This window comes from Pleurodeles waltl, chromosome 5, assembly GCF_031143425.1.
Source record: "Pleurodeles waltl isolate 20211129_DDA chromosome 5, aPleWal1.hap1.20221129, whole genome shotgun sequence".
Lineage (NCBI taxonomy): Eukaryota > Metazoa > Chordata > Amphibia > Caudata > Salamandridae > Pleurodeles > Pleurodeles waltl.
This window is the reverse complement of record NC_090444.1, coordinates 66,957,504-67,079,399: the sequence shown is the minus strand read 5'-3', so window position 1 is coordinate 67,079,399 and position 121,896 is coordinate 66,957,504. Positions and strand designations below refer to the sequence as shown.

Here is a 121,896-nt window from a genome sequence, read left to right as displayed (position 1 = left end):
ACAAGTCTATCTGAGGTGTTCCCCAGAGTTTGAAATAAGTGTTCAGAATTTGGGGGTGAATTTCCCATTCGTGGACCTGTTGGTGATCTCGAGAGAGATTGTCTGCGAGTTGATTTTGGATCCCTGGTATAAATTGTGCTATTAGGCGAATTTGGTTGTGAATTGCCCAACGCCAAATCTTTTGTGCTAGCAGGCTTAACTGCGTGGAGTGCGTCCCCCCTTGCTTGTTTAGATAATACATTGTTGTCATGTTGTCTGTTTTGACGAGAATGTATTTGTGAACTATTATTGGTTGGAAAGCTTTTAGTGCTTGAAAAACTGCTAGAAGTTCTAGGTGATTTATATGCAGTTTTGTTTGATGTACGTTCCATTGTCCTTGTATGCTGTGTTGATCGAGGTGTGCTCCCCACCCTGTCATGGAAGCATCTGTTGTTATTACGTATTGTGGCACTGGGTCTTGGAAAGGCCGCCCTTTGTTTAAATTTATGTTGTTCCACCACAGAAGCGAGAGGTAAGTTTGGCGGTCTATTAACACCAGATCTAGAAGGTGACCCTGTGCTTGTGACCATTGTGATGCTAGGCACTGTTGTAAGGGCCTCATGTGCAGTCTTGCGTTTGGGACAATGGCTATGCATGAAGACATCATGCCTAGGAGTTGTAGTACCATCTTTGCTTGTATCCTTTGTGTTGGATACGTGCGTTGTATGATGGTGTTGAAATTTTGAATTCTTTGTGGACTTGGAGTGGCTACTCCTTTTGATGTGTCTATTATGGCTCCCAGGTATTGTTGTACCTTGCGCGGCAGAATTTTGGATTTTGTGAAATTGACGGTGAACCCTAGTTTGAAGAGGGTTTGTATGATATGATTTGTGTGATTTGAGCACTCTATTAACGAATGGGCCTTGATTAGCCAGTCGTCTAGATATGGGAACACATGTATTTGCTGCCTTCTTATGTGTGCAGCGACTACCGCTAGACATTTGGTAAAGACTCTTGGTGCGGTTGTTAATCCGAAAGGCAGTACCTTGAATTGGTAATGTATTCCCTTGAATACAAACCTTAGGTATTTCTTGTGCGATGGGTGTATTGGTATATGGAAATAAGCATCCTTGAGGTCTAAAGTTGCCATGTAGTCGTGTAGTTTTAGCAATGGCAATACTTCTTGTAGTGTGACCATGTGAAAGTGGTCTGATTTGATGAAAGTGTTCACTACTCTGAGGTCTAGGATTGGTCTCAGCGTTTTGTCCTTCTTTGGTATCAGAAAGTACAGTGAGTAAACTCCTGTGTTTATTTGTGTGTTTGGCACTAATTCGATTGCATTCTTTTGCAATAGTGCCTGCACTTCTATCTCCAGGAGATTGGAATGGTGTGTTGTCAAATTTTGTGCTTTTGGTGGTATGTTTGGAGGGAATTGTAGAAATTCTATGCAATAAACATGTTGGATAATTGCTAGAACCCAAGTGTCTGTAGTGATTTCCTCCCATGCTTTGTAATAATGACTTATTCTTCCCCCCACTGGTGTTGTGTGGAGGGGGTGAGTGACATGTGAGTCACTGTTTAGTAGTAGGGGTTTTGGGGCTCTGAAATCTTCCTCTATTCCTAGGGAATTGCCCTCCTCTATATTGTCCCCGAAAACCTCCTCTATACTGTCCCTGGTAACTGGACGGTGTTGCTTGTGAGGTGCTGGCTTGTGTGCTCTGACCCCGAAACCCCCCTCAAAAGGGTGTTTTACGGAATGTGCTGTAATTCCCTCTGCTCTGCGGGGAGTAGAGTGCGCCCATGGCTTTGGCAGTGTCCGTATCTTTTTTGAGTTTCTCAATCGCAGTGTCCACTTCTGGACCGAACAGTTCTTTTTCGTTAAAAGGCATATTGAGAACTGCTTGTTGAATCTCTGGTTTAAATCCAGACGTTCGGAGCCATGCATGCCTTCTGATAGTTACAGATGTATTAATTGTCCGTGCAGCTGTATCTGCAGCGTCCATGGAGGAGCGGATCTGGTTGTTGGAAATGGTCTGTCCCTCCTCAACCACTTGTTTTGCCCTATTTTGTAAGTCCTTGGGCAGATGTTCAATGAGATGTTGCATCTCGTCCCAGTGGGCTCTGTCATAGCGCGCAAGTAGTGCCTGGGAGTTCGCGATGCGCCACTGGTTTGCAGCTTGTGCTGCGACTCTCTTACCAGCTGCATCGAACTTGCGGCTTTCTTTATCTGGGGGTGGTGCATCTCCAGATGTGTGGGAGTTGGCCCTTTTCCTAGCTGCTCCTACAACGACAGAGTCTGGTGGCAGCTGTGTAGTGATGAAAACCGGGTCTGTAGGAGGCGCCTTATACTTTTTTTCCATCCTTGGTGTGATTGCCCTACTTTTGACCGGCTCCTTAAAGATTTCTTTTGCGTGCCGGAGCATACCAGGGAGCATAGGCAGGCTTTGGTATGAGCTGTGGGTGGAGGAGAGTGTGTTGAATAAAAAATCATCCTCGACCTGTTCTGAGTGGAGGCTTACGTTGTGAAATTGTGCTGCTCTAGCCACCACTTGAGAATACGCGGTGCTGTCCTCTGGTGGAGATGGCTTCGTAGGGTATGCCTCCGGACTGTTATCTGACACTGGGGCGTCGTATAGGTCCCATGCGTCTTGATCTTGGTCACCCTGGCTTATGGTGGTGTGAGCTGGGGAGTGTGATGGAGTTTGTGCTGGTGAGACGTTAATCACGGGCGGAGGAGAGGGTGGTGGGGTAACTCTTTTCACCACTTTTGGTTGTGGTGTCTGTTCAGTTTGGAACTCCAACCTTCTCTTTCTTCTAATGGGGGAAGAAAGGTGCTTATTTTTCCTGTCCCCTGCTGTATGAAAATACGCTTTTGCGTATGGTCCACATCAGTTGATTGTAGCTCTTCCTCAAACCTATGCTTTTGCATTTGGGAGGTTAGCGAGTGCTCTTCTGTATAAGAGCCTGAAGCTGGGTCGCTTGCAGTTTGTTTCGGGACCGAAACCCTGTCTGCGTGTTTTTTCGGCTCCGAGGTGACTTTTTTCTTTTTCGGGGCCGAAACCTCTCGGCTTCGATCTTTTCGGTGCCGCTGTCTCGGCGTCGAGCCGTGTCCACACCGGCATCTCGGTGTCGAGGCTTGTCTCCAGCACTTTCTCGGTCCCGAGAAGGCTGCGTGCCGGTGTCTCGACCGGAGTCGGACGATCTCGGCACTGTTTGGGCCTTTTTCGGTGCCGACGGTCGGTCACCGAATTTATGGGTGGAGCCATGGCCTGATGGCAGTGGCGTCCCCTGGGCCTTGTAAATCTTCCTCTGTGTGGTTTTCAACGTCTTACTCACGGTTTGTGTATCGTCGAATCCTTCGGAGTCCGATTCTTGGATCGAAAAGGATCCCTCCTCTTCTTGTTCCTCGAACTCCCGGTGGGCTGTCGGCGCGGACGCCATCTGAAGTCTTCTGGCTCGACGGTCTCGGAGAGTTTTTCGGGACCGGAACGCACGACAGGCCTCGCAGGTGTCTTCGCTGTGCTCAGGTGACAGGCACAGGTTACAGACCAAGTGTTGGTCTGTATAGGGGTATTTATTGTGGCATTTGGGGCAGAAACAGAACGGGGTCCGTTCCATCGGCGTTCTTCAGCACGCGGTCGGGCCGACCAGGCCCCGACGGGGGATCGAAAAACTACCCCGAAGGGCACCGGAGCTCTTCGATCTTCGATGCGGTGTTGAATCTAACTACGCCGATCCCGAACACAACAATACCGACGAAAATCTTCCGAAATTAGCTATCTTTCCGTTCCGAAACTCGGAGCGACAGGAACACGTCCGAACCCGATGGCGGAAAAAAAACAATCGAAGATGGAGTCGACGCCCATGCGCAATGGAGACAAAAGGAGGAGTCACTCGGTCCCGTGACTCGAAAGACTTCTTCGAAGAAAAACAACTTGTAACACTCCGGCCCAACACCAGATGGCGAGCTATTGCAAAACATGCGTATCTACAGCGACAGATGCCATCGAACTGTAAAATTCTGTTTTCTGTGTAATAAAGTAGTTTATTACACAGAAAAGTAAATTTTCTGTACTGGGCTGGACTCTTATCTTGTAGCGATGGTGGGGAGGACTGTGGATTACTGAGCCCGAGAACCCCTACAATAAGAAGCCTATGACTGCTCACCCTCACCACCTCCAAGATTAAAACGTAGAAAGGGTTATATATGGCACAGTTTGGAAAGCCATAGGACAGGCTCCTGGACAGCAGCCGTAACAGACCGCTACCCCCACAGTTGGTATTTATCCCCGTCACAGACACCTGCCCCGTAGCCTTAAGAACAGGTTCTGCCAGCATCTATAAGTAATTCAACATAGAAAATAAGTTACTTGTAATCCCACTTGTTCACTACAGAAATTACCACTGAAGGCAGATACTGAACAATCTTGCCTATCTCTGAAAACCTGGATAAGTTATGTAAGAGATAAAATCCTTATCTGAAAAATATCTTGTTTATCATAGACTATTCTATGTTCCCATATAAATGCTGTTAAACACATTGCAAATATAAAAACATCACACTCTAGAAATCCCTCAGAAATATAATTTGATCCATGAGCTAGTAATGGTTATAAAAAATAAAAAAAACACCTCAGCAGGACTGGGAGTAAATGGGGCCAGATAGGCAACTGTTTCACTAGCTTGAAAATGTGACCCTGTGCCTTCAAGGTCAGCTGTCGGTCAAGAGCTGTTACCACAGGGGCAACGCCAAGCTGTACCCCTCCCCGTCCCTTACCATCCTTTTTATTTTATTTTTTAAACAAAAATTTCTATACCAATTTTGGGCGTTTTGTGCTTCCTCAGTGAGGGGCAGCTTCAGCCCAACGGCAGAGTGCGGTTGAGACCCACATCTGGTCCAAGGCGAAACGCTTCGTGGCGTTTCCCTCTAGGGGGCACCTGACCTGGCAGTTCTGGCGCAATTCTTACTGTTAGGACAGGACCAAGTCAGCTTTGCATATAGCCGCTTTGTGTCGGATATGGCATGGTGGTTAAAAATAAATAAAAAAATAAAATAAAAAATGATGTACCGGAATGTGGCCAGCATAATTGCCAGTGGATGAGATTAATTCAACCAAGCCACATATTTTTTGCTTTTGTACTGGAGACCAGAAAGATAGAGACAAGGAGCCTAGCAACTACTTGAGAACACGGGTAAAGAAGGAAAACACATTGAAAACGATGCTGCTGGAATAATAAAGCAGGAGCAGATGTGAGTGATTCCCAGGTGTAGAAGTACTAAGAGAATGGAGATCACTCTAGGATGCACACAAATCCCCAGAATGGCAACAAGAGGCCTAGCTGGACAGAGCAGTAGCAGAGCAAAATACATCTTCTCAATGACTAGACTGAAGACTGAAGACTTGCAAAAGCAGCAAAAAAGAAACAATCCAGAATATGTTGCAAGATTATCTCTGTCTAGTCTCACAAGAACAGTGTATTTTCTGGACATTGCAGGCTCCTGTTTGGCTTGGTCTTCATATCAGTCACACAGAGTTGCAGGTGCCAACTGTGCATTGGAATGGCGCTGCTAAGCTCTGACCGCGCCTTCTCTGTCCAGCAATGCCATGTACCTGCAGATGGTCTTTGAGTTCATTCTTACAGGACAGCAGGACCTGAAGTAACTAGAGAATGAACTCCACTGTCACCACTAAGATCATGTGTGGATCAATGAAGATAGACATGATGGATTACAAGAAAGTAATTTTATATCAGACACTCAATACTCATCCAATAGAAAACCACAGTTTACGATGGGAAAAACTGCCCAACAAAGGACACATATTGAAAAGGCTCTGTTCCACTTTGGTTTCTGTCTTGGAATTTGTAGACACACAGTAGCTCTGAGTAAAGTGTGAAGCTGCATTGTAGATGTTGGAAAAAGGTACAATTCTCAGCAAGACCGCTGAGTGGCTTTGTAGGCGGTGAAGACTTTTAATATGAACAAAGGCAGAGAGTAGGCTTTGGGCCTGCCACCGCCTTCTGCCAATGCTTTGAAAACATCAATAACATCTTGGATTACCCAAGGAATAATCTATGTTACCATCGTGCTATCAGGTGTATTTTCCAGCCTCTTAAGTTTTGATTTTTATTGCAATGCATGAGGTGCAGCAGCAAATGGCAATGACTATTTGTTGAGTACAGACGCCATTTAGGAAGTAGGCTTCCCCTGTTAAAAGCAACACATTCCGAGTGATAAACAAGTGATTTAAAGTTTGTTATGCACAAGTATGATAATGCACTGAATTTGTTAAAATAATTTTCAGTGCTAAAAAAAATACAAAGCATTACTTTATAGAAAATTAAGTCATAAAAAGTTTTAAATTTCATTTACATACTTATCCTGATCATGCTTCAGGGGAGTGCTTTGCTCTTATCTTTGTGCTGCTTGCGTTTCAGTGAGGGTCAACTTCTTCTTGTCCTATTTACATGTTCACGCGAGTGGTCTTTAGTCTGTTCATTCTTTTTATGTCCCGGCTCCATCTTCTGATGTGCAAGCATAGCAGAATTAAGACTGGGTAAGCCATGCTAGTCCTTTGTTTAGCCATCTTTAAATTGAGGTGATTTGTTAAAAAAATACACCAACAGTTGTTCACTTTCAAAGATACAGGAGCAACTTGAGAAGCAGTGTCAAGAATGCCTTTTTTTGTAACCGAGTTAACTTTTATCTAGGTCTTTTTAGGTATAACCCTGGCTTGTTTTGCTGCCTTCTGACCTTCTTTTGAGAAGGCTTTGCTTTTTTATGTGCTATCCAACATGGTGTAGTCCAGTTTAGTTTTTTTTTTTTTTAAATAAAATTTAGAAAAGGCGTTGGGCTTCACTTTCACACACAAACGCGATACCATACTCCTGCAGACAGCACAAAATCGTTTTCTGCACCAAACTGTATGTTATGCTCATAAACTTATTTCTGGACTCCAGTTTATGTTGCACCTAAAAAAAGTGACTTTGCACCGAAAGCTATTTTGCAGGTAAATGTGATTTATGATTCTAAAAGTTTTTCCACAATCATGCTGATGTGGAACCCAGGGTGATTTTGTAACTCAGTGTGCTGTCAACCAAATGTAATGTCATACTTGTGCACACCTTTTACGCCTAATGAGGTATCTTAGTACCGCAATTTCTTTCTGTACTGAGAGGCTGAGCATTTAAACTTAAGTTAGATTGATGTTGCAACCAAGGTTGATTTTGTACCTAAATGTAATACCATAATCCTGCTTATTTCTTCCTTCTTTTTGGAAAAAAATGCTTTCATTGTTTTTATTTGCTACATAACTGGAAGGGCTAAAAGTTTCCTTCTTGCTTTTTAGGCTTTCCTTAATGGTTTTCTTCCAATGGGGAATACTTGTATTATTACTCATGTTGATTACAAATACGCTGATTGTTCAGCAACATACTCCCATAAGCTTGTACACAGTTAAGTTAAATCAATCCATTCCTCTGAGCTCGCGAACTTGCATGTGCTGAAGTACTCTGTTCCACTCACTGTTTTCGTGTGCAGCAGGACGACTACTAGTAAATGGGGACTGCTGTGGATCGCCTATTGAAAACCTTTGTAGTAAATTTCATAGCTTAATGAGTAAAAGGATAGGTATGAACGCTCTTGCTAAAAGCGAATGTGTTGGGAAAATTAACAGCTCAAACTCTTTACTAATCTTAGACAGTCTGATAGGGAACTTTATACAATAAATTTATTCAGGTAAAATAGACAATACTCCTCTTCCCCCTGCCATCATCGCGACTACTGTTCCACATTCTTAACCCGCAGAATCACTGGCACAGAGGTGCATGGAATCATCCCCAGATCAGTAATGACAAGGTCCACTAGATCGGGTGGTGTTACGTCATAAACCAGATTGAGGAGGTGCAAGGATGTGTTACTGTTCCAGCTTTCCAGAGGAGCCTTCCCCTTCCGGGTCACAATCAGGTCATCAGGGTCATCTACAAAACAGAAATTTACCATCAGAAATATTTCTCAGCTTTTAGAAGGATCCTCAGTAAATGAGTCATAACTGTCATAAGAATGTGGAGGGGATACTTTTATATTGTGGACTGAAGAAAATCTGGCTTTGTGAAAGGTCGGCAGTAAGCCATATCTAGGATCTACCTTTATATATTCTGTCTGTGGTATTACGTGAAGGTCTAACTTGTGACCAGTCTGCGTTTTCACCCCGTAATATGTTTTAAGTTCTGTGCATTTAAGCTTTCAGCTGACGACCATTGATTAAACTCTTCCACAACCTAAACTTCCAGACGAAAGTATAGATATCTCATGGGCAAAATGCAAAAATATGTCAACAAAATGTAGCCTCTCAGGCACGTGGATTTCACTTTCTATTCATGTAGACAAAATGAAGTAGTTAAAGTTTGGTAACTTGAAGGTTTCCTTGGTTATAAAGGTTAAATCATGCAAAACTGAAACTTGTCCAGGTCCAGCCACTCCTTAAATGCAAAGGAGAAGCCGAAGCCCAGAAATACTGGAGACAAACACTTTAAAAGAAATCAGCATTATTTACATTATCAAAAAGGAGCCACACGGCGTGGATGCAGTAAGTGTAGGACTGTGCCCCCACCTCAACATAAAAACATTTTGCTGGCCATCAGAGATACTAAAATGTACAGGCCACAACAGAACTATGCAGAGCACCTGCTTTGCTTGTGTCATCAATGCTCACCACATATAAATATTAATCCTACTAGTGAATTGGTCCCACTACATTTCCCTCTGAATGTCACAGAAATATCGCATGGATCTCATACCAAGTTCATTAGAGACGAAGGAATCGGTCTGCACTCGCTCACAAAACTTGTATGTTTCACAGCACACTAGAACTGGGACATTGTATGCTTTGGCCACCAGTGCAATCTGGGATGTGCCCAGTCGAGACATAACATAGCCATTGGCAAGCAGCGCATGTGCTCCCAGAAGAACCTTAGAAACCTGTATAAAGAGAAAGAAATGGATCATTATTTAAATAATTCCATAATGTGAATTGTGCTCTCTTTTCCTAATTATGCAATCAAATTGTTGAAAACATTTTCTAGTCTTTGCATGATGCTATTCCTATGAAAGCATTTAGAAGCATATTCTAGGCTATGCATGTTGCAAAGCATGTGAAAGTATTTTAAATAGCAATGAACCGTCATATACTGGTCTAGTGTTTGGAAAGAGATTCATGGGAGGAACGTTATTCTGGGATACTTCTGGGCCAAAAGTTCCCAGTGGCCCCATTTGGCAAGAATGTGTGAAAGTCACACCCACTTCTATCACACCTTTTCAGATTAGCTATGGAACTGTAACCTAAAATTAACTGGATTGCACCTCATGGTCTACAAAAAAGGTACTCACAAACAACAGCTGGTGGGCAGCAATTTGGAAAGTGTTAGGTGAAGGTTTATTTTAAGGGTGAGACTTCTATCCCTGAAGATACTAGGACAGAATAGGGCCACAACGCACTTCTCACCCCCATAGCTGTGGGGCAAATTGGGCCCACCAACTCTTCTGTCCCGACAGAAGCTGGGAAAGTTTGGACATACAACGCACTTCTGGTAGAGACTTCTAACAACAGGTTCCTCACCTAGTGAATTTTCCCCAGCGTCAGACTAGATCCGTAATATTTTGCTAGTAATTCCCTCACGTGTCGGCAGGTGTGCAGGCTGATCTTAGCTCATTTCTTTCTGCACCTTCCAATGCAGATATGGATCTCTCAAGTCCTGTCATTCCGACAGTCTTGTTTCCCTCTAAAACATATCAGTGTGCAGTATGTTTCCCTCCAAAACATGTCAGTATGTCTCCCCCTAAAACAGAATTTAAGCAGTTTTGTGACTGTCTCTGTCAAATGTTGGTGATGACACCCATATGACTTGTCACTGGACCCTTAGCTCCAAACAGGACTCAGCGTTGCGCAACTGCAGAGGCAAATCGAACCATAAGGCTATCTGCGACCACGAAGCAAAACACGTATCGCCAAACTCTGCAAGTCTAAGTCGAAGAAACAATCCCAGTCAAGGTCGCTCCCATGACCGATCGTAATCGAAATCACTGGGTTCAAATAAGTCAAAAGAGACCAAGAAACATAGAAAGTCCAAACATTTCTGAGGCATGACCTGGCCCCTCTGAAATGCCTTTGAGCCCCAAGAACCCGAGTGTGCTTCAGGTGAGGTTACTGCCAGTGGATCCATCCCAGATGCAGACTCTATCGCTTGAGCTTGATCCAAGGCTGGCCCCTTCATCTGACTCAGCTCCACCAATGCCACAACCAAGGACAAACAGGACACCGCTCTCTGTGGCAAAGCCAATGGCACTGGTTCCCGCGTCAATGCCAGTAACGTCATCATTAACAATGGAAACAGAGCTGTCTTGTCAGACTTCGAGACCCAACCTCTTTCACCCAGCCCTCGACAATATGCCCAATCAGAACCTGACACTTATATCCCCCCCACTATGATGATGGGGACAGTGATGATGACCAAGACCACCAAAATGACTTAGGATCTGATGACCTTCAGGATTTCAGTGGTCTTGATATATCCCTGGATATTGGGCTCTCATCCCTGACCGAATCTATGTCAGTGGAAGAATCCACCTCCTTCATCACAGTGTTCACAACAGCAGCAGAGGCTTTGGACCTCATTTTACCAACCATGGAGGTGAAAACAAACATACTTGCTGAGGGCCTTAACCCTGCACAAACCAGCCAAGAGACTGTCCATCCTTTCACGAGGCCCTCATGGATGTCCCAGTGAGCACCTGGGCAAAACCATGATCTTGCCACCCAGTGAGTGAGCAAGTGGTGAAGCAGCATAGACCCAACTCCTGAAGATCAGGATTCTCCCCTAGAGCATCCCACTCCAAAGAGCTTGGCAGTACAGGCGTCCACCAGTTGCCTGAACCCAAATTACCCACAACGCCCCCCAAAAGAGACAAAACAGATGGGGACATTTGCCAAACACATTTTCTCCTCCACCAACCACACCCTCAGGTTCGTAAATACAATGTGCCTCCTGGGCAGGAACCTGCAAACATTGTGACACAAACTAGCAGACATCTTGCCAACTGTCACATAGGAAATCCAACCAATGTTACTACGTTTGATTTTGTATCGTCAGAACATGGTGAAGTACTCTATTCGCTTGGGCCTGGATACCACAAACTGTCTGTTTAGGGCATCGGGACCAGCGTATCACTTTGACTCCACTGATTTTTCCTGACATGTTCAACAGTACTTGATGTACATGCCCTTCAACAGCTCTAGGCTGTTTGGGCAAAGGCTGACTCAGCCTTAGAAAGGTGTAAAGAGAACAAGGCCACTGCTTGCTCTCAAGCCCTATCCCAACCTGCTTGGCAGTTTCCCCAGCACCTTTGCCCCCTTTTGAGGCTTCGGCATGAGTTACCAGCAGAGGCAACACAAATATGTACCTCAGCAGCAACAGGCCTCGGAGTCATTTTGGGGAAGAGGCCGAGGAACCGGCCGACAGCGTCCAGGGCCCCAGGGGGACAAAGTGCTACCTAGACCCCAGGTCCCCTTCTGCAGCCACCGCAAAATCACTTCATTATGCCCTCAGCTGCACATGATCGCCCAGCTGGAAGTCACAAGTTGCATCACCTTTCATCTCCACAGATGAAGCAGCATCACATTTGACCAATGGGTGCTCCAGATCGTGCAACAGGGCTGCTTCCTACCCTTTCTGTCTCACCCCCTGGATATGCTTCCCACACCACAACTCCCGGAGGACCAGTTGCCCATACGTCACAGGAAAGTTCAGGCTCTCTTGGCTAAGGGAGCAATATAGAGGGTGCAGGCACCAGAGATCAGCAGTGGCTGTTAATCCCGGTATTCCTTGGTGCCAAAGAGGGACGGAGGCCTTCGCCCATCTTAGAGCTTCACCCTCTGAACTTTTTCCTCCAGAAGGACAAGTTGAAAATGCTCACCTTGGCACAAGTTCTGTCAGCCCTAGATCCAGACGCTGGATGGTGGTGATTGATTTGCAGGATGCCTATTTCCACATTCTCGTCTTATCAACCCACAGGCACTACCTGCAGTTTCAGGGAGGCCAACAGCACTTTCAATTCTCAGGTTCCCTTTTAGATTTATCAATGCATCCCAGTTGTTCACGAAGGTGATGATGGTGCTTACTGCCCATCTACAGAGGTTGGGAATACTAGTCTTCCTATACGTCGACGACTAGCTCCTGAAGACAGGATCACCTCAAGCCATCTCAGACAATGGCCGACTTGTTAACATCCTTTAATGTTCCAATCCTGGATACAGTGCTCTTCTGAGCCTTGCCTCTACCTTAAGAAGTTCAGGACATTCAGACTATAATCTTAGCGTTTCAGCCCTTGGCCTGGTCTCAGTGACAGCAGCTCTGGAGTTTCTGGGCGTCCTCCATGTGGACCACACAAGATGGCAGATGTGGGCACTGCAGTGCGATCTGAAGTCTCAGTAGGCTCGGTCCCAAGGGGACCTATTAGAGTCCGTCCAGGAGTTGGGGAAGACTGCAAAAGACCTGCACTTGTGGTTTCTCAACCACAATTGGACCATCAGCAGACTCCTCTCTCTCCCAAACCCAGAGTTAAAGGTCATGATGGATGCATCATTGCTGGGTTGGGGAGACCCACCTGAGAGAGGTGGAAATCAGAGGACTCAGTTCTTTGGCAGAGGCTCACCTCCACATCAACTTGTTGGAGTTGCAAGTGATTGGCTTGGCACCAAGGGCATTCCTTCTGACCATCAAGAAGGAACAAATACAGGTTCTCACAGACATTATGACCACCATGTGGTATTACAACAAATAGGGTGGCATAGGTCCTGTGCCAGTATGCTCTAGGTCTCTGGAAGTGGCTTAACGTCTAGGGCATATCCCTGATTGCCCAGCACATAGTAGGATCTATAAATGCCAGGGTGGGAGAACTCATCTGACGTTTCAAAGTGGATCAGTAAGCATCTGTTTGTGGCATGTAGTGCTGTAGATTCACATGCTCTGCATACTTCTGCCATCTAGTTTTGGCTTTGGATTATTGAAAGTTGTTTTTTCTTCGAAGCAGCATTTTTGAGTCACGGGATCGAGTGACTTCTTCTCAGTGATACTGCGCATGGGCATCAACTCCTTTGTTAGATTGGTTTTCCACAGGCAGTTGAGAAAAGGAGTGTAGAGAAAGTACAGAGAGAGGTCTATGCAAAGGTAAATATATATATGTACAACTATATACAAGTATGAAGTAACTGCTAACGGCCAAAGGTGTCCATGGAGGAGGGAGGGCGCATGTGGCCACAAACAGATGCTTACTGGGTAAGTAACATTTTCCGTTCAATTGCATGTGTGGCTGCAGATACTCAGGGTCTGCATAGACTGTAAAGCAGTCCCTACATGAAAGCGGTGGCTAGCCTGTGGGAGCTGCAGCTGACTGGAAAAGTGTTCTTAGTACTGCTTGTCCTACATTAGCTTGTTGGCGTGCAAGTACAGCTACACAATCAATATCCGGATCATGTATGTGGGGGGTTTCTTCCTGGTAGTGTGCTCTGGGAGTGACAGGAAGTTGTCTTTTTGCTTTAGCATAAAGAGTTTGAATATATTTTACTATCCAGCTAGCTATGCTGCTTTTGAGGTAGTGAAAAAGCTACAAAGAACTGTTTAGTCTTTCTAAATTCCTTAGTTCTTTCAATGTAGAACACTAATGCACGTTTAATGTCTAAAGTGTGAAGGGCTCTTTCAGCAACTGCGTCAGGCTGTGGAAAGAAGACTGGTAACTTAATGGATTGATTAATGTGGAATTGAGAAACCACTTTAGGGAGGAACTTTGGATTAGAGTGAAGAACCACTTTGTCCCTATAAATTTGGAAGAATAGTTCTTCAAAGGTTAGGACCAGGAGCTCACTATCACGTCGGAGATGTGATAGCAACTAAAAAAAAGCCACTTTCCATGAGAGGTACTGAAGAGGGCATGAGTGACGTGGCTCAAAAGGAGGTCCCATGAGCCTGGTATTAACAATATTGAGGTTCCATAATGGTGCAGGAGGCACTCTTGGTGGAATGACCCGTTTAAGGCCTTCCATTAATGGTTTGATCACTGGAATTCTAATCAGGGATGTATATTGTCTGTTTTGTAAATATGCAGCTATAGCTGCGAGATGTATGCAAATGAAGGTGTAAGCTAAATTTGCTTTTTGTAGATGTAGCAAATAACGGACAATGTCTTTGACAGTAGCTTTGATGGGATTAATGTGTTTGGCTTGACTGTAGCAAACAAAGTGTTTACACTTTGCAGCACAACATGCTCTAATAGTGTGTTAATGAAATTCTCTGATAATGTGCATACATTCTGCAGGCAAATCCAAGTAACCAAACTCTGACTTCAGGAGCCATATCGCAAGGTTGAGAGATTTGGGGTCTGGGTGTTTGCCTCACCCTTGGTTTTGAGTGAGAAGGCCCGGCCTGTTTGGAAGCTTCTCCTGGGAGAGGGGGATGGTTGGGGCGGGGGGGTGGGCAGGGTACTGAGAGGTCCAATAGTGTGGTGAACCAGGGCTGCGGCGCCCATATGGGAGCTGCTAGGATCATGTTAAGGGAGGTCTGCCTGGTCCATCCAACTAAAAATGGAATGAGAGGGAGAGGTGGAAAAGCGTAGACAAATATCCCTCCCTGACCAGCTCATCCTTACAGCATTGCCCCTGGATAGAGGATGTGGGTACGTGGAGGTAAAGTCTTGAAATTTCGTTTTTTTCTGCTGTGGTGAAAATATCTATGAGGTGTTCCTCACTTCCATAAGTATTTTCGAAGGACTTGTGGGTGGAGTTCCCATTTGTGGACTTGCTGCATCCTGCTGAGCAGGTCTGCAAAGTCGGTGTCTGTTCCTGGGGGATACTCTGCCACCGGGTGAATATGATGATGGAGAACCCATTTCCATATTATCTGTAACAGTTGTGACAATTGGCGTGCCACCCCAATCCCCTGTTTCTGAAGGTAGTACATATTGCTGTCACCTTGTCTGTGTGGACTAAGACGACTTTGTGAGAGTGGCGATGAAGAAATGTTTTCAGAGCTAGAGATACTGCCTGAAGCTTGAGGAAGTTGCTGTGTATAGATGGATCGGATCCCACCGGTCCTGTACTGAGAGTTCTCGAAGGTGAACGCCGCAGCCTGTGATCTCAGGAGCAGGGTCTAGAAAAGGCCGCCCTTTCAACAGGCTGGTAGTGCTCCTTCATTACAGAGAGCAGTGAGTATGGAGGTCTAACCGCTAGATCTTCCAAGCGACCCTGTGATTGACCCACTGATGACAGACGCTGCTGCAGGGGACGCATGGGGGGGTCTGGCGTGGGGAACGATGGCAATGCAGGAGGCCATCATTCCTAACAGGTGCATCACAGTCCCAACTGTGTGCGATCAATTCTCTAGACACTGGGACTGAAATTTGTGAGTACTAGCCGGATTGGGGCATGCTATCCCCAATTCTGCATTGAAATAGCTCGTGGATAGGGCTGTATCTGCAGAGATTGAAGGTGGGATTTGAGAAAGTTGAGTGTGAACCCTAGCTTGTGCAGAAGGTCCACTGTCATCTCAGTGTGACATTAGAATTGTGATAACGTGCTGGCTTTGATGAGCCAGTCCTCTAGGTAAGGGAATACATGTACGTTTTGTATTCAGAGATGTGTTGCTACTACTGCTAAACACTTTGGTGAGACCCCAGGAGCTGTGGTGACTCCGAAAGGAAGAACCTTGCATTGGTATTGCTTGCCTGCAATGACAATTCTGAGATATTTGCGGTGTGCAGGGTGGATGGGGATATTGAAGTAGGCGTCCTTTAGGTCTAGGGCCATCATAAAGTTGCCCTGTTGTAAGAGGGTGATAACATCTTGAAGAGTAACCGTGTGAAAGTGCTCTGATAGAATGTAGTGGTTTAAGGGCCTTAGGTCCAAAATGGCCTGAGAGCGCGGTCTTTTTGGGGAATATGAAAGTGTAGAGTGTATACTCCTGTTCCTTGGTGTAGCGGAACTGGCTCGATGGCACCTTTGAGAAGAGATTGTACCTCTTGTTTGAGAGGAAGAAAGTGTTCTTGAGCAATATTGAAAGAGCGAGGGGGAACGTTTGGAGGATTGGTAGAGGTGTGGGGTGGGAAGACATAGATAGTCACTGTTTAGATGTTGATATAGAGGTATGGTTGGTGGCGCTCTTGTTTCTACCTCGGGTGTCCTCTGTGGAAGCCTTGAGATTTTGAACTGGATAGCGGTCGGGCCTCAGAGGTGGAGGCCTCCGTACGTGTCGGTTTGAAACTATCTCTGAATGTGGGGCAGCAAAAGGTACCTCTTTGGGAGGGGGACTGTAAGGCACCCATGGCTTTTGTGGTGTCTGTTTCTTTTTTCAGCTACTAAAGGGTGGAGTCCACTTGAGGGCCGAAAAGATGCTTCTTGTCGAAGGGCATATTGAGTACTGGTTGTTGTACCTCTGGTTTAGAACCGGAGCATTGAAGCCAGGCATGTCTCTTTACTAGTATGCTGGTGTTGATACCTTGTGCAGCCGTGTCCGCAGCATCTAGGGCACATATGATTGAGTTATTACTGAAAACCTCTCCCTCTGTGACAATCTGTTGTCCCCTTTTTTGGAGCTCATTTGGGAGATATTCGAAGAGCTCCATCATCGCATCCCAGTGAGCCCAATCATACCTCACAAGTAAAGCCTGTAAGGTGGAGATGTGCCAATGATTGGCTGATTGTGCAGCCACGCTTTTAACTGCGGTGTCAATCTTTTTGCTCTCCTTGTTTGAGGGAGGAGCATCTTCTGTGGCCCGACTATTGGCCTGTTTGCGTGTAGTGGTACCTAATGGGGTCCCTGTGCAGCACAACATTGTGGAATGTGGCTGCTTGAGCTAATACCTGCTGGTAGAATGTGCCATTCTCTGGCGGTGAGGGTGGTGCAGGGTATAAATCCAGATCGGTGGAAATCAAAGTATCAGAGTCCTATGTGTCCCATACATCTGGGTCCTGCTGTGTGTCACCCAAATCTCCCCCAGTGAATAAAGGGTATCCTTGTGATGTTAAATCTCCTGCAGTACGAGAGGCAGGTGAATGAGGAGAGAGGTGGAGGAGAAGCAAGGGATGGAGGTGATGAAGACAGTATTTGAGGAAGAGGAAAAGGCTTTTGAATAGTAGTGGTAGCCTTGTCCTCAGTCTTTGGAGGTAAAGTATCCAGAGCCTCCTAAAAAGGATAGTTTCTTCTTGAAGGTGACATGGAACTGAAGCAATGATGTGCCCTGTACCCTACTGGATGTGGAGGCAACGCTGACGAGCGCCCATGGTCTTCAAAATGGGTTCAACAGGAGATGATTGACTAGGGTCTTTCGGCTCCAAAGAGGTTTTTGGTTGGCGTCCTTTTGTTGGAGCCGAAGTGGAGATGGGGCTTGTTCGGCACCGAAGGAAGCAGCAACAATATCTTGGAATGAAGATGTTGAGATTGACACCCAAGACGATGTCTTGACCTTGGCAATTTTCAGTGCAAGCCAGACGACAGGGCATCCATGCCTGTTTTAAGGAACTGGCCATGGCCTGATGGAGTGGCGGTCTGACAACCTCGGTAAGGGGCTTTTTGGAAGACTTGGAGGGGGCAGGAGGGGCAATGGTACTCGGGGGTTGCGCTGATGTCACCTTGTGGCTATTGATTTCCAAATGAATGACGGAGTCCTGGATGGAGGAGGTCTCCTCCTATTCCGGCTCCTCCTGGGCATGCTCCTCCCTGAAGATGTCAATAGTGTATTCTGGATTCTTGAGTGCCATCTGTAGTTGCAGAGCTCCTCAGTGCACAAGGGTCTTTTTCAATCTGAAGGATGTGCAGGCATCGCAGGTTACTTCTTCAGGGCGAGGTGTGAGTCACAGGTTACACACCAGATGTTGGTCGTGTGCAGGAATTTTGTGTGGCAGAGGAAAGAATCAAAATGGTGTCTGTTCCATCAGCGCAGTGTAGTCGTCGGTGTCAGGTGCTGAGGTAGGCCTGAATGGGCGAGGGGTCCCAGAGGGTGTGCAGTCAGTTCTTGGACCGATAGAGTGAGACGAGAATATAAGAAAACACGATCGAAAACAATACCATTGATTGAGGAAAACATGGAAAGAACAGTTTTGAAGCCGGAGCGAGGCACAAAGGACGCTAAAAGACATTTGAACCCGACGGCAGAGGGAAAACAATCGAACAAAGGAGTTGATGCCCATGTGCAGAATCACAAAGAAAGATGAGTCACTCGATCCTGTGACCTGAATATGTTTCTTCGAAGAAAAAAAAAATTGCAACACTCCAAACCCGACACTATATGGTAGAAATACACAGAGCATGTTTATCTACAGCCACACATGCCACTGAACGTGGCAGTTACACTCCAAGGTGCCACAGGGCATCTTCCAGCACTGGGGAGAAACCTAGCTTGATCTACTTGCCACCACAGAGAATGTGCATGGTGTCAAAGCTGCTTTGTGGGTTGACGTTTTGACAGCATTCCTCTTTCAGAGACGGCTTCCGCCAGCACCAGGGATTCTGCTCCTGCCCAGAGTGCTGAAAAATATCAAGAACACCAGGCCAAAGTCATCCGAGTAGCTCCAAATGGGGTGAGGAGAGCGTGGTATCCAGAATCTTTGGCTATGAGTACGTCGTCCTATCCAGCTGAACCTGTGGGAGGATCTCCTGTCTCAGCATCAATGCCGGGTCCTGCACCGGCCGATCCCTCCAAGGAGGAAGGACAACTACTGTTTGGATCCCAAGTGGGCCCTGAATTTCTACATTGACACAACCAGAGATTACTGTCAAGATAACCAACTTTTTGTTGGTTTCTCTATAGTGAAAAAGGGTAAAGCAGTGGAAAAGAGGTGCAAGAGAGTGAATTGTGTTATACATCCAGATCTGCTATGGGCAAAGCTAAAAAGCGATCCCCATAGGAATTGGGCGCTAATTCCACCACAGTGAAGGCTACTAGTAATGCCCTAATGTGCAGTGTGCCAGGTCTGGACATATGCCAGGCAGCAATATGGGCAATCCACACACGTTCACAAAGCACTACTGCCTGGACAGCCAGAGGCGTCAGGACAGGCATGTACCATTCCACAGACCCTCCGCCTAGGAGGTAATATGTTGGTAACTATTCACAAGGTGAGGAATCTGCAGTTCGAGATCTCTACCATAAGTACAAGTTACTTACCTTTGGTTACTCATTTTCTGGTAGAGATTCTATGTCTATCTAAATTCAGATTTCCTCGGCAACCCTCCGATCCTTCCTGTTCTGTGGAATGTTCTTATTCAGTCCATTAATAAGATCCCAAATCTGAAAGTCTGCACAACACCATATTCCGATTTCAATGGCTCCGCACAGTCTGCGCAGGAAGAGATCAGAAAGACACTCATGTCAGTGCAAGGAAGTGGCACATATATCGGGGCCTGATTTCACATCTGGGGCAGGGCAGATTCGACACGGAGGCACAGGACGCCACCTGCAGACGTGCAAGGAATTGCTAGCAAAACGTTTTTGGGTCCAGTCTGACTCCTGGAGAAATTCATAATGTGAATAATCTGCGGTTAGATAGAGTCTCTACCAGAAAAGGTGTCACAATGTAAGTATCTTGTTCTTCGGTCCCTGCAGACAGTGGCATAGGTTGTGGACACAACATGCTTCTGTCCCTGCAGCTACCGGGAAAGGTTTGACGTACAATGCACGGAAACAACATTGGAGACCTTCTCCTGCCCCCAGAGCCAACCCACAGTGGAGACAAGAGCATGGGTGGGGACAGTAGACACTGCATTCTTTTAATCAGCTTAAAAGGAGAAACTTTGCCATGTCCAAAAATACAGTGTATTGGAGCCCATGTCTTGAGTGACTGAAGCACTTTTCAGAAAGGTAACACCACACTAAAATTCCAGAACCCTGCTCCAATTTGCCTGGCCCTTAGCAGAATTCAGAAACCTAACTTGACTTAGAGTTCAGAAAGACATGTGATATGTGCCCTGTATTACAGCACTCACCTCGGGGAGGATGTATGATATGGCTGTAATCATCACATAGGTGCAATGGATTCCTTGCCGCACAAGCCTGCGGAGTGTCTCTCGCCCTTCCAGCCGTGGCCGACTGTCTGCCACAATCACACGGAACTTCCGTCCTTGGGAATGAGCATCACACAATGTATAATTCACCAGGGATGAGCTGAGCAGGAAGAGAGTAGTGTGGAGAGAATGTTCATTCCAAGTATTACTGTGCTTCCCCATTTCACTCTCATTCAGCCAACATTTACCTCCCTCTCAATAACATGCTCCGCAGCCGAGCTCTTTTATAGTTGTTCTCTTGCAGCACTTCTTTCGTCTAGCCATCACATATTGTGATCAGAAATGCTCAGTCAGGTGTGTGAACAGTCCCTGCTCTGTTTCCCCAGCTCTCCCTCCGCTTAAGCTCATTCTCGGCAGTCGTTGCTCCAACACGCTTCATATTGAGCCCTTCCCATCTTACTACTGTTCCGATCCACACTGTAGGCGCTCAACTTTAAAAGCCCATGTTTTCTACTCCATCTTCATTAAATCCTTCTCCATGTCCAATTCTTCCTCATTTACTTTCATATTCATCCGAGTCAATCCCTCATCCTGCACCTTCTAAGGTAAGAAGAAAGCCCCTCGAGGAGCTAGAGCAGATATTCTCCACAAATTGGACAATACTTACCACCCAAACACCAGGATTACATCTTGGTCACTTATTTTCTCCAAGGCATATTTAGAGATGGCTTTTGATGCCAGAACAATCTTCTCCCTGATGTACTCTATGATTGATTCTTGAAGTATCCGTTTTGCCTGCAAAAAAGAAATCCAAGAGCTGGAAACAGTCATGTTAGCCCCAACATTTCCAATTGCCTCTCTACATTTGGAGTCCTCTCTGGGCTTATACTTCAAGAAGTCTTTTCTGTGGGTCTTTAGAGGGATGGGAACGCTTACATTTCAATTCTAGCGTTCTTTAAAGAAGACGGGCCTATGATTAAAATCGAACCATCCCAAAAATATACAGACTGAAGGGACTATTCACTGGAAGTTGGCCACCTAGAAGTGCTGTGAAGTAGAAAGCGGATGCCTATTTCCTGAATAATCATAGGTTGTGTTTCGCATCACTAGGTTTCTGCAGCAGCCACACTCTCCTTTCACTCAGTGCAGCTCAAGTTAAGTGGTGTCTGTATTTTGGATCACTTTCCTTTCCTGTGTGTACTCAGGGTTCTGAGGTCACTTAGGCAGGTTATACTGCTGGTCTAATTGCCAGTCAATCAGTAAAAAAGGTACTGAGCACCTATGACGTATCGCTTTGTATTTTAACACTTCTCTTTCCTCCACAAAGGATGCGGAGTGGATGGTGGGGCATTTCTGGTTGAAAATAGAGCTCAACCGGGAGGGAGCTCATTCATTTCAAAAGTGCATTCTGAAGTCAGGGCAAAAAGTAATTTTACTGAAGAGATGTCCCAGGGTTGTCCAACTGGGGTGCACGGGTACTCATGCTCACAACTCCCTGATCAAGCACATACACACGCCTATCAGACAAAGTGCAGCCTTGTTCCTAAATACATTAATGGGAGGTGTATGGCTGCCCAAACTATACTCTGCCCGCTGTACCTCCTCTTCCTTCATGGTGCTCGGGATATTGGAGATTTCCTTCTTCACATACTTGATGGCATTCCCCATGCTGGCGGACAGCGGCCGGCACTGATTCAGGAAGCTGCATGAAAGGTACAAATAGAAGACAATTTTCGTGCAAGCCCGATCTTCCGTACTAGGTTTTTGTTCAATAGATTATCATTTGTTTTCTTTCAACTTTCTGCGATTAGTATTAAATACCTATTATTCAATCCTTACTATACGCAGTTAATGTATTATAGCATGTTACTTCTGAGAACTGATGCTTACATTAGGTTAATTAAACAAAATAACCTCTTACAAAAGGATAAGATGAACCATTCTTGTCATACAGGGTATCTAATACTTAGTTTGTATTACCATGAATCAAGAGGACCCCTGAACTTGAATTTAAAAGCTGAAATGGCTGTGGTCCATTGGCACATTATGGGCTTCTTGGTACCTGTTTTCAGGTCTCGCGCTTATAAATATCTGTAGTTGTATGTAGTGCTGTGCGCTACCTTGGAAAACACCTATAACTGGAAAGCACTATACAATTGTACTTCAGAATGAAAGCAGCCTGCGAGTCTGTTTTGCCACTGCAAAACTCCTTCACCTTCTGGGACATAGCTGGCCAGTAGAAGTGAGGTACCAACCAACTTCAAGTTTTGGTCTGGCCAAGATATCCAGTTAAGGGGACGTCATGAGCAAATGTGGTAGGAACTCTGTACATCTAGGGCACTACTACTCTCCTAGTGGCACTAGGTTTGGGGCCTCTGGCTTCAGAATACAGAAGCCCCTCCTCCCAATAGGTTCTGTGGGAGCCACTGATATCTCCCTTTTTCTGGTCAGCAGCTTGCGGTCTCAGGCTTTCAACACTGGGACAGGTCCTATCTGCCCCTGGCAAAGATCTTCTCTAGAGTGTCCACCTGGGCCTAGGAGCTCTACTGTATAAGGCCCAAGTTCCTGGGGATTAGTTTCCTCAAGGGACAACAGGTCTTCTACCTGAGGAGAGGGGACTGGAGTTTGGGGGTCCTCAGAAGCTGGCTTTACAGACTCCCTGCCTTTCGTCTTGGAGGGCTGGGCCATTATTCCTGGCTCCAGCAACTCTTTTTTGCCCTGGGCTTTACATTGGGCTCTGGCTTTCACACACACCCATTCAGGTATACCAAGCATAGCTGCATGGGTCTCTTTCAACGTCAGTCCATGCTGAGGACTCCATATCGTTTTCTAGCTGACAGGCTACAGGGATTTCAGGGGATACCACTACCTTCTACTGCCCAGTAACCCCTCCCCACTCTAAGGACACCACTGCCATGGGGTGGACCTTAGCTTGGTTGTCAGCATTGATAACTGTGAAAGTCTCACCAGTCAGATACAATTATAGGGATATCAGTTTTTCAGTCACCATGGTGACACTTGCACTTGTATCTCTCACTGCTTCCACTGTGATGCATTGATATGTGGCTGTTGTCTGCATTTCTCCAGATTACTGGGCCAGACAGCTACATTCACCCCTCCCTCAGACTACAGTTGCTTCTGTGAGCTCTTTGACATGGTCAGGGCTCACCTGGACTCCCATCTGGAGACCTACAGCTGCAGCAGGGGCTGCAAGTGCCCTAGGGACATTGCTTTGGGACAGGCAGAGTCTCCCGTTTGGTGCCCATTAGCTTTGCAATGAAAATACCAAGCCCTTTTTAGGGTCCAAGTTCCTACGCAGGTACCCACCCTTGGTCTGCGATTGGTTTGGGCCTACACTCCTGATCATGTTTTTGGTGGGCTTTAGAAGACTCTGTTTTTAGACTGGGCACCATCTTTCCCTTGGGGGGTTAGCATCCCCTTTCTTTAGGTCCCTCCCCATATGTTGTCTTGGATACCCTAGTCTTGACCCAGTAGTCTGCCTTCTTTCCCAATCCTTGGGGATGAATTCGATTTAAGTCTACCAGGTACTGACACAATTGATCAGAAACACAGTTACTCAACAGATGCTCTTTCATAATAAGATTATAAAGCCCATCATAGTCTTGCACCTGGTGCTCTTTTTAGCCAGCCACCCACTGTTTTGACTGAAAAGTCAAAGAAATCTACCCAGGACTGACTAGAGGTTTTTCTAGTCTCCCTGAATCTCATCCTGTACACCTCAGTTCTGAGTCCAAAGCCCTCAATTAGAGCATCATTCATAGGAGTCAGCATCTACTCCAGTCAGTGTTAGGAGTCTATCCCTTCACTTCCCTGAAAACAGCTCCCACAGTAGAAAGATACTTTTTGTTGCGTTTCCTCATGACACAGACTGTGAACCATTTGGTGATGAGATCATCATCCTCGGAATACTTGGGGACAATCCCTTTGGGGATCTTAGGGTCAAATGCTTCTTTCTCCCTACTGGAAGGTTCCCTGGCCCCAGATATGGGTCCTAGGGCCTTCGCAGCTCTTCTTTTTTCTATATCTAAGAGTGTAGCCTCCAAGTCTATCCTCTTCGCTAACTTTTGGAGTTCAGCATCTTCACTGACTCCATCTCCTGGGGTACTATCAGAAGTGCTCCCAGTGGAGTTACTGTCAGTGGAGTTGTGGAGGGATTCATCATCATCATCATCCTCTTCCACCTCCTCTTCCTCTTCAGTCTCCCTTTATTTGCCATGGTTCTATCATTTTCTGCAAGCAGTTGCTGCACATGAGCTTTTGTGGGTTTAGACCCCATTGTAAGTGCCCATGCCTGGCAGAGGGGCTTAAGCTGGGCCAACTTAAGGTTCTGGTAGGGACCCAGATTGAGCTCTTGAGATGTACCTGCTGCCTCAGACATGGTTTTAAAATAGTTGGGACCTTTTTAGAAACTTGAACAAAAATTCTAAGTATACTTCTGAGGGTCTAACTGAAAGTATTTTATATTCTAAATAGTTTGGACTAGGACTTCATACAAGGCCCTAACAGTACTTTTTAAACAATTTAGAAAAAAAAAATTCTAGCCAAAGACAATTTTGGATTCTTTAGTGGGATCACTCATTAACTGAGTGGTATAGCAAATGTCAAGTCTTGTACCCCACCGCTGTACCACCAATGTAGGAAACTGGCTCTTTATAGGAAAAATCAAGATGAGATATATTGTACAAAGAGTCCAGAGGTTCCCTTACTAGTGGACAGGGGTTTGCTCTAGCAATCCCAAGACGCTCTTTTAGGGGGTAGTGTGGTTGAGTAGCCTTAGGCTTATCAGAGAGGAGAGTGAGACATCTGTAAATACACATGCAGTCAATAAATGAGAGACATGACTCAAGAAGGAGATCCACAGCAATTTACAAAAAAACAAGTATCATTATATAAATTTGGCACCAGAATCAATTTGTTCAGGTAAGTATGTTTGGCAAGAAAATTCTCTACAGTTATGAAAAGTCGACGTTTAGTGCAATTTTTGGAAGCTGCATTGTTATCCCATGAAGGAAAAACAAAGACAAAACAGGTACAGCACAGAGATATACGAGGCCAATCTCCTGGACGTTAGGTAAGTATTGAGCAGGGGTCAGGATCACACCAACAGGTCACATTAGGCAGCCCTGGCGCAGCTGGGTGCAGTGGTGTAGTATAGTGTAGGGTGCCCAATGTTACTCAATGGGGATCGGTCCGGTTGAAAAGATGCTGCAGTTGAGGACTGGGGATCCAGTTGGGAGGAACCAACAAGTCGGTTCCAATCTTGGGATGCCTGGGAACGTGGGGATACCTAGGTTCCTCTTCTCCACAGGCCAGGGCGACGGGTGCAGAGGCGTCTGCCTTTGTCCACTGAGCACTTGTGGTTGAAGTGGCCTGCGTGCAGAGGCTGCAGACGTCAGAGGGTCCACAGTGGGCACGTTTAATGCGGGCTTTGTCTCTGGAAGGCTAGGGAACCATGCTGGCACCGCTGGTTCACTTCAACTCAGGCTGTGCGGCAAGGGTGCAGTGGTGCTTTCAGGTGTTGGGTATTAGGCGGTCCAGAGTCCTCGCAGTTTGTCTTAGGGTGCCTGCAAGATGCAGGGAAGCAGGTTTGCTGATCCAATGGAGTTCCTGGGTTTTTGATGAAGGCAGGCAGTCCTCCCAGGCTTTGAAACCACAACAGCTACAGGACAAGGTGACTTTGGGGCAATTGGGCAGAAGCAGCAGACAGTCAGGAATCGGTCCAGGTCAGGTGCTTCTTCCTTTCGCAGATCTTCAGTGTCCTTCTTAGGTCAGCAGGAACCTGCTTTCCTGGTGCCAGGGGTTTGCCTAAATACTGCATTTTGGGTTGTTTCAGGGAATTTAGGATAGTAGCCAATGGGCTACTTACCCCTGGGGTCACCACACCCTCTATATGATCACTTCTTGTGGGAAGTGGGCATAACTCAGCCCCAGAGTTCCTAAATCTGCCTACACCAAGATGGCAGATTTCCAAAAGTTGTATCCACATCAGGTAATGCACCTCAGGGGTGGACACACCTCCTTGAATACTAAATTTCCCACCTGTCCAAAGACGTTCAAACAGTGGTCATTAAGCCATGTCTGTCCACATCACAGGATCAGAGGAAGCTTTGTAGGAACAACAGGACTTTTCAGAGATGGCTGGGCCAGCTAAGGGGGTGCAACCAACTCTAGTTGCTTTGTTGATAAGGACTGAATTATCATTTCAGTGTTGCCCATGGTGGCCAACGATTCAGATGTGGAACTGGAAGAAGTGTCTGTTAGGAGAAATGGAGCTGGCAAGGCAGATGGATACTTCATCACCAGTAAGATTTTCCAAAAGCACAAGTAATGTCTTTCTTCCTGGACTTGAAGTCTAAGCAGAAGCCTTATTGGACGCTGATAAATACGCACTACTGCATTCCGAGGCAGTCGTTCATATGTATCAGCAGATCACTAAGGTTTAGTAAGGCTGACTGGTTTTGTACAGGTTACTGAGAAGCTGGCAAATTTTGGCATACTGCACATGCTCACATACTTTTGCAATTTTTGACTAAAAGATTCAAAATTGAAGTCTACAAGCATATGCTCAGCCTAAACATTGTAAAGCAATCTATACACAAAGTCACTGCCATCACCGCAGAGCCCAAGTACAAAGTCAGACCATCTCTATGTGATTGTGGGCTGTCGCTGAACCAACACGTTTTCAATGTAAGACTAAATATATCTGCCTATTTACTTCAGCCAAAACAACCTGAGGGCTTGCACAATCATTGTCTGCCTAAGTTAACACACAGTTAACAAAAATAGCACTTAATGTTTGACGAAACAACTTTGATACCTTTCATGTTTCAGAAATAAATGTGCTGTTTTAACAATTAACATGCAAGTATTTCATTAGAGTTAAGTATAGAGTTTTCTCAGAAGCCAAAAACACACTACAGCTAACAAGGTGTTTTGTCTCGAACACAAAACACGATACAGCTGCCTAGGGGAACTACCTTCCACACTGATATTTTAGGAAAATATTTAAAATTCCAGAAATTTGATAAACCTGCGTGAAAAGTATCCAAAATTAAGGAAGGGTGTGGGGAGGCAAAGGAGAGGGAGAGCGATAGAGAGGAAGAGAAAATGTGCGATTGATATTAAATATAAAAAATTTTTTTAAAAAAAACAAAGAAAAGCCTACAAAATACATACATTTCAGGCCTGAAAAAAAGCAGAGTGTCTGGGAAAAGTTCCAAAATGCTAAGACACATAAATAGGGTTAGTCTAAGGGGTGAAGATTAGGTTAATGGTTCAATAGGAGGTTAGAGTCACGTGTAGTGTTGGAGTGGAGAGTGTCTTCGTTCTAGGTATAGGGGAAGGCAAGTGAAGGTTACAGTGTGGTGGTTAAGGAACACAGCAGCAATGGGCTTGGGCAGCTACTTACAAACAGAAGATGTAGAATTTGAGAAATTGAAGAAACTGAATGTTTGGATTTAAAGCTACTAGTCAATTCCACAGACTGCATTAACTTTTAAAATAAAATATTCTCTTTTTCTGGTTTGTATGTTTGGCTCTTGCAGCCTTATAGTTTGACCTGTAGTACCATACTGCCTGCAAGGGTTGTGGCGACAAACATCGTGTGACTGAATGGCAAAAGGTATCTACTCAGAACATGCAAAAACAAACTCCGCATGAGTTTATGCTACAAGCAATTCCCACTTACTCCGATGGGAGCAGTAACAGAGTTGCTACACAATTATGTATACAAATTTATAAAGTTGTTCCTCCTTCCTGAGCAGCTGCAACCATTGCTTACATCACAAATGGTGTGCCGAGATACTATCCTTGAAAGTATATACAAAAGGTAAAGACAGGATAGTAAACAGCAGGCTTTCTGTAAATTGTATTTTTATTTCCCCCTCCACCATTTTAATTTTTTCCCCTCACACCACACCATCTCCTGCTGGTAAAGGATAAAACAAATCCTGCATATCTGCAATTTGCTAGGTCCAGTTACTCCCCTGTGTTTGTTACACATTTCCTTTTATTTATCTGCTTCTTTTATAGTTTAACTTGATAATGAAAATGTCACTTACCCAGTGTACATCTGTTCGTGGCATCAGTCGCTGTAGATTCGCATGTTTTGCAATAGCTCGCCATCTGGTGGTGGGCAGGAGTGTTACAAGTTGTTTTTCTTCGAAGAAGTCTTTCGAGTTACGGGACCGAGTGACTCCTCCTTTTGTGTCCATTGCGCATGGGCGTCGACTCTATCCTCGATTGTTTTTCCCCGCAGAGGGTGAGGTAGGAGTTGTATTGTAGTAATAGTGCCCATGCAATGGAGTGACTAAGTATGTACCTATATAAGGTTGAAATGATATATATACAAATAGTTGAAGGTAACTTCCGAACTGCTACAGGCTCCCGGGGAGGCGGGTGGGCACATGCGAATCTACAGCGACTGATGCCACGAACAGATGTACACTGGGTAAGTGACATTTTCAGTTCGATGGCATCTGTCGCTGTAGATACGCATGTTTTGCATAGACTAGTAAGCAGTTATCTCCCCAAAAGCGGTGGCTCAGCCTGTAGGAGTGGAAGTAGTCTGAAACAATGTTCTTAATACGGCTTGACCTACTGTGGCTTGTTGTGCGGATAACACGTCTACACAGTAGTGCTTGGTGAATGTGTGAGGCGTAGACCATGTGGCTGCCTTACATATTTCTTGCATTGGGATGTTTCCTAGAAAGGCCATGGTAGCACCTTTCTTTCTGGTTGAGTGTGCCCTTGGTGTAATGGGCAGCTGTCGTTTAGCTTTAAGGTAGCAGATTTGGATGCATTTAACTATCCATCTGGCTATACCTTGTTTTGATATTGGGTTTCCTGCATGAGGTTTTTGGAATGCAATAAATAGTTGTTTAGTCTTTCTGATGTTTTTAGTTCTGTCAATGTAATACATTAATGCTCTTTTGACATCTAATGTATGTAGTGCCCTCTCAGCTACGGAATCTGGCTGTGGGAAGAACACTGGAAGTTCCACTGTTTGATTTAGATGGAACGGTGAAATAACCTTTGGTAAAAATTTAGGATTAGTCCTCAGGACGACCTTATTCTTGTGTAGTTGTATAAAAGGTTCTTGTATTGTAAACGCCTGAATCTCGCTTACTCTTCTTAGGGAAGTAATGGCGATGAGGAATGCAACCTTCCAGGTTAGGAACTGTATTTCGCAGGAGTGCATGGTTCGAAAGGTGGACCCATAAGTCTAGTTAGGACAACATTTAGGTTCCATGAAGGAACAGGTGGTGTTCTTGGTGGAATAATTCTTTTAAGGCCCTCCATGAATGCTTTAATGACTGGTATCCTATAAAGGGAAGTTGAATAGGTAGTCTGCAGGTATGCAGATATTGCTGCAAGGTGTATTTTAATGGAAGAGAAAGCTAGGTTAGATTTTTGTAAGTGAAGCAAGTAACCCACTACATCTTTTGGAGTTGCGTGTAATGGTTGGATTTGATTAATATGGCAGTAGCAAACAAACCTCTTCCATTTACTTGCATAGCAGTGCCTGGTGGATGGCCTTCTGGCTTGCTTTATGACTTCCATACACTCTTGTGTTAGTTGTAAGTGTCCGAATTCTAGGATTTCAGGAGCCAGATTGCTAGATTCAGCGATGCTGGATCTGGGTGCCTGATCTGTTGGTTGTGTTGAGTTAACAGATCCGGTCTGTTGGGCAGTTTGATGTGTGGTACTACTGATAGGTCTAGCAGCGTTGTGTACCAGGGTTGCCTTGCCCAAGTTGGTGCTATTAATATGAGTTTGAGTTTGTTTTGACTGAGTTTGTTTACCAGATAAGGAAGGAGAGGGAGAGGAGGAAAAGCGTAGGCAAATATCCCTGACCAGTTCATCCATAGGGCATTGCCCTGGGACTGCCTGTGTGGGTATCTGGATGCGAAGTTTTGGCATTTTGCGTTCTCTTTTGTCGCAAACAAGTCTATCTGAGGTGTTCCCCAGATCTTGAAGTAAGTGTTCAGAGTTTGGGGGTGAATTTCCCATTCGTGGACCTGTTGGTGATCTCGAGAGAGATTGTCTGCGAGTTGATTCTGAATCCCTGGGATAAACTGTGCTATTAGGCGAATTTGGTTGTGAATTGCCCAATGCCATATCTTTTGTGCCAACCGGCTCAACTGTGTTGAGTGTGTCCCCCCTTGCTTGTTTAGATAATACATTGTTGTCATGTTGTCTGTTTTGACGAGAATGTATTTGTGAACTATTATTGGTTGGAAAGCCTTTAGTGCTTGAAAAACTGCTAGCAGTTCTAGGTGATTTATATGCAGTTTTGTTTGATGTACGTTCCATTGTCCTTGTATGCTGTGTTGATCGAGGTGTGCTCCCCACCCTGTCATGGAAGCATCTGTTGTTATTACGTATTGTGGCACTGGGTCTTGGAAAGGCCGCCCTTTGTTTAAATTTATATTGTCCCACCATAGAAGCGAGAGGTAAGTTTGGCGGTCTATTAACACCAGATCTAGAAGGTGACCCTGTGCTTGTGACCATTGTGATGCTAGGCACTGTTGTAAGGGCCTCATGTGCAGTCTTGCGTTTGGGACAATGGCTATGCATGAAGACATCATGCCTAGGAGTTGTAATATCATCTTTGCTTGTATCTTTTGTGTTGGATACATGCGTTGTATGATGTTGTTGAAGTTTTGAATTCTTTGTGGACTTGGAGTGGCTACTCCTTTTGTTGTGTTTATTATGGCTCCTAGGTACTGTTGTACTTTGCACGGCAGGATGTTGGATTTTGCGAAGTTGACGGTGAACCCCAGTCTGTAGAGGGTTTGTATGATTTGATTTGTGTGGTGTGAGCACTTTGATAACGAATGGGTCTTGATTAGCCAGTCGTCTAGATACGGGAATACATGTATTTGCGGCCTTCTGATGTGTGCAGCGACTACTGCTAGACATTTTGTAAAGACTCTTGGTGCTGTTGTTAAACCGAAAGGCAATACTTTGAATTGGTAATGTATTCCTTTGAATACAAACCTTAGGTATTCCCTGTGCGATGGATGTATTGGTATATGGAAATACGCGTCTTTGAGGTCTAAGGTTGTCATGTAGTCGTGTAGTTTGAGCAATGGTAGCACTTCTTGTAGTGTGACCATGTGAAAGTGGTCTGATTTGATGTATGTGTTTACTATCCTGAGGTCTAGGATTGGTCTTAGCGTTTTGTCCTTCTTTGGTATTAAGAAGTACAGTGAATAAACTCCTGTGTTTATTTGTGTGTTTGGTACTAATTCGATTGCATTCTTTTGCAATAGTGCTTGAACTTCTGTCTCCAGGAGCTCGGAATGATGTTGTGATAAATTTTGTGCTCTTGGTGGTATGTTTGGAGGGAATTTTAGAAATTCTATGCAATAACCATGTTGGATAATTGCTAGAACCCAAGTGTCTGTAGTGATTTCCTGCCATGCTTTGTAATAATTACCTATTCTTCCCCCCACTGGTGTTGTGTGGAGGGGATGAGTGACATGTGAGTCACTGCTTAGTTGCAGGGGTTTTGGGGCTTTGAAATTTTCCCCTATTCCTAGGGAATTGCCCTCCTCTGTATTGGCCCCGAAAGCCTCCCCTGTACGGTCCCTGGTAACTGGACGGCGTTGCCTGTGAGGTGCTGGCTTGTGTGGCCTGACCCCGAAACCCCCCTCTAAAGGGTGTCTTGCGGAAGGTGCCGTAGTTTCCTCTGCTCTGCGGGGAGTAGAGTGCGCCCATTGCTTTAGCAGTGTCCGTGTCCTTTTTAAGTTTTTCTATCGCTGTGTCCACTTCTGGACCGAACAGTTCTTTTTCATTGAAAGGCATATTGAGAACTGCCTGCTGTATCTCTGGTTTAAACCCAGACGTTCGTAGCCATGCATGCCTTCTGATGGTCACGGATGTATTAATTGTCCTTGCAGCTGTGTCTGCTGCGTCCATGGAGGAGCGTATCTGGTTGTTTGAAATGTTTTGACCTTCCTCAACCACTTGCTTTGCCCTTTTTTGTAGGTCTTTGGGTAGATGTTCAATGAGGTGTTGCATCTCATCCCAATGGGCTCTGTCATAGCGCGCAAGTAGTGCTTGAGAGTTGGCGATGCGCCACTGGTTTGCAGCTTGTGCTGCGACTCTTTCCAGCTGCATCGAACTTGCGGCTTTCTTTATCCGGGGCTGGTGCATCCCCAGATGTGTGGGAGTTGGCCCTTTTCCTAGCTGCTCCTACAACGACGGAATCTGGTGGCAGCTGTGCAGTGATGAAAACAGGGTCTGTAGGGGGCGCCTTATACTTTTTTTCCACTCTTGGTGTGATTGCCCTACTTTTGACTGGCTCCTTAAAAATTTCTTTTGCGTGCCGGAGCATACCAGGGAGCATAGGCAGGCTTTGGTAGGAGCTGTGGGTGGAGGAGAGGGTGTTTAATAAAAAGTCATCCTCGACCTGTTCTGAGTGGAGGCTTACATTGTGAAATTGTGCTGCTCTAGCCACCACTTGAGAATACGCAGTGCTGTCTTCTGGTGGAGATGGCTTTGTAGGGTATGCCTCCGGGCTGTTATCTGACACTGGGGCGTCGTATAAGTCCCATGCGTCCTGATCCTGGTCACCCATGCTCATGGTGGTGTGAGCTGGGGAATGTGATGGAGTTTGTACTGGTGAGACGTGAATTACAGGTGGAGGAGAGGGTGGTGGAGTAACCTTTTTCACCACCTTTGTTTGTGGTGTTTGTTCAGTTTGGAACTCCAGTCTTCTCTTTCTTCTAATAGGGGGAAGGGTGCTTATTTTCCCTGTTCCCTCCTGTATGAAGATACGCTTTTGCGTATGGTCTACATCGGTAGATTGCAGCTCTTCCTCGAACCTATGCTTTCGCATTTGGGAGGTTAGTGAATGCTCCTCTGTATAAGAGCCTGAAACTGGGTCGGTTGCAGGTTGTTTTGGCGCCGAAACCCTGTCTGCATCTTTTTTCGGCTCCGAGCTGACTTTTCTTTTTTTCGGGGCCGAAACCTCTCGGCGTCGATCTTCGTCGGTGCCGCTGTCTCGGCGTCGAGCCGTGTCTACACCGCTATCTCGGTGTCGATGCTTGTCTCCAGCACTTTCTCGGTCCCGAGAAGGCTGCGTACCGGTGTCTCGACCGGAGTCGGACTGTCTCGGCACTGTTTGGGCCTTTTTCGGTGCCGACGGTCGGTCACCGAATTTATGGGTCGAGCCATGGCCTGGTGGCAGTGGCGTCCCCTGGGCCTTGTCAATCTTCTTATGTGTTGTTTTCGACGTCTTACTCACGGTTCGTGGGTCATCGAATTCCTCGGAGTCCGATTCGTGGATCGAGAAGGTACCTTCCTCTTCTTGTTCCTCGAACTCTCGGTGGGCTGTCGGCGCGGACGCCATTTGAAGTCTTCTGGCTCGACGGTCTCGGAATGTTTTTCGGGACCGGAACGCACGACAGGCCTCGCAGGTGTCTTCACTGTGCTCAGGTGACAGGCACAGGTTACAGACCAAGTGTTGGTCTGTATAGGGGTACTTGTTGTGGCATTTGGGACAGAAACGGAACGGGGTCCGTTCCATCGGCGTTCTTCAGCACGCGGTCGGGCCGACCAGGCCCCGACGGGGGATCGAAAAACTACCCCGAAGGGCACCGGAGCTCTTCGATCTGGTGTTGAATCTAACTACGCCGATCCCGAACGCAACAATACCGACGAAAATCTTCCGAATTTAGCTATCTTTCCGTTCCGAAACTCGGAGCGACAGGAACACGTCCGAACCCGATGGCGGAAAAAAAACAATCGAGGATAGAGTCGACGTCCATGCGCAATGGACACAAAAGGAGGAGTCACTCGGTCCCGTGACTCGAAAGACTTCTTCGAAGAAAAACAACTTGTAACACTCCGGCCCAACACCAGATGGCGAGCTATTGCAAAACATGCGTATCTACAGCGACAGATGCCATCGAACACTATGTTACCATCCTCCCTTAGTACTTATTGCATCAAAATTAAACATTTCAAGAATGTATAATGTTACATTTTGATTTGGCTCGCCCTTTAAGGTTTACTGTAATATCGTCTGTGTTGTTAAGCTATATGGCACTCTATAAATAGCTTTGACATTCTTAAAAAAAAAAAAAAAAAAAAAGTAGATTGTCTGTATGCTTTCAGAAAGGCACAACAGAGTTTGAGATGTTTGTTTTTCATTTGCTGAGACCAATGGCTCATACGTTCATGTCCAGGGAGGCTGGACCTTGTGAGAAAGCAAGCAGTGATTGGGCTCATACAGTCAGCCAAAAGTAACTGAGCTGCTCTTCTTAGAGATCCTGCAATTGACATTCTTTGGGGAATACAGCTTCACAGCCCCAGCTACCACACACTTTCAGGAAAGTATTCCTAACTTTCAAAATCCAAAATTCCCTGCCCCCTTCTGAAAAACCTTTGGACAATCCTAAAAATCAGAATTTCTACCATCATCTGCCATTTACAAGAGCTGGTTGATCTTCAATCCTGTTACCTCACTGCTTGTTTTTGATCTGTTTAGGAGAAGTTATTCCTCAGAGTTGTTAATTATTATCATTACTTATAAAGTTTAGTTATTAGCCAAATTAGTCAATGTAGCCGTAGCATGCAACAGGGAAATAGAATGTCTAACAAACAGGGATTTTCTGTATTAGAGCCACTGCTACAGTCCTAGCACAAGTTCCTCCATCAATGATTATTACTTGTTTGACATGAGCAGCTTCGTTGCTGAGGAACACAGAGGTATGGATGTGGGGCAAATGGGGTCCAATACAACCAAGTAATACTTTAGGGTATGGGTCACATTGCTCAGACAGCAACACAACAGTGTTGTGCATACACAATTGTATTGCGTTGCACCTCATGCTTTGAAGTAAAAAGGTGCAACACAAGATGGAAAAAGAAAAGATATCTCGATGAAGGTAACTATTAGTGTAGAATTTCTTGGTGTACACTTGGCCTTTCAATAGACCTCAATGGAAAAGTATTTTATTGTAGCACCTGAGACCCTTCTGAAACACAATCAAGATCCCATCTTCTGCCGTAGTTCTGACAATTATGCCCCATATCTACACCTAGTAGGTGTGCATAGGTTCATTAGGGACTGGCTCCGAAGCACAGCGCTTGGAACACTTTGGGTCATGAGCAGTGTCCACTGTACCCGACTGCTTCCCAACTCCTCTCAGCAGATCCCTGGACACTTACCTGATAGAGGGTTTTAGTTTGTTCACCAGGTCACGGGAGAGCTCTTCGTTGGGTGGGGTGGAGTAGTCACGAATGACCTAATATATAAACAAGGAAACAGATTAGAATACAGTCTCTGCCATGTAATTCCAAGCATGGGGTAGGATTTGTTTATTTTCAGTGATTTTATACAATATGAACAAGACCCAATGGGTGGCAGAGCACTTTTCATATGAGCAGTGTCTTGCAAGTATCAAACCATAAAAATGAAATGAGTCAAAACATTGCAATGCAATAATCACATATCAGAGTTGGTTACAAAAGTGCACTCTGTCATGGGCCAGTGAGGGAGAGACGAACACTAGCAAAAACAAAAGGTTTGGAGGCAAATAATTATGGAAATGGGTCATCACATACACCACAATAATTTAGTAGGCAGGAACTATGGCATGAAACGTTTTAAACTTTAACTAGTTGTTAACAGTACAGTTAAATCAAAGACACCACAAAGACCAAAAGGTGGTTGTACGTTCTGGTACAAAGTCCATAATGCCAATCACTATATTCCTATGAACGATGGCCCCCGGTGAAATAAAACATTCCTTTAAAGGTAGTGACCAGGAACACAGAGGTGGATTAAATTGTTTGTTCCACTAGCCCAGAATGAAAGATGGAAGCTCTTGCTTCATTATATACCTGTTTGAATGCATGTAGTAGAGCTATACAGCGGGAGTTGGACCCTGTGATGATGCCGTTTGAGTACTGCAGCCCAAGCCTTACCACGGATGGATGAATGACTGTCGCAGGAATGCTGGTGAAAGACGGGGACAATTGTTAGCAACTCAGTAGAACAAATACTAGCAATGGCACGGACAGGCTACACAGAGGCTTTAACACACTTCTCTTCTGATGGAGTAGCAAAGCACTGAAAGGTGGGGTAAAAGGATCTGATGAAAGACCCAAAGAACAATAAACAAACAAGTTAATACATTTGTAACACACACACACACAACCTAGCATACAGGTCCCTTGGTGCAGGTATTTCTGAGCTTCTATAAAGCTATACTTGGAAAGCATTTTTAAAGCTGGTGAAGGTTAACAACAGTGTGAAATGTTGGGCCAAAGGCTTCCACAAGATGAGACCCACAAACCCCAGCTCTCTGTACTGAAGCGATATCGTTTTGTAATAGGAGCACAAAGATGGCTCTGGTAGATTCTTGTAGGATTATTTATTTTTCATTTAGTGTGATTTACATAACACAACAAACATTTCAGTCCAGTCTCTCTGTGCTAATGTCCCCTGCAGGCCTAAACAAGACATGCTAGTTCACGAATTGAAAAGTCAAGTTAAGGGTTTTCCTCAACATAAGCATTTCTTATGCGTCTCAGATTTCAACCGGTATTGAGTTCTACAGTTTGAGCCCCTGTACCCTAAAGGAAAGACCTCCCCAATGGGTCCACTTGAAGAGAGGTACAAACATCATCATTTTGTTGCTTGATCTTAGCACAACTAACCCATTATATCTGAAACTGGTAACTCTAGGGGTGTCATGGAGGTTGGGAAGTGGGAGATAGGAGACGGGGTGTGGAGAGGGACGATCTCTCCATGAAGACATTAAACATTTTGCAAGTGGATTTGAAGAGAAATCTCTTCCTAACAGGTACCCAATGAAGCTATCATAGGTGGCTAGAGACTAAATCAAACCTCCTCATTCCAAAGATGGACCTGACCAGGGAATTCTGGATCCTTTGGAGATGTTCAATTAAGGTTTTAAGGATGCCATACAGAGCACGTCCTTTAATCTACTCTGGCACGGACCCAGGCATTAGCTGCCATGACTCTGTGAGAAAAGGATAGAAATTCAAAGTCTCTTTTGGTTAGCCATGTTTGATGAGAGCATATTTGAGTTCCTAGGGAGATCTGGGCATTAAATAAAGTTTGATATAAAACAAGAGGCTCAGATTTCTGGCCTTGGGCACTGGGGAAGGGTATCACCCTTGGGTGGAGGGCCAAAGACAGCTGTTGCACAGACTGAGTTATGGAAGATGGGTAGAGGTTTGGAACGACTGATCTGGAGCTATGGAAGCCCCATACAACTCGCAATGAAGTTCATGGTTGGGTGAAGTCCGGTTTTGGGGTTTTGGGGACCATTAAGCAAGTTGATTATAAGTTGTGCATCATCAGCGTAGGAGACTTTTAGTACTAGCCAGCCTAAGCTGCTTAGCCAGCGGGGCCATGCATAGATTAAATAGGAGTGGGGGGACACACTACTTAACATGGGAGGAGAAGGTGAAGGCAGCCTGTTGGATGGATTGGAGTCCACCTGTAAAACATGAGGAGATACATGTATGGGCCATGTCCTTAATACCAAATGGGTTGAGACATTGTGGAGAATCCCATGTACAATGGTGTTCAATGCTGCAAAGAGGTTTAGAGTAGCAAGATTCCTGCACCTTCTCTATCAGGGTGTGCAAATCGTTCGCAGCTGAGAAATAACCAGCTTGGTCAAGCTGCCAGCTCTGAACCCTGCTTGGTTACAGCTCACAATGTTGTCAGATCCTGCAAATTGTTACATTTGTCTAGTCATGATGTCTCAAGTATTTGTGGCGAGAAGGACCAACAACCTGCTAAGCTGTCTGTGTCTAGGCCAGGTTTCATAGCAGAGGCCTCACAATAGCCTGTTTTAATTTGGTGGGTACAATCCTGTCAACTGAAGCAATGAGTATTTGAGTGAACCGTGGGGCAAGATCCATCCCACTGGATTGGGGGGCACGTCGTAGGAGGACCCTGATATTTTACTTGTCTTGAGGAGCTTGATGTGAGATTCTATAGACATTGGCATAAAACTCATCAAGAGTGGTAATACAACTTTTGTCTGTATTTGTAAGGATAGGTGTCCCCAAGGGCAGGGTAATGGTGGAATGATGCAACAAAGTGTATTTCTTATGTTAGGGATTTTCTCCTGAAAAAAAGAAGAAGATCAGAGACGTTCCATAAGTTGTCAAGTGGGAACAAGGTTCTCCTTCCCTGGATGGAGATTATCCATGGCTCCGATTGTTTGATAAGTGCCCTGCAGTTATCTGCAGAAACTAGAAGTTTTTGGAAGTGGAAGGATCTTTTTTCTTTCAGATGTTTATATTAAAAAACCTGTCTGCAATATTCAGCCTTTGCCTGAGGGTTGTAAGATTGCCTCCAAGCTTGTAGGCGGAAGAGGGAAATCTGCTTCACCAAGCAGGATGAAGCTGGGTTTTTTATATGCTGTAAACCCCCAACAGCTCAGCTTAACGCAGATATGATCCTTGCCCCAGAACCAGTGCGTTGCTCGTCTTACCTGGCCGATATGATCACAGCTGCCCAGCTCTGGGACGAGTGTAAAAGCCAAATCTTGAGCCCTTTCTCAGAAATCAATTTGCAATGCTGTCAAACCCGAATAAAGACTGTTGAAATCCCTGTGGTTTTATGGGTGGAAGACGGCACTGTGAGTAGAAGCTTGACTTCCGCCAGATAGTGAAAACGGCTTCCTACAACCTTTCCTAACTGGGCAATCAAAGTCTTCATAAAAAAATAAGCTAACGTTTTTTTTAACCCTATTGGAAGCTACTCATTGTTGATCAATGAGGTTAGGCAGGGGTATAGTGGGGGTTTAGCACACAGGTCCAGTTATGAACTGGGCAGAGGAAAATCTGACCAGTAAATTTGGTTTGAGAAAGGACTGCTGTGCAGGGCCCCCGTCTGACCCTCGCCCAAGACATGAGAGGACTATATAGTGCTCCCCTGGGCCAGACAACATCCTCCGATTCCATCACCAGCCATCTCCACCACCCTGCACCAACTGCCTTGCAGACATTTACCACCCGCCCTTAACAGGTGGTAAACGTCTGCATTAATTCTGCTGCTGTTTGCAATTCCATAGGAAATCCTGGTCCATGCAGTTATTCCCAATTCTTTGGGATTGAGGTCTTAATAGGCAGCTACATCACAGAAATACCAATTACAAAAAACAGACATTCTGGACACCTGGAATTTCCACACATATCTCCATCTAACTTGTAATTGAGGCCCCAAGCCAAGAGCTCCCTAAGGCGACAACGAGGATGCCTTTAGTCTTGCAACCAAGAAACTATAACTGATGGGTGTACATGCAATTTCCAATCCTTTACCGTCAGTTCTGGAGATTAATCACTGAGGTAACATCCTGGAGAAACAGAGACTTGCATATCACCTCTGCACAACTATCCCCTCACCAGAGTGTCCTTAAATAATAAACTGGTGGATGGGAGGGCAAGGGAATATGCAACGACATGTGACAAAATAAACCCTGGAGAAACCCACAGAATTTAGCAGGTTTTAGGAACAGTCTGAGAAGATTCTGCGTGGGGGAAGTTAACATTATGGCGTATTATTATTTTTGTCCACCCATTAATAAGTCCTTTTCATTTAAAAAGCACGAGCTGTGTGGACCATGATAAAGTTAGGAGGCCTTTAAAGAGAGAACCGACAGAGTACCATAAAGAGAAACCATAAAAATAGGCTTATATCAAGGCACACCGACTATTTCTGACAGTTTGCGTTGCAGAATTTAGCAATGATGTTTGGCCACTGGTCAAATTTGTCAGATGCGTACATTGAAAGGTTTAAATTGTCTTAAGTCTTTAGACACCTGCTTTGGGGTTTTGCAACAAGCTACAGTGTTCATTTATTAATATATGTTGACCTTTTTGTAGGCTTATGATGTTATGACACATTAATGGTGCTCGTGATTTACTCAGACACTACATATGACAGTGGTTCACAGATAACGCTGTGTGATATGCCTCTCTGCAACCCGTTAATATGTGAAAAAATATGGAGTATGCATTGTGCTTATATTCTACGTTTTACATGGGTAATTCATAAAATGCTTACCCGTTGCCTAAGGGCACACTTCACATTTCAATGTAAAACCATGTTATTTTGCCACTCCATCCATGTACATCCTTGCAACTGGGAGAACGTTCGGTCATTCATTTACTCAATAAATAAATAAATGTTGTAAAGCGAGCTAGGGTTTTTCCTCTCCACTATAAAAACCCACAGTTTTAGCAACTTAGGGAAAGGAACACAGGATGCTGGCATGACGTGCGCTCCGCCCAAGAACTCTGCATGCTGGCAAGAGACTGGCTGTACTCTCTGACTAGCTGGAGGAAAGGTGTGGGGGGGGGGGTTGGGATTACCGTCTCGAAAGTGGCATCAAATATACAATATAATTGTACTCCCCTCTGCCTACAATGTTATGGATGTATTTATCACCTTTCTAATCACCCGATGGTTTAATTATACATTACTATAACTGTCTTTTCCAATGCTCTAGGTTATGTAACAAAGTTTAACTATACATTTCTGCTATATCTTTACTTCTCAGATTCCAAAGCCCCATTGTATGAGTGTCACTGCAAGTGCTTTTGGTGGGTCCAAAGTAGTATCAGTGCTGACCCAGGTACTGTGACAGACCCTAAGCAGGGCCTGAGACTCCTGGCTATATTCCTCAGCTCTGCAACTATTTTTGCTAGGGCAGTGGGAGTAATTGCCAACCGATCTGTGCCTGAACTTTCCAACATAGCCAGGCATTAAAAGATCTACTAACGCAACACTGCTGCCTGCTTCAAACCTTCCCCGTTTTTCTAATCCACACCAATGTGCCCTCAGGCCCAGCCACGGAGTGGTAATGTAGCAAAAAGCACAGTGGCGATGCGAATATACTTATAAGCACCCACTGGTACCTCCCTCTCTCATGTGTTAAGCAATTTGGTTTTTGGGACTTCTGCTCACGTGCAAACCATGATTCTGGGGTAAGCTCTGTAGGTTGCCACACCAGCGACAACAAGAACACATCAGCGACGTGTACGATTAGTCATACGCACCTCATCTGCTGAGTCAGAGGGATCTTCCGGCTGTACTGATGCAGGTGGGAGAAGAGGTTGACCTTTGTTCCATAATCTGGCCTCAAAGGGACCTGGAAGGAAAAGGTCAGGACAAAGCATTGGTTAGATCATGAGGTGCACAATGCTATGAAAATGTAAACTACACATAACCACTTGTTAGGCCATCACAGCAAGCAAATTAAAATTTTACAAAAGCTGTGCTTCCCCCACAAGATGAGCGTTACCCACTCTGTGTAACACTAGTTTGGTCAAAGGCTGGAGTGACCCAACACAGAATGGGAAGGCATCATTTTATTTGCAAAGAAGTCCCTGGATGAGCGACAAACACAACTTACACAAACACAAATCTCTTAAAAGCTACAGCTAGGAAGCATTTCACAAAGTGCAACATGCAAACCTTTATTGCGTGGACATGCTTAAAGCAACTGTTCAACACAGCCTGCAAGAGATAGAAAAAGTTTAAGTGAGCAATTATGTGGTGGGTGAGGGAGGGGCTTAGTTATGAATGTTAAGGTGACATTCTAGATCAAAAGAATGGCTCAACGGTCCTCATGGCACAAGGATCCTCAGTGACAAGATGGACATATCCTGAATCCGTAACCAACAAGTCACACTAGCTGTTTAGTGACCTGCTTCTCTTAATTCTGACTTCACGAACCTCCACAACCAGGACTTCCTGGCAGAAACATATTACACACAGGACCAGATGACAAAGCATCCATCCATCCACCCATCCATCCATCCGGCTGCTCAGAGTTCAAGCACGGTTGGGTGATCATCTATTCTCATGACGCAAGCTGGGTCAAGCCACTGGTTTACGGACCCAAACAGGGCATCAGATTACAAATAAAACTCAGTGACTCTCCATAAAATGTCACCTATGGCCCGGCAAACCCTGCACCATAATCCTAACCAGGATCAGTAATGGTGTTAAATTTCGACCACAGCTCGAGGACACTGCCAAACACTTACAGAGCTCAGCAGTGTATACAAATACCAAACAAAGCAAATGTCGCCAAATTTCAAACAGCTGAAAGATGCAGTTAAATTCCACATACTGTCTAGTGAGGCAGGAAAATTCCAAAGATACTGATGTTTCAAATTCCAAACACAGCTCAGTAAGCTTCACAAATTTCACTTACCGTAAGAACAAGCCGCTATAGTCCAAAAAAAAGTAAATACATTTTTCAAAAAAGAATACGTATAAAAACATGTGATGCTGCCAAATATCAAAAGGGGTGCGGTCTTATCACAATTTCTTAACATTTCTCCGTCGTCTTATTTTGCCCCAAACAGTGCTCCGTGATCCAGTCAGATTTCAAGCATAGCTGTGTCACACCAGGAAGTTTTAAAGAGGGCTCAGCGATACTCCAACCATGGCTTGGAGGTGAGTCAATGTAAAACAATACCTTTGCACCGCCTCAAGATTTCACACACAGCTCAGCCAATGTGTCAAATGTCAAAGCTGGCTCAGTGGAACCCCATGACTGCGGCGAGCTCCGAGTCCACATACAGCTGGACTCCACAGACAGTGCAACAGCGCAGGCAGATTTCTAACAAAACCTATCAAGAAAGAGATTCAATTAGAGGTGCAGAGACAGGCTGCATATGCGGCTCCGAGACACTAGTTGCAGATTCCAAACGTAGCTTAGTAAAGCCACTACATGTTTAAGGCGGCTCAGAACATTATTGCAACTCGGCGTGTCCACTATGCTTTAAATAACCACTAGTGCTGCTCAAGTTCAACCCCAGTATTGGCACTAGCTTAGCTGCAGAGTAGGCTCACCAAGAGCATCGCATTACTAACACATGCACAACGCCACTGACACAAACAAGGGTGAGAACAGGGAGGCAAGAAAACACAGACCCCTGAAATCCACCTCCTAGTGGCAGCTTGGTAATCACTGGATTTTAAGAGACTAATACTTTGTTGTTTAAAAAAAACAGCTTTCCTCCTGTATTAGTACCATTGTTGGGCAGATGCTGCAAGATGTCAGACAAGCCCCAGTGATTTGTTTACAAACACAGTCCTGTTATCCACACACCACCCCTCTTTCCAAACACTGCTTAGTGACACATAGATGTCAAATACTGATCAGTGGTCCGTCGTGTCGAGCACAGCTCACTGATGAAAATAGCCACAACTTCAATAAAAAATCCATGTTAACAGTGGCTCAGCCACCCTCGGATCCAAACCGAGACCAGCAACAGATACCAACGAGCTCAGTGACAGCCAGATAAATACAGATGTGACTCAAACACCACACAGGCCTAAAGAGTGTTTAAAGTACCAGGCACAACTCCATAAACCCTACAGTCCAAACACAACTTGGGCGTCATACATTTCTATCTAGGCATTATAAACAAAAATGGCCCAGTGAGGAAGCTCGGACCAAAAAGCCCTCAATGATACTGAGAAACGATAACTCAGTCACACTGATCATGAACAAACGCCAATCACAAACTCCAGGGCAGCCTCTACCTTCAAGGTGTCAGGGAAGGATTACAACTGAACCGAGTATTAATTTCAACTATGGTTTGAGTGCAGATGACAATTTAGTCGAGGTGTATTCCACATAATTGTTTCTGTATATTTATGCATTCAGCTGTCTCAATAACGATTCCTATGAACTGGGCACCAACACCCATCACAGGAGAAATACAGACAAAAAGGTGAAAGAGACGAAGAAAAGTGTTTCACTCATAAGAGCTGGAGGTGTGACAGGGCTTGACACCCAAATAAAACAAGCACGTTTCTTTCGGGATCCCTCAACTGGGGGCTTGACACTCAGAAAAGAGGGTCTCTGGGTTGTTTAAGAGGGTGCAAGAGGAGATAAGTTCATCCATGTTGGACAGAGGGCCTCTGCCCTGGTATAGGGCCAAAACCATCACCTGCGCGCCTGGCTCCCCGAGTGCGGCCCGTTAAGCTTCCCCTTATCAAGAGAATGCACTGCTGCTCATTGCCCTGCACACACTGCTGTGGGTACCACAGTAAGCCAGTGAAATGAAAGACACCAATAAGAGTGTGAGGAACAATGCAGTGCCAGGTGCTGATGGATGGAGGAGTTTGTTTTGGACAATGGGTGGCCTTTTGGGTTGTAGACGTCTACAGGGAGAAATAATGACATTAGTAAACAAAGCCAAAGAAGGATGGTTCACACGAAAAGAGGCAGACATTTTGAATACAGCAAATACAAGAATCCCTCACCTTTATAGATTAATCCACAATTTATAAACAAAGAGCTTACTCCCCTGGCTGACCCATAGCCTCAGGAATCAACTCAGTTTTGGAATCGCTATCAACAATTTGTCGACTGGTTCTTAAAACCTCCAGTCACTGAAATTAAGTCCTATGTTAAGGATACAAAGCACCTGCTGAACATCATAGTGGAGTTAGACTATGATCCCAACACAGAATGAATGCGGTGTCTGGAAGTCGGGGTATTATAACAGCATCCCTCAAGAGGAAAGACTTAAGAGTGAGAGAGAACCTCCTGATGAAAAGAGAACGGGCCTACAACACCCTAATCAACTGGATTATGCAACTGGCGAGATTGGCCGCAACAAAGAATTATTTTGCTTTTGAGGGCATGATCTATCTACAACAGCATGGCACGTCAATGGGAAGATGTTTCGCCCCCAGTGCGGCCTTCCGGTATGTACTCTGGTTCGAACACCATATCTGGACGAATAACCCCTTTGGACAGGAATTACGGTGATGGCATTGTTACCCAGACTGCGTGTTCATCATCTGGCAAGGCAACGAACATAAGACCATTCAGTTTCTGCAGTGGTTGAATAACCAAAATAGGTTCCAGAGATTCACCATGATCTTAAGTCCCAGTGAGGCGGCATTTTTAGACGTAATCAGAGGAAACAGTGGTAAACCATCAACAAAATTTTACATGAAACCTACGGGCAGGAATAGCCTTTAACACTTCGACAGTGCACAACTTACTAGGAGACAATAAGAAGGAAGAAGAAGAAAGACTTCATTTGTGTGAGCACTAGAGCAATGCTTCTAACCAAGTGAAGAAAGTTAACATGCAACCAGTTATCCTTTGAGAAATCCCTTTTTCATTTGAAAGAAACAGGAGTCTCAGGGACATTCTAGTTCACACAAGACCAAGACAAACCAAGAAAACAAAAAACATTCCCCACAATCAGAATACCCTATGGGACCTTCCTAGGGTTACAGGCATTACCCTTGCAGACGGTGTTCTGTGTGCCCTTTGACGGACCACACAAAAGTCCTAAATCTAGGCCTGACCACTCCATGGGAACAGAAATCACACAAATTAAAACTTTAATGGTATGATTTATTTGATTGTCTATGCAAACTGCGTTATATAGGGATGACATCAACAGATGTTAAAACATCCGTTGCTAGCGATCCTCAACATAACTGACAGCAAAATACATAGAGGAAACGCACAAAGATCCAGCTATCGACTGGGCTATCATAGAGAAAATAATTCTCGGCTACAACAAGGACCTTACTTGAGCGGGAACAACAATGGGTAAATAAACTGAGAACCCACAAATTTAGGCTGAACGATGATATCCCACTGAACCAACTAAATTTGCTGTCATAATGACATTAATACCAGGTCTACCCACACCATCATCAGTATTACCTACCACCATTCTATTCCTGAAACTAATATATTGAGTCCTTATAGTGTAATCAAAGGTGGCTCAACGTTAGTAAATAAAAGGTTTTTTAGCCCACCCTATCCTGCAGAAACTTGTGTTTTACAGATATCTGCCATATATACATGGCATTTGAACAGAGACTTTTGTCCACACCACAAGCCCCTTGAGATTGTAGTAAACTGTATGACGAGTTACATCGGACTCTTAGCTTTTGACTATTTTTTATTTTATTCCTTACTTTATGTCACATGAACTCCGGCCATATATCATCATATCATGGAACCGGGGAGCACTCAGCTTTCCCCCACAAGACAACGTTACAGGTCTTGACATGGATTTGACACTGGTTATGGTGGTTAGAATTCGCCTTCTTTCCTAATGCCATTTATCACAATGCCTGCCCTTACAAGTGACAGTGGGCTCATTAGGCCACTGCTCTCCAAAACACCTGGTGACTACATTATACATAACAAGAGCCATGGCCGTATACCATGTTACATCCAAGAAAACAACCTCCTAATCCATGCCTGTGTTACTACAAGTGCCAGAATCATTTGGGTGGTGATGCTTATTCTACAACCCCGCCCCATCCGCGCCCTAACTTGCAGGGGCCAGAAAACTACAGTCCCCATGAGCCTTAAGCAGCGTACCTGGCCATGGTATCATCACGTTGCTGCATGCACCCGCAGAGTTTCAACATTCAGCTGGCGAGGAATACGTATACCAGGACTTCACCACCAGTTTGGTGAGGAGCCATAAGAAAAGCAAGTCTCCAGGTAGGTGTTTTGCTGGCATCTACCATTAAGAAGTAAATGGTTGAAATGGGGACTTTAACCATTTTGATACTGAAAATTGAACCGCTAAAGTCACTTCCACTACTCCGACTACCTTCCTTTTATATATATATATATATATATATATATATATATATAAAAAAAAAATTATAAAAAAAAACAGTGTAACCGGCACCTTCCTAGTGTGGTGCTTTCAACACAGATGACCCCAGTGAGGGACTAAAGGGGCGCGCCTCCCCTCACCCCCAAGTGGTAATATAGGACTCCCTAGATGGGTAAGTCCCGGGTATGGGTAACACGCCCAACCTCTTGATCGGACAGGTTTTTTCACTCCCCACTTTTGCTGTTTCCTCCCGGCACACAGGATCTCGACCATATCGTTTATAGAGAGATTAATCTGAAAGCGTGAATGCAAGCAATATTTTGTCTTTTGTCGAGTTGTGGTTTCGACCCAGAGTGCGATGCAACTAGAAAGCCACAAGAGTGCTGCTTGTTCATGGGCTACATGTTGGAAACATCACCCTCACTACAATTATTATAAATGCTTTGTTTCTAATGTTGGGATTTCAGAGAGAATTACAGCAATCTAGGTGAGTTGATGCATGCATTCATACATGCATGCTGTCTGTCGCGTCTAAACAGTAGGATAGATTTAGAACAGAACCCCAGGGAGGTGTGCGTGCCCTGGTGAAAGCCCTGGACCCCAGAGGCCTTCGACTTAGGGTCGAAAGATGTCAACCACTTATTAGGGTAACAAGATCATAATATCCTTAACTCTGCTTAAATTCTAAACAACTGTGAATAAAGGGATGCCTTGGTTGCCGAAGGTATCTTAATTTTACTCTGCGGACCGCAACCGAAACAATATCCCAAGTGTCCCTGGAATATATGGTGGAGCCCCTCCTGGTTTTTATGGAACAGATGAGACCGGATGATGAAGCCGCTATTAGAGTGGGTGAGGGATTAACGAAGATAACTTTGTTTTCTTTTATGGCAGGGTGATATCCACAGGATATACTGGTTTCCTCATATGACACAGCAGAGTATGGGATACTTAATGTAATGCGACAGTGCATGCCCCTTCCCTTACAGTCTCTCTTCCCTTCGTGAAGAAGGGTCCTGTGAACACCTTCTAGTTTTTTTTTTTTTTTTTCTTTGTTCAAAGTGTGTACAGAGAGTTCAGAACGAGTGAAAGATGACGAAGGACCACTGAGAGAGTTACTTTGAAGAGTCCTCAAACCAAGTACGGATGAAAATATACAACACAAAATGGCGCATGACTGCCATTCCTGCTAATGTGGGACAGCGGCAATAAGTGAGTTACTCTAATTTGTTGGGCACAAAGGCTAAAGATGAAATAACTGACACTGTCCCTCTGTGTAAGACACACAACTCCACTGTCTCCTAAACGAGAGGGGACATGGTTCACTTTCACCAAATAAATAAGTTAGTCAATGACGTGCCCGGGGCCCCATGTATACAGATTAATTTAGAAAAGCTCCAGAGAACTTAAAGAAACATCAAGGACCAGCAATAAGCTTAATGAACTAAACAAACAAGTCCCGCTGAATTACTGAACGAATCCAACTGAATACAGGAAAAACAAATGCTGCAACAGCCCAAGGCTCTTGAAACTGCTAAAGGTACTGCAGAAGTGAGAGCTCCGTAGTCGAGTATAATGGTGGAGAACAGCGTCCTGGTGGATCGCGTGAAAAGATGAAAAAAATACAGAGCGAGAGGACTGCAAGACTTGGACTTCCCAGATGCAGTGGGACCATGCCTCAAAGAGGCAATGTACAAATGGCCGACTGAAGAGGAACCCCAGGTCAGTAGTCCATTGTGTCTACACCTCCTTTAAGAGAAATACTCATGCTATTATTCCTGCAAATAATGGACTGGAAACTGATTACGGCTTGTGTTAAAAAGGAAAGAAAACTCTACTACAACACAAATCCTTCTATTCCAGGATGTCAGATACCACATTTTAAAACCCCAACGAGCAATGAAATATAAAGGAGAGTTCCCGAGTCTGCAGCAATGGCAGACACCCAGTTTGCAGGGGAACTGTTACACAGAAACCGGAGGCAGCCGACGCCTTCATGGGTAGCTGCAAACAGCTGGGGAGTCCGCAGAACCAGGTTATGGGGCTGGGGACTCACCACAGACCTCACCTGAGAGGGCTGAATAATAAACACGGAAGACCACAGATACTTTGAGGAGTTTTTTTCCAGGCAAAGGCCTTTCCAGGAGAGCAGTGGAGGGGATTTTGGATTATTTCTTAAGGGTACATGTGAATGCTACAAACCTCTTAGCCGAGGGGCTAATTCACTCACACCTGAACTGAGGATGGTAAACTTGACTCCAATGGTGGCTTTTTGAACCAAGATGTTGGGCATGATCTGTTGTTGTATGTAAATATGAGAAACTTCCAGCCTGGGCTGCATTCCTTTTCTGCACTGATTCTTTTTAACAGTAAACTCTAAAAAACAGAAGAAAACTAAAAAGCAGCGTGTTGTGTTGTGTTGTGCGTAGAACCAGACAGGCATGGGCTACTAATTTTGCCTAACCAACCTCCACTTGATATCTAAACAAAGTCCCGGGAGTAATGCCGCCAGTTAAAAATGGCCGGAGGGAGGTGCGGTCAACAGGATCTGTCGTAAATCACTTATACCTTTCGCCACTGAAAAGGGGCGGGGGGCAGCCAATCAAGGTGAATAAAAGAACGGTGTACTGGTGACTAATGCCCATGTACTGTTCATGGATTCACTCTCTGATAGTCACTCATCCAAGCTGATGTAGAAATATTCATTGCATTCAACTGTCTATACAACCTTCACTCCTGATTCCTCGTCCCACCCCAGTCGTTCCTGGGAACCTTTCAGATTGCTACGGATGCAATTTACAGTTATGTAGTCTTTTTATAATCCCACACAGGAACAGGGGCCCACTTAAGTTTTAGTTATTTTACCTGCGCACAGCTTGGACCGGCCGTTTCCACTTGGAAAGACCAAAGTTTCCTTATGAGAGCCCCCCAGGCATCTCCCTTCTGCACCTGGGAAGCCGAAGATGGATTATTTGTGGTCCAATTAAATGGACCATGGATCTATTATTTACGGTTTTGAGCGTTCTGAGCTGTCATAGGCCACCTCAATGTCCGATTTAATCATAAATGGGAGGCTGCTGCCATCTGCTGGTCAGTTTGGGTTTCTCTACTGGACCTGTCCTCAGAACTTTGAGCAGGGCCAATTTGAAGGTTATTTCTGGGAGTTGAGACGGTGACTGTGTCATTCTCTCCCGTTTCTAAGACTCGGTCGATACAGTTTGTGATGTGCGGGTTTTAAAGCAGGTGTGAACACAGCATAGATGTTTCTCAAGCTCCTCAGGCCGAAGTTTATGGGACTCTGTTCGGATTAGGATTTCCGGTTTTATGGTATTTATTGTTTAAACACTTCTGTTTGTATTTATCCATATCTATTTTTTTGGCCATCTTATTGGTATTTACCCGTTTTTATTTTGTGTTTCGAGAATAAAGCCAATCGTAAAATGGTATATTTTCACCTTTATTTAAATGGCAGGCATTCACTCATACTTTGATGCCTGTCGCTTTTTAGCAAATCAAGCAGTCAAATATAACACAATACTGCACCCACATATTTGCATTATGTAGACGTATATGCGAACATATGCCTGTATTTAAGGACAGCTCTTCCTGTCTATTTTAACTTCTCATGCTTGCATCTGCTCAGCTGTTGGCCTCAAATCCATGAAGGACAGCAAGGAGAGTTACTCATAATAATCAAAATCTTCTGTATTTTTCTGATTTTAAAAATAAATACAGACAAACACACTGTTTTCTGTCTGTATTCATCTGTACAAATCAGTAAAAACGGAGAACTGGGAGCCTTAGTTATGCTGTACAGGTCATTCCGTGTGTTCTACCAGTGGCATAAACCTTTTCTCTTTTCAGGGACATCAGAGAAGGTACATGAGCTGCTACCTGTTTTGTCTTATTTACTCTTGGGCTGGCTAGTGGCACAGAGGAATCCTGCAGACTGGACTTACTAAGACAATATATAACTCAGACATCAGCATTAGGGGCTCACGCCTTTCTTTGGCTCTTTGCTGTGGTCTGCTTCACCCACTCCATTTTATTTTTGCCCAGTAAAATATGGTTTTCCAACTTGAATTGCTCCTTGGTTCCTCGATCTCGATGAAGAACTCCTAAGCATTGTATGCATGCACCCTCTGGTATGCCGTATCCTGAAAAGATGAACAAGGTAGTGACTTTCAGTGATGCTCTTCCTAGTGAATCTCTATCTAACCACGGATTCCTCACATTAGAGTACCCGATTAGATCAAGAAAGCTTCTCTCCAGCAATACTCTTGTCCCTGCCAGGTGCCTTTGTGCAGCCCCTTGTTGACTCCGTACCGTCCCACCAGTGATGGAGCAGAGGAGCAAATAAGCAGGCCCTCCGAACACAGACGCCAGTTTCTTGCTTGTATCTTTCCACGGAGGGTGCCCAACTGGAAGTACCAGTGTGCAATTTAACTTGGGACATTGTTAGGTGTTAAAACGAGGTCACTTTAGAGAACGGGCTATGGAAGAGCAGTACGGACTCAGTGGTTAGAAAGATTATCCACCAGAAAGAATGCTACCAATGTTGAGTTGTTCGTTTGATGAGTACGTCTATCCCAGATTCCACACCTTAGAATAGGCACCAAAGCAGTACCACCCCGGGTGGAGGGTCCATCGAGTGGGCTTAGACCAAGAAGTCCGCAGGACTGAGCAGACTAAATGTCCTTCCCACCAGACCGGACTATCAAGGCAGCACTTTGAGACTGTATTCACTAATGCCACGTAGCTGCCTGAAAGATGTCAAGAAGAGGGAGCCTCTGGAACAGGCTCTCAGACCTTCAGGAAGCTACTGCTTTGCCACTGCATAGCAGATGCGGAGGGCTAGCCACCTTGGCCGGGTCCTCTTCTGCAAAGCTTTCCCTTTTTTCACCCCAGAGAACCTCACAAAAACTGATCGCCCACACAATGTTGCTTGGTATGATCAACATAAAAGCTTAAAGCCCTTTCAGGGACCAGAAATTGCAGCCTATACTCTTCTTTCAAAGGGTGAGGAGTAGCAAAGAACAGAGTTATAGATTACCCAACACGGAAAGAAGTTGCAACTTTAGGCAAGAAGGCTCACTGAGTTCAACACCAGTCTGTCTGGTATAACTTTGGCATAGGGCAGATGCAACAACAGGGCTTGAAACTCACTTTTGCAACAAATAATCACAAGGAAGATAGTTTCCAAAGTCAAGAGATGCAGTGAGCACCTGTGCATCAGCTCGAAAGGCGTGCGCATGAGAAACATGAAAGAGAATGAAAATGTCACTTACCCAGTGTACATCTGTTCGTGGCATCAGTCGCAGTAGATTCGCATGTTTTGCAATAGCTCGCCATCTGGTGTTGGGCCGGAGTGTTACAAGTTGTTTTTCTTCGAAGAAGTCTTTCGAGTCACGGGACCGAGTGACTCATCCTTTTGTCTCCATTGCGCATGGGCGTCGACTCCATCTTCGATTGTTTTTCCCCGCAGAGGGTGAGGTAGGAGTTGAATTGTAGTAATAGTGCCCATGCAATGGAGTGACTAAGTATGTACCTATTTAAGGTTGAGATGATACATATATAAATAATTGAAGGTAACTTCCAAACTGCTACAGGCTCCCGGGGAGGCGGGTGGGCACATGCGAATCTACTGCGACTGATGCCACGAACAGATGTACACTGGGTAAGTGACATTTTCAGTTCGATGGCATCTGTCGCTGTAGATACACATGTTCTGCATAGACTAGTAAGCAGTTATCTCCCCAAAAGCGGTGGCTCAGCCTGTAGGAGTAGAAGTAGTCTGAAATAATGTTCTTAATACGGCTTGACCTACTGTGGCTTGTTGTGCGGATAACACGTCTACACAGTAGTGCTTGGTGAATGTGTGAGGCGTAGACCATGTGGCTGCCTTACATATTTCTTGCATTGGGATGTTTCCTAGAAAGGCCATGGTAGCACCTTTCTTTCTGGTTGAGTGTGCCCTTGGTGTAATGGGCAGCTGTCGTTTAGCTTTAAGGTAGCAGATTTGGATGCATTTAACTATCCATCTGGCTATACCTTGTTTGGATATTGGGTTTCCTGCATGAGGTTTTTGAAATGCAATAAATAGTTGTTTAGTCTTTCTGATGTTTTTTGTTCTGTCAATGTAATACATCAATGCTCTTTTGACATCTAATGTATGTAGTGCCCTTTCAGCTACGGTATCTGGCTGTGGAAAGAACACTGGAAGTTCCACTGTTTGATTTAGATGGAACGGTGAAATAACCTTTGGCAAAAATTTAGGATTGGTCCTTAGGACGACCTTATTCTTGTGTAGTTGTATAAAAGGTTCCTGTATTGTAAACGCCTGAATCTCGCTTACTCTTCTTAGGGAAGTAATGGCGATGAGAAATGCAACCTTTCAGGTTCGGAACTGTATGTCGCAGGAGTGCATGGGTTCAAAAGGTGGACCCATAAGTCTAGTTAGGACAACATTTAGGTTCCATGAAGGAACAGGTGGTGTTCTTGGTGGTATAATTCTCCTAAGGCCCTCCATGAATGCTTTAATGACTGGTATCTTATATAGGGAAGTTGAATAGGTAGTCTGCAGGTATGCAGATATTGCTGCAAGGTGTATTTTAATGGAAGAGAAAGCCAGGTTAGATTTTTGTAAGTGAAGCAAGTAGCCCACTACATGTTCAGGAGTTGTGTGTAATGGATGTATTTGATTAATATGGCAGTAGCAAACAAACCTCTTCCATTTACTTGCATAGCAGTGCCTGGTGGATGGCCTTCTGGCTTGTTTTATGACTTCCATACATTCTTGGGTAAGTTGTAAGTGCCCGAATTCTAGGATTTCAGGAGCCAGATTGCTAGATTCAGCGATGCTGGATCTGGGTGTCTGATCTTTTGGTTGTGCTGTGTCAACAGATCTGGCCTGTTGGGCAATTTGATGCAGGGTACTACTGATAGGTCTAGCAGCGTTGTGTACCAGGGTTGCCTTGCCCAAGTTGGTGCTATTAATATGAGTTTGAGTTTGTTTTGACTGAGTTTGTTTACCAGGTAAGGAAGGAGAGGGAGAGGAGGAAAAGCGTAAGCAAATATCCCTGACCAGTTCATCCATAGGGCATTGCCTTGGGACTGTTTGTGTGGGTATCTGGATGCGAAGTTTTGGCATTTTGCGTTCTCCTTTGTCGCAAACAAGTCTATCTGAGGTGTTCCCCAGAGTTTGAAATAAGTGTTCAGAATTTGGGGGTGAATTTCCCATTCGTGGACCTGTTGGTGATCTCGAGAGAGATTGTCTGCGAGTTGATTTTGGATCCCTGGTATAAATTGTGCTATTAGGCGAATTTGGTTGTGAATTGCCCAACGCCAAATCTTTTGTGCTAGCAGGCTTAACTGCGTGGAGTGCGTCCCCCCTTGCTTGTTTAGATAATACATAGTTGTCATGTTGTCTGTTTTGACGAGAATGTATTTGTGAACTATTATTGGTTGGAAAGCTTTTAGTGCTTGAAAAACTGCTAGAAGTTCTAGGTGATTTATATGCAGTTTTGTTTGATGTACGTTCCATTGTCCTTGTATGCTGTGTTGATCGAGGTGTTCTCCCCACCCTGTCATGGAAGCATCTGTTGTTATTACGTATTGTGGCACTGGGTCTTGGAAAGGCCGCCCTTTGTGTAAATTTATGTTGTTCCACCACAGAAGCGAGAGGTAAGTTTGGCGGTCTATTAACACCAGATCTAGAAGATGACCCTGTGCTTTAGACCACTGTGATGCTAGGCACTGTTGTAAGGGCCTCATGTGCAGTCTTGCGTTTGGGACAATGGCTATGCATGAAGACATCATGCCTAGGAGTTGTAATACCATCTTTGCTGGTATCTTTTGTGTTGGATACATGCGTTGTATGATGGTGTTGAAATTTTGAATTCTTTGTGGACTTGGAGTGGCTACTCCTTTTGATGTGTCTATTATGGCTCCCAGGTATTGTTGTACCTTGCGCGGCAGAATTTTGGATTTTGTGAAATGGACGGTGAACCCTAGTTTGAAGAGGGTTTGTATGATATGATTTGTGTGATTTGAGCACTCTATTAACGAATGGGCCTTGATTAGCCAGTCGTCTAGATATGGGAACACATGTATTTGCTGCCTTCTTATGTGTGCAGCGACTACCGCTAGACATTTGGTAAAGACTCTTGGTGCGGTTGTTAATCCGAAAGGCAGTACCTTGAATTGGTAATGTATTCCGTTGAATACAAACCTTAGGTATTTCCTGTGCGATGGGTGTATTGGTATATGGAAATAAGCATCCTTGAGGTCTAAAGTTGCCATGTAGTCGTGTAGTTTTAGCAATGGCAATACTTCTTGTAGTGTGACCATTTGAAAGTGGTCTGATTTGATGAAAGTGTTCACTACTCTGAGGTCTAGGATTGGTCTCAGCGTTTTGTCCTTCTTTGGTATCAGAAAGTACAGTGAGTAAACTCCTGTGTTTATTTGTGTGTTTGGCACTAATTCGATTGCATTCTTTTGCAATAGTGCCTGCACTTCTATCTCCAGGAGATTGGAATGGTGTGTTGTCAAATTTTGTGCTTTTGGTGGTATGTTTGGAGGGAATTGTAGAAATTCTATGCAATAACCATGTTGGATAATTGCTAGAACCCAAGTGTCTGTAGTGATTTCCTCCCATGCTTTGTAATAATGACTTATTCTTCCCCCCACTGGTGTTGTGTGGAGGGGGTGAGTGACATGTGAGTCACTGTTTAGTAGTAGGTGTTTTGGGGCTCTGAAATCTTCCTCTATTCCTAGGGAATTGCCCTCCTCTATACTGTCCCCGAAAACCTCCTCTATACTGTCCCTGGTAACTGGACGGTGTTGCTTGTGAGGTGCTGGCTTGTGTGCTCTGACCCCGAAACCCCCCTCGAAAGAGTGTTTTACGGAATGTGCTGTAATTCCCTCTGCTCTGCGGGGAGTAGAGTGCGCCCATGGCTTTGGCAGTGTCCGTATCTTTTTTGAGTTTCTCAATCGCTGTGTCCACTTCTGGACCGAACAGTTCTTTTTCGTTAAACGGCATATTGAGAACTGCTTGTTGAATCTCTGGTTTAAATCCAGACGTTCGGAGCCATGCATGCCTTCTGATAGTTACAGATGTATTAATTGTCCGTGCAGCTGTATCTGCAGCGTCCATGGAGGAGCGGATCTGGTTGTTGGAAATGGTCTGTCCCTCCTCAACCACTTGTTTTGCCCTATTTTGTAAGTCCTTGGGCAGATGTTCAATGAGATGTTGCATCTCGTCCCAGTGGGCTCTGTCATAGCGCGCAAGTAGTGCCTGGGAGTTCGCGATGCGCCACTGGTTTGCAGCTTGTGCTGCGACTCTCTTACCAGCTGCATCGAACTTGCGGCTTTCTTTATCTGGGGGTGGTGCATCTCCAGATGTGTGGGAGTTGGCCCTTTTCCTAGCTGCTCCTACAACGACAGAGTCTGGTGGCAGCTGTGTAGTGATGAAAACCGGGTCTGTAGGAGGCGCCTTATACTTTTTTTCCACCCTTGGTGTGATTGCCCTACTTTTGACCGGCTCCTTAAAGATTTCTTTTGCGTGCCGGAGCATACCAGGGAGCATAGGCAGGCTTTGGTATGAGCTGTGGGTGGAGGAGAGTGTGTTGAATAAAAAATCATCCTCGACCTGGCCCCGACGGGGGATCGAAAAACTACCCCGAAGGGCACCGGAGCTCTTCGATCTTCGATGCGGTGTTGAATCTAAGTACGCCGATCCCGAACGCAACAATACCGACGAAAATCTTCCGAAATTAGCTCACTTTCCGTTCCGAAACTCGGAGCGACAGGAACACGTCCGAACCCGATGGCGGAAAAAAAACAATCGAAGATGGAGTCGACGCCCATGCGCAATGGAGACAAAAGGAGGAGTCACTCGATCCCGTGACTCGAAAGACTTCTTCGAAGAAAAACAACTTGTAACACTCCGGCCCAACACCAGATGGCGAGCTATTGCAAAACATGCGTATCTACAGCGACAGATGCCATCGAACAATTAAGGTCCCACTGTGACATCACAAATTGACCTAGGACAGAACGCTTGTTAAGCAGTTCATAAACGTCATCACAATATGTGACTTAAACGAGGACGGTTGGTCTGGCAAACACCATAAGGCTTAAACAGCTGACAAATAACCTTTAACAGTGTCCACTGCAAGCTGCTGGTGGGCAAAATAAATAAAAGAACATCCAACAACTTGGATTGTAAAAGATTAGCCTTGCTTTTATCACATCAAGTCTGAAACTTGTCCCATTACCCGTCATAAATCGATTTTGTGGAGGGGCGTTTGGCGTATGGGACAGCTACCACTTCCAGCAGCATACGACATGTAGACAACTATTGCTGCTCAGTCTCCACACAGGATGGTGGAGGTGTAGACTGGATTGATTTGGGTAGAAACTCCTGTCCCTAATGCTGAGAGAGGAGGCCATCCCGAACTGGCAGCCTGATTGCCAGACAGGTAGGTAGAGGCATGAAGGTGGACAGACGATTCCAGTTGAATTCATCTTCTAGCAAGTGTTCTCGTAGAAAACGTTCGACCCTGCATATTCTCAGCTGCGGTAAAAATATCTAGACAGGCTTCTCCCCACTGCCGGAAGATGCACTGTGCTACCTCGAGAATTACTCACTATTGTGGTTTGCCACAAGCTGTCTGCTGAGCTTGTCCACTGGTATTCAAGGACCACGCCAAGTGGTTCGCCAATAGGAAGATGTCCCGGCGCTCCAACAAACGCCAGAGATGTAAAGCCTTGTGGCAAAAGGCCCAGTACCCCACTCTGCGCTGCATGCTGCAATATCACAAAACAAGGGCATTGCCCGTGATAAACTGCCCCAGTCTCCTTATGATGGATGGTTCGAAGGCCTTCAAAGCCAAAAGAATTGTTTGCAACTCCAGAAAGTTTATGAGTCAGGCTTCCATGGGAGACCAGAGCCCTCTGATCTCCACATCCACCAGATGATTTCCCCAACCTAGCAGTGACAACCCCCGCCACCACTGGCAGCTCGTGGTTGGGAATGGAGAGGGGCCTGCTATTTGTCTAATTGGAGTTGAGTAGTCACCACTGCAGAACATGCGCAGTCCTGTCGAAACTTGACTAGTATCAGATAGGCTTCCCTGCTGCAGGGCCTGCATATGCCAACTGGCATATTCAACAAGGAAAACGCTGGAGGCTAAAAGGACAAGAAGCCTCAAAGCTGCTCTCACTGAGGTCAAGGACTGAAGCTGAAATATTGGAATCATATCCCAAATGTCCTGGACTCAATGTAATGGATGAATGGGTCTGAACTGTACCATATCCTGGACAGCCCCAATAAAAAGAAATGCCCTACGAAGGAGTCTGGTGCAACTTCAGGCCATTGATCGTGAACCCCAACGATGTCAAGATGTTCACTATCTTTTGAAGGTGGTCTACAACTGATGGTCCTGAGCCAATCTTCAACAGCTAGTCACTGAAGTAAAAGAAAACTAGTATTACCAAACTCTGAAGTTGGGGAGCAATCACTTTTCTTAACAACCGAGGGGCACTGTTGAGGCTGAAATGGTGTATGGAAAACTGATAATGCTCCTGACCTAGCCTAACGTCTGTGGAACTGCAGGATGTGTAAAGGAAGATACGTTTCCTGCAGACCCATGGACACCATCCACTCTCCCGGATCCAGGGCAGACAGAATCTGGGTCAGAGTGAGCACGTGTAATTTATCCTTCCACAGGAATTCACAAGTCCAAAATGGCCTAGAGCCCTAGCCTTCTTTGACACAAGGAAACCGTGACAGTAATAATCGTGACAGTAATAGCCCTCTTCTCTTTCAGAGTCCAGAACTCTCACAATAGCATCTTTGGAGATCAATACTCGCACCATCTTCAACAGAATGTAGATGTGCTCCTCTGAAATTAGGGTGGATGTGGGAGGAAGATTTGGCAGTGCAAAAAGAAAGAATAGGGCATAGTCATGCTGAATGATTTGATGAACCCCACTTCGGACGTGATGCTTCACCAACCTGGGAGAAAGAGCTGGATCCTGCCCCCCAAAGGGTGGTTGTGTACCATAATGGCAAGCTAAAGCAGCTTGGTGGATGCTGCCACAGGAGAAGGGTACTGGGAGGACTGGTGACCTTGTTGGCCTGCACATTGCCTACCTGATCTGCAACCCCAACCTTGAAAGGTCTGGGGTGACTGCAGCCATGGCTAGGGAGACTGGCATTGCCCATACACATTTTCTAAACTGGTGAGGAAACTATTTGGCAGGAGTCTAAAGATCCAGGATGCATGCCCTGGCTCAATATTCTTTAAAATGTTCTGAGGCAGAATCAGCTTTTTTCTCTGAACAAGTTTGAACCATCAAAAGGCATAATCATTATAGAGGCCTGTGCGTCTTAAGATAATGCTGTGCAGAGCACCCATGCCTGGCAATGGAGCACCACACCAGTGCCAACCGCTTTCTCAGACAATCAGTAGTATCAAGGCTAGCGCGAATCACAAATTTGGTTGCACCTTGACCATCCAAAAAAATGAGCCAGTGAGGTCCTAAGGCTTTTTGGGATCACTTGCAAGATCTTCCTGGTCATATCAAAGAGGACAAGCATATATTGGTGCATTGACCGATCTTGATTCCAGGCTAGCTGAGGAGAAAATCCATTTTTCAAACTGTTTAATGCCCTTGGACTCTCTGTCTGGAATAGTCATATCGAATGAATTGGGGTTCACGTTATTGGTTAAAGCCTAAACAGTCAGACTCTCTGGTCTCTGGAGTAGGATGTCTAGTGAGAAAATCAGAGTCATGAGGTGCCGTTCTGCGACTCCTGGCCGTCTGGCCATTTGCCCATTCAGCTTTGGGCACGAACAGGACTGAAACAAGGTGCCCATTAATGTGTCAGGGAGGTCCTCATTGAAAGGGGGCTAGGATTTAGATACGGTGGACCCTGGCTGTAAGATTTCTGTAAGGACATTAGTATTAGTCCCAATAGTGGTTTTACTACCACTGCAAATTATGCACTTTTTTTGTGGGTGAGCCAAATGCGAAGTTCAACCCTATATCCGAGAAAGTATCAGGTTCAGTGGCCTCTTGTAACTCCATCTAAAAAAGGTGCTGGGGCAGAACCAGAGCAAAAAACAAGAAGGAGCCCTGGTTGCGTGTTTATCCTAGTAGATCCTACCATATGATCAATCATTCTGAGGTGGATTAGGTACAGTCTTTGGAGGAAAACATGGAGTAAACCAATCTATCATATTCCACTGAGCTAAGCAAGTTTTGTTGAACAGAAGCTAAGAGTTGTTACTGTGATAAAGGCTGTTTGATCCATTTTTTAGGTTAATGATACTATTGTGCTCTTTACACCAACATTATTCAGCACTGTGTGTGCTTTGGGTGAATTATGTAGCCCTTTCTGTGTCAGCATGGTTGATGGTGATGGGTTGATTCAGGCGGGGTCATGTGACGTTTTTACAGCAGCAAGCTGCAGGACGACTGGGGTGGGGTCTTCAGGAATGTCAAAGCCGCTGGGGCCTACTAAAGACACTTTCGTGCTAAGAGAGTGTATTCCCAGAGCTATTGAGGTAGACAAACGTCAATCTTGTTTTCAGGCAGTAACATTTGATACAGAGCGTGGACTTTTTTTTTAGTACATCTTCTAAAGATTACTCCACTTTATCCCTCTCACATACCGCCTCACAGGAGAAGCCACACAAAATAAGGCCATCATGCTACAAACCCCATGATGATGCTGAGCTTATCAGCTGTTAACCAGTGTCAATAATATGGCTGCTCGTCCAGCAGGTTATTACTACAATCTTCCTCCCCTGTGTGGTCATGTTGTCATCATGTTGCGCAGAGCACTAGATGTCGTCGGGGCACTTGGGCAACAACACCACACTCACCAAGAGCATGTCAAGTCAGAAGTGTCCACCTGTGTGTGGCTTTATGGAGCAGAAGTGTTAAGGAATCAGTCCCGCATCTCTAGGTATCTTACCTGCTGACGTTCCAGCTTTTTGGCCAATTTCTTTTGTGCTGCTGGATCGTCAACTTGGACATGCTCAGGAAGTCTCTTCACCACTGTCAATTCAAACAAGCATAGACAAAACCCAATTATATACATTTTTTGTAGTGTATAGATTTGATCAAATTGCCCTAGCACAAAGCAAATATAATTAAAAGGTGCATGACAGGCAGAAGCAGCAGCACATGCTTCCCCGCTTCTCACAAACATGTGTAGCCATACATAAAGTGCACTAGTTTCATAAAGAATAGTTATGACAGACCGCAGCAGTGCAAACCTTTTTACTAGATCGCTTGCAGGTTTCCATATCAGATGGCCTCGTAGAACAAGTTACTTCCCTTCCCTCTTTTTGGTGGATACTCGATCTCACCTTTGAATATACCAATGCTCCAGTCTGGATCCAGAAGCTTCCCCACTATTGCTCCTGCACATTGCTAGGTGGCACCGTGCGGCTCAAAGCTGACTTCGTTCTACCCCTAAGTGATTAAGAAGAGCAGCATATAAGCACCACCCCTGCATGCTGTGGCCATTTCTTTTCTTGACTCCTTTCATGCCCTAGGATGTGGAACACAAAACAATTGAAGGTACCAGTGTGCAGATCTCTACATTGAGACCTTGTTAAATAGTAAAAAAAAAAAAAAAAAAAAAGAGACCACTACACAGAAAGGGTAGGCGGAAGGGCAGTAAGTAATCTGTGGTTAGATAGAGTATCCACCAGAAAGAGTGTTACAGAAGGGGACAGATACTTCTAACCTCAGAGTACTCAACTTTACAATAGATACTAAAGCAGTACCTCCAGTGGAGTGGCTTCATACCAGAAAGTCTTGCAGGACCCAACGGGAAAATGCCCTTCCAGTCAGACCCAATTGTCAAGGTAGTTGAGCTTGATGAACTGAAGGCCTGACAGACGTCAAGGACAGGCACTCCGTATGCCAACCTTGGTCCTCATGGAATGGGTTGTCAATACTTCCAGAGACTGGTTTTCGGCCAGTACATGGCACATCTTAATTCGAAGGCCGGCCTACCATGACAATCTCCTTTCTTACGTTGTCTCCATCATTCTTTGCCCCTTAAAACCCCAACAAAAAGCTGATCATCCTCCAGAGACTATGGTGCGATCAAAGTAAAAGCTTAAAGCTCTTGTGAGTTCTAATCGATGGGAGTCTTGCCTCCTTTTTTGAGGGGTGAGGCAAAGCAAAAACATTGGGAGGGTCATGGATTGGCCAATCTGAATATTTTGGCAAGAAGGTTGTTTTGGTCCTCAAGCACCAGTTTGTAAGGAAAAAAGGCGATGTAGGGAGGATGCACTGAAAAGGTCTCAGGCTCACGCATGCGACGAGCTGAAGTCATCTCGATGAGGAGGACAGTCTTTTCGGTCAAAAAGCTCAATGGGCAGCTTTGCATCGGCTCGAAGGGAATATATGAGTAAAGTCCGGTCCAAATTAAGTTGCCATTGTGGAATCACAAACGGTTTGTGAGGAAGCATGTGTCAACCTTTTAATAAAATGCATCGCAACAGGTGATTTAAACAAGAACAATTGTTTCACACAACAAACAAAATATCCAACAGCTTAGCAAATAAGGGGTCAGTGTTGCGGGCTTTACACCAGACCACAAATATCTTTCAGCGCCCGGCATAAATGGGCTTTGTAGAGGGATGCCTGGCAGCGAGGAGGAGAGCCACAATCTCTGCCGATCGTTAAAATGCAGTCAACTGCCACCGCTCAATTTCCACACAAGAAGTTGTAGATTGCACGGGTGTATAACGTATCTGCTGCAACAGAATATCCTTCCGAAGCGGTAGCCTGATCTTAGGGCAGATGCTCATACAAAAGCTTCGGGTTCCACACTCTCCCACCCCAATTCCGAGTCACCAGGATGGCTTGGACCCAGTCGTTCTTGATCCTTTCCAGAACTCGGGGTGGGAAGGCATACAGGAATCCAATGCTCTGCTTTTTCCTGAATGCATCTAATAGAGAAAACATTCTCCAGAACTCCATTAGCCAGGCACTGAAGACCTTCCTATTGTCCATCAATAAGAGGCTGGTGCAAGTTATCACACACCACCACCATGTGGTCCTGGAACAAGCAGGGTTGAGTGGGGCCATGGGTCCTGTACAAAAAGGCCCTATGCCTCTGGATTTGGCTTGAACATCAAAGCATCTCATCAATTGTGAGCACAGACTTTACATTCCACTGCCAATCCCACGTTTGCCACCTGGCATAGTTGACTAGGGGGAGGCAGGTGGCCAAAAGACCAAGTAGCCTTGAACCACTCTCGCTAAGACCAAGGACAGAGGCTGAAACATTGGAATCATAGTTCAAAGGTCCTTGACTCATTGTGACAGAAGGAAGGCCCCAGACTGCACCCTAAGATGGCTTCTATGAAGGAAATATTCAGCACATTGCTCATCAACCTCAACAATGTCAGGAGACTCACTATTGTCAGCAAGTGGTCTACAACTGACTGAGTAAAGCCCACCTGCAGCAGCCATTCATTAAAGTAGGGACACACTGGTACCTCGACCACTGAAGGTGTGCTGCAACCACCTCTATTGCTTCCATATACAATAGAGAGGCACTGGTGAGGCCCAAGAAGCGCACGGTAAATTGAAAAAACTCCCGGCCTACCTTGAAACACAGGTAACATCGGTGGGATTGCTGGACGGGAACTTCAAAGCAGGCATTCTGCAGGTCCTAGACTATCATCTAGTTGTGTGACAGACAGACAGAACCTGGGCCAGGGTGTGAGCATCTTGAATTTATCCTTCTGAAGAAAGGTGTTCAGGGGCAAAGATCTAGAATAGGACAAAGGCCTCCACCCTTCTCGGACATGAAGAAAACAACAAGAGTAACAACCAGTCCCCATTTGCGAAGCGTGCACCACTTGCAACAAGATGGGAAGTTCTTCTGTAAGAGCCACCCTGATGTGGGTGAAATATGCGGCCGTCAGATAGGAATGGAAGGGCAAAGCCCGGCTGAACAATCTGGATGACCCATCTGTCAGACACAATAGCTTACCACCGTTGGGAGAAAATGTTTGATTCTGCCTCTCACAACTGGGTCGCAAAGGATAAACTAAAGTGGCTTGGAGGCCGATGCTGCAGGGTTGGGGGGAGGGGACTCGGAAGGTCGCTGACTGCCTAAAAATGCTGTGAGGACTGCAGCGAGAAAGAAGGGGGGGGGATGCAGGAAACCAGGGGGGTGGTAGCAGGATTGGTATTTGGGAGGTGTTGGTTATTGCCTGTTTACCAAACTTATGGAGTAGCCTCAAAAGAGGCAAAGCTGATGAGGTAATTGTCTGACAGGTGTTGAAAGGCCCAAAGAGCGTGCTGTGGCCCAGCTTTCCTTGATGCACTCTAGGGCGGAATCTGCTTTTTGCCAAAAAGACAGATTTCATCGAAAGGCATATCCATAAGAGATTCCTGGACATCAGCAGTTGATCATATTGGTGTTGATTGTTACATGTTGACCAAACCGGTGCAGTAGCCTCAAAAGAGGCTAAACTTATGAGGGAATTACCTGGCCCAAAGAACGTGCTGTGGTCCAGCTTTCCTTGAAGCACTCTAGGGTGGAATCCACTTTTTCGGAAACAAGGCAGGTTTCATCAAAAGGTATAGCCATAAGGGATGCCTGGACATCACCTGAAAAGCCTGTGCATCTCATTCTATGTATGGCGATGGAGCACAATGCTCAAGTCGACCGCTTTCCATACACAATAAATAGCATCCTTACCAGCCCGCATCATGTACCTGGCTGAACCCTGACCATCTTGAATAGTCTGAACAAGGAAGACCCTAAACTCTTCTGGGACCGCCAGCATGATCCTGCAAACCATGTCCAACAGAGTTTGGAAATATCGTCCCAGTAGGCAACTTGTGTTGACTGACCTTAAGGCTTGATAATCTACTTTCAATCTGGTGATTTCTAGACTCTGAACATTTTAGCCAATGCCACACAAGACTCCGTGCCCATATAGACATGAACAAATCGAATTTTAGAGGGTCCGCTGTGGTAACCTTGTCCGAACAGTTGCACACCAAGATGGCCTCTGGATCTTGCTCCCATCGTCATGTCCTGAAGAGGTCATTATTGCAACTAGTCACTGCACATTTTAAAGAGGCTGGCTCTGCTTTCAGCGTCGCTATCCAATCAGCAGTAAGGATCAATGTTTCTGGATCTTGCCTACATGCCAGACAATAAAATGAGAGACGTTTCCTCTTGAATACACAGTAAGTCCTTCTTCAGGAGTACCCCTTCAGACTATTGTGGGACGGGAAGAAGGATCTTATTTAAGTTGCTCATCTTTCATTCGGTTTTATTTCCACATCTCCTCAAACTCTATTCTTGATATCTACATTATTCCTGTTATTTCCCACTACTTTCAGATGTGTTGTAGCCCATGAACAAGGAGTAAGACACAAACTGGGAATTAGCACAGTGTTTGATCATGGCAATCAGTCTCTAAATTAAACAAGTTGTTGAAACACAAAGATGACATCACCATCCATGTACCTGACTGGGAGTCACTGGTGACAGGCTTCTGCTTGCCTGGACCAGGTGCAGCAGGAGTTTCTCCTTTCTTCCCCTGCTTCGTGGCTCTGTCGGCCTCCTGTTTAGCACGACGTTCCGCTCGCATCTCTGCTTTGCTCTTCCCTCCTGTGGTCTTTTCCCCTCCGCTGATGACATCATTGAGAGGGGCTGCTGGAGCAGTCACTGCATTAAAACACAAACATTATTTACAATTTGGCATAAATACCTTGACATTTTTAAACAAAACCCCACAGTAAAATAAATTCCAGCTGGATCAGAAGCCATCCTTCTCTAAGCTTCTGTGACCCAAATGTGTCCAGTTCATAGCAAGGGTAGCACCACTGGAACCTAAACACATTAATGTCCCAGTGCAGAAAAAAGTAGCCCAACCCATTAAAGCATCAGATCATAGGAATGCTTTAGTCAAAGAAGCTTAAAAAAGGGTTATGCTACAGCTTCCCACTCAAACATCTTCTATGACAACACCCGTCATAACTGGGAGAGAACGCCTTCCACTGGAAGAAACTACATCCTTAAAGACCCAGCAGCAAGACTCAAATATCCTTCCCAGGAATTCTGAATTAATGGCTTTGTGAGAGTCTTTCCGTACTCGCATCCACGGTGGAAAACTGATTATATATCATAACTAGGGCAGATCAGGCATTTAACATGAAAAGTCAAGCTACCAGTGTATCCTCCACCTCTTGAATGAGACAGGACTTGTGTCATGCCTCCCAGCAAGTGATGAGGAACAGTGTCATAACGTGTGCCACTAACTTCCCCTGGTCATGGACGCCACCTTGTGAACCTGATGCACCACACCACAATCTTTGTAGAATTATGAGCAAACAAGCCCAATATATCGAGAGGGAGATCTTAAATGAAAGAAGGTCGCACTACATCTGGAGGCAGTATCTGACCACAATGAACAGGTCACTGGATGGATACAAAACTGGTGCTGGGTAGTTATAAAAAGTTTTTAAACTTGTTTTGTTAAATAGAAGGCCCTGGAGGATAAAAAGAGAGTAGATGAAACTGTAATAAAAGGAATGGACCTGAAAAGTTATCCTCTCAACCATTAATAACATTCAAACCAAAGACGAAGAGAAGAGAATGTGGACTATTGCTCCAGAAGATTACCCTTTATGCAAACAAATATGAGTGAAACAGCCCAAAGTTCGAGGTGTTCACTCCACAGAGCAGAACTATTAACTGTCCATCTGACACTACTCAGCACTCTGTGTAGTTCCCTGGAGCCTTAAATTAGCAGTGCAAACATTCTCTTTTGAGAGCGTGTCAAATTCTCAGCATAAACATGTTATGGGCTCAAACAAAAGGCTTATGTATTCTAATGATTACAAATTCACAGAACCTACCCATAATAGAGGCTTAAACTAACTTTTCGTTCTATCACATCATTGTGAACAAGCAAGTACTCTAAGACAACTAAAAAAAGTTGTAAATGGCTGTTCAGACTGACATGAGAAAGTTGCACTGCAAAATGAGAAACATGTTATGAGCGGACGAAAGTCTTTTTTAAATTTACTTGCCAGTTGCACAAAGATCAGCTGCTTTAAAACAAAATTTAAACAGGACTGTTGTGCATGTCCTGGTTATAAAACGGGTCAACATGCAATTATAACTCTAACCACAGCTCACTGTCCGAGCCTCTGTAGGGGAAATCATTGGCCATATTGAGATGTATCATACACAGGGGACCTAGAAAAGGTTAACGTTAGAACCTGTGATTACTTCACGTTAGCAAGTTCACGCGGCACCAAACTTTCATACAATGGAAGAAACCCCCGGCTGTTGCCTAATATAAATGGCCTCTTCTGCCAGACTGACCTCGTGGCTGGACTTCCGCGACTGGGGTTATTTTCTCTGGCTCCTTTTGATCTTTCTCTTCCTTCTTGGTCTTCCTCTGCTGCTTCTTCTCTTTCCTCAAGCGCAACTTCTCCTCCTTCGAGAGTTCAGGTCCATCCAGCTGAGCGGCAGAAGGAACAGTTTGTTATTAATAACTAGGTTCTCCAATCCAAACATTTCTTCAACCAGAAGTGGTACAACTTTCATCTCTAAAAAAAAAAAGTTAGCATTTTCGAAAATGTACAAAAAAGTACAAAAGAAAACCATTCTAAAAATCTAATAATTGGCATTTAAATGTTGTAATTACTAGGAGATTTGGAAACTTAGAAAGGGGTGCATGCTACAATTTAATTATTTGCGGTGCCTAGTTGTTGTATACTAAAATATTTTTGTTTTTACTGTCTAACTAATGGTTTAGTTTAGTAGATTTATAAAGCGCGTAGTTACCGAAGGGCATCCCGGCGTTGACAATACATAACTACTCGAGAGAATAGAAAATAGTAAATTAGCTGCAGAAAAGAATAGTTTTTAACTTCTTCCTGAAAAGTCGCTCTGAAGGTTCATGACGGAGCTCAGAGGGGAGAGCATTCCGGAGGCAGGCGGCCTTGCTGGAAAAGGAATTGCTTCCCCAGGATCTCTTGGACCGGAGTATATGAACATTCCGGAGAGAGGATGATCTAAGGCTTCTGGATGGAGTATAGATAAAGATCAGTTTTCTGAAAAAGGTCGGACCCCCACCATGTAAGGCCCTATCAACAATACAAAGTGCTTAAAAATGGATCCAGTGAAGTGTCGAAAGAGCTGGCTTCGCAGATGACTGTTTGGGTAGCTGGATGAGAAGCCTGGCTGCTGCATTTTGCACTCTCTGCAACTTCTTTATCACACAGAGCGGGGAGCTAAGAAACAAATAATTCCCATAGTCAAGGCAGGAAAGAATCAAGGTTTGAATGAGAATTCTTCTGGCCGTGAAAGGTAAAAGATTGAGGATCTTCCTGAGACCTCTTAGGAGACCAAAGCAGGTGGAGAAGACTTTATTAGCTTGGAAATCCATAGTAAGTCAAGGATCCAGCCAAAAACCAAGACTTAACATGTGACTTGGGAGGAGGGAGATTGTTAAACGCTTCTGAAAATGATGAAAGGGGAGAGGCGGGGGGGCCATTGCCTCGGACCATGACTTCAGATTTTCCGTAATTAAATTTAAGTTTGGATTGAATCATCCAATCTCCAATGTCCTTCATGCAGCAAGAAAGATTAGCGGAGGATGAATCCCCGTGGCTAGAGAGGGACACCACTAGTCGAGGGTCGTCAGCATAGGTAAGTAGGGAGAGATTGTAGGGAGCGATCACTTTAGCCAGCGAGGATAAATAGACATTGAAAAGTGTCAGACTCAGGGAGGAGCCCTGAGGGACTCCACAAGTCAGTGGAAAAATTTCAGAGAAAAAGGCACGATCCAGAACTTGAAAAGATCTACCTTTAAGAAAGGAGGAGAGCCAAGACAAGGCTGAGCCTTTTATCCCTATTTCTAAAAGTCTGCAGCAGAGAAGATTGTGATCCACCGTATCGAAAGCTGCACTAAGATCAAGTAAAATAATGGCCACATGAGCCCCTTGATCCAAAATCCAAAAGTTGACGAGCCGACTCAGTCACGGTAAGAAGGGCCAACTCGGTACTATGTTGAGCTCTGAAGCCCATTTGAGTACGATGTAGGAGCTCATGGTTTTCAAGATAGCAGGTTAATTGATAATTAACATGTTTCTCCAAAATCTTAGCCGAGATGGGGAGAAGAGCAATAGGTCTGTAGTTTTCTAATAAAGAAGGATTTAGTTTAGGCTTTTTTAGAAGAGGCTTAATCATGGCGTGTTTAAAAGATTGAGGAAGGGAGCCCGAGGATAGAGAATAATTCAAAATGTTGGTAAGCGGTAGGACAATAATATCCGAAACCCGTAGGAGAATGGATGGAGGGGCAGGGTCCAAGTGAGAACCAGATTTAATTTTAGAAAGAAAGTTAGCAGTTGTAGCATCTGTAAGAGGTGTAAAAGTGGTTAGTGAGATCCCTGCAGAGGCGGGGTCCGTGACCTGATCATCTGAGGGCTCCTGGAAAGAAGAGGGGAACCCAGAATATATCTTGGTAACTTTATCCTGAAAGTGAAATGCCAGTAGGTTACTGTGATTAATGGAGGCCTCTGTCATAGAGGCAGGCATGGGGGTTGTGGTGAGCTCTTTAAAATTTTGAAACATTTCTTTCTGAGGGCAAGAGGAATTCTCTATTTTGGCACCATAATAAGTGCACTGGGCAATTTTGATGTTTTGGTGATAAAGTCTAATAGATTGTCTATAGTTTTCTCTAGCGTCGTCAAACCTGATGCAAAGTGGATTCACATATCCAAGGAAGGGACAGAGGATAACAGCCCAAACTGCATGGTGACAGTGCATTATTTTATTCGCCTAACCGGTGTCACATATTTGCCCAATTTTATATTTATTTATTAAGAAATCTCTAGGTATCTTCATATCAGTCCTGACACTTACTGTATAGTTATCAATCTTTGCAAGCAACGCGGCAGCGAACAGTTAGCCATTACTGGAGAAGTGCAATTAGCATTTTTTGCTAAAGACGATAGTCACTGAAGTATCAGGGCTCAAAAACTCATAAAAATGTTACTAGACCTACAGGTCAAGTAACCTAAGTAATCTACTCGACCTGACAGTAATGTACTTGACCCGTAAACAGGTCTCAGATTGAGTGATCCTAGGCAAATAGTTTACGGAGTCGTTTTATTTATTTATTTTTTTTATTCTCACATATGATTGCACCTTCAAATATGTGAGCTCGGCATTCCTGCAGTACAAAAAAACACTTGTTTGATTCAGTAGACTAAAGTTTTCTGCATGCGTCACAAGAATCTAGCCCACATACCCATGAGGTCTAGCCCACATAACCTAAGACTTCTTTTAGTTTACTAACACCATTGCCATCAGGGCAGGAGTGTTTCTCAGTTTGTTTAAACACTCAATTTTATAAATATATTACTAATCCATGATGTGGTAACATATTGTCATCTACACACAGTAACTTTCCAAGAAATGTCCAAAAACCTCTCCACTAACTTGTAGCTTTACTGATAAAACTATATAGTGTATTAACAGTCTGTGAAAATTGGGTTTCAGAAAACCTATCTGTAAAGAAATGGCTCCCTGTTGCAGTTACCCCTCACTTTTTGCCTGATACTGATGCTGACTTGACTGAGAAGTGTGCTGGGACCCTGCTAACCAGGCCCCGGCACCAGTGTTCTTTCACCTAAAATGTACAGTTGTCTCCACAATTGGCACAACCCTGGCACCCAGGTAAGTCCCTTGTAACTGGTACCCCTGGTACCAAGGGCCCTGATGCCAGGGAAGGTCTCTAAGGGCTGCAGCATGTCTTATGCCACCCTAGGGACCCCTCACTCAGCACAGACACACTGCTTGCCAGCTTGTGTGTGCTGGTGGGGAGAAAATGACTAAGTCGACATTACACTCCCCTCAGGGTGCCATGCCAACCTCACACTGCCTGTGGCATAGGTAAGTCACCCCTCTAGCAGGCCTCACAGCCCTAAGGCAGGGTGCACTATACAACAGGTGAGGGCATAGGTGCATGAGCACTATACCCCTACAGTGTCTAAGCAAAACCTTAGACATTGTAAGTGAAGGGTAGCCATAAGAGTATATGGTCTGGGAGTCTGTCAAACATAAACTCCACAGCTCCATAATGGCTCCACTGAATAATGGGAAGTTTGGTATCAAACTTCTCAGAATAATAAACCCACACTGATGCCAGTGTTGGATTGATTAAAAAATGCACACAGAGGGCATCTTAGAGATACCCCCTGTATTTTACCCAATTGTTCAGTGCAGGACTGACTGGTCTGTGCCAGCCTGCTGCTGAGAGACGAGTTTCTGACCCCATGTGGTGAGGGCCTTTGTGCCCTCTGAGGACAGAAACAAAAGCCTGCTCTGGGTGGAGGTGCTTCACACCTCCCACCTGCAGGAACTGTAACACCTAGCAGTGAGCCTCAAAGGCTCAGGCTTCGGGTTACAATGCCCCAGGGCACTCCAGCTAGTGGAGATGCCCGCCCCCTGGACACAGCCCCCACTTTTGGCGGCAAGTCCAGGGGAGATAATGAAAAAAACAAGGAGTCGTCACTGGCCAGTCAGGACAGCCCCTAGGGTGTCCTGAGCTGAGGTGACTCTGACTTTTAGAAATCCTCCATCTTGCAGATGGAGGATTCCCCCAATAGGATTAGGGATGTGCCCCCCTCCCCTCAGGGAGGAGGCACAAAGAGGGTGTAGCCACCCTCAGGGCTAGTAGCCATTGGCTACTAACCCCCCAGACCTAAACACACCCCTAAATCGAGTATTTAGGGGCTCCCAGAACACAGCAAGATAGATTCCTGCAACCTAAGAAGAAGAGGACTGCTGAACTGAAAAACCTGCAGAGAAGACGGAGACACCAACTGCTTTGGCCCCAGCAAAACCGGCCTGTCTCCCCACTTCTAAAGACACTGCTCCAGCGACGCGTTCCCAGGGTCCAGCAACCTCTGTAGCCTCAGAGGACTACCCTGCATCTAGAAGGACCAAGAACTCCAGAGGACAGCGGCTCTGTTCCCCAAAGACTGCAACTTTGCAACAAAGAAGCAACTTTGAAACAACACACGTTTCCCGCCGGAAGCGTGAGACTTTGCACTCTGCACCCGACGCCCCCGGCTCGACTTGCGGAGAACCAACACCACAGGGAGGACTCCCCGGCGACTACGAGACCGTGAGTAACCAGAGTTGACCCCCCTGAGCCCAAACAGCAACGCCTGCACAGGGAATCCTGAGGCTCCCCCTGACCGCGACTGGCTGCTTCAAAGACCCGACGCCTGGTAAAGACTCTGCACCCGCAGCCCCCAGGGCCTGAAGGATCCGACCTCCAGTGCAGGAGCCACCCCCAGGTGGCCCTCTCCCTTGCCCAGGTGGTGGCTACCCCGAGGAGCCCCCCCCTTGCCTGCATCGCTAAAGAGACCCCTTGGTCTCCCATTGATTTCTATTACAAACCCGACGCTTGTTTGCACACTGCACCCGGCCGCCCCCGTGCCGCTGAGGGTGTACTTCCTGTGCTAACTTGTGCCCCCCCCCGGTGCCCTACAAAACCCCCCTGGTCTGCCCTCCGAAGACGCAGGTACTTACCTGCTGGCAGACTGGAACCGGGGCACCCCCTTCTCCATTGAAGCCTATGCGTTTTGGGCACCACTTTGACCTCTGCACCTGACCGGCCCTGAGCTGCTGGTGTGGTAACTTTGGGGTTGCTCTGAACCCCCAACGGTGGGCTACCTTGGACCCAAACTTGTACCCCGCAGGTGGTTTACTTACCTGCAAAAACTAAAACACTTACCTCCCCCAGGAACTGTTGAAAATTGCACTGTGTCTAGTTTTAAAATAGCTATATGTCATTTATGTGAAAACTGTATATGCTATTTTGCTAATTCAAAGTTCCTAAAGTACCTACCAGAAATACCTTTCATTTGAAGTATTACTTGTAAATCTTGAACCTGTGGTTCTTAAAATAAACTAAGAAAATATATTTTTCTATACAAAAACCTATTGGCCTGGAATTGTCTTTTGAGTGTGTGTTCCTCATTTATTGCCTGTGTGTGTACAACAAATGCTTAACACTACCCTCTGATAAGCCTACTGCTCGACCACACTACCACAAAATAGAGCATTAGTATTATCTCTTTTTGCCACTATCTTACCTCTAAGGGGAACCCTTGGACTCTGTGCATACTATTCCTTACTTTGAAATAGTGCATACAGAGACAACTTCCTACAATATCCTTTGCACATCAACACGTAAAGTATTCTGATTTGTTTTCATCCTATTAAAATATGTTTTTGTCACACAGAAATATAAAAAAAGGGCTTTCACCGCTACTGAAATATATTTTGAAATGTTTGCACAGTTGACTTAGGTTTTTCCTAACACACACCATTTAATTGGCTGACACCCTATATCCTTTTATTTTACATTCTAAGCAGCAGGTCACACAGTTCACCTTACAACGTCCTGGAACGCTGCAGTCAGAAGGAAAATTAATTGTAAGAAAAACTGACTTTTGACCTCTGTCTGTCAACAGAAGGCATTATCTTGTATTGCCCCTCCACCTTCCAACTGAACAGAACACCTGTTCAGAGTAAACTCGCTAGACAAGTAAGTATTAAAAGTAGCTCGACCTGGATGAACGCCTCCTCGGCCCCCGACATCGCCATAGCCATCCCCGACGGCTACAAGATTTCAAGGAGAGACCGCACCAACCAAGTAGGTGAAGGAATCGCCATCGTATTCAAGGACTCCATCAACGTCACCACCTCCACCGAAGACACCCCCCTCGCCGTCGAACACCTGCACTTCCAGATCCACACCGACCCCAGGACCACACTCAGAGGAACTCTCATCTACCGACCCCCTGGACCACGCGCCCTCTTCAGCGACTATCTCTGACTTCATCTCCCCGCACGCCCTTGCCTCGCTGGACTACATCCTCCTCGGTGACCTCAACTTCCACCTGGAACAGAACAACGACCTCAACACCACCGCCCTGCTCGACAACCTCGCCAACCTCGGCCTCAAGCAACTGGTGAACACCCCCACCCACATCGCAGGACACACGCTAGACCCCATCTTCTCCGCCAGCAACCACATATCCTTCAGCCACTCCTCAGCTATACACTGGACCGACCACAGATGTGTCCACTTCACCTTCCGACGCGAGACTCGCCACCTCCGCACACAACCCATCCCACGTCGACAGTGGAACAAAATCCCCGAGGAACAGCTTCTCTCCACTCTCAACGACAACCAAACCACCTTCTCCTCCGACCCCAACGACGCAGCCCTCAGCCTCACGAATTGGATCACCAACTGCGCAGACAACCTCGCTCCCCTCAGATGCCTCCCAAGACAGACCAACACCAAAAAACCTCTCTGGTTCACCGACACCCTTAAGGAATCAAAGAAAACCTGCCGCACCCTCGAGAAAGCCTGGCGCAAGGACCACACCGCAGACAACATGACTGCCCTCAAGAACGCTACCTGCGAACACCACCAACTGATCCGCGCCGCCAAAAGAAATTTCTTCACAGAAAGACTGGACAAAAACAGCCACAACAGCAGAGAACTCTTCAACATTGTCAAAGAGCTCTCCAACCCTAACGCCAACGCCATCACGCCCTCACAAGACCTCTGCAACTCCCTCGCCACCTTCTTCCATCGTAAGATCACCGACCTACACGACAGCTTCGGACACCAGACCCAGCCAACCACCACAGAACCTACAACCCCCAGCCATCACCCTCAACGCCTGGACTCACATCAACACGGAAGAGACCAAAGCCACCATGAACTCCATCCACTCCGGTGCCCCCTCGGACCCCTGCCCACACTTCATCTTCAACAAAGCCGACGACATCATCGCCCCGCACCTCCAGACCATCATCAACAGCTCGTTTTCGTCTGCTACCTTCCCTGAGAGCTGGAAACACGCTGAAGTCAACGCCCTACTGAAAAAACCTACGGCGGACCCAAGCGACCTGAAGAACTTCCGCCCCATCTCGCTCCTCCCATTCCCCGCCAAAGTCATAGAGAAGACTGTCAACAAACAACTTACCAACTTCCTTGAAGACAACAGCCTACTCGACCCCTTTCAGTCCGGATTCCGTGCCAATCACAGCACTGAAACCGCCCTCATCTCAGTCACAGACGACATCAGAACCCTGATGGACAACGGAGAAACAGTCGCCCTAATCCTCCTTGACCTCTCGGCTGCCTTCGACACCGTCTGCCACCGAACCCTAATATCCCGCCTCCGCTCCACCGGGATCCAAGGACAGGCCCCGGACTGGATCACCTACTTCCTCTCCAACCGCTCCCAAAGAGTCTACCTCCCACCTTTTCGCTCAGACCCCACCGAGATCATCTGCGGCGTCCCACAAGGCTCCTCGCTCAGCCCGACACTCTTCAATGTCTACATGAGCCCCCTCGCCGACATCGTACGCAAACACAGCATCATCATCACCTCCTACGCCGACGACACTCAACTGATACTTTCCCTCACCAAGGACCCCACCAGCACCAAGACCAACCTGCAAGATGGAATGAAAGATGTCGCAGATTGGATGAAACTCAGCCGTCTGAAACTGAACTCAGACAAAACAGAAGTCCTCATCCTCGGAAACACCCCGACCGCCTGGGACGACTCCTGGTGGCCCACGGCCCTTTGGCACCGCACCGACCCCCTCAGACCACGCACGCAACCTCGGTTTCATCTTGGACCCACTTCTCACCATGACCAAACAAGTCAAAGCCGTATCATCCTCCTGCTTCCTCACCCTCTGCATGCTCTGAAAGATCTTCCGTTGGATCCCCGCCGACACCAGAAAGACCGTGACCCACACCCTCGTCACGAGCCGCCTGGACTACAGCAACACACTATACGCAGGAACCACCGCTAAACTCCAGAAACGTCTGCAACGAATTCAAAACGCCTCCGCCCGCCTCATCCTCAACATACCCCGCAACAGCCACATCTCCGCCCTCCTGACACCCCTGCACTGGCTTCCCGTCAACAAAAAGGATCACCTTCCGACTCCTCACACACAAAGCCCTCCACAACAAGGGACCCGAACTCCTCAACCGCCGCCTCAGCTTCTACACTCCCACCCGTCCTCTTCGCTCCGCCAACCTCGCTCTCGCCGCCGTCCCTCGCATCCGCCGCACCACGGCGGGTGGGAGGTCCTTCTCCTACCTGGCGGCCAAGACATGGAACTCCCTCCCCACCATCCTCAGGACCACCCAGGACCACTCTGCTTTCCGGAGACTACTCAAGACCTGGTTCTTCGAGCAGCAGTAACCCCTGCCCCCTAGCGCCTTGAGACCCGCACTGGTGAGTAGCGCGCTTTATAAATATGTATGATTATGATTATGACCTGGTCAAATAAGACTCGCCAATGTGAGTGGATTTTTGGAGCCCTGAGTATGCATGATTTTTAACCACAGTAAGAGTTATGTTTAAAAGAAACTCAAAAGAAATACACAAACAACTCTCTGTTCACTGCTCCCCATCTCCCAACCCTCCATGCTTTTCCAATGCCTTTAGTTCTCATCTTCTGACACCACGAATGAGCCTTGTCAATTGCTGGCACACACATCCTTCCACCACGACTGTTCCATGGTGAGTAAACCCTCCTTCCAGGCTAACCAGCTGATATCATCCCAGAAGGAAGAGGACCCAGTGTCAAGCCACCTAAAATACAGTATTTGAGAACCGGGTAAACAGAACTGCTCATTGACCAAACACTGGATAAACTGTCTTGAACCCAAGTACCCAGATCTGCTCCCTTGTAGTTACCTCCCACCCCCTAGTCACTATTACTTCTGGTTTGTTTGAGCTCCCAATTCCCTATGTTGGACTTAGGAATAGCTAAAGCATGCATGTATGGGCCCATAGGGAGTAGGGGGACTCTGAAAAAGCAAAAGGGAGGCTGATGGAGTGTTGCTGTTGGATGGTTGGAACCACCTCTAGAAGCTTAGGGGAAGATGGAGTGTGCGAGTTCTGTTTGTTTCCAGCCCAGACACCTTGGGTTACAGCATGCATAGATGGAGAGCAGCAATGAACGCCAATGAGGTAGCCTCTACTTTCAAACCCTGAAGCCTACTGATGCTCTAAGTTGCAACTCAGCAACAAGGTACTCAAACATTGTGCACATTCACATGTAAGATGCCAAATCACTGCTCACCTTTGGCTGATGGGTGTCATGTTTCTTTCCTTTGCCCCCATCTAAAATCAAAAACAGACAAAATAAGGATTTATTTTGAGTTGTATTAGATACATATGTCTGATGGAGTGCCATGTTATGTTATGACAGGATATTAAACAAACTATGGCAGAGAATTGCAATTCTCAGCTTAGTATCTAAACTGTAATCTACTTATGCCTAAAACATCTTCCCTAGATTTGAAAGCAAGAACTGCATCAAATGCAATACTATTAGTACTTCAACACACACTTCTCCAATCTTGGGCCATGATCTACAGAGATTCCTGGATTTTCCTCAAAGTCAGTCATCGAGCTCAGAGTAGAAAGGGACATCTGTTCTGCAGCAGACACAAAGCAGACTAATCGCTTTCAACTGCCCTAGCAATACTGATTCCCTTTTTACCATTCTGAAGTTACATTGGTCATTAGGCAAAACAAATATTTACATAATGAAGTTTCATCTTCCAAAAACCAGCACTGTTCGAGCAATCAATCAAATGAAATCCGTAAAGCACACAGCTGCCTCAACGGAGGCATCCAGGCGCTCAAAAGCAGAGACTGAGGACCGAGGCCAGACACTTAGACCTGCACTTGCTTAAAGAGCCAGGTTTTGAGATCTTTCCAGAAGCAGTGCTCAGACTGTCCAAACGGTCACTCGAGTCTACTGAAGATCCGGTCTCCTGTATCGTCAATGAAAGCCATCAGTGTTCATGGTACAGGTTGGATGCCGCTCTCATTCACAATGCTCATCACTGTGCCCGAGCTATGCCATGACTCTTTATGCCAGCTCCAGGTGAAATGCGCAGCAAATGAGTCACCCTCAAACCACAGAACCCACCTTTGAAATTTGGCTATTGTTCCAAAAGGACCCATTGCCTTCCCCTTAGAACCTGCCTCACAATCTGAAAATGTAAAACACAAAAATAACAACTTCTGTACTTTTGAAACCACAGATACAAGCTGAAGAAACAGAGACAAGATAGGTCCAGTCGATGTAGAGGTCCAGCTACTGCTTCAGCTCTGACGACTTACGTGCTGGACAGCTACACGAGGAGATTACCAAGGTGAACTAGGGAAAGAGGCACTGCGTCTGGTGGGAGGTTAGAGCATAATTTGGGTAAAGGGAGCATGGATGGAGTAGAGGTGTGGGGCAGACAAATATTACAAGCGTTGGCAAAACCAATACGTCTTGCCGACGTGAGAGATATTTGCTTTGCCAATGTCTTTTAGTAGTGTTGCACAGCAGCATGACTACTGCTCAGCAAGCCTAAAAGTTAGTGGAGTAAAGTGCAGTGGCACAGAGGAGAGTGAAGAGGAGGAGAATGGAGCGGCATAAGGTAGAGTGGCATAGGGTAGAGTGGCTCAGGGTACGCTGGTGTGGCAGAGTATAGTGGGGTAGAGTGGCATATAGTACAGTGTGATACAGTAGAGTGGGGTGAAGTGGCACAGTGTAGACTGGCGTGGTGGGGCAGAGCACAGAGTGGTGTGGAGTGGCGTGGCATATATTAGAGTGGGGTGAAGTAGAGTGGTGCAGAGTAGTGTGTCTAAGGGTAGAGTGTTGTGGTATAGACTGGAGTGGCAAACAGTAGAGTGGGGTAGTGTGCAGTAGAGAGGCACAGAGTGGAGTGGCATAGAAAAGAGTGGTATAGCGTAGATTGCTGTGTAGTAGATGTGTATGTGGCAGAGTGGCATATAGTGGAGTATACTGGGGTGGGGTATAGTGAGGTGGCATAGAGTGGGGTTGCATAGGGTAGCTTAGAGTGGAGTGGCACAAAATAGAGTGGCAAAGAGGTGGTGGCATGGAGTAGACTGGAGCAGCATGGAGTATGGGGTGCAGAGTAGAGTGGTACAGTTTGGCACTGGGTTGAGTGGAATGGTGTAGAGTGAAGAAACAATAGAATGGGGGGGCGTGGACTAAAGTGTCAGAGTGGCATATATTAGTACAATTGCACATCCATGATTAATACCAAAACACTTATAATTTTTTTTTTAAGTATGCTGCAAAAAGACTAGTAAGAACAAGTACTTAGTCCATGCTCCACGGAGGAGCCAACACAACAAAGGAAGTGAAGCCCATGGGAGCTAAGCAATCGAAAGATTGCAAATGAGTGACACAAAAAAAACAACTGAGGGTATGCTGTGTGCGGGTTGTAAGCCCACTGAATTGTAAACAATACATCTTGTAGCACATGCGCTGTGTCCGTGAGACCGAAGAGGAACACAGGGTAAAGAAGGCGAAGTTAGCAGAAGAGAGAATAGGGGGAGTACCAGGTGTGCAAGCAGACAAAACCAGGTAATGAGTGCTATGATGCGGGCCCTCTGTCTGGCTTGGAAATGCTGTACTAAGATGCCCTTCTATGTTTTTCAGGCTTACCCTGCGCGTTTGTCTCAGTGACCTGAGCATCATGCAAGCCCACCACATGCACTCCACGTTGTTTTTTGCAATTCGCTCACATACATCAGTGTTATTCTCTGTCAGGGGGACCACAAAAAATTACCCCTTTCAAAATGTGTGTGGCTCCTGCCCCCTCAACCTAAGCTGTGACTGGCACTGAAGATTATGGCCCAAGGACTAAAGCCTCTTTACTCATACCCACAATGTGGATTCTGACTACTAGTTCTTGTCCGAACAATACCAGGAAGCGGGGTCCTTTACACCCATCATGCCTGCGACATGCAGAGAGAGAGATTATTTATATGGGTTGCGTTTGGTCCCCAGTGCACTGCACAAGCTGGTGGTCTGTCTGAGCTGGTTATTTCCAACTCTGACATCCCAACCTTCAATACTATGTACATCTTCCCGGTCCATTACAGAACCTGCATGCCGGGGGGTTAAGGAAGGCACCCAGCTCATTGCTTTGTCTAGGGAAGATGACCTGCCCCCCATTTTCTGTGTTGGGCTTGGAAACGGGAGCCAATGTGAGCCTCGGTCTGCGGCCAACACACCTAAATGTGTCAAAACTGGTCTGACTTTGGATTGTGAACTGGGGAACAGCAGGTAGGCTTCATACCTGAAAGTGTAGGATGAGCTCCGCTGGGTGGATGGCGCCACCCTGATAGTGCAGCCATTTCAACCATCTGTGTAGCCTCCAGCAGTATTGGCAGATGGAGCTGTGGTTGGTACCGAGCCCTAAGAGGCCCCCACTGGCAGTGGATGGATCACGGACTCCTGTGGGTATCTGTATTCGAATAGGCGCTTCCAAAAAGCCCAAGATGATCAGAATACTAGACCCCTTGGTACATAGCACTGGCTGCCAGGCACATATTATCAAAAACATGGTTTCTAACCCTAAGAAGCTATAAGATTGGGGGATCTCATAGCAGTCTCAGACGGTGCTGGCAGCTTCTGTTTTTTATCTGTGTATTTCAACTGAAACTTCATCACTTACTTGCAAAGTACACTAAGCTGTCTTTCTAAAGTAAAGCAATGACTGGCCATAGATATAATTTATATTTACTGTATCATGCAAAATACTGAACGAGTCTTTCCATCTCTTGCAGTAAAAGCCTTAACTGCCGGCATCGCTACTTAGCCAAGTGCACAAAATGAGTTACTTGGTAATCCACTGTTGTCTGGGACACGGGTTGTAAATGACAGTACTCTTAGAGGTTCCTCCACGGTGACCAGCATCAGGACCCGAGAAAAAAGCCTCACAGAGCGTCAGATAACGTGTTCAGGAAAGAGACAGCTCAGTGTAATCAAATATAGTACAATTCGTGATTCAATCTCAAATACATTTATTTTACCATTAAACCTGTGTGATTCTCACATCCATGTCAACATCCTCTGTAACAAGGAACAATCTGCTAAAAGGAAACCCACAAAAACACTTCGCCTTTTCATAGTTCTATTTCTGGGCAATCCCCTCTTCTAAGAGTTAGAGAAAACTGAAGGGCCATCGCTTTCAGGTTAAAAGAAGACCGAGTGCAGTCCTGTTCACCTCACACCCCTGTGAATTAATGTACTGCATATCTGTATATTCCACTGTAGGGGTGGAATGGGGGTCGCCTTGTCTTTGCCTACAAAACTAATGCAAGCTGACAATGCATTCTCAAATATATTCTTGGGATTACTGTCCTTGCCACACACCAGATATTAAGCTTGTTTACTAGCACTGCTGTAAAAAACAAGGCAATAAGGCTAACCTCATGCCACAAAAGCAGTACATTGCACAAAAGTGTAAACCTATGGCGGTCGCCTTCTGCGCTCTAGCCAAAAGGTTAAAAGGGCCTTCGTACAAACCATTACTGTCTGTCTTGTTGGCCAAATTCCTCCCAGCTATTACATACGGAAGCGCAGCCCTATACGGGAAAGACACCTTGCTTCTGGATCAGCAACAAATGAAAACTTATAAGCAAGTCTTTAATCTTCCTCATACTGCTTCCCCCACACTGGTCAGGTTAGAAATTTGGCCTCAAACAACAGCAGCTGGACAGGAAAGCTCATACAATAACGACCAGGTATAAAATAAGCAGAAACACTGCTAGCCCTTTAGTTGTGGCTTTATGGAATTCAGTGAGTAATAATCCAAAGTCAGTGTACTATAGTTATTTGCAAAATTCCCTGCAATAGACACAAATGATACACCTTTGGGACTCTAATAGCTCATATCCCCTCTTGTGTTGTGTGTTAAAACAGGAAATACGTCTGCAATCCTTTCTAAATGACAAATGTAAATTTGCACAACGTTCACTCGCCTGGTTTCTTATGCACACTTACACTACCCTGGCACCATCGCAATACCTGATTTCAACTTTTGCAGTTCACATCAAACATCGCCTGCTTGCGCTTCGTTTAGGAGCTCTACCATCTAGAGCAGATCAACCATCGTGGAAGAATGGAGGTGAGACGTCTTGCAGGCTATGCAATGGTGCCAAGGAGGATATGGTCTACTTGATCTGTATCTGCCCGGCCTTAAAAAAAAAAGCACGTCGACAACTGCTAAAAATCAGTTTTCAAGAGGAATGGGATTCGTTTGTGTCGGCCAGCAGTGATGAAAATGTTTGACTCAACCGATCTGCAGACAATCTGCAGACTCGTCAAATTTTTGACTGAACACACCACAAGCGTAAACTTGCTATCTGGGACGCACATTTAATTAAGAAGATCGAAGAGTTTTGCGTTTTATAAGTGTTCAGTTACTTTTATTAATGTTTTAGTCCGAATTTTTGTTTTTCTAATATTATTTTATTATTGTTCTTGTTGCTAAGATTTTAATTAATCATGCAAATAAAACAAAGAAAACATTTCTGATCGAAATGTTAGACCTGCACTTGCAAATTAAGTAAATAAAACCTTCCATAAGGCTCCTTCCTCTTCTATGGTCACTTTGTGGCACTTTTCAAATCACAGGCTCTTGTTGACTTTCACAAGCCACATCTGCCTGACCTTTGTTAAGCAGAAGCAACAGAGAGGTCAGAACTGCACAAAATGCACCCTGTCCAGTGTGCACCTGAAACCAGGTGCCTTCCTTTATTCAAAGAGCCAGATTACTTATAAGGAACATAGAACTGGACGCTTGGAGCCTCAGAGGGATGTGAAAGTTGAGGCAATCTCACTTCAGTCTAGAAGAAGAGACATAACTTGCTTCACGCTGTCGAAAATTCTCCCAAAAGAATTCTTCCATGGTGCTGTATTCACCGCCTTGGACCGGTCGCCAGTCACTGGTGGGAGCTCCATGTGCCCAATATCATGCCTACAGTGATGACATGTACTTCTGAGAAGCAGGGCAGGACTGGGGCGGAAAACGGGCCCTGGCATCAGAATAAAAGTGACTCGTTAGTAAATAAAACAGGTAGAAAAGTGGGCAACATTTGGAAATAGTGCAGTTTTGAATTTGTGAGGACACGCTGTGTAAGTCGTTTGCAAGGAATGGGATACTGAATGCTTCTGTACTTCCTGCAGGCAATGTTTATTTAAATATCAGGAAAATCAACAATAAAAATCGGCCCACTAGAGAATAAAACCACCGCACAACCCTCAACAAAAAAACGGGCCCGCACACTGACATATCAGCCCAGCCCCTCGGGTACTGTTGGATTGCCCTACAAGCAGGGCTACTGGAATTATGCGGTAGGAGAGGGCAAAATTATGCGGCTGGGCTTAGTGAATTATGGGGCAAGAAAAGACAAATTATGAGATAAAGCGGCACATTTTGTAGTATAACTTCATTATTTCCGCATTTGTAAACTTGGCAACACAGTATGGACACTGGTTACACCTCATCAGTGGCAGCCGAACATCCGAATATAGCGATAAGCACAGGAAGGTGGCCAGTCCAGATTTGCAAAGGACCTCACACTACGCGGCGCACGCGTCTCTACCTTTTTAGTAACTTTTGAGCTAAATATTGTTTTGTTAAAATCAGCAGATTATGTGGCAAATGCGGCTAATGTATAATTATGTGAGAACCCCCGCAGTCGCACACTCCCAGTCAGACCCCGCCGAGAAACCCAAATCCATGGCTTCCGGCGAGGTGCTGCGTGCTCAGCTTTGTCCTACAGCAGTGGGTCCCAACCTGTGGTCTGCTGACCCCCTGGGGTCAGCGACACATTCCCAGGGGGTGCGCAGGCCTGAGCTGGCAGAAAGATACTTCTCCAGTTGGAGCCTCTCAGAAACACGCGCGTGTTTTTCTATTAATTACTTTATTTATGCAGCAGTTTAAATAGCACTGCAAATTCATCCACCAGCTTTCAGGCAAAAAATAAAAGTTGCAAGATAAATCATGTGATCAATGTTCCTGCAGGAGAGAGATGGGAGTTTTGACTAGTGCCAGTGTTGACTCATCTAAGGTAGCGCAGAGGGTTAACATGCCTGCTGCAAAGAACGTATATCATGCAAAGAACATGCGCGTAGCACAGTGGGTTACTGCTTTTGTGACAGAGATTATTTTGTCACTGTGGATTTCATAAATTACAATCATAATGTAGCACAGTGAGCTATGAACTGCGGTCCAAGAGCTGCAAGCAACCTGCATGGGAGAAATTAGAAAGTTATGTTTTTACCCAGTCTTTCATTATCCTAATGCTTGTAAAACATGTTTGCTTGCACAGACATACATTCTTATTATTAAAGTCAATGCTAACTACTGTGTTATGTTCTGAATCCCGAGTTTGCATGTCTCCAAACCAAGCACTCTTAGAAAATGCCTACAGTATAGATGATAATTGAATCCTATACTTTGTAGTCCACTGTAAAGCGCTCCGACACCCTACAGTGGTATGAGAGGTGCTATAAAACAAATGAATTACATGTGACAGAGAGGTTATGGAGAGAAGAAAGGCCCTTATGGTTTTACTTCCTCTCCCCACCACATTTATATGTGAAAAATCTTCTCAGATCTTATGTACCTAAAAATAGAAATAAATGGCTTGGGAAATGTAGAATCTGACCCGAGGATTCTTCTTCCCTAAATAAAACCAAACGTTGAAAAGTTAGTCATCGAGGTGCAGTGTCAACCATCCCATTAATTATTTGGGGATTTTTTGCATATTTTCAAAATAAAATAATTATATCTTTAGTAATTTGTGTATTTGTTTGGTGTTTTCTCGTTTGTGTTTTTTTTGTGAATTACTGTTTTAATTCTTGAAATGTAAATTGTACAAATTGCTTGGGGGTCCCTGGCTTCCAACAGTGATTCAGTGGGTGTCCTCAGGAGTCAAAAGGTGGGAACCACTGTCCTACAGCATTTCACAGCTTGACAGAGACAAAGAACTGTTGTTTCTCTCGAAAGTTGGCCAATGTGAAATTACCATCTCCTTTTAATAAGTGTCTTCTATAATTAGACATTTGTAATCATAAACAGTAGGTCTTCATCTCCTACTCCACTGAAAAAAATATCCTAACACAGGAATTAGAATACAGTTTCCATCGCTGCCTGCCAACGCCAACCCCGAGGTAAGTGAGAAGAGGGGCCCCACTAGTTACACAAAACCTCTTTTCGTTTATTTTAGTTCACATGTGTTCATATGTGTCCTGAGGGAGGGATACAGCCCTAGAAGCATGTTGGCAAAGTACTAAAATAAATAATTGGACCTCAGCAAAGCGCTAAGAGATACAATTGAAGCTCAACAAAGCGCTTAGAGGTATATCTGCACACCGAAAAAACACTAAGAAATGAAACTGGACAAATGGATTATTTATGCTGCACAAACTCTCAAAGCTGCTTCCATGTATTCCATCACCTGTGGAACATTTAGTCTCCAAGCATCTCTGTAACTTTTCTGAGACGTGCTAGACTGCTTAGGGGGTGGGGACTCACGCCCATGAAAGACACCAGATCACCACTGTTATTATTAATTACATTTATAAAGCCGTACTTTCACCTTAAAGATATCCTGCGCTGAAGACCATCTACCCAGAAACCTTACACACTGCACAAGGAGGCATTTCTCGGACACATCCCTTAATTCTTTCTTCCTGATACAAAGCAGACTGTTTGGGTAAAGCCAGGTTTTTGGAATCCTTCCTACACTGAAAGAGACTCTTGGCCAGGCTGGCGACTTATCTGGGCTGCCCAGCCATGGAACCAGCTGCCATGCCCGCGCGGGTGGCCTTGATGACGTGGGTGTTTGTGTACTCACTCCCTACACACTGGGGTTTACGAAGTGTTGGTGTATGCGACCACCGCTCTCCGATCAATGCATGCCACAGGCCTGCTCCACCCACATCACGCCATGCCACTTAGTTTAGGGTAGAAACGTAATCCTGCCCACTTCAATGTGCATGTCTCCCATCTGGCCACCGAACCCCATCATTTGCTCTGAACACAAACGCTGCCAGATCACCCGTAGGCTCATCTGTGCCCAGGGTGTGGCTGGCACTTATTACGGGAGTGCATGATATCCACTGCCACCCGCGTGGTAAAAAAAACTGTCGAAACCCAAACATCCACTAAACAGGGTGTAACGATTCAGGATGGACACAAATATATCCAGAGTGCTCGTATTTGGCAACTTAATCTCGGTACTTTGGCTCTTAATCAGTATTATTGTCAGTTCGTTCTCTCTGGGGCTTGTTGTTGTTCCTGTGTGTTGCCAGTGAACATCTGGAGGATGTTGGCCAGTAGGTTACAGGTGCATGATTTCAAGGATATGTGGAGATTCTCCGGTGACGCGTCACTACACCAGTAGCTTCTGACCCTCTCTAGCTTGGGATCAGCTATCCTGCACTCTAGGCACAGTCTAGGTTTTGCAGGCAGATGGTCTCCACCCCTCACATATGAAGACAATAAACCCACCTGCCACTCATAACCTGCCGCGCGGAGACTACGCACATTTGGTGGGCATCCAGGGTCACTCAGCTGGAACATCCACTCCAAAATGGCCTCTGCTTGACATGTGGCAGTAGGAGAAACCCAGAGTGGTAAAGAAACAGACCAAAGCAGTGGTTCCCAACCTTTAGACTTCCGTGAACCCCCACATTATCATTACTGAACCCCAGGGACTCCCACTGAATCACTGGAATCTGGGGATCCCCCCCCCCCCAGTCATAACTGGAAGCTGGGAACCCCGGCTTAAACACTGTCGACGATCTGAGACGCAAAGCAATATACAACATATACAGAAACAGGCATTCATCAAACACATACACAAACAATAACATTTAGTTTGCAAACAAATATAAATAACAAAATAAAAAATGTTTAATTTTAATAGGAAGGCTGGAGTTTTTCTAAATTCAATTGAAGCCTCACATCCTGCACACTATATTCTGTTTGATGCACCTGTATTGCTCCCACAAATCAATCTGCAGGACACTAGGTTCATTTGTAGCCTCCAATTTCAACATCCTTGACATTTACAGTACATATTAAAATTTTCAGTTAAACATTTAGCCACTTCATTTATATACACTTTATTAATATATTCAAATTATTTAACTTTCTGAGCAGTCGTGGGCCCCCTGCGGAGGCTTCGCAGACCCCCAGGGGTCCCCAGACCATAGAGGCTGAACCATTGGACTAGAGGGCTGTTTGACGGAAGACCAAGGTAAAGCTGGAGACCAAAGTGCCTGGGTTTGTAGGAGGTTCACCAGAGTATTAAGTGAGTACAAAGAATAGGCTTAGATTGCTTGCATGAAAAATGGGCATGGTTAGCTGCTAAGGTCTGCATTTTCTCCAGTATTTCTGCAGTTTATATTTGCCGCAAGTCTCTTTAAACTACCCAAAAGAGTGCCGGTTAGTGCCCCATGGAACACCGACATACCCACCCCTGGTTTTACCCCACGTGACGAAGCTTAGCTGAAACACTAGCCCGGAGTGAACAAGCCGCAGAGAACAGCATGTTCACTACTGAACTGCTGACATGATGCAATGCTGAAGCCCTCGTTGCATCAGCTGTAGGATTAGAGCTCACTTTACTGTAGCGAGCAGAACAGATGAAGCACACCATCTCTCTTATTCACACACACCACCTCTCTCCCCCTCCCTCCTGTCTGCGGGGACGGTGGGTGCACAAAGAGCAGTGTACTCCCCCATCTGGTAAAGTCAGAGTCCATGTCCCTCCAAACATGAAGCACAGAAAAAACAACATTAATTTTCTTGTAAAGTCTGATTAACTCACAGCATTGGTGACGAGCACACCACTTCAAGACGTCTCTAGAGAGACACACGGAGGGTGCACACAACCTCAAGAGATCATCAGAGAGAACACAGGTGCTGCAGGTGGCTTTCGGTGCACACCACGTCAAGAGATCTCTAGAGAGACAGAGAGAGGGAGCACCGGTGCTTCGGGTGCACACCACCTCAAGAGGTCAACAGAGAGAGACAGAGGGAGGTCACCAGAGAGAGACAGAGGGAGCACAGGTGCTTCGGGTGCACATCACCTCAAGAGATCACCAGAGGGAATACCGGTGCACACCACCTCAAGAGGTCACCAGAGAGAGACCGAGGGAGCACAGGTGCTTCGGGTGCACACCACCTCAAGAGGTCACCGAGAGGCAGGCAGAGGGAGCACCAGTGCTTCGGGTGCACACCACCTCAAGAGGTCACAAGAGAGGCAGGCAGAGGGAGCACAGGTGCACACCACCTCAAGAGGTCACCAGAGAGGCAGGCAGAGGGAGCACTGGTGCTTCCGGTGTACACCACTTCAAGAGGTCACCAGAGACAGACAGTGGGAGCACTGGTGCTTCGGGTGCACACCACCTCAAGGGGCCACCAGAGAGGCAGACAAAGGGAGCACAAGTGTTTCGTGTGCACACCACCTCAAGGGGTCACCAGAGAGGCAGACAGTGGGAGCACAAGTGTTTCGTGTGCACACCACCTCAAGAGGTCACCAGAGGCGCAGACAGAGGGAGCACAAGTGCTTCGGGTGTACACCACCTCAAGAGGTCACCAGAGAGAGACAGAGGGAGGTCACCAGAGAGAGACAGTGGAAGCACAGGTGCTTCGGGTGCACACCACCTCAAGAGGTCACCAGAGAGGCAGACAGAGGGAGCACCGGTGCACATCAAGAGGTCACCAGAGAGGCAGACAGTGGGAGCACCGGTGCTTCGGGTGTACACCACCTCAAGTCACTAGAGAGAGACAGAGGGAGCACCGGTGCACACCACCTCAAGTGGCCACCAGAGAGGCAGACAGAGGGAGCACATGTGCTTCGCGTGTGCACCACCTCAAGAGGCCACCATAGAGAGACAGAGGGAGGTCACCAGAGAGAACAGTGGAAGCACAGGTGCTTCGGGTGCACACCACCTCAAGAGGTCACCAGAAAGGCAGACAGAGGGAGCACCGGGGCACATCAAGAGGTCACCAGAGAGGAAGACAGTGGGAGCACCGGTGCTTCGGGTGTACACCACCTCAAGTCACTAGAGAGGGAGCACTGGTGCACACCACCTCAAGTGGCCACCAGAGAGGCAGACAGAGGGAGCACGTGCTTCGCGTGTGCACCACCTTAAGAGGCCACCAGAGAGAGACAGAGGGAGGTCACCAGAGAGAGACAGTGGAAGCACAGGTGCTTCGGGTGCACACCACCTCAAGAGGTCACCAGAGAGGCAGGCAGAGGGAGCACCGGTGCTTCGGGTGTACACCACCTCAAGAGGTCACCAGAGAGGCAGACAGAGGAAGCACCGGTGCTTCGGGTGCACACCACCTCAAGAAGTCACCAGAGAGAGACAGAGGGAGCACCGGTGCTTCGGGTGTACACCACCTCAAGAGGTCACCAGAGAGAGATAGAGGGAGGTCACCAGAGAGAGACAGTGGGAGCACAGGTGCTTCGGGTGCACACCACCTCAAGGAGGTCACCAGAGAGGCAGGCAGAGGGAGCACAGGTGCTTCGGGTGCACACCACCTCAAGAGGTCACCAGAGAGAGACAGAGGGAGGTCACCAGAGAGGCAGACAGTGGGAGCACCGGTGCTTCGGGTGCACACCACCTCAAGTGGTCACCAGAGAGGCAGACAGAGGAAGCACCGGTGCTTCAGGTGCACACCACCTCAAGAGGTCACCAGAGAGAGACAGAGGGAGGTCACCAGAGAGAGACAGTGGGAGCACAGGTGCTTCGGATGCACACTATCTCAAGAGGTCACCAGAGAGGCAGGCAGAGGGAGCACAGGTGCTTCAGGTGCACACCACCTCAAGAGGTCACCAGAGAGGCAGGCAGAGGGAGCACCGGTGCCATGACCAGAGCCAGTTGACTCCTCAATTGAGTACACACAAGCAAGTGCCGCACCAGCCTCCATCTCCCTCTCTTGTTCAGCAGAGTCACAGGAGTGCTGACAGCAACCTCAACTGAGCAAGTAAGTGTTACTAAGACACTAATGTGTCAAGTGTGTGCATTCTCACCCACAGAGGCAGGAAAGGAGAAAGACATCCATCTCCCTCAAGAGCTCATTTCAGCTGTCCACGAACTGAAGCAACACTCTAAATGACAACATTCTTGGAGACATTAGCGAGAGAGACAGAGGGACCAACACAACACTCCTGAACAGAACCACATGACACTGAACCACACAACATCAAATGAAACCTAACTTTAAGAAGATATAAGCTGGAGTACACTCATAAATACCGCCGTCCTCAAACCAGACACACAGCCAACTAAAACCTCCTCAATGACCGCTTCTGGACCAATAGTAACAATAGCTTTCATAATGCCTCAAGGAAACTTAACCCAAACTAATCAACCAGACTGAAAACATCTTCTCTTAACCCGGTATAAGGCTTCATATTGGGATCAGACTTGGGTCTACCCTGGAATCAACTACCAAGTCTTTGCAGACATCGCACCCAGTCTTATTGACATTGACATTTATCCGCTTGGGCTTTAATAGGATTCAAACTTTGCGTGCAACACCAGTGGTAGTGTGGAGTTGAAAGACAGGCCCACAGCATTTCTTGAATTCCTTTAGGCACGGACAACCTTCCCAAAGCTAATCTGACACATCCACCTATCAATCCACTAGCCCTTTCCAAAACGCCATTTCCATGGGGATGCTACGAACTCGTCTTCCAATGTTCTGCCCGAGTTTCCTTAAAAGCCGGCTTCATCTCAAGTCCTTCAGCACAAACCAACATTTCTCTTAGCTCGATACCAAGGAAATCATTAATTTTCTGTCATACTAATTTAATTTTAACCCATTTAGAATCATAATCAACCAGTATCAGGGGAAAATCAAAGATTAACCTGTACAACCCTGAAAAGGCCCTAGGAAATCCAAAGCTACTTTCCCATACCCTTTGTAACCAGTAAGTCTTGGACAATCTTCTCTTGCTCAAGGTGATGCCTAAATGACCAATATCAGTCAGATCCTCCAATTTGCTAGTCAACTCTGCTGGAGGAACCATTTTTAACCTCTAAAAAAAGGCTGCCATATTCAATAGACAACCTATCAGCAACGTTTGTGAAACTTTACAAATCCCTACTTAAACGTCATTCTTTATGCCAACCCTCTTACAAACCACAAGATTCTCAGGAGCACATCAAATGCCAGCATTTCCATTGCCCCTCCAAGACACAATCCCTGTCCTCAATTTTGATGGCTACCACCAAACATTCCAGGTCGATTGAATTAGTCTCATATTCCATAAAAACTGTCACTGGAAGCATTGATAAGAAATCAACCTTTTCATTTTACTTCCCCAGAATGTGCATCACATCAAAATGGTGCTCCAGTAACTTTGTTCCCAACCTGGGCAAACTAGCGTAGTTCTGATTCAAGGATAGTCTGGATGTCCTAGCATGTATAACAAAGGTTTGCGGTCCATTTTGAGAGTGAACTGTATACCCCACACGAAACACTGACTTGCTGAATGGCCCCTGTGCAAGCTAACATCTTCTCAATGAGAGCATTGCTTCTCTGCCTCCTTGAGAATAAGACAATCAAAATCAACATTTTGTTCACCCCTTGTACTTTTTTTTTTTTTTTTTTTTTAAACATCTTTCATTAATCTCAAAGCAGGCAGGTAAACAATCAGCATTCCACAAATAAACACACATTTGGGGATAGAGTAATTTATATATCACCGTCAGGGGAAGCTCACACCCTTTCCTCTCCTCCCATGCCCAAGATCAAGATGTCACATTAAGGCAGGGGTCTTCAAACGGTGGGGCGGAGATTTCAGGGGGGCGCCAGGCTCTGGCCAAAAGAAGTATTATGCAAATAAATGTGCTTTCTTTTAAGCAGAAAACAATTTCTTACATTTTTAAAAGAGTAACATAACTTAACTTCAATGTTTAAGTAAGTCTAGACATGTTTAAACATTACCATCTTAATAGAATTATGAAAAATTCTGAGGGGGGCCCCAATGATTTTTATTTTTTTCCACTTGGTGGGGGGTGGGAGCAGCATTAAAAAGTTTGAAAACCACTGCATTAAGGGGGCGTCACCTTACAGTGGTTGTAGCAGGTATAGTGCATGGGCTCCCACTATAAACATTCCATTTTCCCCAAACTTTCCCCACTTAGCAGGGCCGACTCTTATTTCGTAGAACATCTTTTCAGCCACCATGCACCAATCATATCTTTTTTTTTCCAGTAGGTTAGGAGTGGTATTGATGTGTCTCCCTCCCCCCCCCCCCAACAATAGTGCTATGTTGCATTTGGCAACCACTGTACCCAATATCATCCGAGTTTAATCCATCATATTTAAGTCAGTTGCATCTCTCATGTTCAGGAGACACCTCTTGGCAGAGAGGGCGAGGTCAAAATCTAGTACTTCATTCATGCACATCACCAACCTCTCCCAGAAGGACTGAATCAAGGAGCAGTCTCACAGTATATGAAAAAATGTAACATTGGTAAGCGAGAGAAAAAAAAAAAAAAAACACATTCTCCACCACTTTGCGGAGTTTTTCAGAACTCCAAGCGAAGTGGGGAAAACTCTGCGAACTCTGCTGGTGGAGCGGAATTCTTCACTCACCCTTGTTGTTTTCCCCTTTTAAATAACACTCACTTCTTCAATAATCTATTAAGTGTACATTTGCAAAACTGGGAATGCATTTCGAATGAGCTTCACAGTGGCAGAGAAAATATTGTTTTCCTTATCCTTAGGTGGTGGACCATCTACCACTGATTTTACTAAATCAGGCCTGGGTTTACTTCCACATTCAGTGTTTACATGCCCTAAACAGTATTTGTGTTTGCGTAAATAGGCACTTATCAACTCAGAATCATAAACAACTTGATAGTAGTGCATGCAAAATTGGGTCAAGTCTACTGTGGTGATCCACAAATTTCTGCCAGACACGAAATGGTTGTCCTGGAGGCCAGGACTCCCATCAGTCCCTGGAACAATGACTCATTATGGGCTGAAAACCTGCAGATGCCAGCATGAATGGCACAAGTTTTCACATGTGAATGCCATTTAGGATGACAAAAACAAAGGTGAGATGATGTAGGTTATTAAACACTTTGATGTCAGTTTTCAATTTGATCACAAAATCATCAGTTTTGGTTAAAAGATGGTCACTGGCCCAGATGGGCCTTACTGAGTGGATGTAAATCAAGACAACCTGAACTCCTTATTCTTTTTGTGAACTACAATAGGGGATAATCGCAATAAGCCATCTACAGCTGCAATAATGCCCTCTGACTCATGCTTTCTATGCTCCTGCATGCCATCAAGAGGGGCACAGCCCTTATCTTGTATTTAACAGAACAGGGTCCTTCTCAGCATTATACCACGTTGAAAATTCTGTAGCATCCCCAACAGATCCTCAAAAATGTCCTTATCCTTGACAATCAAATCATCAATTGAGCACAACACTGTTGAAACCTCCCTTCTCTCAACCACTCTGAAAATTCAAATAGTATATAGCAGAACTGACGTCTTCCCTACTCGTGAAACATGGCACACATTCTCTGAAGACCATCATCAGATAACTCATGGAGCGTTCTAATTTGTTCTATTTTCCCAGTTAATGTGAAGCATTCCTTGCTGTATCCAACCAAGATTATTTTTGTTGTTAAATGCCACAAACTTTCCCAGAAACCCCTGATCCCTTGACAGTAATGGTGGGCCCAAATAAACCAATGACATCTGTTTAGATACCTTTCTACGCTTCCATTTTGACATCATATTCCTATGACATCTCATTTGCCAATGTTTAAAAACGTGACGTGTGAAATAATTATGATCCGTGCACCCGAATAAATAAGATCAAGTTGTACATCTCCAACACTGCACCCTAAAGTGCATCTTTACAAAAGTATGTCCAGGCATCATCGAAATTCAGAACAAGACTTTGAAGATGGCTTGGAAAATAATTGTGATTATCAGACACAGCATTCTCATTGGCTTTTCAATAGATGCTCATGCATACCTTAGCAATATGCGTACATGATTTCTTAATAGCAGAAAATAAATTAAAAAGTCAAATAGCCAACTCACATCTGTAACAATTATCACAGTTCCTGTTCTATAAAGAGAGACCCATTACTGTCATTTCTTTACAATTGATTCAGCTTAGCTTGACAAGACCAGAGTCAGCTGCATTTTGCAAAGTATTCCTGCCTCTTCTATGGATGATTCTGTACTGTTAGCTTTGTCAATGGCTTACTCCAAGGACAGTTATTTCTAAAGGAAAGGAGCTTCGCCTGAATTTCTTTATTAAACAACATACTGCCAACTAAGCCCTAATCAACTGCTTAGTTAAATCTCAAATTCACAAGATAGCAGCACTCCAAGTGAAGTGACATATGCTTCCACGCTCGTCTGCGTGTTATTCTTTGGTTAAAAATAAAAAACGGTGTCCTCTAACAATGGTGCTACTTTGTGATGCAAAATGATGTTCAAGATGCTGAACTGCTTCTTAGTAGTTGTCAAACTCTTGACCTTCCAAAGGAGTCCAGAAAGGTTGAATACTTTGACCTTCTATCGCCAGTGTTCTAATACAACCTTTCATCTTAGCTCGATAATGTAAAGCATAAACTACCTAAATAATGCTGCCAATGTTCCACATAATTTGCCCTTCTGGCTAAATAATATAGACACTCTTGCCACATAATTTGGTCTATGCCGTATAGTCCTGACAATGGGGAGTTCTAGAGTGGTTTGGGAGTTGTCATAATGATTAAACATCTTTTACAGAGAACCATGACATTTTCTATATTCCAGCGTTCCCTGTTCCATATGTATGTTTTTATACCACCGCATTTTGTGCATCAGCAGCACATATATATATGTGTGTGTATATATATACATACATATATATATATATATACATACACATATATATATATATATATATATATATATATATACACACACACACACACACACACACACCCACACATACATACACACATACACTTCTGAAATAGAAAAGTTCACAATGGCCATATTCCAACAGTTTCACTGAATAGAAAGACCACTTTTTCTGGAACTAATTCTCCACAATACAAATTAGCTGATTTTTGAGCCCTCTCTTGCCATATACACACTCCAGGCAACATGTTAAATTTCACAGTATCTTCCTCACAGTACCACAAGTGAATCCATTATTAGTCTAACAACAAAACCAAGTCCTGCCGAGTTTTGCTCCCACATATTTTCATCCTATTCTACTCAGCCTGAACTACACCTCCAATCTTGTCTGGGATGCCGCTGTGCCCAGGTACTGCCCGTCAAACATTTGGCAGCATTGTGTTGCTATTTCCTAGACAACTGATGTAAACACTATTCTGGCTCAGAGGTGGAGAGCAGGGCATCTTTTCAATTTCAATCTTCTATGGTGGAAAAGTTTCTGTCATGGGTCCTGGTGCACTGCCTGAACAGCAGCTGCCATCCCTTGCCTCTTTATGTCACCTTTTGCCCCTTACTCACACAGCTCTTTAATGTAGCACGCCCGCTCTCACCAGTTTTTCACACACTGTCCCTTTTAAACCACGTTCCACTGCATCTTCATCTCCCAACACACTCTGTATCTTCTCCAAATCAGTGGCTGCCACAAGCCACATCACTCCACCAACATTAACGGGAAACCCAAGAGCCACGGAGAACATTGCTGTCATTTTGCTGTCCCCTTTGCAAGCCAAACAAATTTGGAGGGCAAATAAAAAAAAATGCTGAATACGCAATTAGGGTGGGACAGGAAGCTAATGGGTGAAGAGTGTTGAAGAAAATAAAAAAAGATACATTTTCGAGCAGGCGTCCCAAAGTGAGAGGGGGGAAGGAACGGAAGGGGTTCTGTTTCAACAGTAGCTGGCTTAATTACACCCTTCAGCCCTAAGTATTCATCTACGGAAACAGTGACCCTGAAACACCGATTTCCCAAAACTGTACACCTTAGAAACCCATAACATGGTACTTTAACAGAAGACATCTCCATGGCTTGTAGACCTGTGCGATCACGCCTAACCATCTTCTTCTGGCCTACTTTATGCTCAACCATCAGTGAGCGCACTAGAAAAGCTCCACTTTTTTCCAAGTTCTGTTACAAAATGGTATACAACAAGACTGTGAGGGTGACTCCATCTTACCAGGCTGAGGTGAATGGTAGTGATGGGGAGCAGTCTACTCTGACCCCATACAGTTTCACCTGGTCCCCCGTAACTGGGGCGCTTGCCTATGCTCACATAAGGGACTTTTGTGTGTCTATGTTTAGCTTTCTTTGGATCCTGGGCAGCCAGATGTTATTGGCAGCATCCTGCGTGGGTAAGGTCAGCATCCTGCATGAGTAATGCCACTCCTCATCGGTATCTCAGGGAAACATTACTATCGTTGTTCAGTTCAATAACCAAGGTGCTCAACTCTTCGGCAGTGGCAAAGATGAGCAGTCAAGCTGGGTCAGAAAAATACACAGCATAACACAGGAAATAGCACACAGACTTTCTGAAGAGTAGGATTTTTTTCAGCATTTTCTGTGGCGATATCTAACTGGGAACATTTCTATAGTTTTAGGAACTGGACTTTTAAATAGCATTGATCTATGTTGCTGATGTTTTTATAAACCAGTGTTCTAGAGCTATGTTTGTGGTTGGATGTTAGTGCTCACATTTGTGTTGTATTTTAACATTTATAGAGCACTTATTAACCCCATGAGGGCACTAAAGTGCTTATCTACATGGTGCAGCTGCTATGGCGTGTAGGGTGTATGTATGGTCAGAAGAGTGTTGTCCTTTGTTTTGATCCTATGTAGGAAGTATTTCCATGTCGTGTGTGGTGAGCCCTGAGATTATCGTGTTATGGGACGCAGCACTCAATGAGACATGAGTCCCAGAACATAATACAAACGTGGCAAATTTGCACATCTGAGGGGACTGAAGCACCAAAGTAACTATAACTTGCGCCCCGCCAGGCACAGCTATCTCATCAATAATCTTATTGAAAATGCTGCAGTTTTATTAAGGATGATGTCCCAGAAGATGGCATTACTGATGTAATAATATGTGGGGTAAATAGCAGTGCATGGCGAGGGCTTGAGTTATAGTTACCGTAGGTCATGAATTATAGATTTTGGAGATAAGTATAAAACTGTTGAATTTCTATGGCTGTATGGCAAATTTCTATGGTTTGTGTGCGTAAAATTTGAATCTAACTATAATGTTCCTGCAACTTTCATTTTTTTCAGTGAATTTCTAAGGTTTTTTTAAATGATATTTCCTAACTATAACGTTCCTGTAACCTTTGGTTTTTACAGTGAATTTCTACGTTTTTTTATTTTTAACCATTAAGTAATATTTAAATACCTTATGTTAAACCAACCCCCACAGGCACCCAACCCCGCACCACGCATCACCTTTGGCAGTGCATGGCTGGCCACAGGGCCTGGCTGCAGCGACCAATTCCATGCAGTCACCCGACCTCGCTCTATGCACGTCCTTTGGCTGTGCGCAATGCTGGGTTGCAGTTGCGTAACAAATGTCTCCGCGGTCCAGGGGTCCCCTCAGCACAGCACCTGGACTGAGTGAGTCTGGAGGAGGGGCCCGCTCTATATGTTTTGCAGGAGGGCCCCCTTCCAGTTTTGTTACAACACTGCTGGGTCATCCGTAGGGCCTGACCTGCAGGCACCCATGCGCCTCGCATGACCTTTGCCCATGCTCCGCGGGGTGTCGGCCATGTGGCGAACCCCCAATATGCAGGCAACCTGGGAGGGGGGAAACGCAGCCCCTCTTCCCGGGCCAATTACAGTCACTGGGACCCCATCCCCAGGAAGTGGGGCCAAGCATGTTGAGAAAGTACCCTCACTCATAGGGCTCAGGGAGAAAGAAGCACATGACCAAGCTATTTTCAGATATCAGCTCTTCACCAAACAGGAAAGTTACTTATCGGATGCAGGGATACCACATCACAAGGTCTTTCAAAAGTGTTTAGAGGACAAAACACAACTCATCACACCGCTTTGAATTGATCTCTAGGCTACAAATATTTGCAAAACTAACATTTGACAAGTCGCAATCAACACAAACTCCTACAACACTCTCTAGCAAAAAAATATTAAGGGAAACAAAATGCCTCCCTGTACCCTTGCTGTAGGGCTCAGTATGAATGCTGTGCTCCCTCTAAATCCCAATGCTGTACTCTCTCTGGCTCTCAAGCTGCACTTAACTTAATGCTTCAGCTCTGCTTATCCTTACTTCCAGTGTTATGCACCCACCCTGACTGGCATTCATTACGTTCTTCCTGTCTCACCAACACTGCTGACTCTGGTTCCTTTAGTGCTGTGCAGCTCCTACTTGTCTCGGTGGCCTGATCATCTATTGCTCTCTCAGTGCAATCTTAACACCCTCCTCTTTGGGCGGGCAGCTTCCTACAGGTTCTCAGTGTTCTATTAATCCTGTGGCTTCAAGGGCATGCTAAGCCCATGGCACCTTTCTTGGTGGCTTTTTAGGCCCTTTCACCATTTATGGTGGCCTGTTAATCCACTAGCACTGTTGTCAGTGAATTACAAGCCCCTGGCATCCTTAATGGTGGCCTGCTAATCACCAGGATCCCTCACTGTGGCCTGTTAATTAGCTCCTAGCACCATTCCTGATGGCCGGCTAAACCCCCAACACCCTACTCGTGGCCTGCTCTGCTCCAGACTCCCTATCGATGCCCTTCTTAGCCCACGGTTGTTGGACCTCTGCTTACCACTACCTCTTTAGGCGCTCTACTTGTCATTCGGCTCATTCAGTGCTCTCCTAACCCAAAGTCCTGTCGCTCCCTGGCTCTCACTCCATGACCCACTGCTCCTCTGCTCTCTCACTGCTCAGCTTCTCAACTCACTCACTGCACCGCTTCTCTGCGACTGTTCCTTCAACCTGGTTCTCCACGACTCGCTCAGGGCTCCCTCTAGGACATGCCGTCCCTTAGCTCTCTAAGCACATTGCTTGTCCATGGTGCTCTCCGTGCTCGGTTCACCTTGGCACCCTCAGTGAAAAGCTTCTCTCTCTCAGTGCAGTGCTTCTCTGTGGCTGCCTCGGTGATGTGTCATCCCTAGCTTCCTTACTGACATGCTTCTCTCTCAGGACTTTTTTTTCTCAGTGGCTCTTTTGGTGCTCTGTTCTCCCTGGCTCCCTCCATTACATGCCTCTCCCTGGCTCTCTCAGTGCTCTGATCACCCAGCTCCCTCAGTGACATGCTTCTCTCAGCGCATTCCTTCTTTGTGACTGCCTCAGTGCTCTATTCACCCAGCTCCCTCACTGCTTCTCTCTCAGTGCATTGCTTGTCAGTGGCTCTCTCAGTGGTCAGTTATCCCTGGCTCCAGCCATGACAGGCCTCTCCCAGGCTCCCTCAGTGAATTGCTTCTCTGTTGGGTCTATTGGTGCTCTGTTCTCCCCGATTCCCTTCATGGCATGCCTCTCCCTGACTCTCTTAGTGCTCTGTTCACCAAGCTCCCTCAGTGACATGCTTCTCTCTTAGTGCATTCCTTCTCTGTGACTGCCTCAGTGCTCTGTCCTCTCTAACTTCCTTACTGACATGCTTCTCTCTCAGTACATTGGTTCTGCGTGGCTTTCTCAAAGCTATGTTCTCCCTCCATGACAATGCTCTCCCAGTGCATTGCTTCTCTGTGGCTCTCTCAGTGCTGTGTTCTCCCTGGCTTCTACCATAACATGCTCTCTCAGTGGCTCTCTCCAGACTCTGTTCACCCAGCTTCCTCAGTGCCATGCTTCTCTCTCAGTGCATTGCTTCTCTGGGTCTCTCTCAGTGCTCTGTTCTCCCTGGTTCCCTCAGTGACATGCTTCTCTCTCAGTGTATTGCTTCTCTGTGGCCCCCTCAGTGCTCTGTCCTCCCTAGATCCCTCACTGGCATGCCTCTCCCTCTGTGAATTGCTTCTGGGTGTCTCGGTGTCTCTCTCGGTGCTCTGTTCTCCCTGGTTCCCTCAGTGACATGCTTCTCCGTCTCGTTGCATTGCTTCTCAGTGGCTCTCTCGGTACTCAGTTCTCCCTGGTTCCCCTAGTGACAAGTTTTCCCTCAGTGACATGCTTCTCTCTCAGTGCATTGCTTCTCTGTGGCCCTCTAAGTGCTGTGTTCTCCCTGGCTTCTACAATGACATGCTCTCTCAGTGGCTCTCTCCGGACTCTGTTCACCCAGCTTCCTCTGTGACATTCTTGTCTCTCAGTGCATTGCTTCTCTGTGGCTCCCTCAGTGCTCTGTCCTCCCTGGCTCCCTCACTGACATGCCTCTCCCTCTGCGATTTGCTTCTGGGGGTCTCTCTCAGCGCTCTGTCCTCCCTAGCTCCCTCAGTGACATGCTTCTCTCTCAGTGCTCTGTCCTCCCTGGCTCCCTCAGTGACATGCTTCTCTCTCAGTGCTCTGTCCTCCCTGGCTCCCTCAGTGACATGCTTCTCTCTCAGTGCTCTGTCCTCCCCGGCTACCTCAGTGCATTGCTTCTCTGTCAGTGCTCTGTCCTCCCTGGCTCCCTCGGTGCATTGCTTCTCTCAGTGCTCTGTCCCTCCTGGCTCCCTAGGTGCATTGCTTCTCTCAGTGCTCTGTCCTCCCTGGCTCCCTCGGTGACAGGCTTCTCTCTCAGTGCTCTGTCCTCCCTCAGTGCATTGCTTCTCTCAGTGCTCTGTCCTCCCCGGCTACCTCGGTGCATTGCCTCTCTCTCAGTGCTCTGTCCTCCCTGGCTCCCTCAGTGCATTGCTTCTCTCTCAGTGCTCTGTCCTCCCTGGCTCCCTCAGTGCATTGCTTCTCTCTCGGTGCTCTGTCCTCCCTGGCTCCCTCAGTGCATTGCTTCTCTGTCAGTGCTCTGTCCTCCCTCAGTGCATTGCTTCTCTCAGTGCTCTGTCCCTCCTGGCTCCCTAGGTGCATTGCTTCTCTCGGTGCTCTGTCCTCCCTGGCTCCCTCGGTGACAGGCTTCTCTCTCAGTGCTCTGTCCTCCCTCAGTGCATTGCTTCTATCAGTGCTCTGTCCTCCCTCAGTGCATTGCTTCTCTCTCAGTGCTCTGTCCTCCCTGGCTCCCTCGGTGCATTGCTTCTCTCAGTTCTCTGTCCTCCCTGGCTCGCTCAGTGCATTGCTTCTCTCAGTGCTCTGTCCTCCCTGGCTCCCTCGGGGCATTGCTTCTATCAGTGCTCTGTCCTCCCTCAGTGCATTGCTTCTCTCTCAGTGCTCTGTCCTCCCTGGCTCGCTCAGTGCATTGCTTCTCTGAGTTCTCTGTCCTCCCTGGCTCCCTCAGGGCATTGCTTCTCTCAGTGCTCTGTCCTCCCTGGCTCCCTCAGTGCATTGCTTCCTCTGTGACATTCTTGTCTCTCAGTGCATTGCTTCTCTGTGGCTCCCTCAGTGCTCTGTCCTCCCTGGCTCCCTCACTGACATGCCTCTCCCTCTGCGATTTGCTTCTGGGGGTCTCTCTCAGCGCTCTGTCCTCCCTAGCTCCCTCAGTGACATGCTTCTCTCTCAGTGCTCTGTCCTCCCTGGCTCCCTCAGTGACATGCTTCTCTCTCAGTGCTCTGTCCTCCCTGGCTCCCTCAGTGACATGCTTCTCTCTCAGTGCTCTGTCCTCCCTGGCTCCCTCAGTGACATGCTTCTCTCTCAGTGCTCTGTCCATCCTGGCTCCCTCTGTGCATTGCTTCTCTCAGTGCTCTGTCCTCCCTGGCTCCCTCTGTGCATTGCTTTTCTCAGTGCTCTGTCCTTCCTGGCCCCCCCTGTGCATTGCTTCTCTTAGTGCTCTGTGCTCCCTTGGGGCACTGCTTCTCTCAGTGCTCTGTCCTCCCTGGCTCCCTCGGGACATTGCTTCTCTCAGTGCTCTGTCCTCCCTGGCTCCCTCGGGGCATTGCTTCTCTCAGAGCAATGTCCTCCCTGGCTCCCTCAGTGACAGGCCTCTCTCTCAGTGCATTGCTTCTCTCTCAGAGCTCTGTCCTCCCTCAGTGCATTGCTTCTCTTAGTGCTCTGTCCTCCCTGGCTCCCTCAGTGACATGCTTCTCTCTCAGTGCTCTGTCCTCCCTGGTTCCCTCAGTGACATGCTTCTCTCTCAGTGCTCTGTCCTCCCTGGCTCCCTCAGTGACATGCTTCTCTCTCAGTGCTCTGTCCTTCCTGGCCCCCCCTGTGCATTGCTTCTCTTAGTGCTCTGTGCTCCCTTGGGGCACTGCTTCTCTCAGTGCTCTGTCCTCCCTGGCTCCCTCGGGACATTGCTTCTCTCAGTGCTCTGTCCTCCCTGGCTCCCTCAGGGCATTGCTTCTCTCAGAGCAATGTCCTCCCTGGCTCCCTCAGTGACAGGCCTCTCTCTCAGTGCATTGCTTCTCTCTCAGAGCTCTGTCCTCCCTCAGTGCATTGCTTCTCTTAGTGCTCTGTCCTCCCTGGCTCCCTCAGTGACATGCTTCTCTCTCAGTGCTCTGTCCTCCCTGGCTCCCTCAGTGACATGCTTCTCTCTCAGTGCTCTGTCCTCCCTCAGTGACATGCTTCTCTCTCAGTGCTCTGTCCTCCCTGGCTCCCTCTGTGCATTGCTTCTCTCAGTGCTCTGTCCTCCCTGGCTCCCTCGGGGCATTGCTTCTATCAGTGCTCTGTCCTCCCTCAGTGCATTGCTTCTCTCTCAGTGCTCTGTCCTCCCTGGCTCCCTCGGTGCATTGCTTCTCTCAGTTCTCTGTCCTCCCTGGCTCGCTCAGTGCATTGCTTCTCTCAGTGCTCTGTCCTCCCTGGCTCCCTCGGGGCATTGCTTCTATCAGTGCTCTGTCCTCCCTCAGTGCATTGCTTCTCTTAGTGCTCTGTGCTCCCTTGGGGCACTGCTTCTCTCAGTGCTCTGTCCTCCCTGGCTCCCTCGGGACATTGCTTCTCTCAGTGCTCTGTCCTCCCTGGCTCCCTCAGGGCATTGCTTCTCTCAGAGCAATGTCCTCCCTGGCTCCCTCAGTGACAGGCCTCTCTCTCAGTGCATTGCTTCTCTCTCAGAGCTCTGTCCTCCCTCAGTGCATTGCTTCTCTTAGTGCTCTGTCCTCCCTGGCTCCCTCAGTGACATGCTTCTCTCTCAGTGCTCTGTCCTCCCTGGCTCCCTCAGTGACATGCTTCTCTCTCAGTGCTCTGTCCTCCCTCAGTGACATGCTTCTCTCTCAGTGCTCTGTCCTCCCTGGCTCCCTCTGTGCATTGCTTCTCTCAGTGCTCTGTCCTCCCTGGCTCCCTCGGGGCATTGCTTCTATCAGTGCTCTGTCCTCCCTCAGTGCATTGCTTCTCTCTCAGTGCTCTGTCCTCCCTGGCTCCCTCGGTGCATTGCTTCTCTCAGTTCTCTGTCCTCCCTGGCTCGCTCAGTGCATTGCTTCTCTCAGTGCTCTGTCCTCCCTGGCTCCCTCGGGGCATTGCTTCTATCAGTGCTCTGTCCTCCCTCAGTGCATTGCTTCTCTTAGTGCTCTGTCCTCCCTGGCTCCCTCAGTGACATGCTTCTCTCTCAGTGCTCTGTCCTCCCTGGCTCCCTCAGTGACATGCTTCTCTCTCAGTGCTCTGTCCTCCCTGGCTCCCTCAGTGACATGCTTCTCTCTCAGTGCTCTGTCCTCCCTGGCTCCCTCTGTGCATTGCTTCTCTCAGTGCTCTGTCCTCCCTGGCTCCCTCGGGGCATTGCTTCTATCAGTGCTCTGTCCTCCCTCAGTGCATTGCTTCTCTCTCAGTGCTCTGTCCTCCCTGGCTCCCTCGGTGCATTGCTTCTCTCAGTTCTCTGTCCTCCCTGGCTCGCTCAGTGCATTGCTTCTCTCAGTGCTCTGTCCTCCCTGGCTCCCTCGGGGCATTGCTTCTATCAGTGCTCTGTCCTCCCTCAGTGCATTGCTTCTCTCTCAGTGCTCTGTCCTCCCTGGCTCGCTCAGTGCATTGCTTCTCTGAGTTCTCTGTCCTCCCTGGCTCCCTCAGGGCATTGCTTCTCTCAGTGCTCTGTCCTCCCTGGCTCCCTCAGTGCATTACTTCTCTCAGTGCTCTGTCCTTCCTGGCTCCCTCTGTGCATTGCTTCTCTCTCAGTGCTCTGTCCTCCCTGGCTCCCTCAGTGCATTGATTCTCTGAGTTCTCTGTCCTCCCTGGCTCGCTCAGTGCATTGCTTCTCTCTCAGTGCTCTGTCCTCCCTGGCTCCCTCAGTGCATTGCTTCTCTCTCAGTGCTCTGTCCTCCCTGGCTCCCTCAGTGCATTGCTTCTCTCTCAGTGCTCTGTCCTCCCTGGCTCCCTCAGTGCATTGCTTCTCTCAGTGCTCTGTCCCTCCTGGCTCCCTCAGTGCATGGCTTCTCTCAGTGCTCTGTCCCTCCTGGCTCCCTCGGTGCATTGCTTTTCTCAGTGCTCTGTCCTCCCTGGCTCCCTCGGTGACAGGCTTCTCTCTCAGTGCTCTGTCCTCCCTCAGTGCATTGCTTCTCTCAGTGCTCTGTCCTCCCCGGCTACCTCAGTGCATTGCTTCTCTGTCAGTGCTCTGTCCTCCCTGGCTCCCTCGGTGCATTGCTTCTCTCAGTGCTCTGTCCCTCCTGGCTCCCTAGGTGCATTGCTTCTCTCAGTGCTCTGTCCTCCCTGGCTCCCTCGGTGACAGGCTTCTCTCTCAGTGCTCTGTCCTCCCTTAGTACATTGCTTCTCTCAGTGCTCTGTCCTCCCCGGCTACCTCGGTGCATTGCCTCTCTCTCAGTGCTCTGTCCTCCCTGGCTCCCTCAGTGCATTGCTTCTCTCTCAGTGCTCTGTCCTCCCTGGCTCCCTCAGTGCATTGCTTCTCTCAGTGCTCTGTCCTTCCTGGCTCCCTCAGTGCATTGCTTCTCTGAGTTCTCTGTCCTCCCTGGCTCGCTCAGTGCATTGCTTCTCTCTCAGTGCTCTGTCCTCCCTGGCTCCCTCAGTGCATTGCTTCTCTGTCAGTGCTCTGTCCTCCCTGGCTCCCTCAGTGCATTGCTTCTCTCAGTGCTCTGTCCCTCCTGGCTCCCTAGGTGCATTGCTTCTCTCGGTGCTCTGTCCTCCCTGGCTCCCTCGGTGACAGGCTTCTCTCTCAGTGCTCTGTCCTCCCTCAGTGCATTGCTTCTCTCAGTGCTCTGTCCTCCCCGGCTACCTCGGTGCATTGCCTCTCTCTCAGTGCTCTGTCCTCCCTGGCTCCCTCAGTGCATTGCTTCTCTGTCAGTGCTCTATCCTCCCTGGCTCCCTCAGTGCATTGCTTCTCTCTCAGTGCTCTGTCCTCCCTGGCTCCCTCAGTGCATTGCTTCTCTGTCAGTGCTCTGTCCTCCCTGGCTCCCTCAGTGCATTGCTTCTCTGTCAGTGCTCTGTCCTCCCTGGCGCCCTCAGTGACATGCTTCTCTCGGTGCTCTGTCCTCCCCGGCTCCCTCAGTGACAGGCTTCTCTCTCAGTGCTCTGTCCTCCCTGGCTGCCTCAGTGCATTGCTTCTCTGAGTTCTCTGTCCTCCCTGGCTCCCTCGGGGCATTGCTTCTCTCAGTGATCTGTCCTCCCTGGCTCCCTCAGTGCATTGCTTCTCTCAGTGCTCTGTCCTTCCTGGCTCCCTCAGTGCATTGCTTCTCTGAGTTCTCTGTCCTCCCTGGCTCGCTCAGTGCATTGCTTCTCTCTCAGTGCTCTGTCCTCCCTGCCTCCCTTAGTGCATTGCTTCTCTCTCAGTGCTCTGTCCTCCCTGGCTCCCTCGGTGCATTGCTTCTCTCTCAGTGCTCTGTCCTCCCTGGCTCCCTCAGTGCATTGCTTCTCTCTCAGTGCTCTGTCCTCCCTGGCTTCCTCAGTGCATTGCTTCTCTCTCAGTGCTCTGTCCTCCCTGGCTCCCTCAGTGCATTGCTTCTCTGTCAGTGCTCTGTCCTCCCTGTCTCCCTCAGTGCATTGCTTCTCTCAGTGCTCTGTCCTCCCTGGCTCCCTCATTGCATTGCTTCTCTCAGTGCTCCTGGCTCCCTCTGTGCATTGCTTCTCTGAGTGCTCTGTCCTCCCTGGCTCCCTCAGTGCATTGCTTCTCTCAGTGCTCTGTCCTTCCTGGCTCCCTCAGTGCATTGCTTCTCTGAGTTCTCTGTCCTCCCTGGCTCGCTCAGTGCATTGCTTCTCTCTCAGTGCTCTGTCCTCCCTGGCTCCCTTAGTGCATTGCTTCTCTCAGTGCTCTGTCCTCCCTGGCTACCTCGGTGCATTGCCTCTCTCTCAGAGCTCTGTCCTCCCTGGCTCCCTCAGTGCATTGCTTCTCTCAGTGCTCTGTCCTCCCTGGCTCCCTCAGTGCATTGCTTCTCTCTCAGTGCTCTGTCCTCCCTGGCTCCCTCAGTGCATTGCTTCTCTCTCAGTGCTCTGTCCTCCCTGGCTCCCTCAGTGCATTGCTTCTCTCAGTGCTCTGTCCTCCCTGGCTCCCTCAGTGCATTGCTTCTCTCAGTGCTCCTGGCTCCCTCTGTGCATTGCTTCTCTCAGTGCTCTGTCCTCCCTGGCTCCCTCAGTGCATTGCTTCTCTCAGTGCTCTGTCCTCCCTCAGTGCATTGCTTCTCTCTCAATGCTCTGTCCTCCCTCAGTGACATGCTTCTCTCTCAGTGCTCTGTCCTCCCTCAGTGACAGGCTTCTCTCTCAGAGCTCTGTCCTCAGTGACATGCTTCTCTCTCAGTGCTCTGTCCTCAGTGACAGGCTTCTCTCTCAGTGCTCTGTCCTCCCTGGCTCCCTCAGTGCATTGCTTCTCTCAGTGCTCTGTCCTCCCTGGCTCCCTCAGTGCATTGCTTCTCTCCGTGCTCCTGGCTCCCTCTGTGCATTGCTTCTCTCAGTGCTCTGTCCTCAGTGACATGCTTCTCTCTCAGTGCTCTGTCCTCCCTCAGTGACAGGCTTCTCTCTCAGAGCTCTGTCCTCAGTGACATGCTTCTCTCTCAGTGCTCTGTCCGTGACATGCTTCTCTCTCAGTGCTCTGTCCTCAGTGACATGCTTCTCTCTCAGTGCTCTGTCCTCAGTGACAGGCTTCTCTCTCAGTGCTCTGTCCTCCCTGGCTCCCTCAGTGCATTGCTTCTCTCAGTGCTCTGTCCTCCCTGGCTCCCTCTGTGCATTGCTTCTCTCAGTGCTCTGTCCTCCCTGGCTCCCTCAGTGACAGGCTTCTCTCTCAGTGCTCTGTCCTCCCTGGCTCCCTCAGTGCATTGCTTCTCTCTCAGTGCTCTGTCCTCCCTGGCTCCCTCAGTGCATTGCTTCTCTCAGTGCTCCTGGCTCCCTCTGTGCATTGCTTCTCTCAGTGCTCTGTCCTCCCTCAGTGCATTGCATCTCTCAGTGCTCTGTCCTCCCTCAGTGACAGGCTTTTCTCTCAGTGCTCTGTCGTCCCTGGCTCCCTCAGTGCATTGCTTCTCTCAGTGCTCTGTCCTCCCTCAGTGCATTGCTTCTCTCAGTGCTCTGTCCTCCCTCAGTGACAGGCTTCTCTCTCAGTGCTCTGTCCTCCCTGGCTCCCTCAGTGCATTGCTTCTCTCAGTGCTCCTGGCTCCCTCTGTGCATTGCTTCTCTCAGTGCTCTGTCCTCCCTCAGTGACAGGCTTCTCTCAGTGCTCCTGGCTCCCTCAGTGCATTGCTTCTCTCAGTGCTCTGTCCTCCCTCAGTGACAGGCTTCTCTCTCAGTGCTCTGTCCTCCCTGGCTCCCTCAGTGCATTGCTTCTCTCAGTGCTCCTGGCTCCCTCTGTGCATTGCTTCTCTCAGTGCTCTGTCCTCCCTGGCTCCCTCAGTGCATTGCTTCTCTCAGTGCTCTGTCCTCCCTGTCTCCCTCAGTGCATTGCTTCTCTCAGTGCTCTGTCCTCCCTGTCTCCCTCAGTGCATTGCTTCTCTCAGTGCTCTGTCCTCCCTGGCTCCCTCATTGCATTGCTTCTCTCAGTGCTCTGTCCTCCCTGGCTCCCTCAGTGCATTGCTTCTCTCAGTGCTCCTGGCTCCCTCTGTGCATTGCTTCTCTCAGTGCTCCTGGCTCCCTCAGTGCATTGCTTCTCTCTCAGTGCTCTGTCCTCCCTGGCTTCCTCAGTGCATTGCTTCTCTCAGTGCTCTGTCCTCCCTGGCTACCTCAGTGCATTGCCTCTCTCTCAGAGCTCTGTCCTCCCTGGCTCCCTCAGTGCATTGCTTCTCTCGGTGCTCTGTCCTCCCTGGCTCCCTCAGTGCATTGCTTCTCTCTCAGTGCTCTGTCCTCCCTGGCTCCCTCAGTGCATTGCTTCTCTCTCAGTGCTCTGTCCTCCCTGGCTCCCTCAGTGCATTGCTTCTCTGAGTTCTCTGTCCTCCCTGGCTCCCTCTGTGCATTGCTTCTCTCAGTGCTCTGTCCTCCCTGGCTCCCTCAGTGCATTGCTTCTCTGAGTGCTCTGTCCTCCCTGGCTCCCTCAGTGCATTGCTTCTCTCAGTGCTCTGTCCTCCATGGCTCCCTCAGTGCATTGCTTCTCTCAGTGCTCTGTCCTCCCTGGCTCCCTCAGTGCATTGCTTCTCTGTCAGTGCTCTGTCCTCCCTGGCTCCCTCAGTGCATTGCTTCTCTGTCAGTGCTCTGTCCTCCCTGGCTCCCTCAGTGCATTGCTTCTCTCAGTGCTCTGTCCTCCCTGGCTCCCTCAGTGCATTGCTTCTCTGTCAGTGCTCTGTCCTCCCTGGCTCCCTCAGTGCATTGCTTCTCTGTCAGTGCTCTGTCCTCCCTGGCGCCCTCAGTGACATGCTTCTCTCGGGGCTCTGTCCTCCCCGGCTCCCTCGGTGACAGGCTTCTCTCTCAGTGCTCTGTCCTCCCTGGCTCCCTCAGTGCATTGCTTCTCTGAGTTCTCTGTTCTCCCTGGCTCCCTCGGGGCATTGCTTCTCTCAGTGCTCTGTCCTCCCTGGCTCCCTCAGTGCATTGCTTCTCTCAGTGCTCTGTCCTTCCTGGCTCCCTCAGTGCATTGCTTCTCTGAGTTCTCTGTCCTCCCTGGCTCGCTCAGTGCATTGCTTCTCTCTCAGTGCTCTGTCCTCCCTGGCTCCCTTAGTGCATTGCTTCTCTGTCAGTGCTCTGTCCTCCCTGGCTCCCTCGGTGCATTGCTTCTCTCTCAGTGCTCTGTCCTCCCTGGCTCCCTCAGTGCATTGCTTCTCTCTCAATGCTCTGTCCTCCCTGGCTCCCTCATTGCATTGCTTCTCTCAGTGCTCCTGGCTCCCTCTGTGCATTGCTTCTCTGAGTGCTCTGTCCTCCCTGGCTCCCTCAGTGCATTGCTTCTCTCAGTGCTCTGTCCTTCCTGGCTCCCTCAGTGCATTGCTTCTCTGAGTTCTCTGTCCTCCCTGGCTCGCTCAGTGCATTGCTTCTCTCTCAGTGCTCTGTCCTCCCTGGCTCCCTTAGTGCATTGCTTCTCTCAGTGCTCTGTCCTCCCTGGCTACCTCGGTGCATTGCCTCTCTCTCAGAGCTCTGTCCTCCCTGGCTCCCTCAGTGCATTGCTTCTCTCAGTGCTCCTGGCTACCTCTGTGCATTGCTTCTCTCAGTGCTCTGTCCTCCCTCAGTGACAGGCTTCTCTCTCAGAGCTCTGTCCTCCCCGGCTCCCTCGGTGCATTGCTTCTCTCAGTGCTCTGTCCTCCCTGGCTCCCTCAGTGCATTGCTTCTCTCAGTGCTCCTGGCTCCCTCTGTGCATTGCTTCTCTCAGTGCTCTGTCCTCCCTCGGTGACACGCCTCTCCCTCGGAGCTCTGCTTCTCACGGCCCCAGAGTCCTTCAACGGCCCCGGCTGCCCTATTTCTCGGTCTCACGCTTCCTTCCCAGGCTCTCGGGGTGTCTCCTTCCCCGCACCCCGGCCTCCACCGGCTCTCGGTGCTGCTACTACTACCCCCCCGCTTCCATCCCCGGCTCCTCCTGCCCGCCCCCGGCGGCTGCCTGTGCTGCCCCTGCTTCCCGCCCCGGGCAGCCTCTCATCTCACAGCACGTGCGCCCCCTCACCGCCGGACGAGGCCGCCCTCCCGGGGGTGCCGCCTCCGCCCCCCTCCGCCGCTCCCGTCTCCGCCATGCCGCTGGTCCTGACGCCGGTACCGAGGAGCGCTCTGCAACCCGCAGAGTCACGCTTACAGCGACCCCCGGCGGCCGGAGGGGAGGCCGGCGGCGGAGCGACTTCCGCCCGCCATTGCTAGTCCAGGCACAGGGCTGCGGCGACGTCCGCCCGCCATTGCTAGTCCAGGCACAGGGCTGCGGCGACGTCCGCCCGCCATTGCCGTTCTGGGCACGAGACCCCGCGGGGTCTTAAAGCCGCCATTTCTAGTTCTGGCGCAGGCTGCGGGTGACTTCCGGTGGCGATTTCTCATGACAGGACCGGACGTGCGTTCCCCTCGTCTGTCCTCTGCTTGTAAACAGCCTGACTGCGCAGCAATAAACGCCTCGTGACAGCGGCGGGACGGTATTTTCTGTGCAGCTGGGAGAGAGCTTGTGTCCATGCTATTTTCTGAACGTAAAAAGCTGTAAACCCAAGATGTTACCTCGACACCTACGTATTTTTGCAGTTTTCCAAGCACAGCCCCCAGAGCCGCCCAGTTTTCGGTTTGCTTTTGTGTGACATTTGTTATGGTTTCAGTGTGCGTTTGAGTGACGTTCTATTGCCAAATGCGTGACACTTTCTCATTGGTAAATCAAAGAAATGCCCATTTGGATTCGGTTAGTTTTGTCATTCCATCTACAGTTATCAAACAACAATCAACATATGCTAAAAACAATTTACGGCTCTTAATTTTGCCACTGCTTGTTGGCAGTATCAGCCTGTGGTTGCAGCTTCTCAAGACTAATGTAACAAAATTAACCTATGCTTAACCTTGGGCAGCTTGGTACAAAAAGCAGTCAGCCTTAACTTAGAAGCAATGTGTAACTTGTTATGCAGCACACAAACAGTAGTAAAATGAAAACACAACAAAAGAAAAATCCCAAACCAATGTAGAGCAACAAAGTACATTTTAATAAATTATTCAACACCAAAACAACAAAAATCCAATCAGCAGAACCAGAGTTATGAATTTTTAGGTTGAGCGTAAGCGTACGGCCTCTTGTATACTTTTAATATACGTTTGTGGGCTTAAAACCATTTCATTTGTTCGTTTCAGTGTCATTTAAAAATCCTTCCTTGCTAGTCATGCCTCTTTGTCCCTCATTTTTCTCTTTTGGAGCAGGGACTAACTATTATATAATTACGCCTTATCATGTTTATCTGTGTAGAGAGCCACTCGGGCTCTCCCATACTTTGTTGCCCGCTCCGTGACGACATATGGTTTCCAGAGTGCAGGCTATAAAATAAGGAGGTGCTGGACCCTCGTGGTCTTTCGGCACGTGTATAAGCATTGAATCAAATCGCTGTCTGTATGTGCTTCACAGAGGCCTTGGTAGCAGGCCCGACGACCGTGCGCCTCGCCCCTCTTCATTGGTGACGACATGGTGCTACATACCGACCCAAACGTACGCGATCAGCCGCTTCTTACCTGCAGAGACAGCAGGTCACCGTCTGACAACCTCCAAGTGAACCTGGGCCACGTCAGACGCCCACAGGCGGAATGAAGGAGATCTGCTCCCCGGCCCGGGAAGACGGCCAGGGCTGGCGGGGTCGCTGTGCCCTGCCATCCCACCGGCTGCTGCACACGCAAGCCAGCCCCTCGCACGCTCACCCAGGGCTGTCAGCGCATATTCTGTGGACGAATGCAGGAGGTGCTCTCCCGCTCTTTCGCTAAACCGCGCTGGAGCGCGAGGACCCTGGGGGCTGCCCCATCTGCTGCCTGCAAAAACGGGAGAGCAGCCTGGTTAAAGGCACGAAGTCCTGCCCGATGTGAGGGTAATCCCTGTCAGGCCCACTGGGTTTTCTTGGTTCCTGCATCACCGGCCTCACCACAAGTCTGCTGCTCGAATTTCAGGTACCAGGGCTGCACAACCCCACCTCTGCAAGTGGCCTAGAGACACTCCCAGGGGGCAGCCTTTTCAGTACAAGCCACCAGCACAGAGGTGCAGAGGCCAAGTTGAATCTCTCCAGACTGAAACAAAAAAGAGCGAGATACAAGTGAAATAAACCAATTCTGGTTCAATAAAAGGGTTGCTGAGATGATAAGGGGTATCAAGCCAGGCTTTGCGCAGAACAATGAGTTCACCACCAAATGCTGATCACCAACATCCAGCGCACGATCATGGATTGCATTAGTCTGTCACTGCGCTACCCTCATTTAGCCAGCTGGCGGATCCTGCTACGGCTGCACCCCGACGGCGTCACTGGCTCGGCAGATTGAGACACTACTTCAGAGCCACGTGAGAGACTGATGGAGCGGTGCAAAGGTCCCTCATGTTGCATTTTGGGGGCAATGAGATCTACGATTTGTTTGAGATGCTTCCAAACACAGGCAATGATGACAATTTCGACGCAGCGGTTGAAGCCCTAAACTAGGTAAGCCCTAAAAGGTCTAAAAGGTATTTTGACCCACAGCTTAACCCGGGCTATGAGAGGTTCAAGCTGCAGCAGGCCTAGTAAACCGACACAGAGTCAGTGGACATGTTTTACAGGTGTCTGCGAAGCTGGCAAGCACCTGCACAGGCATCAACCAACATGATGAGATAAGGGCGCAGATAATACAGGGTTGCCGCTCCAAGGGGTTACGCAAGCTGGTCTTGTGGCAGCCGGGCATATCGCTTGACGAAATACTCATCCTTGCAATGTCGCGCAAACTGTCCAATAGCCGTGCAGAGGACATGGCTGCCGCCCTTGTGCGGTCATTCCCGGTGGGGGGGGGGGCAGCAAAACTGGGCCCAATGAAGGAAGAACAGGTCGACGCAATCCAAGGTCGCCAAAACCCACTGAGTATGGCTCACCCACCAAGAATGGAAGAAAAGGGGTGCGGAAACTGCGGCCTTGAACACCTAAAGCCAGGTGTGTGCCCAGCGAAGGGCAAGAACTGCTCTAAATGTGGTACACCCAACCATTTCGCAAAGGTCTGCTGAGGAGGGTGGCCCAGAACCACATTAGAAAGAAGAGCAGGGGTGAAACAAGTGATGCCAGCAGAAAATGCAGGGGCAGCGCTAGTAGACACGTACCCATGCACACCCCCTACGAGGATGATGAAGATGAAGAGATATTCGTTGTTTCATTTGCCGACAGGTTGGACTAGAGGCGGCGACCACCACCCATGTGTACCCTAACGGTTAACAGCATACCAGTGACCGCTCTCATAGACACGGGGGCGTCAGTAAATGTCATGGACGTAGAACAATGCAGCCGAATATCTCCCCCACCAGAGCTCAAACCGTGCCGCACCAAGATATACGTTTATGGAGGCATAGGCCCGCTACCTCTGCGGGGGTGATAGAGGTCACTGTTGGCAGCGACGGGCACTCGACACGTGCCTAGTTCCACGTGGCAGAAGGCAAGAAAGGAACCCTCTTAGGGTGCCACACAGCGGAAGATCTGGAGCTAGTGTTCTTCGCTCGACAAGTACACGATTCACACGTCAAAGCGATGCTGGCGCAATTCCCAGAGCTCTTCCGTGGGCTAGGGAAACTAAAGGGAAAGCAGTTCCACCTTCATGTCGACCCTGCGGGACGACCCACAGCTTTACGACACCGGCGGTTGCCTTTCCGCCTGAGGCCAGAGGTGGAGCAAGAAGTACAGACTCTTGAGCAGGGGGTCATAGAGAAGGTGACTGGGTCGACACCCTGGCTGTCGCCTCTCGTTATCTGCCCCAAAGCCAAGCCAGCCGGGCGCCATCTGCCTATGTGTGGACATGCCATAAAGCGGGAACGCCACATCACACCCACCATGGACGACATTATTGATGACCTCAACGTGGCCCAATGGTTTGCCAAGCTAGACTTGAACTCGGGGTACCACCAGCTAGTACACCCGGTCCACGCTGGGCCCCCCACCGACACCCCCCGACAGCACACAAAACCTCGGCTTCACCCTCGACTCCTCACTCTCCATGTCAAAGCAGGTCAGCGCCATCTCCTCCTCCTGCTACAACACCCTCCGCATGCTTCGCAGAGCCTACAAATGGATCCCAACAGAAACAAGAAAAGCAGTAACCCAGGCCCTCCTCAGCAGCAGACTCGACTACGGCAACGCCCTCTACACCGGCATCTCATCCAAATGCCTCCAACGCATCCAAAATGCCTCCGCCCGACTCATCCTCAACATCCCTCGCCACTGCCACATCACCCCCCACCTAAGAGACCTTCACTGGCTTCCAGTCAACAAGAGGATCACCTTCAAGCTCCTCACCCCCCCCCCCCCCCCCCCCCAGCGCCTTGAAACCCTCATGGGTATGTAGCATGCTTTACAAATAGATTGATTGACTTAGCTTCGGGGTCTACTCGGCAGCAGAGATCTTCCAGAACGTCATGCGGGAGATGCTGTCGGGGTTGGCTGGCATCATCAGTCTAAGCGATGACATCTTAATTTTCTCAGACACCTTAGAGAAGCATCACAAACACCTGATGGCCACCCTTCAGTGGTTATCAGAGGCTCGGCTGACTCTGCACCATGAGAAATGCACTTTCTACCGCAACTCCATTGACCTTTTTGGCTACATCTTCTCGTGGGAAGGGCTGAAGGTTGACCCCAAGAAGGTTGAGGCCATCAGGAGGGCATCCGTACCTCGCAATGCCACTGAGGTCAGGAGCTTCCTTGGGATGGCGACATATTGCAGGAGGTTCATCCTTAATTTGACCACGCTCACTGAACCTCTTCGGCGCCTCACAAAAGTCAATATCCCGTGGGATTGAGGCACAGAGACCGACAAGGCATTCCAAGTGGTTAAAAGCTTGTTGTTGGACACTGCGGTCATGGCGTATTTCCACCCACGCAAGAGAACAGAAGTAGTAAACGCTAGCCCAATTGGGCTAGGAGCTGTGTCACCAACAGAGTCACCAATAGTGGATGCCGGTGGCCTATGCAAGTAAGGCCCTCTCAGCAACAGAGGCCCGGTACGTGCAGATTGAGCGTGAGGTGCTGGCCATCAGGTGGGCCTGTCAGCACTTCTACTTATACTTATGCGGACACGAATTTAGGATGGTCACCGACCACAAACCACTGGTATCCCTCTTTGCGGGCAAGGCCAGACTTGCCCCACAAGAATCAAAAGGTGGGCGGTGCTCCTCCAGCATTACCGGTACCAGGTCGTCTACCAGCCAGGGGTCAACAATCCGGCAGATTATTTATCACGTCATCCACTCCATTCATGCTTGGAAGAAGAAGCAGAGGAGGACGATGGACAGATGGAGAGTTTCGTGAGCATGATTGTGAACCTGGCGTGTCCCACGGCTCGGACGGTGTTGGAAATCGCTGATGCTTCCTGCAGGGATGCCATTATCAGCTGAGTGAAGGAGGCATTGATTAATCGATTGTGGAAGTGCTTTCTTGACAGGACACCGGTCTTGGAATCTGGAGATCGCCGGGCAATGCAGCAGATCTGGAGGGTGAGGTCAGAGCTCTCGGCGATTCCAGAAGGCCTCCTTCTCCGTGGACAGCGTTTGGTGATACCTTGAAGTCTGCCGAGTGGTGGAGTTAGCACACCAGGGGCATCAGAGAACAGCAAAAACGAAAGCCCGCCTATGCGAAAAAGTGTGGTTTCCTGGGATGGACGCCATGGTGGACGACCTGGTGCAAAGATGCCACATGTGTGCGCCCGTGTGCCATCACTGCCCAAGATCCGGGCCCTGCTCCCATGGTGACTGAACTGCCCAATACTGGACCTTGGTCCACAAGAAGCCTGGATTTTGGCAACTTTTCGGATGGCCGACTGACTGCTGTGGTGATTGACTTATGCACCAGGTTTCCTGTGGTGGAATTGGTGATGCATTTGAGCATGTCTGTCCTGCTCTGGAGAAGACCTTCACCCTTTTGGGTCTGCCTGAAGAGATGAGGACAGATAATGGCCCTCCATTCCACGGCAAGGAGTTTCAGGACTATCTTCACTCGCTAGCCATAGACCATCGGCGACTCACCCCTCAATGGCCCAGGCGAACGGAGACGTGAACTGCTCTCTACGCATCGGGGTGAGTCAAAGAGAAGACACTGAATTATGCCTACATGCGAAGGGACCATGGTTACCGCCAACAGAGAGGGACAGCAGGTGACTCAGAACGTGTCATGGTTCCGGAAGGTGGAGCCTCGGGTGGGCAATTCAGGACCTGGATTTGAGGAGGAGAATGGTGAAGAGTTTGAAGGGAGTTGTCCTTCGTTACCAAGCTCTCCCAATGAATGCCGACGGGGAGGAGGTGGTGTCTTCTGCAGAGGTTCGGAGAGGTCTAGTTCCCCAGACTGGGGCCCGGTGAAAGGGCCGGAGCCAACTGGGAGAAGTGAACGATACAACCTGCGGCCTAATCCTAACCCCAGCCAACGTCTGAGAGACTTCATATGCTAGGAGTGACTGGTGTCTTGATTGGAACTGAGGACTCCTGTTTTCTTTTCTTCTTTTTCTCTTTTCTTTTTCTTCTCTTTCTTTCTATCTCTATCTGTCGTTTGTAGATATAACTTCTTTATGATGTGTGTAATAGTTTACTAAAACATGGGGGGGATGTAGAGAGCCACTCAGGCTCTCCCATACTTTGTTGCCCACTCTGTGACGACATACTGTGTCCCGAGTGCAGGCTATAAAATAAAGCGGTGCTGGACCCTCGTGGCCTTTCGGTACGTGTATAAGCATTGAACAGAGTCTCTGTCTGTATGTGCTGAACAGAGGCCTTGGTAGCAGGCCCAACGACCGTGCGCCTCACCCCTCTACAATCTGTTATTTGAGAAACGTTTTTTCTTGGTTTCCTGCTCGTGTGGAGCGAAGCTTCCCTTTTCATTTGTAGAGCATTCTTGCTCTCAGCTAACATAACCATGTTATTCCTGCTTACATTTCACATGCTGTATTTAATCTAGCATTCTCTATGAGGGGTTGCTTTTTCCAGGATATTGCTGTTGTATAGCCATTTTAGCTATAGTTCTAGTTACGTTATTTTAGCAAACTAGGCCTGCTGCTGTGCACTTTAACCTAGATATGTTTTATTCAAGCTTCATTATATTATTTTAACGATAGCCACATTTGCGGTCTTGTTTTATTTTTCTCTATCTAGCTGTTCTTCACCTAGGCCAGCACTGCGTTCTTAAACACGCCATTTCTTTCACTCTGTGCTTTCTCAAGGCTGCAGTAAGATAGGTTGCTGCAAAAGTGGTACGCTTTGTCTCCATTGTTTACAGAAACATACACACTTATGTGGGGATCCTTGCTTGGAACATCAGCTGTTTTCTTATGAAAACACTACTTTGACCCATGTATGTTAGAAGGAGATTCCAGCCAGATGACCACAACTGTATGCTGACTGCTGAGTGCTTCACTGCAGCTGCTTATTTAGACTACAGGCCTCTTGCTCAGGTATGAGGGATGATGTCTTCCCAGGGGGAACCGGAAGGGCAGAATTAGAGCTTGAAATGCTGTGCTCTAACATAGTCTAGGTAGGAACTATTCTTAAAAACCGTAGTTTCAATATGGTAGCATTATTTTTGTGTTTTACTCTCCTTGTCACAATTTTAATCCTATTGTGCTTCATCGTCCTAGTTATTGCAATACATGCCTTATTATATAAGATGCAGTTGCTTCAATAAAACCTTACCCTGTTTCTGATTGTCCTTGCATAGGTGACACTAATGTAACTTAGAGTAACGGATGAGATCTGAGTGACCAGGATTTCCCTGAGGAGTCATTTGTGTCATGCGTCCGGTTGCCCTAATCATCCCTGCTCTTGGGTGGAGATGAGGCACTGCTAGTTAGCCAAAACAAAACCCGGATTAGGCAGACAGGTGTCACCTCGTGTGGGTTCAGAATCAGTCGCCCGCAGTACAAGTGATTCTGCTGCCCAAATCCAGTAGTCTCATTAGGATAATGAGAACCTACGCAACATGGCGTCACCAACGTTTGGTCAGGCACTAATATTCGGGTCCTCCTAAGTATCTCTGTCTCACTACATGCAAAGAGATCTCAGTACTATATACAAAGGCATCCGTGGTATTGAGGATTTTCCTCTTCAGCTAAGTAGGGAGTACTTAACCAACACTGTAGGCTGTTCAAGCTTGAACCCTAAAAGGATATTCCCCATTTGGTGTGCTTATTTCTGAACAAAATTTACCGTTCATCATGGCGAACCCTCAACGGGTAGCAACTGCAGTCAATATGCAACCACCCCTTACTGCACATTTATTGGCACATGGCCTAACGGCCCAGGGGGCACTGTTACATTTGTTGTTGAGGCTCATCCAGCCTTTAGAACAGAAATTTCCTAATGTTGGGTCACATTTCCAGCAGCTGATGGGAACACAAATACATTTCATCACTATACACCTGCAAACATACCTGCACATTATAGAGCATATGCAGATCTAGAAATACCTCTATCTTATCAAGAACATAATAATTGGCTTGATGTGGTAGGGTGCCATCACACGTTAGGTTAGGTCCACTTAGTAATGAGTGTCCTACCTGGCCTTTAGTGGCTACATATACAGCGCACCCTGATGCAGCAACCTTGACGGTAGCTGAATTCCGCCGCTTATATAGTGAGCTTACGAAAATATACAGATGGTTAGTACAGTTTGTAATGCAAACATTAAATTCAAATTCAGCACGTGCTGCCCCGGCGCAACCACATGCAGTAACACTAGGCATTAATCCTGCGACTGTACATTAGATTATGAGTAAAGTACCTGCCAAACGAGAAGAGACTCCGTTTTGGTTAGCTCAAAAAATAAATGCACTTGAAGCAGTATTTCCCCATACAGGACCTCAGGATAAGCATATAATATTAACTATGTGCTTGCCATTTGGGATGGTTCCCACAGTAGATAACTACAATACTTGGGGCCTGGTATTTGTCACGCTCTATACTACCGCACACCGTACACCGACACTTGTCAATTCACCGGAAGTGTTAAGACAAATTCAAGATGAATACGGGGCTGCCCCGGCCCTAGACTTGGGGATGCAACTTATGGGCAATGATGCCACGGTATCTTGAATCATATTAAGTAACCTTGAAGGGGAAGCAGTTGCGCTAGCAGTGAGCATGCAGCTCCAGAACGTTCCTCCACAGGATAAAGAATGTGAGCTGCCAAAGATTATCGCAGAGACCTATTCTAGTACTGGTCAAGATAGTCTGGGATCCAGACCCACAAAACCACAGTTTCAGGGTAAATCTAATAAAGATTCTACCAAGCAAGCGCCTAAGGGTTCTAAAAAACGCTGGGATAAAAAACAACAAACACCTAAAAAAGAAAGAAAAAAAAAAAGAAAGGGGAGAATCTCCGCATAAGGAGATCCCACAGAATAGATATAATCTCAGAAATGGAGATAATAAAATGCCTGACAGATATCAATATACTGATACAGGCCAATCTTGTTCCTTTCAGGACTCACCGGAAAAACGCAGTGAGAGAGGTAGGCGGTCAGAGCGAAGAACAGAGAACGTGAAACTGAGACAGGAATCACAACGCTCTACAGAGGTTTCTGTTAAAAAAGAAGAGAAACTTCCCCAACAATAACCCCAATTTAAAAAGAAGAAAGTGTCAGCAGTTGCGATTTGTTATGCCACTCAAGAAGAGAGCTCTATTGAAGCACAAGACGTAGGCACTAGCTCTGTTAGACAGCGCAGTAGAGGTCACAATAGTTCACCAGAATCTTCAAGAGCATCTGGAGGTGAAAGCAACTGATGACTTCTTACCATTTGAAACTGCGGACATGCCTGTCTCCACACCTGACAAGGTGTACAAAGTAACGTAGGAGGCACTGAACGCACAATCGACGCAATCTTTTGGAACCACGTCGTAAACCTATATGATATTCTACTGGCCGAAAGGGATTGGCCACCTGAATTTGTCCGTACTTGCTCATATAGGGAAGAGGTTATGAAACCATCTTTCTCACCTCTTGTTATAGATGAGCTTGCAGAATCCTACGCCATTGATTGGGCATTGGCGCAGGCATGCGCGGTATATCGCAACCACATAGGGTGGGATGAAGATTCCCCCATCATGTAATTCCAATTAAAAATCAACCCCAACCCCAACCTCTACCGCTATACCCAATAAAACTTGTTGCTAAAGCACCAGTGAGGCAAATCCTCACACAACTGGAGTGCCAGGGTGTAATCAAACCCTGTGTCTCACCTATGAATAATCCTTTATTCCCTGTAGCTAAACCAGACCATTCGTACAGAATAGTCTTAGATTACAGACACTTAAACAGTCACATACGCTATACAAAACTCTCACAGCACAGCACTTATGAACAACATAGTACGCAAAAAATACAAAAAACACTGGACATTTCCAGTGCTTTTTCTGCCAAAATATAGCGCCTGAGAGTAGAGACCTAACAAGTTTCAGTGCTCCCGGAGAAAATTCTGTCATTTACCACAGGGGTATAAGAACAGTCCAGGACTGTTCTCAGCTTGTGTGACTTTAATATTGCACGACATTGACCCTGGGGCATTTTCCTATGTAGATGATATCTACCTCACAGACGATGAACTACTGCAACACCTAAGACGGGTAGCCTGCATTGATGTGGGATTTGCCGAATTCGGCTATAAATTAAACTTCAAGAAAACAAAAATAGCCTTCCTTAACATTTCTGGGATACGAACTATCAAGTGAAGGAACGAGCCTAGCGCCACAATTCTTAGAAAAATGCGTGCAGTTACAACCTCCAAATACCATTAAAAAAACTCCAATCCCTATTGGGTTTTCTAAATTTTGGCAGAACATACATTCTAGATTACGCATCACAAATAAAACCTTTATATGACTTAATACGTCCTGACTTTTCCAGTAAAGTCTTGACAATTAAACACACACACATTCTCATAGCATCACAGCAAAACATGTTTGCAGCACAACATTTATACACAAGGGACAATAAAAAACATCTGGTCATCAGAGTAATTGCTGGTGCCATTGGTTTCACCTACGTAACTTTCAATGAGGGTGAGACAGTCCTGACTGTATACAAAACACATTTGTACTCAACAGCAGAACAAAGTTTTGCTCCCACTGAGAAAATTCTCACTGCTCTTCAGATGGCTATCATTAGAGAAAGACCACTGGCCCAGGGGAAACGCATTATTGTCGTATCTCCAATCCCAGCCCTTGAGGCTGTTACCAAAGCCAGTGTTCCAAACGCTAAAGCATTACATCCACGTTGGATCCAATGGGTAACGTCTTTGACAGCCACTGATGTAGATGATATTTGTGACCCAAAATTACAAACTCAAGAATTTTTGCAATATGAACTAGAATACCCAGTTCCGGCAAATACATTGCCTATTGATCAATATCAAAGAGTCATGTACACCAGCGGCTCAACATAACCTGCAATAGGCACAAAGCATCAATACTCCACTGCTTGCGCAGTCGTAAACGGCTATATGGAGGGTAGTAAACTTATCCACAACACACTTTCACGCAAACCCTACAGGATTGCACTGCTCAACTAGCAGAGCTAAAAGCTCTGGTGATGGCACTGGAAGATATGGATCCTGCACAGCTAACGTTAATTGTCCATGATTCATACTATTGTGTCCAGTCCTTCAATGATTATCTGCATTACTGGCACCAGAATGGGTTCAGAGGTTCTAAAGGTAACACCATCAAACACAGACTTCTGTGGGGGAAAGTAGCGGATCTGAAGGAAACGCCATTAAATGTCCATGTTGTACATACACTTGGACACCAGCGTGTTGGAATAAACGTTGCTGGGAATACACTGGCTAATGAAGCAGCCAAATCAACAGTAGCTACGGCCTCTGCTGCTGCAGTAACCTGTTCTAGAACGAAACCGGACGATGACATATGGACTGCTGTGAAACCCATGGCTGAAGGCACACCCTTACCAAAAGCATTTCCTGCTAAATATTCCTACTGGATTGGAGGCTTCCTTGACGCAGAAGTGAAAATACCAGGCGTGGGTGTTCGAGTAATTCCCAATAAAGACCTAAGACCAGAATTGATTAAAGCAAAGCATGAGGGGGTTGCCTTATTATTGCAAGCTCGTTATTGGTGGCCAGGTCTATACAAACAGACCAAGCAGTATGTCCTTTGTTGTGATATATGACAACAAATTAAGGGGTCCACCGTCAAACGCCCACTGCAGACACCCCTCCTAATTTCAAACAAACCATTACAATGTGTGTACTTGGACCATTGCGATTCCCTAACACCGGACAGTGCATACAAATACATCTTAGTTGCTGTTGACTTCTGTTCCAGATTTCTATAGGTGTTACCACAACGCTCGGCTGACGCTTGAAC

The 121,896-nt window shown here is 46.8% G+C and overlaps 1 protein-coding gene across 1 annotated transcript; it reads right to left on the bottom strand.

Annotated features, from left to right (window-relative positions):
- Positions 1 to 7,692: 7,692 nt before the first annotated feature.
- Positions 7,693 to 109,816, bottom strand: EIF2B4 (eukaryotic translation initiation factor 2B subunit delta). The gene is made up of 13 exons (XM_069233581.1): positions 109,542 to 109,816; positions 76,910 to 76,950; positions 67,079 to 67,217; positions 65,213 to 65,413; positions 60,671 to 60,753; positions 41,110 to 41,201; positions 35,905 to 36,019; positions 35,230 to 35,306; positions 21,625 to 21,727; positions 20,693 to 20,820; positions 20,008 to 20,185; positions 8,779 to 8,959; positions 7,693 to 7,959 (listed from the first exon to the last, which is right to left on the bottom strand). Exons 1-13 carry the CDS (start codon positions 109,606 to 109,608, stop codon positions 7,760 to 7,762), a joined length of 1,605 nt encoding a protein of 534 aa, XP_069089682.1. The 5' UTR covers positions 109,609 to 109,816; the 3' UTR covers positions 7,693 to 7,759.
- Between the last annotated feature and the right edge of the window lie 12,080 nt (positions 109,817 to 121,896).

Coding starts and splice junctions, on each gene's coding strand:
- EIF2B4 (XM_069233581.1), bottom strand. CDS start 109,608: ATGGCGGAGACGGGAGCGGCGGAGGGGGGCGGAGGCGGCACCCCCGGG. Junction 36,020..41,109: donor CCTCTGACTCAGCAGATGAG/GTGCGTATGACT, acceptor GTCTTTCACCAG/CATTCCTGCGACAGTCATTC. Junction 20,186..20,692: donor GTAATCCTGGTGTTTGGGTG/GTAAGTATTGTC, acceptor CTTCCTGCTCAG/CTCATCCCTGGTGAATTATA.